This window comes from Myxocyprinus asiaticus, chromosome 45, assembly GCF_019703515.2.
Source record: "Myxocyprinus asiaticus isolate MX2 ecotype Aquarium Trade chromosome 45, UBuf_Myxa_2, whole genome shotgun sequence".
Classification (NCBI taxonomy): domain Eukaryota; kingdom Metazoa; phylum Chordata; class Actinopteri; order Cypriniformes; family Catostomidae; genus Myxocyprinus; species Myxocyprinus asiaticus.
The window spans coordinates 8,757,985-8,889,478 of NC_059388.1; the positions used below are offsets into that span (position 1 = coordinate 8,757,985).

Sequence of the window (131,494 nt, forward strand, 5' to 3'; positions counted from 1 at the left end):
TTTTTTTTTTTTTTTTTTAATCTGAAAGAAATTGTACAAGGACATATCATTGCTGTCAAAAAACATTACAATCCCATATGTTTCCTTGAGGAAATGGTTTTATTCAGCTGACACTTTTAAAAAGATTTTTAACAAAGTCCGTTGTGAATCATTTTTAGAGGACTTCACAAGCAGGAATGAACAAACAGCTTGAAATTAAGAACTGATAGAAATTAAGCTAGAATTCAGAACTGTAAAATGTACAGAGGCAACGCTTAAAGGTGCTGTGAGTGATGTTAGCCATTCTAGAACTTCCACGAGACTTTTGCCAATATATGGAATGTCTGGTGAATGCGCAGAATGATTGACAGGCAGAAAGTGTTTCAAAGTCTTTTTCTGTATGCTTTGGCCTTCATCCACACTGAGACGGCGTTTCGAAAACACTCTTTCAAGTGGATAAATTTGAAAGTGCTGTCTTCGTGTTGTAGTGTGGACAGGGAAAATGGAGATATTGAAAAACGATGATGTATTGTCATGTAACTCAGTCATGTGATCCCTTCAACCCAAAACAATCAAGATGGCGGCCCATGATGTAGTACCGTTGTTGTGCCTGCTATTAGCTTTGATAGCATTGTTATAGATAAATGTTACTTTGTACAACCTTTACATTGCATTCCTTCAAAGGTGACGTGAAGTTTGCTCTGAATATCTTCCTGGCGACGGAACAAAGGACAGTTGCTTTTCAGATGGAATGTGCATTAAGGGGATTTAGGGACCCTACACAATAGAGTTAGCGCTGCGTCAGAGAATGCTGCGAATGCATTGATTTCAAAGGGGATGGTTCATCGGAAAAAACGGAATGGGAAAACGCAAGGGTTTCCCATAGTGAAGCTCCATCATGCGACTAAAAGTTGAGAACATTTCAACTTTTGCTGCAACACACTCTGGTGTAGGCATCCATTGACCAGTGAGAATCTAGGAGAGGCAGGACTAGCTGTGCTATTTAATCGAAAAACATGGCGGACAAGCTCAAACATGCGGTGTATTCATTCCCTGTCCTCTATTATCTTTCTCTGTCAGGCTAAAAATTAATTGGAGACAGAGCCTGGAGAACAGTTTCAGTGTTTACTGGTACATCAGGGCTCCATTCTGTGACTAAATCTTCGCATTTTGCGACCAATTCTCATAACAGTGCGATTAAACTTTGCAAGAGGTTGCAGTGGTGTGACTACAAAGTTGGCCGACTCTCTGATTTTGCGCTGTGGTTTTTTTGTTGCGTATGAGAAATATCAAAAGGCAAATGTTACAGAAACGAAAACAAAACAGCTCTACCTGGATCAGTCACCGTGGCTCAGTGGACAGATCAGCGCAGAGCACGTGGACCGGTCTTGAGCTCTCAGCTGCACAGATCATCATAGACGGCGTTCCATAACTCACCCACCGAAGGGCACTTTCAGGGGAGAATAATCATGATAGTCATGCTGTAAGATCGCTTTACTCAAAAAGGGAGTTCCAAATGACCCTTTTTTTCAGCCCTACACCTTTTAGCCTTTCAAAGCTCTCGCAGTGGATGGTATAGTCTTTGAGGGGAATAGGGCATAAGGATGATCACTTCAGAATAGAACACACCCATAAACAGCGCTGCAAGAAGCGCGTGCTGGGTTCGGCATTGATCTTTTTGTTTAAAACCTCAATGAAAATCAGTGTTGGTGATTAAACTACTTTAAAAAAGGCTTTGTTTGTCTTCAGATGGCTGTATTTCTATCCCACTGTCAAAGTATTTGAATTTAGCCCAACATAAAGGTGTTAACGTTTTACAGATTACTTTTGTAATATCAGTATGTTTACAAAATTTCAAAATCAATGCTTTACTGTCAAGTGGGCATTTCAGTGGGACAAAGTGTGCATTTTTATTGGAAATGTACTTATATGTACTAAATATTATTAGTTTTAGTCCATATAATTTTCACCGGTGCCAACGCTCCTTCTGAGCTTTTCCTAGTGTGTACGTGCCCTTAAGCATTTTCATACATGTTAATCTGGACGAGCAACTTTTGGAAAACGCTTGAAAATGATAGTGTGAACAGAGAGCATTTCAAAAAATGAAAACGCCATTTTCAAATGTATCGAGATTAAAGTGGATGCTGCCTAAGGCTACGTTCACACCACAACTAAATATGGCCCAAATCTGAATTCTTCACTCACATGTGACACAGATCAGTTCATTGGATGACAGTGTGAACTGCCGAAAGCCCTTTTTAAATTTTTTATTATTATTTATTTTTTATCCGATCTGGGCTACTTTTATAAGTGAGACACGTATCTGATTTTTTTCCAATGTGCCTTCAGTGTGAACAGCCAGGTCTGATTTAATGTGATTTTTACATCTAACTCAACATTTGTCATTTGTTCGCTTTATTGACCACGTGTATATATGCCTGTTATGGTTTAAAACTTTTAGGTGCGAGTCATTAACTTTCTAGTTAACGCATTCAGTTAAATACAATTATAGGCTACAACTGTTGGGTTCAGTGATTCATTTGGATTTCACATGGTAAAATAAGTGCATGTAAAGATACAGAGGTAGATTTATGTAACAGTGCCCTTCACTTGCGTCACTCGCACAGAAAACACAGTTTCTGGGCTATATTTCTCAAACTGAATCAAAACGCAAATGCAAGCCAGTCAAATCTGAAATAATTATAGATAACTCTTCTTACCATTGATTTTATGGTGTTTCACACATAATTAATACTATACATTATTGAGCTTTGATGGTAATTAAATTATAAAGACTGCAAATGACTTAAACAAAAAAAATAGAATTAGCCTACATTATTTTTATTGCATTTTTTTTTATTTTCTCCCCAATTTGGAATGCCCAATTCCCAATGCGCTCTAAGTCCTCGTGGTTGCGTAGTGACTCGCCTCAGTCTGGGTGGAGGAGGACGAATCTCAGTTGCCTCTGCATCTTAGACCGTCAATCCGTGCATCTTATCACGTGGCTTGTTGAGTGCGTTACCACGGAGACATAGCGTGTGCGGAGGCTTCGCGCTATTCTCCGCAGCATCCATGCACAACTCACCACGCGGCCCACTGAGAGCGAGAACCACACATTATAGTGACCACGAGGAGGTTACCCCATGTGACTCTACCCTCTCTAGCAACCGGGCCAATTTGATTGCTTAGGAGACCTGGCTGGAGTCACTCAGCACGCCCTGGATTCGAACTTGCGACTCCAGGGGTGGTAGTCAGCGTCTTTACTCACTGTGCTACCCAGGCCCCCTAATAGCCTACATTATTTATCAAGATGGTCTTTCTCCATCACTTGCTGATATAGGCTACGGTATTATTAGATACATAGGCATTAAGTGTCCTATCCGCGTTAAAAACAAAAATTATGGCTAGTTAAATGTTCATTATAATTAAATTGTACATATTATAATGATGAACATGGCAGGGTTTGTTATACACATGCGAGTCAGTTTAGGAGCATCGGCTGTTCAGACCAGTATCTGAAATGGGCTACATTTCAAATTTCAAAAGACCTTACAAAAAACTCAGATCTGAACCACATTCAGGTGCGGTGTGTACAAAGCCTATTTCTTATTCTGACAGGTAATAGAAATGTTTTCTGAGTGTAATTTCATAAATAAATCACTTGCAGCACCTTTAAAATATATGAATTGTTTTTTTTTTTGTTTTTTTTTTTAGCAAACAGAATATCAAATCAAGTGCCATTTATTTTAAAGAAAGCACATAAGCACACTTTTCAAGCAAAACATATCTAGACACTTTCTGGTTGTCAGATGTTTGTAGAATGTGTTCATGGTTAATGTGATGACCTCTGTGAACTTCATGCATTCATTAACCTTGACACCAGCTGGACACCAGAATTACAAAGCTTGCTGAGAAAAGTGAAGTTAGTTTTGCAAAAAGCTCTAGCATTATTTGTTTGCAGATGCCACTTGGTTTCATATTTTGCCATCTAATGCAATGACATTCAGACATCTTTAAGTGTGACTTTTGTGTCTTAAGTGCCCTTTTTGGGGCTATACACGCACAATTCAAATGTTAAAAATCTTTAATCTTGGCCAAGAACACTTAATGTCAAGTTTTAAAGTGATAATAAATGCTAAATTGTAGTAACAGAGTAACTTTGCTGCTTCAGAGGCCATTATCTGCTCCTGTAGAAGGAAAAAGAGTGAAGATATTTAAAATGTTTTGGGTGTTTGTATCTGGGTGACCACAAAACCTTTAATAAGGCTGTTAATCTAAAACAGCATAAACAGTTTGCAGTATAATCAGACCTTTAGACCACAAAAGTGTTGATTTAAAGGCACATGGTAAACATTGCGGCGAGTTTTTGTCATTTTTATTGAATATATTCTGTTTGTAATTCCTGCGCTTAGCAAAAGCATCTGGAAGTGGAGAGAACAACAAAATGGCTAAAAATGCTGAAAAGTTGGGAGAAGTACAAGAACAGTGACAAGGTGGGTGTGTTCTTTATTGAATGGACTTGAAATCTCTAAAGGACTTTCAAAAAATGTCTTTGTCTTTCATCTTGTGTGTATATGTACTGTCTCTGTCCTGTGTATTGGGCATCATTGAAACATTCCCCTTAGAAAACCACTGTTGTGCTTCAATTACACAAATTGTGTGTATGTGTGTGTGTGTGTATATATATATATATATATATATATATATATATATATATATATATATTATACATGTATGTCTGTCTATGTGTGTTAATATCTTCAGGCAGTGGTTTGTGTGTTAAATTGGATTTCATCTCTCTAATGCTGTCGGGTAAAGTTGAGAAATCATAATGATTCCTGAGGTAGAGCATGACAGTTCTGCAGTTTATTACTCTGTGTGAAACTAATAGAGAGAGGAGTTAATGTGTGTCGCTCTAAAGGGTGCAATTATCCAATTTGTACTTGATTTGACTGTTTTGCATCAAGACAACCAATTACATTGAAAGAAAAAAAAAAAGAACTAACAATTTCTTAATCAGTATTTTTGTCATCTTTTTCAGTAAAAATATCTAAACATCCTTAAAACAAGATACATTTGCTATTTACTAATAGGGTAAGAAAAAGGTATGTTTACATTCATTGCGTAACGTTTTTTGTTTCAAATTGAAAACCAAAGGGCTGTCACTCGATAAATTTTTTTGCCAATTAATTCATCGAATTAATTGCATATCAGTATTTGTTGGGAAATGCCTACAAATAAAGATAATTTGATATAATATTTTTAATATTTTAATATAATTTCTAATATATAATAAATATACGTAATTACAATAATTCAAATACTTTACATTATTTTTAACGATTGATTAGACAATACAAAAATTGTCTTTAGAAGTCAACTATTGTTTAATATCCATATTTCAAATGCGTGGAATCAAAAGCCCAGCAAAATATTAATTATGCTTTGAACTTTTTTTTTTTTTCCTTTTTAAAAAGAAATAGGCAAAAGCTATAGGCATAAGCTATTTTTGTTTAGAAACAAAAATTTAAGGAACACAGCATACATGGACTGAAAAATAAACTTAATTCTAAGGGAAAACACTAATTATTATTATTATTATTTACCCAATTGGCAAATAGTTTTCTTAAGCATAAACCTCAGATTTCTCCCCAATTTGGTATGCCCAATTCCCAATGTGCTCTAAGTCCTCGTGGTGGCGTAGTGACTCGCCTCAATCCGGGTGGCGGAGGACGAATCTCAGTTACCTCTGCGTCTGAGACCGTCAATCCTCGCATCTTAACACGTGGCTTGTTGAGCGCGTTACCGCGGAGGCTTCACTCCATCACTGCGGCATCCACGCACAACTCACCACGCACCCCACCGAGAGTGAACCACATTATAGCGACCACAAGGAGGTTACCCCATGTGGCTCAACCCTCCCTAGCAACTGGGCTAATTTGGTTGCTTAGGAGACCTGGCTGGAGTCACTCAGCATGCCCTGGATTCGAACTTGTGACTCCAGAGGTGGTAGTCAGTGTCTTTACTCGCTGAGCTACCCAGGCCCCCTGAAAACAAGACTTAAAATCGTATGCCAGTTTGCCTCCCAAGTAAGTGCATCTTGTTTTAAGGATGTTCAGATATTTTATACTTGAAAACAAGACAAAAATACTGATTAAATAATGAAAATTTGGCTTCATACTAATTTTTGGCCCAAAAAAACATGAATTACAAGATTTTACAACAAAGCAACGCATCTCTAAGGAATTCTTGTTGAAAATTTGGAATTGTAAGAAATTGTTTAATGCTTCCGTGTTGTTTATTAGCATCAAACCTGGTTGAAACAGGCCTTTAAAGGAATAGTTCACCCAAAAATGAAAATTCTCTCATCATTTCTTCTGCTGAACATAAACGAAGATTTTTACACGAATATCTCAGCTCTGTAGGTCCATAAAATGCAAGTGAATGGTGACTAGACCTTTTGAAGCTCCAGAAATCACATTAAGCCAGCATAAAAGTAATCCATATGACTCCAATGGTTTAATATGTGTCTTCTAAAGCAATGCAATCGCTTTGAGTGAGAAATGGATCAATATTTAAATCCTTTTTTTACTATAAATCTCCACTTTCACTTTCAGAATGTGTAAAAGTGAAAGTGGAGATTTATAGTAAAATACATGGATTTCACCATATCGATTACTTTTATGCTGCCTTATGTGATTTTTATTTATTTTTTTTTTATTTTTTTTTGGGAGAATGAAAGGTCTGCTCACCATTCACTTTCATTGTATGGACCTACAGAGCTGAAATATTTTTCTAAAAATCTTCATTTGTGTTCAGAAGAAGTAAGAAAGTCATACACATCTGGGATGGCATGAGGGCGAGTAAATGATGAGAGAATTAAAATTTTTGGGTGAACTATCCCTTTAAGGTGACTATTGCTACTATAGCTAATCGTCATCTGTATAATAATTAAATTGGTCTGCATATGTGTGTTTCTGATTTTTCTGTACACAGCCTACATACACACATACACAAACCTCACTCCTCAGACATCTTGTTTAAAGTGTTTGTCTTTTGTCTAACAGATGGAGTCATTGACTTCCTACACATCCGCAATTACAAAACCAAACTCATATCAACAAACAAACACTCAAGACACCCGCCGATTTGTAATGTCTTGTTTTATTCAGATAAGCAAACACTCTTAATCGTCTCATTTTACTGTGTTAGGCGAGATAAGAGGCAGAATCTCACACACACACACACACACACACACACACACACTCACTCATTCGGTGTGTGGCTCTGGGATATGTGCTGCTGTCTGTCAATAATCACCTCCTCAATAGCTCTCCCAAAGATGATTAATATCGTCATTATCATTATCGTAAGTGAGCTACTCGGCAGCCATCTATACACACGCAGACTCAGATGGGCCCTGAGGGGGAATGAGACGTTCAGAATATCACTTAGCAGCAGTAATGTGGACAGATGAGAGGAGGAAATGGAAAAGTGTTAATTCCTCTTGTTCACCTCTCTACCTATCCACAGTTGCACATCTCTTTCTCTCTCTCTCTCTCTTTCTGTCTGTCTGTTTCAGTGGGGTGAGTTTTATTGTAGCTGAGAGACGATTCTCACCGGCCATCAGCTTTTGTGGTTTCAGCATTTTACTTTTGAGCTCTTAATCTGCCCTCTGATGGGAGGTTAATCTTCCATGACTGCCCAATCACCTGTGAGACACACTCACTTAAACAGCTGTTTTCTATTAAACTTATATTGAATGTGTTTAGACAGGGTGATTGTCTATTTTGTGAGTTTGCTTATAACAAAGAGAAAAAGTAAACTGTATATGTGAACTCTAAACTTCTACCAAGTGTGAAAAGACTGTTTATTGAAACCAAACTGCAAAAACTTCTGACATTGGACAGATTAATAGATTTGCAAAGCAGCCCCATTATCTTGCAAAGGATGAGCTCTCTCCACATGATGTTTTTATGTTGGTATGCGGTGCCCTTTTTACACCATACGTACTGCTGCGCGTTCTTCCAAAACAGTTCAACCTTAGTTTCATCAGTCCACAAAATATTTTCCCAGTAGCATTGTGGAGTGTCAAGGTAGTCTTTGGCAAACTTCAGGAGCGCAGTAATGTTTTTGTTGGAAAGCAGCGTGTCCTGCCATGGACGCCATGGCTGTTTTTTAATGTTTCCGTAAAGAAGACTCATGAACAGAGATGTGAACCAGTTCCAATGATTCCTTCAAGTCTTTAGCAGTCACTCTAGGATTATTTTTTACCTCATTGAGCATTCTGCTGTGTGCCCTTTGAGTCATCTTGGCTGGAAGGCCACTTTTAGGGAGAGTAGCCACAGTAATAAAATATCACCTCCATTTATAGACAATTCGTCTAACTGTGAAGAGACAAATATCTAAGCTCTTCAAGATAACTTTAACCCTTTCCAGCTTTATGCAAAGCAACAATGCCTGATCGCAGGTCTATTAAAATCTCTTTTTTTGCGAGGCATGGTCCACATCAGCAGATGCTTCTTGTGAATTGCAAACTCAAAATGTTTGAGTGCTTTTTATAAGTCAAAGTGGCTCTAACCCATACCTCCAGTCTCGTTTCATTAATTGGATGCCAGGTTTGCCAACTCCTGACTCTAATTAGCTTTTTTTTTGTCGTCTTTAGCCTAGGGGTTCACTTACTTTTTCCACAGCACTGTGAATGTTTAATGGGATGTGTTCAATAAAGACATGAAATATTATAATTGTCTATGTGTTGTTAGCATAAGCACATTGTGCTTTGTCTATACTTTAATCACTTTTTGTGACCAATTAATGCAGAAAACCAGCTTTTCCATACTTTTTCTTGCCACTGTATATTACAGTTCAGCTGTATGCCTCATGTTGTGCCTTTAAATTTGCATCAAGTACTTTTTCCCCACTTTTACTCCAGAAGAAATTAATAGTAAATTTTACTAACATTCAACAAAAATTATATACACTGTGTGTGTGTGTGTGTGTGTGTGTGTGTGTGTGTGTGTGTGTGTGTGTGTGTGTGTGTGTGTGTAGCTGGTGAGAAGGATCTATAAGGGAATTCCACTGCAGCTGCGAGGTCAGGTTTGGGGTCTGCTTCTTGACATCCCCAAAATCAAGGAGGAGAAGGAGGACTTATATGAGGTAAACATACACATACTCAGTATTCTAAGTTCCTCCTGCTTATTCAGGACTTTTTTTAGAGCTAGTTCTGATTAGACAAAAATGTGTGCAAGTAAGAGGGGCAAGCACAAATACTGTGCTTAAATATGACTTTCTAAAATAGCCAGTTCCTGAGGTTTTGAATGTACCACTTATGTGGTTTGACACACACACACAACACAGAGGGAAATATCACTGTGAACGGACAGTAGCAGCTTTACTAAAGCCCTGCTTGTCTAACTGGAGCGTTTTTTTTTGTTTTTTTTTTTTCCAATTAACATTTTTATTGATTCATAAATATGTAACAAAATAAAAAGCACAACATATATACACTGAATCAACATTTAACATTTAACCCCCCCAATACCCCTCCCCAATCACCAAACCCACCCTAACCCGCAACGGCCACCCCTGTGGTCACAAATAGATACACAAAAAAAACCCACAAAAAAACCCCCATAATAATCATATATAAATAAAACAAAACATCTCTCTCCCCAGTCTCTCCGAGAGAGTCCCCCAAAAACACCAAGTAACTACCCCACTTCCTGTCGAACAGATTCTGAACCCCCAAAAGCAGCCACTCTCCCCATCTCCACACACCACTCTGGAAATGACGGTGCCCTATCCGACTTCCATCCCCTTAAAATAATTTGCCTGCCCACCATAATGCTGGTCAGAACCCAGTTTTTTGTGTTTATCCCCAAAATTTATGACTGCCCCATAGCCCAAAATACAGAGTCTGGGGCAGAGTGAAATTCGAGTGCCTAAAACATCACACAAAAAATTCTGAACTTTCAACCAAAATTCCTGGATCTTAACACACCCCCAAAAAGCATGGGTTGTGTCTCCGTCTTCTGACTGGCATTGCCAGCAGGTGGGTGTGTCTTTTAGACCAAGCCTATACAACCTAGAGGGGATCCAATAGAATCTATGTAAAATCTTAAATTGCATAAGGCGCACCCTTGCATCTCTAGATGCAGACTTGACATTTTTTAGAATCCTAACCCACACTCCCTCCTTCAATGTAATGAAGCTCACCTGCCCACATCGCTTTAAAACCTTTTTATTAAGGGGTCAAAATAACTAAATCAGACAAATTTGCTGGGAATAAAATGGCCAAATACTTAATGCCCTGTTTGGGCCACTGGAAGGCGCCCGGTTGGTAAGCCATTACTGGGCAGTACACTGCCAGAGCCAAAGCTTTGGATTTAGACCAGTTGACTCTGTATCCCGAGAACTTAGAAAAGGAATTAATAATTCTGTGGAGGCAAGGCATAGATCTAGTAGGGTCGGAGACAAATAATAAAATATCATCTGCATAAAGCAAAAGCTTATGCGCCACACCTCCCACCACCACCATCCTCCTTTCTTATAGTGACTGCTAATGGTCCCAGGGCAAGACAGAGCAATAATGTGTAAAGAGGGCAACCCAGCCAGGTTCCCCTATCCAGAGTAATATAATCTGAAATTAATCCATTTGTATGTACCGCTGGTACCGGGTGTCTATAAAGTAACTTGGTCCATCCAATAATCCAAATATCTTTTTAAGATTATCCCATTCTACCATATCAAACGCCTTTTCGGCATCAAGTGAGATGGCAGCGGTCAGAGTCTGATCGTTCGCCACTGACCACATGATATTGATGAAACGCTTAATGTTATCAGTAGAGCTGCGGCCCAGAATAAACTCCACCTGATCTATATGTATAAGATATGTCATAACTTTACTTAATCAGTTAGTCAGACTTTTTGACAATATTTTTATGTCTAGCTGGATCAGGGAAATTGGACAGTAACTCATACACTCACTTGGATCTTTGTCCTTTTTAAGAATCAGACTGATCCGGGCTTGTGTCATGGTTGGCGGAAGCTTTCCATTCTTTAATGATTCCGTATAAATTTCTAACAAAAGTGGAGCCAATTCTGTAGCATAAGATCTAAAAATATTCAGCGGCAAAGCCATCTGGCCTGTAGGCAAGGCACCAATTACCTCGCCGAGCTCCTCCAAGGCTATCTCATAATCAAGAGAATTCTTTTGCTCAGTCGTCAGTTTAGGGAGTTCTGATAGTTCCACAAAATTCCTAATATCTTCATCGGTAGACGAAGATGTGGAACTGTAAAGATCAAGATATAATTCTTTAAAAGCATTATTAATATCAATGGCTGAGGTAAATATTTCACCACCAGCAGATTTCACTGAGGGAATGGTAAAAAAAGACTCTCTGCTTTAAATATCTAGCCAAAAGCTTCCCTGCTTTGCCAAAAGCTTCCTTGCTTTGTATGATCCGACCCGTAAGAACTGCCTTAAGTGCCTCCCAAGCTACGCCCACAGAGGAAACTGAGGACCAGTTGGTCTCCATATAAACATTGATTTCAGCCTTTAACATTTGTTGAAAATCAGGATTTTGCAAAAGGGATACATTAAAGCACCAACTATATGATTTATTTTTCTCCATATGTGGCAACATCTCTAAACTCACCAGTGCGTGATATGAGACTAAGAAGTTTCCAACTGAACAATCAACAACAGATGAAATGAGGGGCTTAGATATATATTTAAAAAAAAAATCTATTCTAGAATAAATCTTATGTACTGATGAAAAAATGTGTAGTCCCTCCCAGATGAGTTTAAAAGTCTCCAAAAGACCAAGATTTCTACAATATACTGTGAAGCGTCAATGTTGCTCACAAACGTGCGCATTAACCCCGCGCACGACAGCGCCAACTGGCGTCCATCCTTCTAAACTCACAGTCCATTTATGCCCACGAGAGCCCCTGTGACAACTTTGCCGTTGGATTGCTCAAGTCCGATGCTTGAGACAGAATTACATAACAGAAAATAATCTATAAAATAAACTCAAGCCAATAGGCAGAATAAACACAAAGAACGTGTAGATTCATTCACAAAACTGTATCGAAGGTGTGTTCCTCCACAAAACAAGCTTTAGCCTACAGCGGAACCAGCACACACACACACACACAAAAAAGTTCTGTTTCCTCGGACAGTGAAACAAATTTTCAGTGAGCCAGCTGTTCATGAATGCAGCAGATGACCTAATCCTTCCAATGTCCTGCAAAAAATACTCCACAAACCAAACTCCAGCCGCTAGGCAGAACCACCATAAAAAGAAACAAGAAAGGCGCCCAGCTTCCTCGGACGGTCAAGTATATGTTCAGCGAGACAAGCTCACTTGTGGGCAACGTGAGAAACACACCATGACTTCCTCAGTCCATTGATTTTATGAAAGACATCGCTTGTTGTGGGCATGTAGATATTTTGCGGCCATACTTGGTATCCGTTCTCAGTTTGGCTGGAAACATCAGTGCAAAAGCGATCCTCCATCGATGCAAGAGTTTCTTGAAGGAGTGTTACTACACAAAACAAACTCCGGCCGCTAGGTGGAACCAACACAAAAAGAAACAAAATGGCGCCCAGCTTCCTCAGACAGTCAAGTGTATATTCAGCGAGTCAAGTTCATTTGGGGGGCCACATGAGAAACACCAAATGGCTCACTCACCCCATTGTCTCTATGAAAGACTATGCTTGCTGTGTGCATGTAAATATTTTGCGACTTAGTATCTATTCTCAATTTGGCTGGAAACATCAGTGCAAAAGCGACCTTCCGTTGATGTAAGAATTTCTTGCATTCCTTGAATCGATCATGTTTCTCTCGTAGAATTCGCAAAGTCTTGGAACAAGAAAATGCTGTGGTTTTTCCAAGAAAGCTCTACTTTACTCCTCGCCTCGCGTAACACGAGATCTGTATCGGATGATCTCAGAAATTTGGCCAGAATTGATCGGGGCCTGTCTCCTTCAGCAGATCTCTGAGCCGGAACCCTGTTAGCTCTCTTGATTTCCAGCTTATGGCCTGTTATGTCGAGCAGACTCGGGAAGAGCTCATCTAGGAATTTCACCATATCTCGACCTTCTTCATGATCAGGAATTCCAACAATTTGGACATTGTTTCGTTGATTACAATTCTCAAGGTCTTCCAGCTTTTCTCAAACATGCTGCAAATCTACTTTGGTCTCTAGCAGATTAGCAGCTAATTCCCTCTCCGAAGACTCCAGATAATCGATCTGTTTCTCGATGTCCCCGATTCTTGTAACCAATTCAGAGAATTTCGCCTCCATCGCTGTAATTGATCGACGTATTACAGCAAGATCTTCCAGGTCCGCTACGACTTTCGTCAGCATTACAGACATGCTGAACAGTTGCCGCTGGATTTCTCCCGCCGCACCATCCAAACTGAGTCCATGGTCTGTCTGAGATTTCAGCTTGAGCACGTAAGTGTCTTTTAATGTCTCCAGAGCCTGAGGATTTTGAATGTTGACTTCTTAGAACAGTTATGTAGCAGGGTGTATCGAATCTCACCAGTTTACAACACAAAAAGGATTAAAAACTAGCAAAGCGCACAGAGCTCGTTGTTCACACGTCCGACCCTCGCATGGCGCCACGCGACCACCTAGTACATTGTATTCTTAATTTTTTCATGTAAGTACATAGTAGTTAAAGAGGCATAGTCCCGCCCCAAACAGACCAATGTTTTAAAGCACCACATAAGCACAGTGTTTAAACTTTTTGGGGAAATCAACCTACAAATGGTTTGTTTATAGTTGTCTCTGCATATCAAGCTGTGACAGGAGACATTCAGAAAGTTAAACACATACAGTAAGCTTTAATAAACATTAAGTCTAGTGAATAAGGAGTATGGAATCTGTCTCTTTCTTTCTCTCTAGAAACTGAAGGTCAGGGCGAGGAGTTTGTCTCCTGATATTCGTCAGATTGATCTTGATGTGAATCGTACATACAGAGATCACATCATGTTCATGCACCGCTATGATGTCAAGTGAGTATCTTACTGTACATCTTATTCCTACATCAGATATGCATCATTGCTCTGTTGCAAATTGAACAGTAGTGACATTATTTACTGTCAAGTTGGATGTTACGGTTTCACGATATACCAGTTTTTTGCATGGTTGACATCTTTTCATTCACGGAATTGCATGAATATAAATGCAGGGGTTTTTTTCTGAACTTTTCTAAAATCACGAGACAAGTGTTAACACGAGACAAGTGTGATTACTTCCAACCTTGTCTGCACAAAGTTATATCCAATCTTTTAATTACTGCCATATGAAGTTGTTAAACCCAGTAACTTTCACATGATAAACACAAAGATACCTGAATGGAGCATGATGGAACTATCTGCAAAGTACTGTTTACAAAGAACAAACTCTACCCACAGGAATTACATCAGCATTTTGTTTGTTTACAAATTCAAAAATTATCAAAATTATCAATATATTTTTTTATTTTATTTGTTGTTTGCATGCGAACAATTAATTTAATTATCCAAATAGTTTTTCAGAAACTTATAAAATTTTTTAGGGATGCACCAATATGGAATTTCAGGGACAATATGATAATTCACAGCTCATTGTGGGCGATGCCGATAAACGATAATTTCACTTTTTACATTTCAACCCTTTAAACTGGAGCTGCTAGCTAATTAATTGCACTGTTTAAATATTACTATCTGTGCGATTAGTAGTATTTAGATTTTCCCAGTTATAGGCCAATAAGATATCGGCTGCTGATATAGTGGGCACCCATAGAAAATTGGCCATAGTAATTGACGTGAATAGTGAAAAAAAAAAAAAAAATGGTTTGCAATTTTTTTTTATTTTATTAGTTTTTACAAAATGAGGGACGAGTCAAAATTATCAATCAATTTTTTTTTTTTTTTTTTCACATGTGGACAATTAATTCAGATATCCAAACATTTTTGTGAGAATTATGAAAATTTTAGTAATGTACCAATATGTAATTTCTGGTCCGATACTGATAACCGATCATTCACAGCTCATTGTGGTCGATTCCGATAATTGATAATTCACAGCTCATTGTGGCCTATACAGATAACCGATAATTGTACTTTTTGTGTTTTAACCCTTAAATTGGAGCTGCTAGCTAATTAATTAAATCTGTGCACTGAAAAATATTTGCATTTTTTCCAGGCTATTGTACTTGACGTGAGTAGAACAAAAACAAACAAAAAAAAAAAACAATTTTTTTTTTACTATTTTTTTGTTTTGTTTGTTTGTTTGTTTTGTTGGTCTGTGTTTACAAACTGATGGACGAGTCAAAATTATCGATCTTTTTTCTTTCTTTTTTTTTTGTTTTCTTTTTTTTTTCGCATATGGACAATGAATTCAGTTATCCAAGCATTTTTCAGAGAATTATAAATACTTTTTGGGATACACCAATATGGAATTTCTGGACCGATTCCGATAACTGATAATTCACAACTCATTGTGTGCTATAACTGATAATTCACAACTCCTTGTGGCTGATAACCGATAATTCACAACTCCTTGTGGCCGATTACCAATAATACACAACTCCTTGTAGCCGATACCGATAACCGATAATTCACAACTCCTTGTGGCCGATAACTGATGATTTGCAACTCCTTGTGGCCGATAATGATAATTCACAACTCTTTGTGGCCGATACCGATAACTAATAATTCACAGATTACTGTGGCCTATCCAGCTTATTCCTGGGGGTCTTACTAGGGAAATGGATATGGGATGAACTTCCGCCGAAAGTCGTTCTGTAGTATTTGCTAATGTCGGTCATTGTTTTCAGCTGGTATTAGGATGTTATTCAGATGAGTTACGGATGATCCGATGACAAGTGATCAGCACTATATACAGGTGTAAGTGGGGTGCAAAACCTTTTGAGATCGAATCACAAAAAACATATACAGAGGTAGTGAAAAACACATTTGAAACGATGTAATCACCATCCGAGATGCCGCAAAGTGCCACTCCTTATCTGTCAATCAAGAGCTGCATTAAATTGAGAGTTTAAACTGTTCATAACTCTGGTGACAGATGACTTTAAAAGGAAATAACTGTCAGATCGTAAAAATTGAAAATAGCTTGCATATACATATACGAGATCTTTACAGATCTTCTTCAGTGTCTTCATGTGCGCTTACAGTAGATGAAATTTGAGCTGTACCTGGTGCACCATTTTTCCATGCTGCTTTGTCTTTTGTGTAATTTTTCTGGTTTATTAATTTATGATGTAGTGATGATATATGCCACCATGAAACCTTCTCCTCAAAAATCGATCACAAGTGCTCACAGGAGATGCATTTGTGCGACTAACAGCGATGTGTCTCGCCTGACCACGTGTGATCGGATCATCCGAGATACATCTTAATACTGTGATGATGTGCATTAATTACAATACCTGTTGTTCTTCAAGAATCCAGTAGATGACACTGTGTTACAGCAAATGTTACAAATGGTTTGACAAACAGACGTACAAGACCAACATGTAATGTGCGATCAGTCAATAAACAGAGACATGTTGAGATGTGTGTCAAAAAGTGATTTTGAATCATTGAACAAAACAAATACCAGCTATAAACAATGTCTTAGTGAGTATTGTATTATGTTTTGCTCAAGTGGTTTCGGCTAGAACGTTACGATGTCCTTACAGAGCTCAGGAATAACATGTGCAGTTCGTGGCTCTACATACATCCTGAGGCCATTTCTTTAAATCGTCCTCCCAAAACTCGATTAAAGATGGAACGGCTATCCGTATATTGTTCTTATTAAGCTCTGTCAGGCTGTGCTCACACATCTAGAAGTAGGAATGAATGATCAACACTGCAACGACAAAATTAATGAACGTACAATGCAACTATAACTGTGTTTACTTTTTAGCAGAAGTACCTCCCACATTTCGCGCAAAGCATCACGGGGTGTAGGAATCAGGTGGATTTTACTTTTTGTGTTTTAACACTTTATACTGGAGCTGCTAGCTGATTAGTCACACTATCGGCGCAATAATTATATTTTGATTTTCTCAGATATCAGCCACCAAAATATGCAGCTGTAGAAAATGTGGCATTGTTCTTGACGTAAATATTGAAAAAAAAATTTCGCAAATATTTTATACTTGGTGTTTAGTCAAATCGGACGTGGTTTTAACAGCCTTTTAGACTAAATAGCACTATTGATGGTGACTCTCTATTACATTATTTTACAGTGCTCTTTTAGTGTAGAGCTTTAATATGCCTCTGTGTAACAGGGCCCTTGAGTGTAAAATAATTTTTGTACTCCTCTTCAGCGACGCTTCCATTTATCACGGTCATAAAACTGCTGCCCTGAATCGACATGTGAAATGGAAAAGTTGAGAAAGCAATGGAGCGACCAAGAGAGACAGAAACGCCCACACCCCTCCGTTCTCTTCCAGTTATTGGAGTATTGAATTGTGACAGGGTTAAAGTGCTCATATTGACTGATGTGACATTTACCTGTGGAGATGTGAAAGGGTCTCACAGTGTGGCTTTATACATCCAGGAGAAAAAAAAAAAATTAAATAGGGGAAAGGACAGAGCACAGGAATGTACTAAAAACGAAATGATCCATGACATATGCAATAGAAATGCAGAATAGAGGATGTGTTCATGATTGTTTTGTGTGTTGCAGACAGCAGGATCTGTTTCACGTGCTTACGGCATACTCCATTTATAACACGGTGAGTCAAATATACCCACAACTATTTTATTTATTCTTAATCTTGATTCTAAAATAAAACTTTCTACTTCATGTTGCTTTCTAAGCAGTTTGCTTTCAGGATGTTGTGAGATTAAATTAGTCCTGAACTAAGCTCCAGTCACAATGGTGATTTCCCACTGGACCGCCTTTGAAGTCTACGCTTGCATTTAGATTCATTTGGCAGATGGTTTTATCAAAAATTGATATTACAGTGCATTTTATGGTATACATTTTACCAGTGGGATTTGTGTTCCCTTGGAATCGAACCCCTGAATTTGGAGTGTCCTAACTAGGGCTGCAACTAACGATTATTTTGATAATCGATTAACCTGACTTTTGTTCAAACGATTATTCGACTATTCAGCGATTATTGCAACGATTAATCATTAGCTCTTAACCGATTATTCAGCTTGTGCCCCAACTTAAAAGGTTGTATTAAATGTGCTTACTAACAATAAAGAGGACAAAATTACCTTTTAAATATACCTTGAAATGACATTCACTGAGTTATAGGGGGAAAACAAATACTTTTTATTAAGTTTAATTCAGGTAAAGAAATTAATTGCAAAAAAATCCTATTCTTATCAAGTGTTTTTGTCTTGTTTTCCATTTAAAATTGTCTAATAATCTGTAAAACAAGATACATTTACTTGAGAAGCAACTTATAAGATATTTAGACTTGCTCTAAGAGAGCGTATCTTAAATATAAGTGTATTTTGTATATAAGTGTATTTTTTTTCTCTTGGTTATACTTCTGCGAGTGCAGTAAAGACAAAATATTCTTATATTCAAGATCTATTCTCTAAAAGCAAGACTAAATATCTTATGTGCTGCTTCTCAGGTGAATGCATCTTTTTTTAAAGGATTTTTAGATATTTTTAATGTTATATTCAACATTCTCAGATAACAATTTTTTCTTCTGCAGTATAGCTGCTAATGTAAATGTACGTTGTTTTAAAGGAGTTTTAGATATTAATATTGGAAAACAAGCCAAGACAAAAACAAATCAAAAACGTATTTTGTTGGAGTGTATAATGGGGTGAAGACTACCCTCTCTCACCTTTCTGTTCACTTCAATCCATCTTTAACTCACAAAAAAACAAACTCTTTCTTATTAGTAAAGCTGTGTATTGCCAATTTTCTTCACGATAAGAAACACAGTGACATATATATATAATGATTCAATAAGTCACGAGCCATCACATAATGGATGAGCATCCCTGCGACAGAGTGTGCATCAGCCGGGTGCAGTTTTAATCTCTCCCCCTTAGATCGGGACTACAATTTTTATTGTCGATGTTGTCTATAACTTTGACTAATCGTTTCAGCCCTAGTCCAAACAAAGCAAAATGTAACTCCAGATTCCACAATGAAATAAGAGACACAATCACAGCCAATCAGAAAATATTTTATGTTTAATATGCAGCTATGTGGAGTGGGATTTTGAACCAATGTCATTTAACTGTGGGCAGAGCTACCCAGCGTGACGTAACAAACAAAGTTACCAAGCGACCGACAAAATGTCTTGCTGTGCATTTCTTATAATGCTGAACATTAAAGATTCTCTCTCATCATGTCTGTGTGTATGTAGGAGGTGGGCTATTGTCAGGGCATGAGTCAGATCACTGCTCTGTTGCTCATGTATATGAATGAGGAAGATGCTTTCTGGGCGCTGGTCAAACTGCTGTCTGGACAGAGATATGCCATGCATGGTACACTCACACTCTCTTTTACACACACAGACTTCATCGAATTTAACAGCCTAAATCTAGCAGCTTTTTTTTATTATATAATGTACATCTATATCACTATTTCTTTCTTTTTTTTTTTTTTTGTTAAATTACCCTGGCAATGTAAGTTTCAGGATCTGTCAGTTACTGTATAGGCCCTTCATCTTGATTTTTAGCAGTTGTTTAGCATTACAATTAAGTATGACTATTATAGAAAGGTGTGCATACTCTTAGAAGTATGCACACCTTTTATTGCAGCATGACTTTTCATCCATTACATCCATTTAACACATTGCATTTTACATAATGTGCATTATCAAAGTTGTTGTGTTTGTTTAGGTTTCTTTGTGCCAGGGTTTCCTAAACTCATGCGCTTCCAGGAACATCATGACCGTATCCTACAAAAGATGATGCCTAAACTCAAACAACATTTAGTAAGAAAAACATTACATCACACTCAACACATCACTCTTACAAAGCATTACATCACACTTAAAAAGCATTACATCACACTTAAAAAGCATTACATCACACTTAAAAAGCATTACATCACACTTAAAAAGCATTACATCACACTCAAAAGTTGGGACATCTGTATTTTTGCCCACTTTACTCTTAGAAAAGTCATCTGCATCCAGGATCAGCACTATCCGTTCTGTAATTGGATATATAACATGACACTGAATAACTGGCAATCATGGTACTGTATATACTGTACATGAATATACTCAATTGTACGTTAGAGAATACCATGGTATTACCATGGTAAATGTCCAGATAACATGTTAATACCATGGTACAATTTCAAAAAGGGTCCCATTTCACATTAAGTGTCTTTAACTACTATGTACTACATTAAAATACATACAATACAACGTATTAATGTGTGTAACTAAATTTTCTGCTAAATTCTCACGAGATTCACATTTGCTGTTACTGAGGTTGAGTTACGGTTAGGTTAGGGTTAAGGCCTTTGCACACCAATCATGAATTTTCGGCACAATTTTTCACCGCGATCAACATGTTGAATCGAAACTATGGATTCCTAACGAGCCATTCACACCTGGAGCAAACATTCACGCCGAATCATGTGGCGACAAAGCTAAGCTTTTTTTCTTTCTTTTTTTTTTTTACGATGAGTGTGTTTTTTGCTTATACTTTGAGCATTTAAATGTCATCATGTTTAATTAGTAACGTATGCAGGGTTTTGAGCAAATATAACAAGTAGATGTACATGGCAATATGATAGTCAAACATTTGTTTTAAACATTTGTTTTAACAGTCATGAGTGATTCTTTTCGATCTGCTCACTAGAGAATCATTTGCTTTTCTTTCTTGTTTGTTTTGCAAACTTGTCAAATGTTTATTTCTTCACCTGGTCATGGGCAGAGGGCGGACCAGCTCAAAGGTGTGTTCAGCCACCTACCGTACCGGGGTAAAATTGCTTGTCGATTAGCGCCACATATTGTAAAGGCATGAATGTGCTAACTGCGAACATATGCTTCGCTTTCAATCGGAAAGGGCCATTTGAGGCCTTAAGGGTTAGGTTTCTGGTTAGTGGTAAGGTTAACAGTTTAACTACAGATGTAATTAAATGCAGGTATTTTAAATGTAAGTACAATGCAACAACACATGTACATAATAAGTAAATTGTATCAAATGGTTAAGTACATAGTAGTTAATGACACCTAATATAAAGTGGGTCCAAAAAACAACAACAAAATGGTAATACCACAGTACTTTTTTACACTTTTCTGTTAGTGTAGATATAATTTTTTTGTCTTGATTAAAGTATAATCAGTTAACCTTTTTACAGTGACTGACAAATACACAAAAACATTGTATGTAGTTGTAAATGTGTAAACCATAATGGATTGATATGCTTATAAGCTCGCTTTTACAAAGCTAATTTAAGGAGAGTGTGCAAGTTGAGCATTGCCTTTTGTATTTACTTTGATTTTACTGTGATTTTAAAACTTGGTTCAGTCAGGCTCATTGTGTTGTTGTTTGCCAGTGTATTACTGTCATTTCTCAAATTAACAAACCAAACCAAACCATCCTATACAGCTGGCAAACCCCGGGAGCTCATGTAACATCGAGAATTCAGAAAGAAATGTCAGCCCGGGATTCATTAAAGGACAGGTTAATTAATAAAAGGCAATATTAATAAATAAAGAGATGGATGAATTAATTAATTATTTGTTTGAGTCAGGCTTTGATATAGGTGGATTAAAAAAAGATGAAAGAGAGATAAGCTTCACTTATTTCCTGTGTGTGTGCTTATATGGCTATGTTCAGCATAGCATACTATCATATTACCCATAATATTTTTGCTGTATGCAGTATGTATAAAGTGCACTGCACAGTCAATGTGAAATTATGCATAGAATTCCCTGATGACTACATTTTCCGAAACATGCAGTATACAACCAAAGATATCTCCATCTGGACTCATTATTTAATGGACTGCGTAACCTAACCCTTGCCCTAACCTAACCTTTTTTACACAAAATTAGTTTTATAAATCAAAATAACTGTTTTCTGATTATAACTAGGTGGCACTCGCCACTTTCAGTGTAGCATTCTTGTGTTTGAAACATTTATCGTTGCATATTGTTTACTACAGCATTTCACATAGTACTTAAAAATGTCATGCAGTATATAGTGTATACAGTACGTCTTGGTTACTTTTGTAACCTCCGTTCCCTGATGGAGGGAACAAGACCTTGTGTTGACGTAGTGACACTAGGGGTCACTCTTGGGAGCCCCAAACACTTCTGATCTTTGAGAAAAGGCCAATGGGAATTGGTGAGTGGAATTTGCATGCCACTCCCCCGGACAAACGGGTATAAAAGGAGCTGGCTCGCAACCACTCATTCAGGTTTTGTGCTGAGGAGCCGAGACAAGGTCCCGGCCGTTTCAGCGGGTAGTTCAGTGTTGTGGCAGGAGGGACACAACGTCTCGTTCCCTCCATCAGGGAACGGAGGTTACGAAAGATACCAAGACGTTCCTTATCTGTCACTCACTCAACGTTGTGTCGATGTAGTGACACTAGAGGTCCCAATACTAAACGCCACAAATAGCTGAACTGCGTTACGTGGACTGGCGGTGCGAGACGGGCAAGCTGTTACATGCCTCGTAGCCAGTGCACCCGCCCGTCACGTAACCTCGCCTAATGCACCTACGAGCATCGTATGGTCCCCCGCACCCCAGGGACAAGTCGACTGCCCAAAAAATGGGGACAGGCTGCCCCAGCCGTGGCCTTTTCTCTTTTTTTTTCTTCCCAAAAAAGAATGGAAATCTTGTTCAGCTGGGGGCCATAAGTGTCCGCGTCGGGGAGGTGTCCCTTCCTAAGGGGAAGACACCGCGGGACCACACCCTACCCGAAGGGGAGGTAATTGTGTGTAAATATGTCACATGGTCTTACCGAGCTTGTCGGCAGTGTCGCACGTGGAGATGTCCCTGTGGTAGGTTCTACCCAGAGGGGAGGAGCTCTACAACATGGTGACCAGTGGCAGCGGAAACTCTGCCCAAAGAAGATGCGGGTTTACCAACGGGGAAACCGTCTTGCGGAAGATACATCACACGGGGTTACATACAGGCAACCAGTGCATGTGGAGCGCCTACCCCAGCACAGGGCCTGTTAGCACACGTGCTGGGCCAGCATCAAGTTTCTCCACCAACTCACCTGCCACAGGGCTAAGGAGGAAGGACATCCAGGGTCCACGACTTCGTGAACAAGGCTGGGGGTAAAAGCGCACGTCTCTGCCTCCAGGAGGGGGAAGGCGCTATGCGCAAGCGGTACACCGGGCCAGTTGTCCTGCAAACTTACCTGTTCGTACCTGACAACACACGGGACGAAACCGGCTCAACCCGGAGATTGTAGAACCTCGCAAATGTGTTGGGTGTTGCCCAGCCTGCTGCTCTGCAAGCGACATTGGTCAGATCCCAGGAGGCTGCCACACTCCTAGCAGATTGTGCTCGTAGCCCCAAGGGGGGCGGCATGTCCTGGGCGTGATATGCCAAAGTGATGGCGACAGTGACCCAGTGGGCGATCCTCTGTTGATCCGCTGTCCTCCAAAGCAGACAAAGAGCTGCTCAGAGCATCTAAAGCTCTGCATGCAATCCAAATAGATGTGTAAAGCATGCACTGGACACAGCAACGACAAGGCTGGGTCTGCCTCCTCCTGGGGCAGCGCTTGCAGGTTCACCACCTTATCCCTAAATGGGGTCGTGGGAACCTTGGGCACATAGCCCGGTCGGGGTCTCAGGACCACTTGAGAGAATTCAGGAACGAACTCCAGGCACATGTCGCTGACAGAGAACGCCTGCAGGTCCCCTACCCTCTTGATGGATGTGAGCGCAGTCAGGAGGGCAGCCTTTAAAGAGACCGCCTTTAGCTCAACTGACTCCAGGGGCTCAAAAGGTGCTCCCCTTAGGCCCTGTAAGACCACGGAGAGATCCCATGAGGGGACAAGGCGTGGTCTAGGAGGATTCAGCCTCCTCGCGTCTCTAAGGAACCTGATGATCAGGTCGTGCTTCCCGAGAGACTTACCATTAACTGCATCGTGGTGCGCCGCTATAGCGGCTACATACACCTTCAAGGTGGAGGGGGACAGCCGACCCTCCAGCCTCTGTTGCAGGAAGGAAAGCACGGACCCGACTGCGCATCTCTGGGGGTCTTCGCCTCGGAAAGAACACCACTTAGCGAACAGATGCAACTTCAAGGCATACAGGTGCTTCATAGAGAGGGGGCCCTAGCCTGAGTGATCACTCGCCCTGAGACGAGCCGGCGATCTCATCGCAGAACTCGACTGGGGCAAACGAGCGTGCTGGGGAATGGGAGGTTCGTGGGGGTCTACCCAGCGAAGCGGCTCCCATTGGAATCCCCAAATCGCTCCCAGTGCTAACCCACGCGGCTTCAAACACGTAGGCAGAAGGACCGCGGCGGGGAGCCGCTGGGGTGGCTTTACCTCTGTGGAAGGAAAGCCGCGACCGCAACGTTGCCATGGTCATGTTCTCGCAGTGAGAACATGACCCGTCCACGAACGCCATCTCCGCGTGGGCAGCGCCCAAGCACGTGAGGCAGCGATCGTGGCCATCGGAAGCGGAGAGGTAACGACCGTAACCAGGAACTATACACAAACGGAAAATCATTTTTAAAAAGACGCTCTCCGTGAGTGCCACTCTTTTAGAAGGAAAATATACTCTTTCAGAGGAAGAATGTACTCTTTTAATCTGCTGAAGTGCCCAGGGGCGTTCTCTGCACTCCACCGGTGCAAGAGGGGGAGAAGCCACTGTAATGCGCTGTAAATCCAACAGCTTTTGTAGAGGTGAATGGATCGGCAGAGGAATTCAGCTCGCTGAAATACAACTGCTCAGCTCCGAAGAGAAAATCTGAATGAGTGGTTGCGAGCCAGGTCCTTTTATACCTGTATGTGGCATGCAAGTTCCACTCGCCAATTCCCATTGGCCTTTTCTCAAAGATCAGAGGTGTTTGGGGCTCCCAAGAGTGACCCCTAGTGTTACTTCATCAACACAACTTCGAGTGAGTGACAGCTAGGGAACTGTGCAGTATGCAATAAGCAGTATGCTAGTATTTCATCCTAAACCTAGCCAAAGTAGCTTTAATAAAATTAAACCTAATAATCTATTTGTATATAATGAAAATGGTGTGATAGTATTCTGCTTTTGCATGGCAATCAATGGAGAAAAATGCTGGTCAGGGACGGATTCTGAATACAAATTAGGGCTGTTTCGACACAATCAAATATCGATATATCACATTATTTTCTCATGATATTGTATCGATACTTAGATCCATGTATCGTGATATATTGTGATATTTTCAGTGCAGTCAGAGACGCTTGTATGAGGCACGAAAGAGACAAACTGGTCCTGCAGGATTCATGGACATGTTGGACCTCTCACGTGTTTGGATCTAGGGCCCGGCAAAAATATTGATTTTCTACTTAATCCTCATTTGTACGATCCCAATGTTAAAATGCCAAGATCGCTCTTTCTTTCCATCTGCAATCCCCCAAAATCAGATGTGCGTAAATAGTTCCCATTTGCTACAAAAATGACTGATTAGCCACTGGCTGTTTTTTTTATTTTTTTTTTATCTGCCATTGCAATGTGGAGAACACAACAGACACTGCCGTCTTGCAATCTTGTCACACAAAATATTAACAATATCCCATGAATTATTCCATTGGGATACACTTCAGATGAGAAGCATATTTAGCACTTACAATGTTCCGAGAACGAGATAAATATTATTCAGTTTGTTTCGGCGACCCGAAAATTAGCTTTGGCGGCTGCCAAACAAACTTTCAATGAAGGAAAAAACCCTGACTGTCAAAGTGATGGGAAGCATTTGAATTATCCATCAATGTTTTTAAAATTCATTAAAAGACTGAGAATTTTCAGTTACCGCATCAGCCTCTGATGTAATATGCAAGTAGCGTTTTCCATTTTGCCCGTGTAACTTTGATCAGATCTCTATCTGATCACAGTGGAGACGCATTTGACTGCGAGGTGTAAATGCAATCCAGCTAAAAAATATCCAGATACCATCCGGATATGAAACGCATGTTAATGCAAGGTGTAATGCAAGGTGTTTTCTTAGTGTTTTGCTGTTGTTTGTGTTCAATAACTCTGTGCTGCCCTCTACAGGATCATCAAGAGGTGTTCACCAGCCTGTACACTTTGAAATGGTTCTTTCAGTGTTTCTTGGATCGGGTATGAGCTCTCAAACAAACCTTCAGTACATCAAAGCACTTGCATATTAATATTTTGCTTATTGCTTGTCTTACTGATTGTATGTTTTTTTTTGTGTGTGTGTGTTTGTTGGTTTGAATAGACTCCATTCACGCTCACTCTGAGAATATGGGACATTTATATTCTGGAAGGAGAGCGAGTTCTGACTGCGATGTCTTACACCATCCTCAAACTCCACAAAAGTAATGACACCTCAGACTGTGAGAGTGTTTACATGCACAACAATATGCTGATATAAAAAATCAGCTCATTCTAAAATCCTGACGATTATATTATATGCGATTTGAAATGATCTGGTTTTTCTCTGGTGGTTTTTCCTTTGACATCATGTGCACACTGGATATGCTGCCAGGATGCCTGTGAAGGTGGTTACATGCAGATTGAAATCTGAGTAATGGGCAAAAATCTAACCGTGCCAATAGGTTTTTCCTTAAACCGTTTATGCTCATATATAAGCTCAAGGCATTTATGACCTTACATGTTGTCTGCTTATTTAGCATAATCCGTGTAAGATTGTGCAAGTAAACTTGCTCTAGGATATTCTCATGTGCGGTTTCATTTACTTTGAGCATATCATATTCTAGCTGTAACTTCTTATTTTCTTTGCTGTTTGTTCATTAGAGACCCTCATGAAGTTGTCCATGGAGGAACTGGTGAAGTTTCTGCAGGTGACTCTGTCAAAGGATTTCTTTTATGAGGATGACTTTGTGATTGAGCAGCTTCAGAACTCAATGTCTGAGCTCAGACGCTCTAAACTGGACCTTCCACCACCAGGTACAGTACTGTCTACTGTAAAAACAAACCTAAATACACTGTGACCACCTGTATAGTGGCACTACAAACACTATCTGCACCTCTCTTTCACACACACACACACACACATACACTCACTCACTCATTCACTGCTGCTATGTATTGTGTATCTAATCTGAGTTCTCTCCCTCTCGCCTCAAACATAGCCTCGGCTTACACTAGTGGGTCTGGGAAAGGGGGGTGCCAACCCTCCTACAAAACCAACCGGTGGGCAAAAACGCACTGACTACTCTATCTGTCAAACAACCATTCGTTCGTCTAACCCCAATACACACACGTCACTCTCCCCTTGTTTGTTTCTCTGTCTGTCACAAAACAAACTAAAGATACGTTTTTGCCCCAGTTTACCTAATAATGTTTCAAAAGTGGTATGTAAGATGAAATTTCAAGGGCTGCTACAACTAATACAATTAACTACATGTACAGTTACAAATGAAAATCTTGTTTTCATAAGAATAGATGGTATGTTATGTTGTTGACAAAGTAGCATGCTTTAATAAATATTTTGTAATATTTTTGTGGCGAAATTAGTGTTACATTCCCTTTTTTTTTTTTTTTTTTTTTTTTTTTTTTTTTTTTTTGGCAGAAGATTATTATACACAGTAATGATGATTTATAGATTATTTATATTGATAATATCGATTTTTGAGGTCAATAGATGTGAACAGGGTCTAAAATTAACCTTTTGCCCAACCTGCCAATGGCGAGCAAATTAATTGAGAAAAATTACCAAACGTACATATTTCTTACCTGCCATGAAACTGTATTCCATGTTATTTAAAATATGTATTTTTCCTAATGAGTAAATAATTCTTTAGTTGTTATTCACATTTTGTCATTCATAGCATCATACACTAGAAACCAGAATTTTGTTTCTCATATTTCCGGTTTGGTGGCTTAACAGCAGGAATTTGTGACTATTAACTTTGCTCCAAAATCTAGAGAGCTGTCTATCTAGACTGTATTTTAAGGCATCATAGGCATGCTCCCAAAATGCATAAAATGGCAGTTAAAAGTTAAAAGATACACCGATCAGCCACAACATTACAACCACCTGCCTAATATTGTGTAGGTCCCACTCATGTCAACCAAAACAGCGCCAACCCGCATATCAGTATAGCATTCTGAGATACTATTCTTCTCACCACAATTGTACAGAGCCGTTATCTGAGTTGCCTTAGACTTTGTATATACTTATACTAAGTTTTTTTAATCTAATTAAATATTGAGGATTCTACCCAATATTTGCGTGTGCATCGTTATCTTTCTGCTTATTAGAGTATTGGGACATTACCTTAGCAACATGTTAACGTCAAACTCTATTGAAGTCAATTCAGTTAAAAGTTGTGTCTCCTGTGTACTTTGTATAAGAAAGGGCATTTATGTGGCGCTTGAAATCATTTATGAGGTTCCATTTTAGTTAAGTGGTTGCCTGATGCCATAGTATACTTCAATTTTCCAGTCTCGAGTACAGTATACTTTGAAAGGCTAGAGTGCTTGACTGTGCACAAGTTGTAACAGCACGTGGAAAAACTATGTACTGTATACCCTAGCGTTTGGAATACAGCAACCTTTGTAAGCAGTAGGCAGCAAGATAGCTCACTAGATTTTTTGCCTGAATTCACCTGAATTTTCTACTGATGTTAAAAAATACATAGAAATTGAGCTTTCTTTAGTTGACCGTTTGTACTGATTTGATTAGCTCATGTTAGCAAGGGTCAGACTTATCGTTAATTTATTGTGATCTAAACCAAATATTATGTTTCCAGTTTGCAAGAAACAGTTTTATTTACTCAGTTTAACCATTTTTTACTCGCATTTGGTGCATGGCAAGTGTTAATTTTGGACCCTAGATGTGAATCACTTTTTTATTGAAAATCGGCACCTTCTGAGATGGGTTTGTGTAAATGCAATATCTCTGTTCCACTCAGTCTCCTCTTAACACACACCAAGAGCAACCCCAACCATCAGTAACTCTGTGTGTAAACGTTCATCATCCCCTTGCCGTTTTCTTCAGTTTCCTTCACCGCGAACTTGAAAATAGTGCATTTGCTGTGTTTCAAAATGTACCTAACACATCCTTTCTCCACATGGTTTATATGTTCACAATCAGGCTTGGAGTGTAAGTGTTGTGTTTGTATTTTCATGTGTGTTTTTAGCTTCTTCAATCTTCAGTGTTCCCAATCTGAGCTTTGATTTGACATCAACTGTGGATGTTTCTGTGGTTTGGTTTTATTTTGATCAAGTGTCAACTGTAAATCTTTTTTTGTTTTTTTTTGTTGTTTGTTTGGCAGTTTGGTTCCTCTAAAAGACATTCAGCTGCATGACTTTTGCACCTCAGTGTTTATTCATATTCTGATGTGTTAAAGACCCTATGAAACCGCTTGACGAGTGGGTTTTCTTTCCTGTGTTGACGTATTTCCTATTGAAACAGTAAGTTTGGGTGGGACACATTGAAGGGCTTGCCTCTTTCAATAATAGACTTAAGTTAAATACATTTCTCATCGATGGCAGTTGATATTAGGGGGAGGGGCATTCTCATTCTAGAGAGCATTTTATTGGGCAAAAATTGCCCAATAAAAAAACAGATTTCAAGATAAGTCATCAGTATTTTTTGTATCTGCCACATCATTAAAACCACCTGCCTAATATTGTGTAGGTCCCCCTCATGCCGCCAAAACTGCGCCAACCCGCATCTCAGAATAGCATTCTGAGATGATATCCTTCTCGCCACAATTGTACAGAGCGGTTATCTGAGTTACCATAGACTTTGTCAGTTCGAACCAGTCTGGCCATTCTCTGTTGATCTCTCTCATCAACAAGGTGTTGCCATCTGCAGAACTGCCGCTCACTGGATGTTTTTTTGTTTTTGTTTTTGGCAGCATTCAGAGTAAATTCTAGAGACTGTTGTGCGTGAAAATCCCAGGCAATCAGCTGCTACAGAAATACTTAAACCAGCCCATCTGGCACCAGCAATCATGTCACAGCCCAAATCACTGAGATCACATTTGTTCCCCATTCTGATGGTTGATGTGAACATTTACTGAAGCTTCTGACCTGTATCTGCATGATTTTATGCACCGCACTGCTGCCACACTATTGGCTGATTAAATAATCGCATGGATGATTGTTGGTGCCAGACGGGCTGGTTTAAGTATTTCTGTAACTGCTGATCTCCTGGGATTTTTACACACAACAGTCTCTAGAATTTACTCTGAATGGTGCCAAAAACAAAACAAAAAAACATCACTGAATGGAAGTTCTGTCGATGGAAATGCCTTGTTGAAGAGAGAGGTCAACAGAGAATGGCCAGACTGGTTCGAACTGACAAAGTGTACGTTAACTCAGATAACCGCTCTGAACAATTGTGGTGAGAAGAATATCATCTCAGAATGCTATTCTGAGATGCGGGTTGGCGCTATTTTGGTGGCACGTGAGGGAGCTACACAATAAATAGGCAGGTGGTTTTAATGTGGTGGTTGATCGGTGTATATCTGCTTAAGTAAATTTTGTACACTTTTAGGAGCAGACTGCTGTAGCATATAGACATCTTTAAAGCTAGACATGGTCTAAAAGCCACGAAACTCCCAATTTTCATTTAATGGGGTCTTTAATACTATGTATTTCTATGTAGATGTTGGCTCTGATCGAATGCTCTGCTATCACCCGCACAGGTAAAGAGGAAGAGTTTCCTAAGAAACCATTAGGTCAACTTCCCCCTGAGCCTCCAGGATTGGCAGCTGCAGCAACCAATCATATGGCTAATGGGCAGCCAGCTAGACAAACATGTGATGGACCGCCCCCTCGTGGTCCAAGTCCTACAGCAAGTGTCGGTAAACAACTCGAGTCTGATCGCGTCACTGATGGATCAGCAGAGAGGTACCTAGAGAGTCGACCACATAGCTCCTTGGACAAGGTGCACCGTCCAGACAAGATAGACAGGGAGGGGTGGGGTGTGGACACTCAAAAGGAAAGAGTCCCAACCCACACACCCAACAGCACCACCACAGATGATGGGAAGTTGTCGACCCAGAACCAGACAAATCACAACTCCAATGTTAGAACCAGCATGCGCAAGGACATTGCACCTCGCTGGGTCAAGCCTTCCGAGTTCAAACTGGAGGCAGTCAAGGCAGCAGCCCTTCAAGAGAGTCACTTAAGTCTAACCATGGGTGTTCCACCTTCGCCCAGTTCCCCAACTCCAGAGCAGGCCACCGGGGCACAACGCCGACCACGTTCCCGAGGGTTTGTTCCAGGCTCCAATCGTACCTCCAACGCCTCACAATACGACAATGTCCCTGGACCAGACGGAGAGGTTATGGAGATTATAGAGCTAGAGAGGCCACCCTCTCGTCCCCTGTCCCGGCCATATGGTGCACCCTCTTTGAGGCAAGGCACTCCTACTCGTCCCCTTAGTGGTGGAACCAGCGTCTCTCCATTTAGAATACCCAAACAGAGCATGATGTCCAAACCAGAACCCTGTGCACCTCTGCACTACCCAGCCGGCATGACACCCATCTACACTTCCTATGATTCTCGGCAAGAGGAAAGACTGTACAGTCAGTCGTACGCCGAACAAATCTATGGAACAACGTCTCGTACCTCATCCAACAATTCGCCAGAGAAAAAACAGATGAACAACAGCTACGTAACCTACCGACGGCCACCACCCAACATGCCCCCTCTCAGAGTAGCTCCTGCAGAGCTTGAGGCCCAGATGAACAGTGTTGCCGAGAGCCGGTATTACCTGAGACAACCCACCCGACTAATGGGGTCTCCCGCTATCCCGCCCACAGAACTGCGTTATGAGGGACACAAGCGGAGAGAGGGCTGGTATGGTGACATGGACGCTGGGCCTCCTCACTCTCCGATGGGATTACCCCGATCTCCCAGCTTCCAGAAAGCTCAGCTGTCGCCTGTTCACCCAGTTCAGGAGTTTACCTTTGCCCCTGCAGCCATCTCGGACACTGTGCTCCACTTCAGTGGACCCTACCAGGAGCATTCTGGCAGGCAACAGCTCCCCCAACTGTTTGGAGGAGCACACTACAGGCAGGAGGCCTTTGCATTGCAGGAGTCCATGCTGCTCTGAGACTGATAGACTGGAACAGGAGTAGAGGGGCACAGAGTGTGAGTGACTGCTAGCAAGCAGGTTTGTGTTGGTTAAGTGTTTTTGTGTGCTGTTTTGTTTGTTTGTTTGCGTGGCAAGTCTTATTGTACCAAGCAAGGGTTGCCAATTTCAGGCATTTATACTGATCCAAGACTGACTGAAGAATTGTATTTTTGTTTTTTGTCAGTAAAATAATCATTATCTGCCTATATGAGCTACAAAATAGAGTTTAAACATACAAAGAGAGATTTTTGTTTGGTTAGCACACTGAACTATTTAAATGAAAGGTTACGTGAGGGTCTCTTATATGGACAAACTCAGTTACGGATCAATTTATCTATTTTTAATATGTTTGTTTGACACATAAATACATACTTTAGAGGACAATGTATTCCTTAATTGTGAATATATTTTTCAAGAACAAAGATTTGTGTAGGTAAGATATGTATAATTATGAGCAACTATAACAGTGATGACTACTGTTGGATTAAACATTTCAAAGCATCACTATAGTGTTCAAATCAAAGTTAAAACCTTTATAAGGTTTATTGTTGAGGTTATATGTAACAAAGTAGATGCATTTAAAAGGGAAGTCATCCTTTTAAGTCACCAAGGGTAAAATATTACTGATCACTTACTGATTAGACCCATACCAGAGCTTCATTTAAATTATATCACCTGCCTTGGATGTGGGCCAACAAGAAAATCAGAACACTATGTTACTGTCACTAGCAGATAACTTATTCCCTAACATACATAGTTTTCTGTGTTCCCAGTGCAAATTATTCATTAATCCAGTCATTCCCAAATCTGTTAGAAATTAGAATGCAAGTAAATGTCTGGTAGTTTGATGTAGCATGCAACTTCTGTGTTTATCTTCTAATAATGGACCTTTTTTTATAGCAACAAAATTATTGAACTAAAGTTTTTGCAAAAAGCACAGGTTTTACACATTATACAAAATAAAGCTGTATAACTCCTTGACATACAACCACTACATGTCTGTACATTCAATTTAGCTGGTGCATCATTTTATAATCTCTGTAAATTAGGAAACTTGATTAAACTTCATCACTCCTAACCCACTAACCGTTTTCTAAAGTGAATCCTGGTGTCATGAAGTCTTGATTCTAAATATTGTTTTTCTTCTCGAAATGTCCTCATATCTGTACCGTACTGCACTACAATAATTGAAATAACTGAAAATAGAAACATTTGTAAATAACCCAGTTTGTTACACTGATTTTTTTTAATTAATTTGTTTGCCTGGATTCATTCAGTGGAGGTTAGGTTGGATTGTTGAAAGTGTTTTTTTTATTTTTTATTATTTGTATTTGCATGGACCAACATTGTTTCCTTCATTAAAAGGAATATGACATGGACCCAGGTTTATCATTTTTATATGTTTAATCTGTTTGTTATTGTATATATACAGTATATGATCATATGGCATTGCAACACTCTACCAGCTCAATTGACACTTTCATTTAAATTATACACTCCTGGTATGTAGGGTCTGCTTTTCAAATAGCATAAAAAAAAAATGTTTTTTGTTTTTTTCCCCCCTCCAGACTTTACACTTTTTATATATATATATATATAAAGACAGAATCATGGGTGAAATGGTAGCTCTGTCAGTCTTCAGAGCAACTGCACAACATTCCACATTCCACAGTCTAGAAATGCATTCCCTCTTTGATTTTCTAGTTATCATTATTATCTCTGAAACAAGCACATTTATTTCCATGTCTTACTCCTAGACAAGCAAGCTAACTCATTCCCTGCTGTAGCCTGAATTGTGTTTGCTTCTTTCAGGTCTTTCATTTTATAAACTGGTTTAATATACTTACGTTTATACAGCATTCCAGCTATGATTTTTGGATCAAGGAATAATTCTTTGTTAAACTACTTAATGCAACTTGATTATCAGATTTTCCCTTCTCTAATAAAACAACTTGAGGTAATTACAATATGTTGTGGTCATTTGTGTGTGTGTGTGTGTGTGTGTGTGTGTGTGTGTGCGTGTGTGTGTTTGTGTGTGTGTGCATGTGCGTGTGTGTGTGTGTCTCATTTGGAAAAACAATCCATAAATAAATTAAATAATGATTTAAAAATTTCTAATAATGCAAAAAGTTTTTGGTTAAGGTGTGGGTTAGGGTTAAAGTAATTATTGTTAGCTCTTTATAAAAACAATAAGTCCATAATATGTCCCCATTTACCTCTAGAAAGCTGAGCAAACATGTGTGTACTTAGCTATAGTCTTGGGACAGATTTGTACCCAGAAGTGAGCTAAATCGACTTCAGTAGGCTCCTGTGTATCCCACAGCTGTAATGTCATAGACAGACAGACAGATCGATTGATTAAAGTTTGCTTTAAAAGTCAAAAGAGCCCACCCCCAAGTCTCGGAACATTCAGATTCAACATCATATATGTGACTGCACTGCAAAAGACCCCACTGTCAAGCTCCTGAAGTTTGCAGATGACACCATGGTCATCGACCTCATCCGCGACGTAGACGAGTCTGCATACAGATTGGAGGTTGATCAGCTGGCTGTCTGGTACGGTCACAACAACCTTGAGCTGAACACGCTCAAAATAGTGGAGATGATATTGGGCTTCGGGAGAAATCTGCCTGCCCCGTAAATAGGGTCTAGTTACGCCTTTGTTGCACACCCACTCTAATGTTTGGAATGCAGAACGAGGATCTTTTTAATGTGAAGCAAGGATCACCCTGGGACTCCAAGCGATACATTCAGTTGTGGTATATGACAATTTTTTTGCCTCAGTTCTGTTGCATAATGAGAAAATTTGCAAATAATTATAAAACCGGTTAACCAGGTTTTTTCTTTTCTCAGATGGTAATTTTATTGTCAAAAACTCACACCGTGGCATGCCTAAAGCTATGTCATCGCTGTGCCATTAAGCAAGGCACTGCTGCCCTCTGCCTACCTCTCGGAGATCTCTGCCTGGATGAAGGAACACCACCTTCAGCTCAACCTTGCCAAGACAGAACTCCTCGTGATCCCATCCAACCCGTCTGTTGTCGACAACCTCACTATTCATCTTGTTTCAACTACACTAACGCCAACCAGGATTGCTCAGAACCTGGGAATGGTGGTAGATGACCAGCTTAACTACTGCCCACATCTCATCAACCACCCGGTCTTGCAGGTTTGCTCTTTACAACATCATGAAAATTAGACCATTCCTGTCTGTATATGCTGCACAGCTCCTGGTCTAAGCTCTGTAATCTCAAAACTGGACTACTGTAATGCTCAGTTGGCCAGCCTCTCAACTAGCACGATTAAGCCTCTGAAAATGATCCAGAACACAGCAGCGTGTCTGGTCTTCAATCAGCCAAAAAGGGCTCACATCACCCGACTGGCTTTCAGGACAGCCTTTGGAACAGCACCCTCTTACTTCAGTTCAATCCTCCAATCTATGTCCCAACTCACTCACTGCAGTCAATTGCACTGCCTTCCCTACTGAGCGACCAGGCTCATCCGGTGGTCTGGGTTCTGTGGGTGTACTTGTCTGATGTAAATCTGAAGATTAACCAACTAATCTAAAACTAGAGCGACAATGGGATTCAAACTAGAGCGCATTCAGTCACAAGTCCTTTGCCCTCCATACTGAGCTACCAGGTTCACACATTGACAGGGGTTCTGTGGCCCTCTTTGTCTAATGTAATTCTGAAGATGACACCAGAGCTCCTTCAGTCACAATTGTACTACCTAACCTACTGAGCTACCAAGCTCATCCAGTGGGCTGGGTTCTGTGGGCATCCTTGTCTGATATAATTCTAAAGATTAACCAACTAGTCTAAAACTAGAGCAATGTTGGTTCTTGAACTAGAGCACCTTCAGTCATAAGTCCTTTGCCTTCCATACTGAGCTACCAGGTTCATACATTGACAGGGGTTCCTTGGCCCGCCTTGTCTAATGTAATTCTGAAGATGAACCAACTAGTCTAAATTTAGAGCAACATTGAGTTTGTTGGAATTCAAACCAAAGCTTTTTCAGTTGCATGTTTGTTGCCTTCCATACTGAGCTACCAGGTTCACACATTGACACAGGTTCTGTGGGCCTCATTGTCAGATGTAATTCTGAAGATGAAACAACTAGTCTGAAAAACCAGAGTAATATTGGGATTCAAACCAGAGTTCTTACAATCACAAGCCTGTTGTCTTCCCTACTGAGCTACCAGGCTCACAGTGTGGTGTGGTCTGTGGCCATCCTTATCTGATGTAATTCTAAAGATTAACCAACAAGTCTGAAAACAAAAGAAATGTTTGTATCTGAACCAGAGCTCAGTCACAATTACACTGCCTTCCCTAATGAGCTACCAGGTTCATACAGTGATATGGGTTTTATTGTACTTGTCTGTTGTAATTCTGTGATTAACCAGCTAGTCTGAATTTAGAGCAACATTGGTTTTGTAACCGGGGCAAGTTGAATACACATTATAGTACAATAGTTCTGAATACACATTCACTGATACTTTACATTAATAAACACCCAATATGTTGTGTAATAAAATAAAAAGCACCCTTAAGTCAAGTAATTATAAACTAACAGTTATAAAAGTCATTTTGTTAGGTTTCGATGTTTGTGGGTGTGACTTGACAGTCAAATTCCTTGTTCTGAAGCATTCGATAAGGTTTGGTGAGAAATTAAACCTAAATGTAGTGTATTATTTAGTGAAACTCTTATGGAAGTATATTAAGGACAAATGTCTGAAGAACAAGCACACTGAATTGCACTAATCTTGATCTTCATCAACACCCAATTGCTCCACCAAGTGGTGAAGCCTAGTAGCTGCAAGTGATCCCTTTAAGATCCTTGGATGTTTTGTTCTACCAAATTTTTATTTATTTATTTATTTTAAAATAAGGCAGCTTAAAAAACAAATTACGTATGAGGTATGACTGTGTGTAATTTATGTTGTAGAACAAAATGTGCAGTATCTTCAAGTAATGTTTACCACAGACCTTATATTACTCATAATTAGAAAAGTTTGGGGTGTGTTGCAACGGCCTCCTCTTAGGTGCCCCCCGCAGCGGGTGGTGCCCTAGGTGACCGCCTAGTTCGCCTATGCCTAGAAACAGCTCTGCACGCAATTGCGTGTAGTCATGTATTTACTGGGAATTTGACTGTAAAAAATACAAATTCACATCCACAAACATGGAAATCTATCAAAATCACTCTTTTTCATCTGGTCTGTGAGCATTTTGTTGCTGTGTGTGTTCAGTAACTGTCCTTTTGCTGCCCTCTACTGGATAATCAAGGTGTTCAACATTCTCATAAGCTTCTATTGCAGTGGAGAAAGGATAGGGCAAAATTGCTTTTGTAGAAATATTATTTAATTCAATTAATTTATTCTGCAACCAAAAGTGCCTGATAATAGGGTTAGTGAGATAAAGTGAGTAGTATTTGGCTACTCATGTGATCTCAACATGGCAGCCCACATGGGACCATCCTTATGAAGAATAAAATAGTATTTTCAGACCACTGATTTGACTAATATTTACATATGTTTTGTCATCAACTTTACAGATGTGTTAAATATTAAAGCCATCTTCTTTAAAAAGTTAATGCTTGTATAAACAATAATAATAATAATAATAATAAAGTATGGAAAATAGGACACCAAATCATGTGACTGTTTATGACAGGTTTATTTAAGGCACTGACAATTGTTCTAATCTGAGATTGTGAAAGTGAGGTAGAAAGGGCACCAATTTTTTATGGCTTAGTTGTACTCTTCATTTATACACTTTACAATTAAATATCTGCAAAAAGACATTGTTAATATACAAAACAAATAAACAAATACAAATTAGGTTATTAAGGTAATTTGCTTGACAAACTCCATCATCCTCAAAATGTAAAACGAAAAACAAATTGAGTGTAGTATTGTTCCACAGTCGAAATAATGTGTGCATATGTTATATATTTGTGTACAACTATATATACATATTTATATAACATACATTGTCTTCAACATATATAATCGTCATATGTCACTATTGTAACATATTTTGTTTTTTACAAACCAGCACTCCACTTCTGACAACAAATATACAGGTACCTTTAATAATTTCTCACTTTACAGCATTAACTTCCAACACCATTGGAAAACTGGACTTTCTAACAACCATATAATAGTTACACTGAGCTATTGTTTATTTAAATCAAGGTTCTTTCTGAAGTAAAAACGTTTGACACTGGTAGATATGGCCTTAGTATATTGTACAAAATAAAAAAAAAATACAGTTTGATTGTGCAAGGTAAGCAAAGTGGAAATTAATTTAGATTTTAAAAGAGATTTTACTCTCAGGACAGCAGCAGTCTTTGAAGAGTGAATGCAGAGAGTGCAATGAGGGTGCTGGGCAGCAGGGCGGCGCTGTTGTTCTCTGAGATTATCTGATTTGGGGTGGTGCAGAACTGGAGCGGTTGTGTTACTGTTGTGCTGTAGTCACTCTTTTGAAGGAGGAAGTTTTTGGTGAGGGCAGAGAATGTGTCGGGACCATACGTCAAAGAGATGGTTTGTGTGACGGTCTTGTGTCCTGGGTATGTCACCTGTGGATAAATCAACATATTTTTAATGAATGAAAAACAACAATTATTCAATACAGCTAATACACAAACTGGGCTTAAAAATGAAATGTTTTTCATTTTGCTTCGTTGGTATTTTTTCGTTCCGCCTCCAGCGTTCTTAGGCCTCCTTTCCAAATGGTAACCGGTTAGAAAAACGACGCTCTTTTTAAAATGACAGTACTCTATGCTGAGGGTGGGTGATATCCCAGAATGGATGTATAAAACTACCAATTTTCGTAATCGACTAGTCGGTCGGTTGTTTGAACGAGTAGTCAACTAGTCAGTGTTAAGGATAATAATGTATAATTAGGTTCCATTATGTTCACGTGACTCCGATCAGACATACGGACCATCATTTCAGAATTGTAACATGGTAACAAATGGATATTCAGCAACTAAATAGGCTAAATAAATCAAACATCAGACTGCACAAAACTATCAGAGTAAGAAATAAGATCAAAACCGGCACACAATCGCTTATGTGCATCCTGAACACAGAATGACACACTTCAGTGTAACTGGAGTGCTTCAGGGTGTTTCTTGCCGCACATTCAAAAGCGCAGAACTGCAAGATAACATTGCAGTAATACAGTGATAATACAGTGCCCTCCATGAGTTTGGACAGTGAGACACTCTTCATAATTTTGGCTCTGTACGGCTCCACAATGGATTTGAAATGAAGTGATCAATATGAGATTGAAGTAGGGCAGCAACTAACGATTATTTTGATAATCGGTTCATGTTCAATTATTTCTTCAATTAATCAGATATAAAGCCACATTTTAGTTCCGTGATTTTATTAACATTTATAAAAATAAAATTAAAAACCTACATAATTGCATGCTTTACATTGTGTATTAAAACAACTTTAAAATATAAATGTTACAATATATATATGTACTGTATATATAAAATATTTTATAATATATTTTATAATATGTTATTTTTGATCATCTAAGTATCTGGAACCTTTTGAAATCAACAGATTTGTTTTGTTTTTTCTTCAAGGTGCTGTGGGAAATCAAACTAAATAAATGTAAGTTATAACATTATGGCTGTCCCCGTGAGTAGACCACTTTACTGAGTTGGGACTGTGCTTCTAGTGAAGTTTGTTTCCTACTTCACAACAGATATTGTTTTCTTTTCATCAAGCTCTCAATTATTTGGGCATTCTTTAGAAATATGTTGTCAAACCAGGCCTGTTTGTTTCCTAATATTAAACATCATTAGAATGGAACATATAATACAAATATAAGGAAAACTTTATCCATAATTTGTTCATAATTCTTAAAGGTTTAGACTTTAAAGTCCTTTATTGCACTTGCCCTTATGATCAGAATACTTCTTTCAATATTTAACTGTGGCACTTAATACTAATACAGTATGCGTGTTTCAGATGAGAAGCATATTTAGTGCTTGCGTTGGAACGCAAGATGAATATCAATAAATTTGAATTGGCAGCACGAAAATGCCGGAAAATCTTGTTTATTAAATGACCCAGTTTAATCAAAATTAATGTGCTCCCTTTCTCTGTTGCCCAAACACAAGGTAATCGGATGCATAGATCATTAAATAATCCACACGAAGCACAATGTTACATATGGTCACCAGGAGATGGCGCCACGTAAATGACAGAATCAACGATGACTCAAATTGCACAGAATGAAACTCATTCTGTGAAATCTCATTCCTAAAATCATGTATGCATACTATCCAAACCTTTAGTCATTGTTGTGTGTGCATGTGAAAATTTGTTCTTATGTACAATGTCACAAGGATAAATTATTTTTGTACTGCTATAACTTTTGATTGTTTTTTTGTATCAACACATTTTTTTCTCAGATACGGTTGGCATGATTGGGAACAAAACAAAAGCAGTTTTCAGAGCCACCTTATTTACACCCAGAGATATATAATGTCAAATCAGAAAAATTTGAAAAAATAAAATTTTGAAAAAAAGAGTCTCAGAATGTATCATAATCTATATCATTAAAATTTTTTAAAAGGTTTCTTTACAATGATACAAAACACTTGGCCCTCCTTTTTTTTGTTGTTGTTGTTGTTGTGTTATAAGCTTTTAATTTTGGGTATGGCACTGAAACAGGAAATCTTTAAAAACACCCTCAGAGCTTAAAGGGTTAAACTGTTTGCTTCTTATCTTCTTTGAAGTGTTTAACATAAAGTGCTCCTGTGCGCTGGACAACCAGTCATGTTTTTTTTTTTTTTTTTTTTTTTCAGCTTCAAAATGTCGCCACCATTTTTCAAACGAGTTTCAGCATGCAAGCACATTTTTCACTACTGTAAAGTGATATTACTGATGGAGCTTCTCCGTGCACGCCACACATATCCAACTAATCGATTATGAAATTTGTTGTCGATGGTTTGCATTATCGATTATTATCGATTTTATCGATCAGTTGTTGCAGCCCTAGACTGTCAGCTTTATTTGAAGGGATTTACATCCAAACTGGGAAAGCGGTTTAGGAATTACCAGACCCAAAAGTAATTGGACAATTGACTGGCCAGGTGTGGGCTGTTCCTGTTATTTCATTTAAAATTAAGCAGTTAAATGGTCTGGAGCTGATTCCAAATGTGGGATTTGCATTTGGAAGCTGTTGCTGTAAACTCTCAAAGAGCTTTTCAAGGCTAAGAAGTGGAATATTGTTCAATGGCTGAGTAAGTCCCCTGACCTTAACCCAATTGAACATGCACTTGATGAAGACAAAAGTGAATGTAGAAAGATCCACAAACAAGCAGCAACTTAAGACAGCTGCTGTGAAGGCCTGGCAAAGCATCACTTGGGAGGAAACCCAGAATTTGGTGATGTCAGTGTTTGTTTATTTGTTTATTTTGGTCCTTATTAACAATTTTCCAAAATGAATGTACATTGAAATAAATAACAAACAATAAAGCATTAAATTTAAAAGAATAACAAAGAATATTGACCGATAAGGTGTAGGCTGAAGCTTTAGCTTTTTATGCCTACCCTTTTTACATAACATATCCTAATAGGCATCCCTTTCACCACTATATTTAGATTATACAAAGAAATAACTCTCTTATTTCAAACAACCTCTGAATACACATAGGAAGTAAATTATGTTGTGCTTTGTACAATATTTGTGCAGTTTTAAGACAAACTAGATCACAAAATTTTAAAGCATGTAATTTAATAAATAGTGTGTTGGTTGGTTCATAATAATGTGATCGATTTACAATTCTTATAGCTCTCTTCTGTAGCCTGAAAATTGGATTAGTGTTAGTTTTGAATGTGTTTTCCCACATCGCCACACAGTAAGTAATGTATGGAACTATGAGAGAGTAGTACAGTACATATAGTGTCTTCTGATTCAAGACATTTTTAGTTTTATATAATACTGCAATGGTTTTAGACATTGTTGTTTTTGCATTATTTATATGTGGTTTCCAACATAATTTCTGATCAATTATAATGCCCAGAAATTGATTTTCATACACAATTTCTATTTCAACAAAACAGACAATAATTTTAACTTGATTACTGATCTGCCGATTACCAAATATTATAAACGTTTTACTTAGATTAAATGACAACTTGTTAATATCAAACCATTTCTTTAAGACTTCCAATTCCCTTTCTACTGTATTCAGAAGCTGTTCCAAACTTTTCCCGGAGCAATATAAATTAGTGTCATCAGCAAATAGAACAAATTTTAGGAATTTTGTCACTTTACATATTTATATATAGTATAAACAGTTTGGGGCCTAGCACTGAACCTTGTGGAACCCCACAAGTAACTTTCCATAAATCAGATTCAACATTATTTATTCATACATATTGATATCTGTCATCAAGGTAACTTTTTTAGCCATGAATAAGCAATCCTTCTAATACCATATCTTTCCAGTTTCTTCATTAATAAGCCATGATTAATAGTATCGAATATTCCTTGTTGTCCATTGCAGTAGAAATCTCTTCTACCAGTTTCATCACTGCCACTGAAGTGAACCTATTTGCTCTGAAGCCATACTGATGTTCACTCAATAAATTGTGTTCTTCTATGAAATTATCAATCAAGCCTTTGCACAAATAGTTTTTCTAAAATTTTTGAGAACTGGGAAAGTAGAGAAACTGGTCTATAATTGGAGAATATATGTCTATCTCCACTTTTATATATAGGAATGACTTTTGCTATTTTCATTTTGCTGGGAAATATACCTGTTCTGAAGGACTGATTTCACATACAGTATGTGTTAATGGTTTTACTACACATTCCATATTTTTTTTTTTTTTTTTTTTACTAATGACATGTCAATATCAGTCCAATCAGTGGAATTTTTATTCATAAAATTATTAACAATGTCAAGTATTTCCTTTTCATCAACTCCCCTAATAAAAATGGAGTTGGAGTTTCTATAAACAACATCATCTCCTACACCCTCATTATTTCTTGGCTCCACAGTCTCATTTGCTAAATTATATCCAACATTTACAAAGTATTCACTGGCAATGTCTTTTGTTTTATAACTGTATTGTTATCTTTTAAAAGTAATTTGGATTGTCTGCTTTTACTGTACCCTTTTTAATTATGTTGTTCAGCACTTTCCAGGTTCCTTGAGTATTACTCCTATACTGCTCCAATCATAATACTCATAATACTCATTCATTTATTTTTATACATCTTATATTTAATTTATGCTTTTTTTTTCTCTCTCTCTGTTTTAAAAATCTCTTTCTTTTTACATGCATTATCTATCCCCTTGTTAATCCATGGCTTGTCCACATAATTGTGCTTCCATATAAGTTTTTTTTGTTTTTTTTTAACAGACAGTTTTTTTTTTTTTTCATATGGGTTCCAGACTCAGACATGATTATGTTCATTTGTCTAATTACTTTTGAGCCCCTGAAAATGGGGGGGGGGTCTGTGTATAAAACGTGCTGTAATTCCTAAATCGTTCACCCAGTCTGGAAGTAAATAACTTCAAATTAAAGCTGACAGTCTGCACTTCACATATGAATTGCTTCATTTGAAATCCATTGTGGTGGCATAAAAAGCCAAAATTATGAAAAGTGTCTCTTTGTCCAAATACACTGAATCTAGTATCTGGTATCTAGTTCATGACATTTTTACTGCAACTACTTATTTAAGCAGTGTCAGACAGAATCTTGAAAATAATGTAATCTCTCCATAGTACCTCACAAATGCAGGAATATTACTCACAGCAGAGGATTTAACATGCGACAGTAACCATCTTGAAATGTATTGTTGATGCAGCACTTTGAAGGCTGTAACAGAAGCGGTGCACAAATGGACTAAACTTAAAGCATTAAAGAGACTAAATATTTTGCAGAGGGTTTTACTGTGCTGTTATTCACTGTTAAGCACAGCAAGCTATCATCATGCAAAAACGTTCTCTAAGAAGTTGTGTCTCCTATTAAAACCACCACCACTAAAAATAGTAATGTTAGTAGTCGACCCCACTAATCAGCTAGTCAGATGTTAAATGAGAAGTCGATTAGTTGACCACCCTGGCACATCACTTGCAGTGTTGCCAGAACTCGCAAGAGAACTAGTAACCTGGTCTAGAAAGACAAGCCCAAAATAAGCATCTTGCCTCACAAAAATAAGTGAAAATAAGCTTTGAAATTTATACTTGTGTGGGGGGGTTGAGTAGCAGAGAAATCAAAACAATCATGTACTGTTAACATGCAAACAAGTACTGTCGTCTATATAAAATAATGTATTTTCAATAAATGTATCCTTAATATTAAATATATCCCAAAAAAGAATTAATTAAAATTAGGGCTGTCAATTGATAACAATCAAAAAAGTTACTCTATTTTAACTTCTAATTTATAGAACTGCTGTATAAAAGCAATTTCACGTACTGCATACATATATGCTGTGGTAAAGTAGTACTTTTTACATACTTTATTAGTTTAACTTTAAATCTTTGAAGTTTATATGGCTGATATTGTTTTGCAATAAACACTATGTGAGAAACATACGTCACTGGCTCCTTTCAGCCAATACTGAATGCTTATGACTCCATTGAGAGATTGTGAAATTCACCACAAGGGGACGCCATCTTACCGTGATAGTATAGTTGCCGGGCAACAGTAACCTGTAGTATTCCCCATTACGATCGGTCCTGAATGGACAAAGATTTCTCCTCCCATCCACCTCGACTACGGCATTTTGGACAGGGTTTCCATTTGAGTCCATCACTACACCTTTTACACCTGCATAAGAGAGAAAATATTTTATTCCATTTGTATTATGGTGTATAGCACAGTGTAGTATGTTACATTTTGGAAATTGAAATCTGTAAACAATTTATGAACATTGAGGGTTGATTGAATTTTTTTTTTTTTTTTCAGATTAACAGTTTTATTGGTTGCTTCTCAACATGACACATAACAAAGCAAAACATTCATATAAAGAGTAAACCATTAAACATTGTTTCCCATCCCGCCTCCCGATCACCAACCCCACCCCGACCCCCAACAAACATCCCTGTGGCCAAAGATAAAACACGCAGATTAAAAAAATAAATAAATAAATAAATGTTTTATATATATATATATATATATATATATAAAATAAATAAAAATAATAATAGTAATATATATTTACTTATCAATGTAATGACTCCCATGCTCTTGAGCCAGCACTAAAGAAAACATGTCCACCCCTTATCTTCCCAAATTTTCAGCAGGGAAAGATGAATTTCTTGAAGAAACACTATATCATATTTCTTTCGTTTAAGAAAAGAAATAACCTTCCCTCTTTTTATGGGGTGCCCCAACCCATTCACATTCCACGTGGAGACAATCCACTCATACTAACATTTGGCATTTTGACATTACAAAAAATAGATTGTGTGTCAAAAATAAATTTATAAATACCACATTCCAACATTAGTACAACAATCAAACCCCGAACATCCCCCCCCAAACCAAACAAACAGAAAAAAGAAAAACGTGCATTAACCCCACGCATGACTGCGCCAACCGGAGTCCATCCCTCTAAACTCAAACTGTCCATGTATGCCAACTTTGCTGTCTGACTGCTCAAGTCCGGTGCTTCTATACAAATTTTGTGAGACAGAATTACATTACAGAAAATAATATATAAAACAAACTCCAGCCCATAAGCAGAATAAACAAACAAAACAAAAACATGTGGATTTATCCACTTAACTGTCTCGAAGGTGTGTTCCTCCACCAAACCAGCTCCAACCTCTAGCGGAACCAGCAAAAAAAAAAAAAAAAAAAAAAAAAAGAAAAACGGCTGTTCAGTTCTTCAGGCAGTCAAACTCACTCCATTGTCCTGCAAGAATATTGCACAAAACCAACTCCAGCCAACAGGAGGCATAAGCACCCAAAATGAGCAGATGTATCCACAAGCTGTCCTGAAGAAATTATAACAAACTCCAGCCGCTAGGCAGAACCAGCGAAAAAGAAAAGAAAAAGAAAAAGAAACGAAAAAGGCACCCAGTTTCCTCGAACAGTCACATGAAAATCACCTTACTGATTTTTTTGGGAAAAAATGAGGAAGGCAGAGATATGGTGAAATTCCTAGACGAGCTCTTCCCGAGTCTGCTCGACATAACAGGCCATAAGCTGGAAAACGAGCGAGCTCACAGAGTCCCGGCTCGAAGATCCGATGAGGGAGACAGGAGAGCTTACTCTCTCTCCAATGTTTTTATGAAAGACAATGCTTGCTGTGGGCATGTAAATATTTTGTGGCCATCCTTATTATCTATTCTCAGTTTGGCCAGAAACATCAGAGCAAAACTGACCTTCTGTTGATGTAAGAGATTCTTGCATTCCCTGAATCGTTCATGTTTCTCTCTTGTTGAATTCGCAAAGTCTGGGAACAAGAAAATGCTGTGGTTCTTCCAAGAAAGCTTTCCTTTACTCCTCGCCTTGCGTAACACAAGATCTTTATCAGATGATCTCAGAAATTTGGCCAAAATTGATCGGGGCCTGTCTTCCTCATCGGATCTCCGAGCCTGGACTCTGTGAGCTCGCTCATTTTCCAGCTTATGGCCTGTTATGTCGAGCAGACTCGGGAAGAGTTTGTCTAAGAATTTTAGACAAACTCTTTTGCCTTCCTCAGTTTTTCCCAAACGTGGTCCAAATCTCCCTTGGTCGCTAGTGGGTTAGCAGCTAATTCCCTCTCCGATTACTCCAGATAATCGATCCGTTTTTCGACGTCCGTCCATCTTGTAACCAACTCAGAGAATTTCACCATGGAATCAATCGCTGTATTACAGCCAAATCCCCCAGGTCTGCAACAACCTTCGTCAGCATTGCTGACACGTTCATCAATTCACGCCGGATTTCTTTCAGTTCACCGTCCGAATTGAATACGGGGCTTCCGGCCTGTCGCTGCAGGGAATCAGCTTGAGCACATAAGTGTCTTTTAATGTCTCCAAAGCCTGAGGATTTTGAATGTTTTGACATATTGTCTTCCTAGAACAGTTAAGAATCAAGGTGTATCGAATCTCACCGGATTATGACACAAATAGCATTAAAACTAGCAAAGTGCGCAGGGGTCACCACTCACACGTCCGCTCCTTACACGGCGCCACGCAACTCGGGTTGACTGAATTTTTAAATTCTATTACTATTGCTCTGTGGCAGGGCGGAGGGCGGGGCCAGGTAGTGATTCCGCACACCCGGCCCCTAATAAGGCTGATTAAGCCCGAGAGGGATAAGGCCGACCGGAGACGGCAGTGCGACATGCTCATACTTAAATGATTTGAACAACCCTTTAACCCTAAATATAATACTTTGGTGTGTATCTTATCCCACAGTATTTGTGCTATAAATGTGAATGTCACCTAAAATTGGAGGTGTGCTATTACTTTTCAAAGCTTTTCACCAACTGGAAGATAAACCCGGCCAAAGGCGTGGATTTGGCTTGAATATTTGGGGGCTGCGGCGTGAAGCATCTACATGTTTCCACTGATCATGGTATAAATATTGGGGGGTTGTACTTGCTTGTTTTGATTATTGGGGGGTTACCCTAACCCCCCCCACAGAATCTATGCCCCTGAAACCGGCAAACACACAACATTTCTCTAACGTAAACATACTGTTTCTGTTTTTTTGGGGAACCAATTCTTAATGCTTTAGAAACATTCTCTTTAGGTCCTAATTTTATAACCATAAACTAACGTTCCCGAAACATTCTGGGAACCAAAAATGTTAGCTGGGTTGCAGAAAGAATATCGGAATATTCTACAAACCTACTATTTCCTACTATGTTTTATTTCTGAAAAAAAAAAAACAAAACATTTCTGGCAAACCAAAAGAGAACGTTAGAATGTCTGTTCAGGGAACATTATGGGAACAAAAAACTAACATTCCCAGAATGTTCTGGGAACCATAAATTGATTGCTGGGTTATTGACTTACAGAAGGGTTGCAGAAAGAATATCAGAATATAGATTTAAAAAAAGTCATGCCAAAAAAAATTATAAATGGTATGTTACACTACTTTTTGACTTCGATTACAGTAACTAACTACTTTGTAATCAAATTACACCAAACACTGGTGTCACATATGCAGAACCAGTGAATCTAAGATTTTCACCTAGCGGAAGATAAACCCGGCAAACACATAAGGTTTCTCTAATGTTAGCATATGGTTTCTGTTTGATTAGTTTTTTTGGGGGGAACCAATTCTTAACGTTCCAGAAACATTCTCTTTAGCTTCATATTTTATAGCTATAAACTAATGTTTCCGGAACGTTCTGGGAACCAAAAAATGTTAGCTAGTTTGTAGAAAGAATATCAAAATATAGAGGTTAGGAAAACCTTAGGGGAACATTAGGGAAATGTTCTACAAACCTACAGGGGATGTTGTATTTCCGTAAAAAAATAAATACAAAACGTTTCTGGCTAACAATAAGAGAATGTTAGAATGTCTGTTCTGGGAACATTGTGGGAACCAAAAACTAACACTCCCGGAATGTTCTGGGAGCCATAAATTGTTTGCTGGGTTATTGACTTACAGAAGGGTTGCAGAAAGAATTTCAGAATATAGATTATAAGATGTTATGTTAAAAAAATTAAGGTATGTTACACTACTTTTTGATTTCAATTACACTAATTATTTTGTAATCAAATTACACCAAACACTGGTGTCACATATGCAGAATCAGTACATCTAAGATTTTCACCTAGCAGAAGATAAACCGGGCAAACACATAACATTTCTCTAACGTTAGCATATGGTTTCTGTTTGGTTATTGTGGAGCGGGACATGGTCGTGTGTCTGTCATTGGGGGGGGGAGATGAAGCGGTAAGGGCCATCACCTGGTGATTATTGATGCTTAACACCTGTGTCTCATTACAGTGACGATGGAGATGGGCTTGAAAAGGCTGCTGAGAACGCCAGAGAGGGAGAGAGTCAGGGACAAAGAGACCTGAAGTTGTGAGAAGAAAAGCCGTACTCTGTTGTGAAGTCAAAGTGAATACTCTGTTGTGAAGCTGAAGTGAATATTCTGTTGTGAAGCTGAAAAGTCAAGAGACTGTGTTTGTGAAGCTGAAAAAGTTGATTTACCTGGACTGTAACCCTGAATCCTGCTCCCTTATTACTGGAGCCTCTACAATGCATTAGAGGTGTGAATTAGAGGCAATGCTCGAAATTGGGGTAATAGAAGAATCGCACAGCGGTTGTTCTTGTACCTAAGAGTGACGAGTCAGTCCGGTTCTGTGTTGATTACCGGAAAGTTAATGCAGTGTCTGAATTTGACGCGTACCCAAAGCCCCGAGTTGACGAACTGCTTGATCGGTTGAGTGCGGCTCAATTTGATTCGACACTGGATTTAACTAAGGGATATTGGCAGATCCCCTTAACTCCATTATCCAGAGAAAAAACTGCCTTTTCCACACCAATTCATCACTCTTCCGTTCGGTTTGTTCGGGGCTCCTGCCATGTTCTAGCGCCTCATGGACAGGATTATCCGGCCACATGCTGCGTATGCCACCGCTTATTTAGATGACATCATTAAATACAATAATGATTGGCAGAGGCATATGCATCATCTGAGAGCCGTTCTGAAGTCGCTGAGGCAGGCGGGGCTCACGGCAATCCCGAAAAAGTGCGCAATTGGACGGGTGGAAGTACAGTATCTGGGCTTCTACTTGGGTCATGGGCAGGTACAACCCCAAATTGATAAGACCACAGCGATAGCGGCCTGCCCACGTCCCAAGTCCAAAAATGAGGTGAGACAGTTCATGGGGCTGGCTGGCTATTACAGAAGGTTTGTGCATAATTTTTCTGGTGTCACCAGCCCCTTGATTGATCTCACTAAAAAGGGGCGCCAGATCCGGTCCAGTGAATCAGTGGCCAACAGGCTTTTACGAGGGCGAAATCTGCACTCTGTGGCGGGCCACTCCTGCATGCTCCTAACTTCTCTCTCACCTTAATTTTACAGACGCATCAGAGAGGGGTTCACAGGAGGTGGAGGAGGTGGAGCGCCCCATGCTGTACATAAGTTGCAAGCTCTCTTTGAGAGAGACTAAGTACAGCACCATCAAGAAAGAGTGTCTTGCCATCAAGTGGGCAGTCCTAACCCTCCGCTACTACCCGCTGAGGCGGGCCTTCATCCTCCACTCGGACCACGCCCTGCTTCAGTGGTTCAACCGCATGAAGGATACCAATGCGCAGATCACTCGTTGGTACCTGGCACTTCAGCCCTTCAAATTTAAGGTGGTCCACAGGCCGGGGCCACAGATGGTTGTGGCTGATTTCCTCTCCGGGTTGGGGGGGTTAGCAGGCCGGACACTGCCCAGGCCTGAGTCGGGCGGTGGGGGTATGTGAAGCGGGACGTGGTCATGTGTCTGTCATTAGGGGGAGAGGAAGCGGTAAGGGCCATCACCTGGTGATTATTGATGCTTAACACCTGTGTCTCATTACAGTGATGACGGAGACGGGCTTGAAAAGGCTGCCGAGAATGCCAGAGAGGGAGAGATAGTCAGGGACAAAGAGACCTGAAGTTGTGAGCTGAAAAGCCATACTCCATTGTGAAGCTAAAGTGAATACTCTGTTGTGAAGTCAAAGTGAATACTCTGTTGTGAAGCTGAAGTGAATATTCTGTTGTGAAGCTGAAAAGTCAAGAGACTGTGTTTGTGAAGCCGAAAGGTCATTAAAAGTTGATTTACCTGGACTATAACCCTGACTCCTGCTCCCTTATTACTGGAACCTCTACAGTTATTTATTTATTTATTTATTTTTGTGTGGGGGGGATTTCAATTCTTAACGTTTTAGAAACATTCTCTTTAGGTTCTTATTTTATAATCATAAACTAACGTTCCCAGAACGTTCTGGGAACCATAAATTGCTTGCTGGGTTATTGACTTACAGAAGGGTTGCAGAAAGAATATCAGAATATAGATTTAAAAAAGTTATGCTAAAAAAATGTAAGGTATGTTACACTACTTTTTGACTTTGATTACAGTAACTAATTACTTTGTAATCAAATTACACCAAACACTGGTGTCACACTGCAGAACCAGTGTCAGAATTTAAAAGTTAGTTCCTTTCATTTCATTAAATTAACTTAAGTGGCAATATGTGCCTCTGAATTCGATTTTCAGGGGCTTTTTTTAATGTTTTGTCATTTTTGCCCTGAGTCACCCTGTGCAGAATATGTCTGACAGCTCAGGAAACCAGTATAACCAACTACAATACCTGTCTTTTTCCTGGTACTGAGCAAATTACTGGGTAATAATTTCACAACACTAAAAAACTAAAAATATGTTTTCTTGTAAACCTGCAAGGCATCCATATATTATGGAGTCAGTTTCACATGTAACCACTGTTTAAAGTTGCAACACCTGAAAGTCATTATTAGATATGAGGGACCTCTAAAGATGTACAGTAATATTCAACATGAAACAATACTACAGTATCCAGCCCCAACACAAGTAAGACAATAACAAATATTATATACATAGTATAAAGTATAAACATTGTGTTTAGTGGACTCCGCAAAATGTTAGAGGATTCTAGGTAATATCTAGTTGGTTAACCAAGGCTTTTATTTCACCCTGGTGTTTAAGAGCTTAAATGTGAGGTGGTGTATTGGCTCACAGAAGTGATATTTTGCCTGTGGTTGGGTTACAGGTCTATTGTGTTAATGCAGGGTGTGAACAGCAGTGTAAGACCGAGACAGGAGCTTTGGGACTATCACATCACCAAAGGTCAGGATGGTACTGTGTCTTAGTGTAATTCATTTGTGACTGTAACAAGATACAGTTATTATAAATGTGGGGTAATAATATAGTGGCTTCTACACCCTAATATTAAACACCATGTGAATTACAGACAATTTTGTGTTGGATAAAATAATGCAGTTGGTTGAAACTATGTATGTTGTGTTTGTTGAAATGCTTTTGATTGTTAATTCAGTGGTCACTTTAGTGGATGGGTGTGTGTGTGTGTGTGTGTGTGTGTGTGTGTACTTACCTAGGTGAACTTGCTGCATGTACGCCAGTAGTGCAGGTTTGTTGGCTTGCCATAGACCAGGAAGGTCTGTCTCTGGAGGAAACTTACAGCAAGAGATTTCCAGTGTCAGTTCTAAACACTGTGCCCACACATAGTTATAATCCTGCATTCCCCCTGACAGAGAGAGAGAGAGAGGGGTTGAAGAGATACAAGCTTTCAGGACATTTCAATAATTAATAACAAATAAATTACCGGTAATACTGCTAAAGGAAATTGCCCTGTTTACTGCAAAAATTTGTTCCACGTCACTCAGTTTAAACCATTTTGTGATCTTTGTAAAACTGGAAGCTTCATAAAGTAACATTAAATAGATGTGTCATATTTTACAATCAACCTTAATCATGACAATTACTGATGTACAAATATATCGGTCAGACCAATTAATCTGCTGATATTTGGCTATTTTGAAGTTATCTGTGTGAATTTTGAGTTAAAAGGAATATTTCGGGTTTAATACAAGTTAAGCTCAATCCACAGCATTCGTGACATAATACTGATTACCACAGAAATGTATTTCTACTCGCCCTCCTTTTCTTTAAAAAAAAAAGCACAAATAGAAGTTACAGTGAGGCACTTACAATGGAAGTGTAAATCATTTTAATGGTCGTTTTAGGGTTTATGACATTACATTGACAATTTCAGTTTTAATTTCAGTATTTTAAATGGTAAAAATACCAAAAACAACTTTTCATTTTAATTTCAATATTTTGTTTACATTTTATTATAAAATGTATTTACTAATCGACTGGTTGATTAATTGGTCGCATATTTCAGTAAAATATTTTTGAATAATGACCGTTAAACTGTATAATTGTCCTTGTCAACAGATTTCCTACATAGCTGTGGTAGTTTTACGAAAGACTAGAAACGTTTCAAGGAAGCAAAAGCAAAAACCGAAAACAAATACATTTTTTTTTGGAAAACATACCCGAAAATGGGAACGAAAAACCTTTCAATTGTTCTGGAGTGAAAACTTTATTTTTAAATGCTGGTAACCGGTTAAAAACATTATTATTTTATTATATAATTATTATATATATTTATTATTATTTTATACGGCCAGTTGTATATTTGAAATATTTTACTTATTTTTGGGAATATATTTAATATAATTTTATGTTAATTTAATTTTAATTTTAAATAGGCTACTCTACACTATGCTTGTTATGATTTATATGCTATTCAATCCCTCACACGGGAAAAAATAAATAACTTATTTTAGCTTATTTTTGTAAGGTGAGGCGCTAATTTTGGGCTTGATTTTCCAGACCAGGGGTGTGTTTCCGGTACAATGACGTACCTCACTGATTAACTACCATAGTACAATGCATCGTTGGAGAAACTAACGAGCTAGTCATGAGTTTACCCTCTTACATCATACTCCGAGTTTCCCCCGGTGCATTTGAGCACATACAAACATGTGAACTCTTTAAAACCTATAAGAACGGCGCTTATGCATTTTTACATGGCCACATGAAACCTAGAAATCTAGGTATGTTAAATCACTTTCTCTTAATCCCTTTAAATGGCGTCTAGATAATAACTGTGCTTACATGTTTTTGCAGAACACCGCTTTCTGCAAAAACCCTGGAATAAGCCGTTTTCTTGAGAAGTGCATGTAAACGGGGTCTTACGACTTACAGAATGAAATATACATATGGAACAAAAGATAAAAAAGCCTCAGTGAAGTCAAATGATCTTGACATCAAAAACTAACAAGAAACTATGCTTCTAACTACTAGGTAGAGAGCTTTAGTTCCAACCACACAACTTTGTGATACTGTTAGCGATTGTTCGTTGGAAATAAAATAAATTGTTGATCTACTGTATGTTAGTAATGACTGAACTTGCGACTATATTTGACTAACAATGCATTTGTGGAAAAAAAAAAAAACGCATCCCAGTTCGCTTTTTTCTCTTGGGAGATCTGCCAATAATGCAACTGGCCCCACGCTTGGCACAGAGAACAGTCATTTTAAAAAGAACTTTAATAACCATTTTTCATTTCATTCTAAATTGTTGTAGTTTGGAAAGGAGGCCAAAAAATAATTTCAATTCAAATCATTACTTCAAGTCCATTTATTTATTTGTTTATCTGGTAAGAAGCCGTGTAAGTGGGATAATGTACAATCGGCTATTACCTGCTTTGCATTAAGGTCCTGATCACCCTGTAAAGGTTTATTTTGCAATAATGACCATCTGACTGTACATTATAACTTACATATACCCTGTTCTCTTGTTATTGTAAAACACAATATAAAACTGGATTAAACCTTTTTATAACATATCATAGACTAAGGTTTATAAAATTGTTTATTGTACAAATTATTAGAGTGGTAAAACTATGTGTCCTGGTGTTTTAAACACTTGAACTATTCTTTTACCTTTTAAAGGATACCAGTAATATCCATTAGTGATGCCATCAGTGAAGTCATTTGAATCATAACAGCTGTCTCCTTTATGCATTTCTGAGTGACTGAAGGAGTAGGTCCTTGCCAGGTGGACAAACACGTCATTGTCAGGGGCAACGCTCTGGCCTCCCTGTAACTCTATTCCTGAATGAGAAGAGGATGACATTCTGGTTAATCCTGTGCTTCCGAGATGTTTGCCGTTAAAGCAGTGGGAGCCATGCAGATTTAGCTGGACTCCTTATACTGGACTTAAAGGAATATTCCTGCTTCAATACAAGATAAGCTCATCCAACAGCATTATGCATTGTGGCATAATGTTGTTTACCACAAAAAAATTGTTTTGACTTAAAAAAAAAAAAAAAAAAGCAAAAATCGAGGTTACAGTGAGTCACAATGGAAGTTAAAGGGAGAAATGTGAAGCTTATAGTTTTATAAAGCACTTACATTAACTCTTCTGTTAACCCTTTAAACTCTGAAGGTGTTTTAAAGATTTCCTGTTTCAGTGACATGCCCAAAATTAAAGCCTTATAACTCTTTAAAAAAAAAAAAAAAAAAAAAACTAACAAAAAAAAAAAAAAAACATGAGGGTCAATTATATGGTATCATTTTAAAGAAAACTTTTCATTATTTTTTTTATGATATAGATTATGATAAATTCTGAGACTTCTCAGCCTACTGCAAAAAAAAAAAAAAGAAAAAAAAAAGAGCCAAAAATGTCCTTTTTTTTATTATTATTCTGATTTGACATTATATATCTGAAGGTGCAATAAGGTAGCTCTGGAAAACTTTTGTTTTGTTCCCAATTATGTCGCCTGTAACTGAGTAAAATTGTGTGTTGATATGACAAAGCAATCAACGTTATAGCATTACAAAACTAATTTATCCTAGTGTCCAAAAGCCTCTCCAAACAAATAAAACATAATAATTACACATGGGGGTAGTTACACATGCAAATACAACAATAACCAGAGGTAAGCTCTCTCTCCAAAGCATAGAGGCATGAGTAACGAGATCTCATTCAGTTCCATTCTGTGTCATTTGAGCCATCATTGTGTCTGTGTCATGTACTTGGCGTCATCTCCTGGTGGCCATTTGTAATTAGAGGGAACAATCCTCTCTGCCCATATTTGGATTACTTCCACCTCTGGTTGCAGCGATCTGAATCCGTATACGACTGGTTTAGCATTTCACTAAGCTGGACAACTTACTACATAATTTCCAAAGAAGTCATCTGATCCAGGAAAGCTAACGTGTTTTTAGCCAGATAGCACATTACGTGATGTGTGCACATTGTACTTCATGTGGATTATCTAATGATCTATGCATCCAATTATGTTGTGTGTGGGCTCGTTTTAATGGGAATCCCCTCCTCTAAGCAATGGTATGTGATATTTTATGTTGTTTATTTTTCGTGAATTTATAAGAAAAAAACATGACTTATAAGCAACACATGTTTACATGTAACATGTACTTGACATGTATAATGAGCTATTACTCATTATATTTTTGTCAGTGAGTAAAAAAAATGAGCTGGTATTAAGAGCTTTCCAACGACATATGACACATGGCTATTTGATCAGTTTTATGTTTTTACCTATTACAATAATTGGTACAGTGCAAACATTTTAATAAATTATCAGAATGGAACATTTCTGATTTGTCTGCAAATTTCAAAGCACTTGTTCAGTTTTGGTCATAATGCCTACATGCACTGTAAAGTAGAGCTTCTAAGGTTTAAAACAATACCTATTTTGTGTTGGTCAAGACTGTGGTTATTAATATTTTGAAAAAAGATTTTTTATCTGTGAGCGATTAAAACTTGTGTATTATTTAAACTGCAATTTTTTTTTAAATTGTCGTTTACTGGGATTACAGAGTTTACATTGTTTTGTCATCATGGAAACAAAGTTGTAAGATTGGATATAACTTCACACAGAAAATCATGTTAACATACATATTTATATCTTGTGTCTATACCTTATAAACAAAAGTATTTTAATGTTTACGGATTGGCCCCATTTACTTCCATTGTAAGTGCCTCTCTGTAACCCAGAGTTTTGCTTTTTTTTTAAGAAAAAGAGGGACAAATCTAAATTATTTGTTGTGGTAATCAACATTCTGCCAATTTACCTTAACTCAGAATTTTCCTTTAAAAGAAAACTGTTGGATTCACTGTTTGGTATCAAATTGGTCATTGGCAGTAGCATGAATAAATAGTAAAAAAAACATCAGGAATTATATCAACTAGACATAAGCAGCAATTCTTGCACCTAGAAAAGCAGTCCCACTTTATAAATTTGATTTTCACAGTGATAACTGAGCAGTGCAATCTTTGTCTTACAAAAAATTATATCCATTGAAAAAGATTTCACATCCAGTCTTAAGAAACCTTCGGAGGTTCTGTATGTTCTCTATATTTGAATATCCTTATATATGTTCTCTTAATAAAAATTATTTTAATAATTATTTCATGTATCTGTGATGAGGAGGAGGGCGGAGCTGGGCCATGAGGACACATGGCCGGCCATGAATCGGGCTAATCATCCGGGAGGGGGATAAAGACGAGCTGGAGGCGCCAGTTCGGGAGAGAGAGAGAGGCACGCGGCCGCACTGCATGTGTGTCTGTTCGTTTATGTTTTATGTTGTTTTAAGTTAATTTATATCATTAAATCTTTATGTTGACTGTTCAGTCGGTTCCCGCCTCCTCCTTGCCCGTCCTTATACTGTTACAGTATCATCTAGCCATGTTTGCATGTAGCTTTCAAAATTGATACAGTGCACTGAAAGTGCTTAAAACAAACAAGTCAAGTCATTTTTATTTGTATAGCACTTTTCACAACACACATAGTTTCAAAGCAGCTTTACAGAAAATCATGCATTAACGGAAAATGAAACTAATATATATAAATTCTTAGAATTACCATTGTGTAGTTTGATTAAATATGATTGTAAATTGTTTATAAAAAATAAATAATTAAATAATAATTGTATTTAGAACTCCAGTGAGCAAGCCGAAGGCTACAGTGTCAAGGAACACAAAACTCCATAAGATGTTGGCTAATGGAGAAAAATAACCTTAGGAAAAACCAGGCTCACTGTGGGGGCCGGTTCCCCTGTATCTAAACAGCATGAATATTATGCTGTTATAAGTTATTATAGCTCGTTATGTGCAGTGCAAGTCATGGTTTAAAATTAGTAAACTAAGTAAGTGTTAAGGGCCAGTGTTTAAACAAAGATTTTGTATGAACTGTAAGATTAATGACTAATGTCTTTGAAGTTCATCCTGGATTAACTGCAGAAGTTCACATAGATGTATTGTCCTTGGTTGACAATGCATTGTCCCTTGATGAAGGCTTTTGTTGGCAGTTAATTGATAGTCTATGTAATCCATTTTAAGAGTGTAGTCCATCATTAGACCAAGGTGATGCAGGCAGAGATCAGTGTGGTGCATCGCAGTTCAACCGGCAGGTCATTTCGGTGAGGTCTATCCTAAATCCAAGGTTCAGGCAGTGAAATATGAAGCATCCTATGTCTTACGGATGGAGTTGGCATCAGTTCATCCCCTGAGGTCCATCATAATAGACTGAAGTGATGTCTGGCTGGCACCTGCTGCATTTGGTCATCACTCATAGACACGTAGCAGTGGAGTCTGACATCAAACAGGAACGGAGCTGGATCTAGCCGGCTCTGATAACCTCAAGATATGAATCCCGAGGTTAAGACAGAGAAACAAATAGAATAATATTAGCACTGATGCCATTCAATTTTTTGCAGAGTTATAGATCATGATAAATGTTTCTGGTTCTGGCAGACCTAACTAAATCAGCCTAATTGTGTTTGGATAAATTATGTGTATGCCTGGCTAAATAGATTAGTCTTTAGTCTAGACTTAAACTGAGTGAGTGTGTCAGCATCCCGAACAGTGCGAGGAGTTAATAATATTAAGAAGAGGTTCTGAGATTACAGGGAATATCTCTTTTAAGAGATTAGTTGGTATTGGATCTAACATACATGCTGTGACTTCTGATGTTTCGATAAGTTTTGTTTGCTCTTCATGACCTATGACTGCGACGGATTGAAGTTGCTTGTGAGGAAAATTATGAGACACTGTTTTCTGAGGTACTGTGACAGATGATTGCATAGTTCCAATTTTATTTCTGATGATTTAAATTTTATCAGTAAAGAAATTCATGAAGTCATTACTATTGTGCTGTGATGGAATATCTGGTTAATTTGAGGCTTTATTCCTAACCAATTTAGCCACAGTACTGAATAAATACCTAGGATTGTTGTGGTTATTTTCTATGTGTTTGCTAAATTATGTTGACCTGGCAGCTTTTAGTGCATGTCTGTAGCTACAGACACTATTCCATGCACCGCAAAATACCTCTAATTTTGTATTCTTCCACTTGCGCTCCATTTTCCGAGCTGCTCTCTTGAGAGCCTGAGTGTGATCATTGTACCATGATGCAGGGCTTTTTTCTTTAATTTTCTTTAATTGAAGGGGATCGACACTATCAAGAGTGCTAGAGAAGACTGTATTTATATTTTCTGTTATTACTTCAAGTTCTTCTAGACTTTTTGGCTTACTGAATATTTGAGATAAGTCTGGAAGATTATTAGTGAAGCTATCTTTAGTGGTCGAAAGAATAGTTCTAACTGAAAGATAGCATGGTGTAGACTGAGTAACAGTAGCTGATTGCAGCATACAAGAGATGAGGTAATGATCTGAGATGTCATCGCTCTGTGGCAAAATTTCTATAGTATCAACATCAACTCCATATGATAGAATTAAATCTAGCACATGATTATGGTGATGGGTTGGTCTTGTCACATTTTGTCTGACTCCAAGAGAGTTGTGAATATTGATAAATGCTAATCCCAATGTGTCATTTTCATTATCTATGTGAATGTTGAAGTCACCAACAATTAAAGCTCTATCCACAGTAACTACTAGATCTGATAGAAAATTTGCAAATTCACCAAGGAAACCAGAATACAGCCCAGGTGATCTATATACTGTTGCAAGGGCTAAAGACGACAGATTTTTTTATTTGTCTCTGACGTTGTCACATTAAGCATTCCATTTTTATTTCCACTTACATCAGAATCTCCTATAACCAGGGCTCTTTCAACATGATTCTCAGTGAGTGCATCACTGAGTTGGGGAGAATCGATTGGAAACCCTTACAGGAACGGGAGAGTGGTGTTGCTTTGCTAAGCGAGTATGCCGTCGAGACGTCACCCAAACGCCCTGCTGTGGGGGCTCTAGAGCTGGAACCAAAGTGTGTGTGTTGTTCACTGTACTACCCGCATATGAAACAGTATCTACTGGCTTCTCTTTCTCACTGACCTCCACTAGTGTTCAGATGGTTGCTTCTAACTCATTAACCTTCTCTGTCAGCCTGTCTAACGCCTTACATTTATCACAGGTAAATCCCTCACTGCTGACGGAAGAAGCTATAGTAAACATGTGACATGCAATGCAGGAAGCAATAACATGAGTGGATGCCATAACTTACCACAATTGTTTGTTGTTGTTGTTGTTGTTATGGTTGTTCTTGAGTGGCGAGGATTTGAGATCGATGTGAATCCCTCACGCACTTGTTTGATGTTGATGTGTTGGTTCTTGATCAGCAGATGTTTGAGATTGATGCAATAATCCGTGTAAAACACAGAGGAGAAAACGAATGCATGCAGTCAAAATGCGAGATGTAGACAAGCGGGAAAAAGAAAACGGTGCACGCGGTAATATATACGCAGTTGAAACCGTAGAAAAGCGGAAAAAAACGAAGCACGAGGTAAAATGGCAAAGGATAAAACGATGAGCGTAGAGGAATAAGCAATGCTAAGCAGGCTAGCAAGCTACAAAAAACAGACTCGTGCAGCGTGTCGGCAGAAACCAGAACAGGAAACAGCTCAATCCACAAATACACATAGGGCATTTGGTTTCTGTTTTAAATTAAATTTGTTAATAAATTTCCTAAGTAACAACAATTCTTTTGCAATTAAAAATACAAGCTTGTTCTCATTGTCTTCTGTCTTGTAAAATACATTTTATGACTCTTTTTTACTCAGCAACTGACAGATAGAAAGGTTCCATTTGATTTTGTGTTTACTAAAGTTTAAAGGGATAGTTCACACAAAAAATGAAACTTCAGTCATTGTTTACTCACTCCTGTGTTGTTATAGCCCCATATGACTTTATTTTTCTTTACACAAAGGGAGAAATTGTAAAAAAAATGTTTTTGTTTTCAGTGATGTCATACAATGGCAGTTTATGGTGACCACCTCTTCAAGCTTCAAAAGAACTCAAAAGTATAATTCAGAAGTTTAATAAATTATTCCATGAGACTCATGATTATTATGAAAGCATACGATAAGGTTTGGTGCAAAACAAACCAAATTATAATGTATTATTTAGTAAAAATGTTCACAGACCGTTATTCTCCTGTGCACGTTCGTGAGTCTGCACGCAAGATTTAGAGCTCTTTGCACCAGAGCAACAGTAGTTACGCAGCACACGCAAGATGGGCCGTTAACTCGTTATGTTTCACTTCAACATGACCACCAGTGATATTGACAACAGAAAACACAACATAACCGCACACAAACCAGACAACAGTACTTAAAAACATATCTGAAGAGTTTGTAGTGGAAGAATAGATGCATTTCAATGGAGTCTAACATAGAGATGGGGCTGAAGGTAGCTACAGTCACACTGTGTCCTACTCCGATGGCAACGACATGCAATAAAAGTTATCTTTTATTGATAACTGTCTACGACAGACAAACACTTTTGGACATTGGTTCTGCAATTGCACACCGTAAACCGGACTTCAAATTCCTCAATGCCGACCCACTGTTTACAAACACGGCAGCGGAGCCCTTTGTCTGGGCAGCCCGGCCGCGGAAACACAGAAGGAAATGGGGAAATAGAGCCGGCGTTCTCATCAGAGTAAGACGTCACGCAAATCGACCCCCGCTACCCAGTATTCTACTGGCAAATGTTCGGTCTATGGACAACAAGCTCTACAAGCTGAGAGCATGGATCTCTTTCCAACGAGAGACGAGGGACTGCTGCATTATCTGCCTAACAGAAACTTGGATGTCTGCGGAGATTCCAGACTCGAACCCGCAGGGTTCTCCGTGCACCGAGCGGACAGAGCAAAAGACCTCTCAGGTAAAAGCAGAGGAGGTGGTGTATGTTTTATGATCAACAAATCCTGGTGTGATCAGAGGAACGTACATTCTATCAAGTACATTCTGCTCTCCTGATCTGGAATTTCTCATGCTTCTGTGTCGACCATTCTGGCTACCGAGGGAATTCACAGCGGTCATTATCACAGCTGTGTACATCCCGCCACATCCCGGAGTATAAGCAAGCAGGAAACCGCGCACCCTGAGGCCACGTTCATTGTGACCGGGGACTTTAAAAAAATACCACCAACATATCAGTTTCAATACATGAGGGGACCGGGTTTTGGACCATTGCTACTCTCCCTTCCGGGATGGCTACAAATCCCTCCCCCACCCACCATTTGGCAAATCGGACCACTCTTCCATTCTGCTTCTGCCCGCTTACAGGCAGAAACTGAAACAGGAAGCACCCACCCTCAGAACGATCCAGTGCTGGTCGGACCAATCAGACTCTACGCTACAAGACTCTTTTGATTACGCGGACTGGGAGATGTTCCAGTCCGCCTCTGATGACGACATCGAGCTTTACGCTGATAGCGTAACTTGTTTCATCAGAAAGTGCATAGAGGATGTTGTTCCGACCAAAACAATACGGATCTACCCCAACCAGAAACCTTGGATTAATAGCGATGTTCACGGCACTTGATGCGTGGACCTCCGCTTTTAGTTCCGGAAATGCGGAGCAGCAAAACGCCAGTACAGGGACAAGATTGAAGGACAGTTTAACACCATCAAATCTAGAAGCATGTGGCAGGGAATTAATTCATCACGGACTTTAAAGAGAATAAAAACTCCGCCGTGAACACCGCTGCCTCTCTCCCGGATGAGCTAAATATTTTTATGCTCGTTTCGAGGGAAATAACATCGCCCTCGTGGAGAGAGCTCTCGCGGCTGAAACTACAGAGGTTAGTTCACACTCCATCTCTGTAGCGGATGTAACCCGATTCTTCCCACGGGTGAATATCCATAAAGCCACGGGTCCAGACGGCATCCCGGGCTGTGTCATCAGAGTGCGCGCGAACCAACTGGCTGGTGTATTTACGGACATTTTCAACCTTTCCCTCTCCTTGTCTGTGGTCCCCACATGCTTCAAAACATCCACCATTGTGCCTGTACAAAAGCAATCCAAAATCACTTGCTTAAATGACTGGCGTCCTGTTGCTCTGACCCCCATCATCAGCAAATGCTTTGAGAGACTAATCAGAGATTACATCTGCTCTGTGCTGCCTCCCTCACTGGACCCATTGCAGTTTGCTTACCGCAACAACCGTTCCACTGATGATGCCATTGCATCTACATTACACACTGTTCTCTCCCACCTGGAAAAAAGGAACACTTATGTGAGAATGCTGTTTGTAGACTACAGCTCAGCATTCAACACCATAGTGCCCTCCAAGCTTGATGAGAAACTCCAGGCTCTGGGCTTAAACAGCTCGCTGTGCAGCTGGATCCTGGACTTCCTGTCAAGCAGATGCCAGGTGGTTAGAATGGGCAGTAACATCTCCTCATCACTGACCCTTAATATTGGAGCCCCACAGGGCTGTGTTCTCAGCCCACTCCTGTATTCCCTGTACACACATGACTGTGTGGCAACACATAGCTCCAATGCCATCATTAAGTTTGCTGATGATACGACGGTGGTAGGTCTGATCACTGACAATGTTGAAACAGCCTACAGAGAATAGGTGCACACTCTGACACGCTGGTGTCAGGAGCACAACCTCTCCCTCAACGTCAGCAAGACAAAGGAGCTTGTGGTGGACTTCAGGAGAAGAGAAAGAGAACACAGCCCCATCACCATCAATGTAGCACCAGTGGAGAGAGTCAGCAGCTTCAAGTTCCTCGGTGTCCACATCACTGAGGAACTCACATGGTCTATCCACACTGAGGCCGTTGTGAAGAAGGCTCATCAGCGCCTCTTCTTCCTGAGACGGCTGAGGAAGTTTGGAATGAACCACCACATCCTCACATGGTTCTACACCAGCACTGTAGAGAGCATCCTGACTGGCTGCATCTCCGCCTGGTACGGCAATAGCACTGCCCACAACCGCAAAGCCCTGCAAAGGGTGGTACGAACTGCCTAGACACATCATCGGAGGTGAGCTTCCCTCCCTCCAGGATATATACACCAGGCGGTGTGTGAAAAAAGCTTGGAGGATCATCAGAGACTCCAGCCACCTGAGCCATGGGCTGCTCTCACTGCTACCATCAGGCAGGTGGTATCGCAGCATCAGGACCCGCACCAGGAGACTTCATGACAGCTTCTTCCCCCAAGCAATCAGACTTTTGAACTCTTGATATCTCACGATCAATATACATCAGCACTGCACTTTATTAATCTTATTAGTTTTTTGACCTAATCAGCTTTGAAGAGCAACAGGACATTCTGTCGATCACTTGGTTTCTATGTTTGGTGTCGTGCCCGGGAACCCCGTCCGCTGTGATCTGGCACCTGTTGGGCCTCATGTATTCAGATAGAAGACAAAGGCAGGCCTAACAGTCATAAAAACATTCCTCAAGCCCCCTCCTTCTAAGTCGTAAATTTTACTGATAAAAATCGCGCCAAAATCAAACAAAGGGAGTCCAAAACAGACTACAGATCCATGAAGCCTTGCCCTCTAAAGGATCGAGCTCTCAACTCCTATTGGATGAGGCACACAACAGAACGTCCCTCAAACATGACATCATCAGGACTTCAAATAATTCTGAAATGCTTCCAAAGTTGCTTCCAGCGACTTAGTTCACCGAATACGGACGTAGCTTTTTGCTGCTCTCTGGTGCAGCCTCGTGGCATAAGGAAGTAATGTCCGACTTGAAACTGTAGCCATACAATCTCCATCTCGCTGGACGAGCTGAGATTACTCTGTGTTCAACCGAACACTCTAACGGATCCGAAGGAGACCACCGAGCAATTCGCATCTTCATCCGTTGGCCTACAGAAGTGAAGAGATTAAAGATTTCTCTTCCATCTTCAATCAAGTCGACATTTCTGAGTTCTCCGCCAGCCCGCCGAGAATCAACAGCCGTACCGCCCTCTGAGAATCAACAGCCGTACCGCCCGCCGACAGCGTGAGGAAACGGCCTCTCGTCATCACACGAGCCTCAAGGAACCGGGTCAGAGTTAAAGGACGGAGGAAAACACATTCTACCTGTGTCCTCATGCGATTCAAGTAAGAGGTTACGTCTGGGCAGAGATAGAATATTATAGCGTGTTATTCTTGTGTTTCAAGGTTTTTTGCTTGTACAGTTTACGGACCGCCATGTCCGCTCATTATTAATACTCAGGGTATTAATTATCACGAATTTGTTTGCTGTATTGTGGTCCAACCAAATTGGATTGTTGTGCATTTTCGCCATCGCGGGTGAGACAGCAACTGAGTTCATCCATTAAAGAGTCAAATAACAAGGGACTTTTACAAGCCCCGCTCGTAAAACCGCGTCTCTGAGTGATGAACACGGCTGCTTTATCTCCAGCTATCGCGAAATCAGCTTTCGGGCTGTCACTGAATAATCTCTCTCTCTCTCTCTCTCACTAACCACACTGACACACACACACACACACACACACACACACACACACACTGTCACACACACACCTTATGTGTTATAGGATTATTTTTATTTCCATATCTAATCATATCACTGTTTAGTTTGTAGTTGTAAGTCGGAAGTTTATTGACTGCATTGTATTAATTATTAATTGATATTACTGCATAAATAAACTTTTGTTTATATTACAAAGAGAAGTGTTTTGGTTTGTTTTGCATACGCCTGTGTCGTGCTGACGGGATGTCAGTGCTCGGATTCAAACCTTCATTCATTGTTTTTTTTTCCCGAAAATCGATATTCTTCGGATGTCGATTTTCCTAAGAAAACAATCTAATATTGAGACTGTTTTAATATTTGGTTATTAGTCCCTGATTCCAGGGTGGTGCCCCATCCGTCAATGTTAATCCTTATTAATATTCTATTGATTTTTGATAATTGATAATTATCTTTGATTGAAATTGAATGATCAATAAGCTAGTGTTAATTTTAATGTTTCATCGATGTTAACAATTGATGTGTTGATTTTAAAGGATTAAAAAAAGCTAACATTGATTCTCATCAATGTTCTATTGATTTTTATAATTAATAATTATCTTTGATAATTATTAATTATTGCTAATAACCAAACTTGCTCCTAAACGTAGCACACTACATTTACTGGAGCCCCATATGAGGTTTTAATGAGTTAGATCCAATTAATTAATTTAAATATTGATTAATAACTACAGAAATAATTATTAATTATTTCTGATAGTAACACTAATCTAAACAACTAGTAAAGCCCTACACACCGGTCCAAAATGTGATGCGTGGTGCAAGCACGAGGCGATTGTCTGTTTTCAGCAACTGCTTTCGTGTCCTTGAATAAGGTATAACATGCAACAGCCAGTGGAGTTTCTGGTAACCCCCTCGGGTAAGATGGTGCCCCCCTAGGGAGTGGTGCACTACGCAGACATGTGTAATATGCAAATAGGGTTGAAGCAAAACAAAACGCCCCATCTCGCATGTGCTGCATAACTACTTTTGCTCTCGTGCAAAGAGCTCACGTGCAGAATCATGAACATGCACAGGAGAATAACGGTCAGTGAACATTTTTACTAAATAAACATTAGATTCAGCTTGTTTCATGCCAAACCTTAATGTATGCTTTCATAACAATCATGAGTCTCGTCAAATTATTTATTAGACTTCTGAATTATATTTGCATCCTTTTGAAGCTTGAAGAGATGGTCACCATAAACTGCCATTGTATGACATCACTGAAAACAATTTTCTTTCCAATTTCTCCCTTTGTGTTAAGAAAAAGTAAGTCACATGAATGAATAAACACTACATTTATATTGTTCTTTTCTGACACTACACTCAAAGCACTTTACACAGTGAACAGGGGACTCTCCTCAACCACCACCAGTGTGCAGCAACCACCTGGATGATGTGACAGCAGCCATAGTGCACCAGTACGCTCACCACACACCAGCTATTGGTGGAGAGGAGAGAGTAGAGTTATAGAGACAGTTAACTGATGGGTATTATTAGGAGGCCATGATTGAGAAGGGCCAATGGGGTGAATTTGGCCAGGACACCAGGGTTACACCCCTACTCTTTACAAGAAGTGCCCTGGGATTTTTAATGACTACAGAGAGTCAAGACCTCAGTTTACTGTCTCATCCAAAGGACGGTGCCTTTTTACAGTATAGTATAGTGTTACCCGTCACTGTACTAGGGCATTGGGACCCACACAGACCACAGGGTGAGCACCCCCTGCTGGCCTACCTAATACCTCTTCCGGCAGCAACCTTAGTTTTCCCCAGGAGGTCTCCCATCCAGGTACTGATCAGGTTCAACCCTGCTTAGCTTCAGTGGGTAACCAGTCTTGAGCTACAGGGTGATATGTCTGCTGGCAAATATATACACTGGTGGCCAAAAGTTTGGAATAATGAACAGATTTTGCTCTTATTGAAAGAAATTGTTACTTTTATTCACCAAAGTGGCATTCAGCTGATCACAATGTATAGTCAGGACATTAATAATGTGAAAAATGACTATTACAATTTGAAAAAAAAATGTTAAACTACTTCAAAGAGTTCTCATCAAAAAATCCTCCACATGCAGCTTGGCATTCTAGCTGTCAGTTTGTCCAGATACTCAGGTGACATTTCACCCCACACTTCCTGTAGCACTTGCCATAGATGTGGCTGTCTTGTCGGGCACTTCTCATGTACCTTACAGTCTAGCTGATCCCACAAAAGCTCAATGGGGTTAAGATCCATAACACTCTTTTCCAATTTTCTGCTGTCCAATGTCTGTTTCTTTGCCCACTCAACCATTTCTTTTTGTTTTTCTGTTTCAAAAGTGGCTTTTTCTTTGCAATTCTTTCCATTAGGCCTGCACCCCTGAGTCTTCTCTTTACTGTTGTACATGAAACTGGTGTTGAGCGGGTAGAATTCAATGAAGCTGTCAGCTGAGGACATGTGAGGCGTTTATTTCTCAAACTAGAGACTCTGATGTACTTATCCTCTTGTTTAGTTGTACATCTGGCCTTCCTCATCTCTTTCTGTCCTTGTTAGAGCCAGTTGTCCTTTGTCTTTGAAGACTGTAGTGTACACCTTTGTATGAAATCTTCAGTTTTTTGGCAATTGCAAGAATTGTATAGCCTTCATTCCTCAAAACATGATTGACTATCAAAATTCTAAAGAAAGCTGTTTCTTTTTTGTCATTTTTGACCTAATATTGACCTTAAGACTTGCCAGTCTATTGCATACTGTGGCAACTCAAAAACAAACACAAAGACAATGTTAAGCTTCATTTAACGACCCAAATAGCTTTCAACTGTGTTTGATATAATGGCAAGTGATTTTCTAGTACCAAATTAGCAATTTAGCATGATTACTCAAGGATAAGGTGCTGGAGTGATGGCTGCTGGAAATGGGGCCTGTCTAGATTTGATCAAAAATTACTTTTTTCAGTAGTGATGGTGCTGTTTTTTTACATCAGTAATGCCCTGACTATACTTTGTGATCAGTTGAATACCACTTTGGTGAATTAAAGTACCAATTTCCTTCTGAAACAGCAAAATCATGTGTACATTATTCCAAACTTTTGGCCACCAGTATACATATAAACATATGGGATTATAACAACACAGGGGTGAGTAAACAAAGGCTGAATTTTTATGTTTGGGTGAACTAATCCTTTAATAAAAGGAGTGTTAATTAGTACTAAATATTATTCAAATGAATGATAAGATACAAGAATCAAATTATGCAATTGGTAATCCAAAGGTAATCAGATTAGATTACCTAAAAGGGTAATCTAAAATATTAAGTAATGGATTACAATTCAAATTTAAATTGTAATCAGTACCCAATTACATTTCAGAAATAATCTACACAGCACTGTGAGTAACTGACCCCCATTGTCATAGGGATAGCTGGCGACCACCGCTCCTCCATGTAGATTGGCTGAGAGGACGAAGGTCTCCGTTTTGAGCCAGTCCATCACTGCCCTCACCTCCTTCTCTCTTTGCTGGTCTGAATTCGCCTCAAACGCATCTGGAAAATTTCGATTCAGGTCCACTCCATTCTTATTATACCTGCGAGGGGAAAACATGTTACTCCCAGAATCTATGGCCAGTCATTTTGCTCTGACGCAGGCACAATGGAGTGGGGTGTTCTGGGTATAAACTTATTTAAAACAATTTCCAATAATTTTCAAGGAGTCCATGATTGTTATTTTCTTAGTTTATTCTGTAATTTTATTTAATTTTGCACTACTGCAATTTACATTTTGTTAATATTGCTTGCTTCGTTCATTTGCACTATTTTACAATATTTTCATTTTTCATATTTTCATTGTACACATCTAAACTGAAACCTGTTGGAGATACAAATATACATATATACAATTTTATACAAATTCATATTTATATTTGACCAAGCAACTACTTTCTTGCGGGGAGCCAGATTTTCCAGATGACATGTATGCAGGTTCAGTGGCGCTTCGCGTTATCACTTTTTTACGTGCAATCCTGATCATGAGCCACGCCCATTTCACACGATAAGAAGGGAGATACACGTGTATTTTCTTTGAAGGTTTGCTTTTCATCATATATTTCCCTTTTGTTGAATAAAATGTGCATATGAGCTGACACCACTTCTGAAACAACTGCTGGGATATTTTTTTTTTTACATCTGTGGATAAGAAAAGCAATTTACATAAAACACATTTGACTAAATAAGACGCGGTCAAATGCTCACCTAAACGTGCAGTCCATGTTTTGCAAAGCAGTGCAACTGAACATTATGGCAAGAAAAGCTTAAACACACACTCCAGTCTGGAGACCTGACGACTGCTGAGTGCTGTTCATAATGATTAATGTTCCTACAACATTTTTTACCTACGTGAATGCTCCATTACATCAATATTTCTTTCACACATACACAACAAAAGACCTGATTCTGTTTGACTGTATCATCGGAGCCCTAAGAGCTTAGATGAGAAACCAAACTAATGCGCACACCATAATCTTTGAAAATGAACTTCAAACAGCTAACTAACAAACTAACAGTCTAGTTGACAGCACTTCGCATTAGTTCACACTGGCAGATCTAAATGTGAGTGTGTGGATTAATGTGTTTGACGTGACACAACTGGGTGTAGCAATCCTTCTTAATCCCGGACACTGTGCGCCCGCTTGACACCATACAGAAGTGCTTCCCTCAGGAATTCCTGTCTGCTTACTGCTGCAATGCTTTGAAGTGCATTGAACAAAACTGCTTTCATAAATGTGTCAAACTTATGGTGAAATGTCCAGGTCAAATTTCACTCTAAATCCAAAAGAGGAAAAATGGTTTTGCATAAAGAAATCAAAGACCATTCTGATTTTTTGCAATGTGATATTGTTTAAATGACAATTAAGCACATTTCCTCTGTGAAATACCTTACTGTAATGTGAAAAATACTCATTATTATTGCTGTAATGTGAAACAAATCTCACTAGTTTGGGACAAGAAAAGTTATTTTAGGCCTGGTTCTTTTTTTTATTTAAATTTTTTTTTTAAATCAATTTTCAATAGAAATACATAAATCATTTTCCATATTTTGGGACAATAAAAAAATATCAAAGTTCCTTAAGATAGGCATTAAAGGAGTTTATTTTAGGCCTGTTTTCATTTTCCCCCCTTCTTTTTTTCCACTTTTATCAATTAAATAAAGCAAATAATATCACAATGCAAATAAATAAATAAATAAATAATAATAATAATACATTAAATAACAACAAAACCCAAAACGTCTTAAAACAGGCTTCATTTTACTTTATGCAAAAAGAACTATATATAAAAAAAAAAAAAAAGATTTGAGGGTGAAATATGACATTTCTTTACAGTTTCTTTCAGGGCTTAATGGACTACTTGCAATGAGCCTCATAACTTCTGCTTTGAAATAATCCAGCTCACTAGCTTCCGATTATAGAGTATGTGTTTACAATATGCCGTAGTTGCCTAGTTCACTCCAAGCATAGATCAATAAATCAATCCATCTGGGATATTTTACTAAAGTAAAGCCATTTGCAATCATTCTATAGTGAAATTTATCATTGAAGCTCAACAGGTATGAAATGAATTAAACGTGTTAACGAGACTGCTGCAGGTTATCTACTGTAAGTTTGATTTATTATTCAGGAGCTGAGTGTAGCTACATTTGGAAAGATGTCATGTTAACACCAAAAACATGACTTATTGTTATAATTAACTGACAGCCCTGAAAAGTAGAAATAATCATACTTCCGATGAATAAATCTCTGGATACAGGTGCACTGAACGCTGTAACCGGAAATGCCTGAGCTGCATTACGTGGAATGCAGAAGTAGTTGTGCAAGAAGTTAATTTGTGCCGGAACAAGTCTCATCCACATTCAGCACCTCGGCAACTGGATCCGGCACCTATTCAAGTGGACCCCCCACCAGAAATTTATGATATGACCTGTACGTTTCACCAAAAAATGGTTGGATCTGTCAACAGCCTTGATCTGGTACCTCATAATTTACAAATAAATATATATATATATATATATATATATATATATATATATATATAAGCATTTAGTTCTTGTTAAAGATGTATCCAAATGAAGTATTATGCAAGATCACAACAGCATCTGATGCAGCTCAGAAGCTGATGACAGTGCAATAAAAACAGGCTAACATGTTTTCGTTGGGTTTTCATAAGAGGTTTATGGTTTAAGAAGCAAGTCACCCAGGGTGGTCATCATCGAAGCACATATGAAACCAACCCCAATGCAGTAAACAGGATGTGTGTGCCACATTTTGCCAGCATTCAAACAGAACACAATGTCTTCCTGCTTTCACAATAAAACCAAAATAAATAAATCCAAAAGTTGGCCTGCTCTCACAGTATAAATAACTGTTTAATAACAGAGATGGACTTGTTTACATCATGTTTTATCACAAATATTGGACTGCTTCAACTGGTTTGAAAGGTCCTTTATGAACTGATAGAGTGCCTCATTACTCCACTCAGTTTCTCTTGTGTTTCTGGCTCAGTTTGAACATAGTGAGAGGTTGTCTTCTTTCACTGATTGCAGGCCTCATCCAGACACCCAATTCCACTCTTAAGACCACCAAATTTAAATCACACCACACACTTTAGCTAATCTGTGTTGAGTGAACCACTTTTTGTCATGAGAATGGTTGACTAACAGCTATGAGTAATATAAACAATTTTTCTAAAAGAGCTCTTGAAGTTTCCATTAGTGCCTGAGTTTATTTTGGGTTGGGAGGGGGTGAGATCGCTGGAGGCTTTTATCTTCTCTGACACTCTCTGTATTTCTGACTGGACCAGTCTTTGCCACTTTTCTTGTAATAGATAGGGGTATTTCTGAGTACTGAATATTTTACCTCAATACCAAGAAAAGTTTTCCAACATGATCACACAAGAAATCGTCATGTTTCTTCCAAATGTTGATGCTCCCTGAAATTCACCTCATTCTGCCGAATTACTGACAAGTGACATTTTTGCATCAGTTCAAATGTGAAAATTTTTCTCTCTAGTGCAACCTCCGACAAACGGTTCTGGTCCCGTGAAAACCAGGAAGTAATCCCGTTGACATAAATATTAGTGAGCATGACTCAGAAGTTGAATTTTTAAGCTACAATTACATTTTTACTCCACTGATAATTAGATTTATTTGGTTTGGGTTAGGAGGTAAGGCCTAAACATACTCTATGAAAGTATGTGAACACAGATGTGAGCACTTGGCCACTGCATTGCCAACGCACGGTCCGTTTGAACATGCTTAACGTGCGTTCTTGCGTTACCATGGTGGGAACAAATCTCAGAACTCAAGGGGGCAATAGAGTTACCTTCAAATGTCTATGCCATTAAACTGGATGTGTTTTTATTCAGGTAAGTTGCTATAAATATCTTGACTTTAACTTACTTGCTCAGCAGTATTCTCTTCTATTTGTTGCTCCGCCATGACAGTAGTTGAGTTGAAAGAGAAACTCACCGTAGAAGCGGACAGTTCACACTAATCTCAATATAGCGCCCACTGCGGCAACGTTTAAAATGCAATGCGTATTTGCATTAAGTTATGAATTGCGGTCTGACACATTTCAGAATGCAACGACACATGAAATCGAGCTTGCGTTGCAAGATGTCTGCATTCACGTACTTATGTAGAGTTTGTTTCGTCTTGCAGAGTAAACAAAATATTTATTCCTGTTGACTGTATTACATCATTTACAATGAAAGTTACAACTCGAGTTTGGGGCTACTCTGTGGACATTTCACCCAGAAACTGGAGCTCACAAGTGCCCGTACGTTTAACAACACTTCCAGCTTGGGCCACTGGGGCAGTCATTCTAATTTTGGTAAGCACAGACTTGGTTTCAGCAGATTAACATACAGCCTATTGATGGCAAATTTGCAGTGCAATCAGTCTGCAGTTTTCACATTTAATATTTTTGGGTTTTGAATCACAATTTACATCTGATCATGATCCAGTTACTGATGTAATATCTAATTGCTAGATCCCTGATGTTATCCCCTAGAAAAGTTATAGTTATGGCTTGCTGATCCTGGGTCAGTCCAAAAAGGCACCCTGTACCCTTTCTGAGAACATTGATTGATAGGGGAAGTAAACACAGTATGGAGGGGTTTACTTTACTAAAGCCACTGGTAATACATAATGACAGCACACAGCTGATTAACCATGGTGTTTTTCTTCGGGTTAGCTTGTGTATCAGTGCCACATTACACATTGGATACCACATAGTGTGTGCACACAGGCATAAAATCTTCATCAGACTGCACTCTAGGCAAGTCAGTTTAATTTGGAGGGCTGTCATGGGGCATCTGGATGTGTGAGAGCCATTAATCTCTGAGTGAGAGGCATTAAATTGCATTTATGTTGTGCTTTGTGGCTGTGGAGTGATCACAGGAGAGTGGAAATATTTCTGCTGTGTATGGAACAGATCCTTCAAGGAATGGTTCCGCCAAAAATGAAATTGTAATCTTTTTCTCACCCACCAGTGTAACTTTCAGAGGGTGTATAGTAATGAAGTACAAATACTTTGTAACTGTACATAAGTTATATTTCTACTTTACTCAAGTATAAATATTTCTGATGACTTTCAATTTTATTTTAATACATTTTGAAGAGAGAATCTTCTCCAGACCCTTTTGTTACTTTTGCAACTCAACAAAACAAAAAATAACACAGCTGTCAATATAAAGTGAATGCGGCTTAGTTACAGTGTTGTCCGATTCATGAACATATCGTTTAAGTTTAAAAATTGTATTAATTTGACTCTTCTGAATTGGTAAAATTGGTTCGAAAAGCAGTCTGAAAGATTCATTCTGCAAATCGATTCTCGAATATAAATGTTGTTAATGTTAAGAGAAGAAACTGTTCATGTAAGTTTTGATCTGTGTTTTTGGCTATAAAATAACTTATTACATTTTTGGGCTTTAAAGAAAAAAGAACATTAAGAACATTGTGAAATACTGATGAAGTTATGAGCCTTAACATTTGTTTAGGTCTCCTGCCTTTCATATGTGTTATATGTGTTCATATGTGTTAAATCCTTAAGTTAAATATTTCAAACAGTTTGATTCATTTGAATCAACTTTACTCGAGTATAACCTTTTGCAGCTCAAAAGTTAATAAAATGAAGTTAACATTTAAATTTAATCAAGATACTGTGTCTATGAATCAACAATGATCAGGTGCATCAATTCTTATGCAATTTACTTGTACTTTTGATACTTAAGTACATTTAATATCAGTTCCCTATCTGTCACTCACTCGACGTTGTGTCGATGTAGTGACACTAGGGGTCACTTTTGGGAGCCCGAGACACCTCTGGTCTTTGATAAAAGGCCAATGAAAATTGGCGAGTGGTATTTGCATGCCACTCCCCCGGACATACGGGGGAGTGGGATATCTCTCGCCTTCTGATGGTCACGATCACTGTCTTTCGTGTCTGGGCACTGCTCACGTGGAGACAGCGTTCGTGGATGGTCATGTACTCATTGTGTATATATATATATATATATATATATATATAGGACTTTGCCCAGCAGTTCTCGGCGGTGAAGCAGCAGACGGAGCCTATCCAGCACATCCTGCCCCGGTGCGGCTCAAGATCCCGCACCCTGTCTGCTCGTCGCCAAGGGCGTCCCCCCTTCGGCCCGGCCCCGGTGTGGAGCCCACCGAAGAAAGCAGACGCCACCCGTCTCGTGGCCGCCCAGAACCCTTGAAAGGCTTCAAAGCGCCCTTGAGACGGACGACCCAGGGACGACGAAACCCGCTGCTCTGGAGCTGGTAAGCAGACCTCTCAATCTTTTTGTTACCTTTGCATTTAATTGTGCTGCATGCCCAAGTGGCTGCAGTACTCAAGAGTTCAGTAAGAGCGGTTTCCTTGTTCCCTGGGTCACGTATCCGGTGTGCACGGCCATCAACACGACCACCGTCCACCACTCTATTTGGCAGCGGTCTTCCGTCCCTGAGCGCCCAGCTGTGGCACAAATCCACCCCCGATGTGACAGTCCACCCCCTCATCCTCCCCTGTCCCAGGCTGTTCCAGGGGTGGTCACAAGGAGTGCTTCGATGTCCCTAGACTCAGCACAGCCACGACATGGTGTGGCACGTCGAGCTCCGCCCTGCTGCGTGGCCCCAACTGCCGGTACGTCCGACGACGTTGTCCCTATGGTCCCCCTTGCGCGGAACTTGGACGCGTGGCTTGCACTTTACAATCCGTCGCGATGGCTGGTCTGGACCGTCCGACTCGGCTACGCGATTCAGTTCGCCAGGCGTCCGCCCAGGTTCAGCGGTGTTCACTTCACCTTGGTGAAGGACGAAAACACTGCTACCTTGCGCAGAGATTGCTACCCTCCTACGGAAGGGCGCAATAGAACCTGTCCCTCTGGCCGAGATGAAGAAGGGGTTTTACAGCCCCTACTTCATCGTACCGAATAAAGGCGGTGGGTTACGGCCAATCTTGGACCTGCGAGTACTGAACCAGGCTTTACACAGACTCCCGTTCAAGATGCGGACGCAAAAACGCATTCTGGTGAGCGTCCGGCATCAAGATTGGTTCGCGGCGGTAGACCTGAAGGACGCGTACTTCCACGTCTCGATCCTTCCTAGACAAAGACCCTTCCTGCGGTTTTCATTCGAGGGTCAGGCATACCGGTACAAGGTCGTCCCTTTTGGCCTGTCCCTGTCTCTTTGTGTCTTCACGAAGGGCGCAGAGGCAGCCCTTTCTCGATGACTGGCTAATCTTAGCTCACTCTCAGGACATGTTGTGCGCACACAGGGACTTGGTGCTCTCACACCTCAGCCGACTATTGCTTCAGGTCAATTGGGAAAAGAGCAAGCTCCTCCCGGTTCAGAGCATCTCTTTTCTCGGTTTGGAGTTGGACTCTCTTTGACAGCGCGCCTCATGAACAAACACACCCAGTCAGTGTTGGTCTGTTTGAAGGTGTTCAAACAGAAAACAGCGGTTCCACTGAAACTTTTTCAGAGGCTCCTGGAGCATACGGCATCAGCGGTGGCCACCCCGCTCGGGTTGATGCATATGAGACCACTTCAGCACTGGCTTCAGACTTGAGTCCCGAGATGGGTATGGTGCTGCGAGACACATCGTGTGGTCATCACGCCGGTCCGTCACCGTCTTTTCAGCCCTTGGACAGACCTTTCGTTTCTACGGGCAGGTGTTCCCCTAGAACTGGTCTCCAGGCGCGTCGTGGTCACGACGGACGCCTCCAAAACGGGCTGGGGCGCTGTTAACAACGGACACGCAGCCGCCAACTTGTGTACGGGCCCGCAACTGCAATGGCACATCAACTGCCTCGAGTTGTTGGCAATTCTGCTCGCCCTGCGGAGGTTATGGCCGTTGATCCAGGGCAAGCACGTGTTAGTTCAGACAGACAACACGGCAATGGTAGCATATGTCAACCGCCAAGGCGGTCTGCGCTCTCGTTGTATATCACAACTCGCCTGCCGTCTCCTCCCCTGGAGTCAACAGCACTTCAAGTCGCTGCGAGCCACTCACATCCCGGGCAACCTCAACACTACAGCGGACACGCTGTCACGACAGGTTACCCTCAGGGGAGAGTGGAGACTCCACCCTCAGGTGGTCCAGCTGATTTGGAGTCGATTCGGACAGGCACAGGTGCACCTGTTTGCCTCCCAAGAATCCTCCCCACTGCCCGCTCTGGTACGCCCTGACTGAGGCCCCCCTCAGCATAAACACGCTAGCACACAGCTGGCCACCAGGCATGCGCAAATATGCATTTCCCCCAGTGAGCCTACTTGCACAGACCCTGTGCAAGGTCAGGGAGCATGAGGAGCAGGTTGTCCTGGTAGCACCCTACTGGCCCACCCAGACGTGGTTCTCGGACCTCACGCTCCTCGCGACAGCCCCCCTGGCAAATTCCCCTGAGGAAGGACCTTATTCTCAGGGATTGGGCACCATCTGGCACCACCTGCGGTGGTAGACATGATCACTCAGGCTAGGGCTCCCTCTATGAGGCGCCTGTATGCCCTTAAGTGGTGTCTGTTCGCTAAGTGGTGTTCTTCCCGACGGGAAGACCCCCAGAGATGACCAGTCGGATCAGTGCTTTCCTTCCTGCAGGAGAGGTTGGAAGGGAGGCTGTTCCCTTCCACCTTGAAGGTGTACATTGCCGCCATAGCAGCACACCACGACGCAGTCGACAGTAAGTCCTTAGGGAAGCACGACCTAATCATCAGGTTCCTAAGAGGCACCAGGAGGCTGAATCCCCCCAGACCGCGCCTTGTTCCCTCATCGGACCTCTCTGTAGTTTTTCAGGGTCTACAGAGAGCCCCGTTTGAGCCTTTGCAGTCAGCCGAGCTTAAGGCACTCTCCTTGAAGACTGCCCTCCTGACTGCGCTCACTTCCATCAAGAGGGTAGGAGACCTGCAAGCATTCTCTATCAGCGAAACGTGCCTGGAGTTCGGTCCGGGCTACTCTCACGTGATCCTGAGACCCCGAAATGATCCCTTTTAGGGACCAGGTGATGAACCTGCAAGCGCTGCCCCAGGAGGAGGCAGACCCAGCCCTGTCGTTGCTGTGTCCGTTGCGCACTTTACGCATCTATTTGGATCGCACGCAGAGCTTTAGGATCTCTGAGCAGCTCTTTGTCTGCTTTGGTGCACAGCGGAAAGGAAGCGCTGTCTCCAAGCAGAGGATCACCCACTGGCTCATTGACGCCATAACTATGGCATATCACGCCCAGGACATGCCACCCCCAGTAGGGCTTCGAGCACATTCTACCAGGGGTGTTGCGGCCTCCTGGGCCCTGGCCAGGGGTGCCTCTCTAACAGACATTTGCAGAGCAGCAGGCTGGGCAACACCCAACACCTTTGCAAGGTTCTACAACCTCCGGGTGGAACCAGTTTCATCCCAGGTAGTGGCACGCAATACAAGCGGATAAGCCTGGGATAGCCGGCCGGGTATATCGCTTGCACATAGCGCCTTCCACCTCCTTTTGAGCTGAAGACGTGCGCCATTAATTCCCAGTAGTGTTCACAAGTTTTGTTCCCTGGTTGACTTCCTCTGACCCCTGTGGTAGTCGAGTTTTCGGAGAGACTCGCTGCCGGCCCAGTACACGTGCTAACTAAGAGCCCTGTTCTGGGGTAGGTGCTCCGCATGTGGCGGTTCCCTGTAAGGCTAACCCCATGCGATATATATCTTCCACTAATTCGTTTCCCTGTGGGCAGAGCCCCTCTGCCCCAGTCTCCATGTTTGTAGTAACTCCTCCCCCATTGGGTAGGATCTACCTTGAAGACTCTCCTCATGGTTAGAAAGACCATGTGATGTATTCTTCCACTTAAATATCCTATTGGCTATGAGGCACACAGTAGTCTGCCCACCACGCACCGCCAGTACACATAACACAGTTCAGCCAATTGTGGCGTTTCGTATAGGGAGCCCTAGTGTCACTACATCGACACAACGTCGAGTGAGTGACAGATAGGGAATGTCCTGGTTACTTGTGTAACCTCCGTTCCCTGATGGAGGGAACGAGAAGTTGTGTCCCTCCTGCCACAACGCTGAACTACATGCTGAAATGGCCGGCCCTTATATCGGCTCCTCAGCATAAAACCTGAATGAGTGGTTGCATACCAGCTCCTTTTATACCCGTATGTCCGGGGGAGTGGCATGCAAATACCACTCACCAATTTTCATTGGCCTGTTATCAAAGACCAGAGGTGTCTCGAGCTCCCAAGAGTGACTCCTAGTGTCACTGCATCGACACAACGTGTCGTTCCCTCCATCAGGGAATGGAGGTTACACAAGTAACCAGGACGTTACTTTAATACTTATAATTTTTCTTTTACTATTTTTCTCACAAGCTACTTTAAGTATGCAAATTGGGTACTTTATTATTCAACACTGATGATTTTCTTCCATGGAACACACAAGGAGATACTTTGTAGAATGTCCTGGGGCAGTTCAGACCTAATGCGTTTCTGCGCTAAAAAAAAAAACTATGACGCAATGAACTGAACAGAATGTAGGAGAATTGAGACTTTTTAAAGTTCTTTTTGACTTGACACAGCATCTAAAATGTGGTGCTCCATTGCGAGATGCTTAAAAAAAAGTGTGAACAGCTCCTAAGTGACATTTTTTTCTATACAATGAAAATGAATGGGGACTGGGGTTGTTAAGCTCCAAAATAAATGACCAAAAGCACCATTAGTATCATAAAAGTGGTCCATATTCCATGTCATCTTGATCGTTAACAATGATCGGTAACAATCATATTTGAGTGTGTTAATCATGCTCTACTATCAGCACCAAATGGAATTACTAAAATACTGAATATTTTTTTACTTTTTCACTGCAAGTCCCTTTGGATAAAAGTGTCTGTCAAATGCATAAATGTAAATTGTCAGCTGAGTCAAGTTGACATGTTGGGTCGTTCAAACAAACTTAATATTTTGATAGTGCCACAGAACCGCAGTGTTTACACCCTTCAGAAAACAAACCTAACAATGGCTTACTTACTGTTGTCTCTGCACATTAAACTGGGAGAGGAGAAATTATTTTAACAATATTTTGAAAAGAAAAAAAAACAACACGCTTCACCATACAGGACATTTTTAGGGTGTGCGTGATATGGTACATAATGATGATATGAAATCAAGATGTACTGGCCACATATTCCACTGCAAAGCTCTCAAACTGGCCCACCGGAAAAATTCATATGGCCCAGCTGTTCGTTTGGCATTAAATTATAGTACTTTCACTGAAATCTCATATGATTTTGATTTGCGCCAGTGACAAACTGACCGGTGATTTGCGTGTGTGTGCTTCTATCCATATTGAGAAAACATGGAACACCACACCAAAATATTTATGGACCCTTTTGATCCACTCAAGTCACTCATAACATCTTAAACCTCAAGAGCTGCCTTTACCTAAACTGGAAGGAGAAATTATTGCTGTATCTGACATAAATCTGACAACAACAAGGATTTGATAGTCACAACATAGTCACAGTACTTCAACGTCTGAAAATAGACCGTTTCCCCAATGAATCGCTTTTCCGATAGCTGTGGATTAGTCCTGCACAATGTTCAGAAGGAATTTTGGACCATTATTCCTTACAGAACTGCTTCAGCTCAGACGACGATGTAGACTCATGAACAGAGATGTTAGAGAAGTCTTTAACTGTCACTCTAGGTTTCTTTTTATCCTTGTTGAGCATTCTGCGGTGTGCCCTTTGAGTCATCTTGGCTGGACGGCCACTTCTAGGGAGAGTAGCCACAGTATTTAATTGTCTCCATTTATAGAAAACGTGTCTAACTGTGGACAGATTAATATCAGAGCTTTTCATGATAACACTGTAACCCTTTCCTTTTCACTTTATGCAAAGCAACCATTCTTGATCCTAAGTCTTCTGAGATCTCTCTTTTGCTATGCATGACCCACGTGAGCAGATGCTTCTTGTGAATAGCAAACTTTATAAGTTAAAGTGGCTCTAACCCACACCTCCAATCTCGTTTCATTAACTGGATGCCAGGTTTGCCAACTCCTGATTCTAATTAGCTTTTTTGTCATCTTTAGCCTTGAGATTCACTTTTTCCACAGCACTGTTAATGTTTAATGGGATGTTCAATAAAGGTATGAAAGATTATAATTGTTTGTGTGTAGTTGTAGTGTGTTTGTCTATACTTGTGACTTTAATGAAGATGAGATCACATTTTATGAGCAATTAATGCAGAAAACAATTACAAAGAGTTCACATACTTTTTGCTGCTACTGTACATACAAATTGCAACTGTGCTTGTCGTGAAAACACAAGTTCATGAAATAACAGCATAAAATGAATATGATGAAGTATAATCTGAATTCTTCATGCGTTTTTAATTTTCCATGTTTTAGACAGTTAAGGATATTGCATTGCATATAGCAAATTTTTTATAAATATGTTGTGGATATATCTATGCCGATTTATCTAATGTATAAAAAGGATGTGTTTGAGTGAGGTAATAAACCAGTTCGTAAAGGTTAATTTAGCAGTTTTTCTTGACTAGTAATTGCGTTAAAAAAATTTGTTGACGAGATTAGCACTGATATGGCTTCAGAGGATTTGGAAAATAGCACATGATTCATATGGACTACTTTTATGGTACTATTTGTCCTTTTTGGAGCTTTCCATCCCTATTGCTCAAAACATGAAAGTTATAGGTCATAGAGCCAGTGGCAGTGACGGTTATGATGTTTGTTTCAGCTGGTTGAGATTGGTGGTTATTGCAAGTCTGCCAAACCTCTCAGGAAGCTCATAGCAAGAGCTACGACAGTATGAGCGACAGCACGTAAAAATATCATCATCATCATCAAGCACAGCTGCATGGCTGCTGTTCTAGTGCTCCCTCTCTCTCACTTTCACTCTTACTCCGTCTCTCTCTCTCTCTCGGAGTTTACCCACCATTTAAACAAATCCAGATCAGAGCTGTTTTCAATTGTGCCCAATCTGAGCAGGAGTGCTTCTGTGGTCTCTGACTGGAGGAGGAGGAGGACAGGTTTTTAATCAAGGATGTGGCTTATTTTGTATTAGACAGGGTTTGGTTTTTCTCCAATGTTTTGGGGCTTATTAAGTACAGCATATGGCTGAGCTTGACTCACAGGGCCTCTAGAATGATAACTCTGTTTCAAAATCTAGTAAGCTGCCACACTGTCTACTGTCTACATAGGCAGCTGCTATCTTCAAGAAATTAGCCTAAGGCCAGACTGGTCTGATGGTTTTAGAGGGGTTTTGGGAACTTTGGAGAACAGTTCAACCACCTTAAACCAGCTAAGACCAGCAAGCTACCTCATCCTAAGGCAGTAAAATAAAACTTTGTAAGACTGATTTGAAATGCTCTTCATTAGCAGCAACTCCATTAATGTCCAATCATGAATGTCCATCCTCTTCTGAGGACTGCATCTTTCAGATGCGCAAAAAAGCACGTCTTGGCAATTTATGCCGGTTTGAAGGCGTTCCTCTAATACATGCAAAAGTCAATGCAATGCAAAGTGAGCCCCTGACCCATATCTGCATGATTTTATGAATTACACTGCTGCCACATGATTGGCTGATTAGATAATAAGAATAAGTAGATGTACAGGTGTTCCTAATACAGTGTTCAATGAGTATGTATTTTTATTAATAAATGCCATATTGAATAAAAATAAAATGCTATTATTTAGTGAGAGCAGTACTGTAAGTGAGCGTACATTTGGTGCAATTACCAAACCCAAAAGCCTCCTTTTGGAAGGTGTGTCCAACATATTTGCACAAGTAGATTTCTTAGTAAATCACCCACAAAATGCCCACGACGCACACACGTAATTTACTGTAATAGATTCCACAGGCATATTAGTACCCGTTGTTTGGGATCTTAGTAAATCAGGGCCAAATAATGCTCCTTACATGAAGCAAGACTTGTTGCTAAGTGAACAATTTAATACTTAAATACATAGCACTTACAGATATTGAGTGAAATAGTCCACTGCCACTGGCCTATGATCTTATGACCTATGGCCTATTTAAGGAATAAGGATGGGAAGCTCTAAAAAGGGGCGGTGGGGGGACACCAAAAGCACCATAAAATTCGTAAATAGTAGGTTGAAATTTCTTGAGCTAAACTCGGTCTGTGCTTACCCTAATTCGAAGCACTGCCCCCATTTTTATTTTTTTTTATGGGGCATGCAGACTGTGAGGGGTGGCAACACCAAAGCAAGTGCCCATGCGTAGTTCTTATGGATAAAGGTACCAAGCTTCATTGCAACAAGTACTAGTTCATTAATTGGAGTCACTGTCATATTACAAATGTCTATAAATATAGTAACCATTTTGCAACATATAAAAAAAAGAAAAATACATAATGTATATCTCCAGAGCACTAAGACATTGTCTATTAAACATATCTGCACATTCTAAATGTCCCTAAGCTTCACACATAGAACCAGCAATCTGGACTAAACGTCACCACCTTGTGCAGACCAATTTTTTTATTTTGTTAAGTGTACACATGGATGGAAAATGCATGCATATCCCATGTTATTCTGCTAATAAAGTCCTATAGGCCCATTACCTTTGTAACAGCTGGAATAAGTCATTTGAAAGCGAAGATTAACACAAAGTTAACAAAGAAAAATAAACTGCATAGAAAATAGTACTGTGGAGTACAATTTTCGTACTGCTGCAAAACTCATGAATATTAATTATGCTATGCACAGTAAAAGATTCTTTTAAATTACCTGTTTTGATCAACAGTCATTCTTAATGACCAATTCAAGCACGCAAATATTTCATATAATATGGTTATTTCGTCTCTACATCTGCCACTATCAGTCTTTGGATTTTGTTAGTCAGTAGATGAATACATAGATCAGCACTTTAATTAAGAACATGACTGATTGATCTAGTGGTAACTTTTTGTCTTTAGTTTTTAGAGGTTTTGTATCCAAATTCGCCCAAACATAACTTTAGAGGTTTTGTATCCAAATTCGCCCAAACATAACTTTTTATTTTAATAAAACAAGATTGCATCTGTACGTCAGTGGATGGGTGTTACACTTTAAAAATAAAATGCAATAACAGATGCGGGGATACGAGAGTAGTGGAAACACAGACATATTTATTCACTGAAATTCAGACAGCGACAACCACAGACTCTCCACACCAGCAGCAGGAACCCAGAAAAAAAAAAAGTCAATATGCGCCTGAGCGCCCGTTAACGAGATGACACAGCTCACGAACAACCATCTCCCATAGCACAACCCAGCCATGAAATACTCAGTTTATATAGGGAGGAAACACACTGCGCACCGGTGTGTCCCATCAACAATCAGCTCACCTGGTTATCACACCTGAAAGTGATTAAGTGAGAGGGAGAGAAAGAGACAACACACACACTCTTTACATACACACAACCAATACGGCGTCACCGTATGAAGAAGGTCATCGCAGTGGGGGACATAGAAAAGAGTGCGAGCTGCAGAAAAACTACTGAAACTAAACGACATTGATAACAGCCGCAACAAACATTTATCATAACATTCAAAATAACACGTTCCAGTGCCAGATCACCAGTCAAAACACACAGATGAAATAGAAACTCCTAGTCAAGAACTGGAGATGTTTCATTTGGATTATACACATACCTGATGAAAGCTATTTCAAAAAGTAGTGAGGACACATCTCATACGTGTCAGCCCATAATTGATGGCGATGTATCTAATAATCATTCAGCGAATACTTTGAAACAACTGAGAAATTAATCTTTTATCTCTTTTTTATTTGTCCGTGTGGTCATTGTTGTTGACAAAATAAGCTCATCAACCCACGAGAGCCCAACCACTGTACACGTGCTGCAATAGTAGGTAGGCGATTGGCCGCTGCTGCTGCTGTAATCAATCACGCTATGGGTCTGTAGTCATTTGTGCGTTCAGTGAGAATTTAGGCAATTTGACATGAAAAAGCCTCTAAAAAAAGTGAACATCAACTATAATATACATATATTTATATTTAATAAATTTGGATACTTATGTTGGGGTGGCAGATGGGGTGGCAATGCTTTTTCTTAGGGTGGAATCTGCCATCCTATGCCACCCTGGTAGATCTGCCCCTGCCCCAGTGACAGAAGCGGGACATTTTTTTTTTCACATAAGAGCACATGTGAGCCCCAGTTTCCTGGCGAAATTCCCACAAAGGGGCGCAAAAAGCGAGTTGTTTTTTGTTGTTGCTGTAATGAGTATAATACAGTGAAGAGTAATGCACATTTTACTAACTCTACCCCCAAACCTAAACCTAACCACTAGTGGAGAAAATATGTAATGTTAGATGGAAAATGGAACCTCCACATCGCGGTCGTCACTCATTATGTGAACACGATTACTTCCTGGTTTCAACACGGGACGAGGACCTGGGTGTCCCACGCTGCTGATGCTATGCACATCCGGTCGCGCCACAGGAGAAGGTAAACATGTTTAAAATTATGCAAATCTGTCTGATGGGAGATGTTGTTTGTCAGTAACTTGGCATGATGTGGCAGACGCCAGGGTACTGGAACATACTGAAGCAACATGCCGACTTCCAGTGTGATTGTGTTGAAAAATATTCCATAAGACTCGTGTGCTATATAAAGTTTTTTTCCAAATCCTCTGAAGCCATACAATAGCTTTGTGTGAGGAGTAGGCAGAAATTGAAATCATTATTTACTAATAATGTTACCCTCCCTTGAAGCTTGCATCTAGTCCAGAATTAAAAAAATGGAGCATCAGTGATGTCAAAGCGCCATTTTCAGACTTATATTTCTCTCTGTAACTCACACAAAGCTGTCATATTGTATTAAGTCTTACTTTCATGATACTTTCATGGGCTTTTTATGGTGTTTTTTAGAGCCGTGGTTTCTACGGACTGTTATTGTATGGCAAAAGCTGATGCCTATTACCTGATAAATATTCAGTGTTTTCCACAGGATTTTGTGAGCCCAAAGCATTAACGAGATGGAGTTTAACGCAGTTCACAAATGGTCAAAACACAAAATCAAGCTCAGCGAGTAAAGAGGCTGACTACCACCCCTGTAGTCGCGAGTACAAATCCAGGGCATGCTGAGTGACTCCAGCCAGGCCTCCTAAGCAACCAATTTGGCCCGGTTGCTAGGGAGGGTAAAATCACATGGGGTAAGCTCCTCGTGGTCGCCATAATGTGTGGTTCTCGCTCTTGGTGGGGCGCGTGGTGAGTTGTGCGTGGATGCCGCGGAGAATAGCATAAAGTCTCCACACACACTACGTCTCCGCGGTAACGCGCTCAACAAGCCACATGAGATGCACGAATTGACAGCCTCGGACGCAGAGGAAACTGAGATCCGTCCTCCACAACCTGGATTGAGGCAAGTCACTACGCCACCACGAGGATTTAGAGCGCATTGGGAATTGAGCATTCCAAATGGTAGTCAAATAAAGGAAAGCCTCCATCGCCATATTTACAACAGGGGTGCTCACACTTCTATGGAATGAGATCTACTTTTTCATCATGTTATTGCAGCAATAAAGAACAACAAAGGCTATACATTATCACAGTACCAAAATTTCAGTTACCCACTCAAGAGCAGTGAGTGTTTTCTTGTTTTCTTGTTATGGTTGTTTGATTATTATAATGACACACTAGACGGCAGCAGGTCTATTAGCTTACATTTATATTTACAAGTCCGACATTTTAGTACAAATCCACTTTATTCTCTGCTGTTTACATTCACTTTAGACATCACTCTCTGCAGGCCGCCACAGTCTAGGTAATTAATGGGAAACACTGAATATTCATATTTATTTGTCTTTAGTGTTTGAGTTTCATTAATTAAATTTGTTTTACTGCTGTTCATACAGAGGCCTTCAAGATATAGTTCACAACATGTACTTCCAAGACTTGTCTGTACTGTATATGATACAGTACATCTCCACTGAAGCATCTACTTTCTTTAAACGAAAAAAGGACAATGTTGGGTATTGACTTTTCTTTGATAGGTATTGCTGAAATCAGAAGACACCCAAGTGATTGTATGGCATTGTGTTGTTAGGCTGGTACTGTCTGCTCAAAAGCACTATTGTCACAGTTTGTGAATCTACAGGATAAATTAAACTTAATGATCCTGATAGGGCTTTTTTAATATGTCTTCTGAATGCAAATTTGAACAGACTCACCATTTTTCCACATGGGTGGACTTTTGTTTATCAGTCAGTCATGGTAACAGGCCAATGAAATGTTTCCTTTTTTGTCTTGAGTGTCTCGTTTTCTTTACTTTAGGCTCATGAGACCCCCTTTTCTTCAGGAAAGCTATATACCACTGTTTCTGAGTCTGTGGGTCACATAGTTTTGAGTTTGCTATAATGGATGTTTATCTTTGCCCGTGAGTGAGATTCTGCATGCCAGATAAAACGTGTGTTTAGAGCCTTTGCATGCTGCTTATCAGCACAGTTTTGGGTGATTTGTGGGAAAAGGGTGATCTAAACATCTCCTCTGAGGCATGAGGCTACAGACCCCTACAACTTGAGAATAAACTGATCAGTAAAAAACTGCATTTGATTCAGCACAAATAATGTAGACATACTGCAACTTTCACAAAGACAGCAAATATTAGTATATTTCATGCTTTGAAGAGCCCTTGAAAAAAATAGTTATGCAGCCCATTTCAGCATGGATTTTGTTAACCAGTGACAATGTAATGCAGGCTTTGCAAAGAGACTCGTTGAATGATGGGGCAGCAACAGACAGACTGCAAACACGCAACCTATAGTCACTGTTATTTATTTCACATGTGAAAAAGTTAAATAATGAGAGTCAGAAGTCAGAAGTCATTTACATATAGAAGTCTTAAAGGTGCAGTAACAAAAACAGACTGTCTGAGAGAGTTTGCAAAATAATAACTTGAACCTAAATTACCTAAATTTTGGTGCAAAAAAAACCTTGAGTAACATTGTAAGTGGACCAGTGTTGCGGAGTAATTAACTAAAAGTACTAACATAAAGATACTAACGTAACTACATGTTTCAGTAGCGTGACAGTAGCTTAGCTGTTTTTTACAACAGTATAGCCTTTCCACAGTGGCATCTCAGTTCAAGGTCCTTTCCTTCGGCTTGTCCCTGGCTCCCTACACCTGGCTAAGCTAAGGCTGTGTGGGATCCATGTGCAGATTTACCTTGATGACTGGTTGCTCTTCAGCACAATCAGAGGAACAAGCATGCAAGCACAGGGATCTGTTGCTCATGCATTTGGGCCTCATAGTCAATTGGGCAACATGAGAATGCCTCATATGTGTTGAGGCAGTCGCTTATGTCTCCTTGTGAGGTGCCGCTATGTAGACACACTCGCAATTTAAAAAAAAATAAAAATGCCTTGTTCTCTTAAGACAAGTCTTTCGCCGGGCCAAGTGGCCAGATAGTTGTCGCCTTGGACAAATACTGGACTCTGGGCACTGGGCATTGGTGCCCTGGCTATGGACAAGGAATATGTGTTCCCTCTTGTCCACTTGCTAAACCAAGTGCTGTGCAAGGTTTGGGAAGACAGGGAAACGGTGTTGTTGGTTGCACCGCAGTGGGCCAACAGCCTTTGGTTCCCAGAGCTAGTAGAGCTGTTGGATGCATCCCCAACCGAAGTGGAAACTTCGCATTTGGCCCCTGAACAGGGCTTATCTAAGACACAAGGGTTGTTGCAGCCGGTGCTCAACACCATACTACAGGCGAGGGCCCCCTCTAAGAGGCTGTTGTATGCCTTAAAATGGTGACTTTTTGCTGACTGGTGTTCCTCCGTGGAGAAGACCCAGAGCTTTGCCCTGTACAGACTGTCCTTCGCTTTTTGCAAGAGTGCATGGATGCAGGGAGATTCATTCACGTTCGAAGTGTATGTAGCTGCCATATCGACTGGCCTTGACCCCTTTGGATCATTTGTCTGTGGACAAACACCCTTTGGTCAGTAATTTCCTGTGAGGAGCAAGACGGCTGAGACCCTCTCGCCCGCTACTGTCCTGGTCTGGTATTTGGCGCTAGTTCTGGATGTACTTACGGGTTCCCCATTTGAGCCACTTGATGCAGTAAGCTTGCGCGTAATCTCTCCGAAGACCGCGCTGTAACTCGCTTTGCTTCAGTCAAACGTATTTGGGATCTTCAGGCCTTATCAGTCAATGACTCTTGCTTAGAGCAGTGTTTCCCATTAATTACCAAGACTGTGGTGGCCCGCCACAGTTTCATAATGAACCAAAAATATTTTTACATTTCTCATAATAACATAAAAGATCTCTAACATTGCGTTTTGCGCCGTTGCTTCAGCAAAGCATTGCTCACTCCCAGTCAGTCAGACCCAACCCCCTGAGATGCTCACACACACACACACATGCACTGGAACCACCTGGCTGCATCTGAGACACCAAGGCATTTTGAGGACACAACATCACTTGAGGTAAGTAACATTAACTAACGTTACAGTATCCACAGCAGTTATCCACTAGTCCAAACACAACTTTATCATTATCAATGTATGACAGCAAACAGATAACATTACTGCAGAAATTATCATTGATAATTAACATTAATTTAACTTTAGCTAATTTAATTAACGTTAGCTAATGACTTTAGCTGTCAGTCTCCTCACTTATGTCAACTGACATATCCGGCTGTTTGTCGTGAAAAACAATGTATAACATATGTAACGTTATATCTAGCTAGCTAACATTAGCTAATTATCTAACGTTAGTGTTATTACCATCGGCTCTGACAACGTAGCTATTTTTACCATCTGAGGAGCAAGTTTTGTAATGTTTTGTAACATTTTGTAATGTTAGGCTATTTGTAATGTTAACTAATCAAAGTTGAAGTAACGCTACTGTTTTAACTCTGTCTCGTTTACCATGCTTTGTGAGTGTGTCATCACCATTCATATCTATACAAACAATGTGTTTATGATTACATTACTATTAGAGCACAACATTTTTACAAGAAAACAATGTTCTTCATAGATCTAGCCTCTTAATTTTGCTCTCAGAGTGCAACATTTAACTTCAAAATGTACAACATTTTCGACTGGCCTTGACCCAGATTTTCAGGGGAGCATGCCCCCGGGCCCCCCTAGAGGGTCCCAGGTCCACCCACCACAGTCTCACAAAATCCTGTGGGAAACTGTTAGAGTTTGGATCAGGCTTGTCAAAAGCTGTTCTCAAGCCTAGGGAAAGTTATATGCCCAAGGTTTGGGCCACTCCCTTTAGGGCTAATGTAGTTACCTTAAAAGCTTTCTCTCCTACTCTGAGTCGGGTGAGGCAAAGAGACTGCACATGCTCTGCCATGCGAGGGTGCTACACTTGAATATTGACTGTATGAGTCAATTCAGGCTGACATCTCACTGTCTGCTTTAGAGGCTGAACAAAGGGTTTGGCCATCTCCAAGCAAAGACTTCCTTACAGGGCTGTTGACACCTTTGTGCTCGCTTGCGATTCGCAAGGCGTACAGTGTCCCATGGGTGTTAAGTCTCATTCCAGCAGGAGCTTGGCCTCCTCCTAGTCATCTCATTAGAGGACATCTGTCTGGCTGCAGGCAGGGCTTCCCATAACACCTTTGCCAGGTTTTATTACTTGGATGTTTCTTCCCTCTCTTCCCAGATATTCACTGCAAAGGAGGGTTGATTTTTCAGTGTTCATTACTCTGATGGCTAGAGTCATTGTGTAATAACTGTTGGTCTCATGATCATGTCATTCTTTAACTCTTTCTAGTATGAAGAGTAATGTATTTAATGTCTCACTACCCTGTTATCTAGTGGCATTAAATTATGTTGTTGGTCAGTGACCATTCTGTTTCTCTCTTCCCCCACTATGGTGTGGATGAGAATTTTAAAACAATATATCACTACCTGTATGGCTAGTGTCATTGTTATACTTCCAAACCACAAGTGGTTATTAAGGTTCCTCTCTTTACCTTCCTATCGTTCAATATGAAGGGGAGACATTGTCAATGTTTTTTCAACTACCCTACTGGTTAAAGGCATTGTCTCATGCATGTGAATCAGTAGCACGATGTAATGGTATACATTTCCCACAGTGTCAGCTAGTGACACAGCGTCGAAGCGACCGACTTGAAAGAGAATGTTCTGGTTACGACTGTAACCTTGATTCTCTGAAAGAAGGGAATTAAATGCTGCGTACGCTTGGCGCACTACTGATTTCTCACTGCTAAGGGATCGAGAGAAGCTACTGACGCAGCGTCTCAATCCCTCCTTTCATGAAACCAAGGTTACAGTTGTAACCAGAATGGTTTACTATTGTAGTAGCCATGACTGTAGTAACCATGCTTAATTTTAAGGGTACTACAGTTTTACAAAAAATACCATGGTAAAACTATGGTTACTGTAGTGATACTGCAGTGGTTCATTTTCGTAAGGGAATGTTACCTTAATTGCATATACCCCGACTGTCTATCAGGTGATATTACTGAATTCTGATTGCAGAATCATCCGACTGTTATATAGCAAAAAATTAGGGTTGTCAATTTAACGCATTAATTCAGTGTGATTAATTATATAAAGAATAACGTGTTAAAAACATTAATGCAATTAATCCTGTATCTGGACCATAATAAGAAATATTCCTACCATGGGAGCAATTCAAGCTTTAAGTACCACCTGCTTTCAGCAGTGGGTAGTGAGCAAAACTCCAGCTGAATAGGCAATGTGCTGCTCTACAGAGAACAAACCACACTCAGGCTTGCTTGACACTAGCGACAGCACAAGATGTGTGAAAGTGTAATTCCGCAATGCAAGGATTTTGAGATGTGTTTTTCTAAGTTTTAAACTTAGTTTAACTTGACACAGTGACTTAAAAACTCAAAACTGTGTTTATGACGTGATGCATCCAAATTGATATGCTCCAAAAGCATCTGTCAGACGTATATGTACATGGAATCGTCCGTGGAAATGTCCTTTTAATAAATCTTTCTTGGGCACATTCATGAATTCAATTGCAAAACTGATGCTGTGGACTGTAGGTCAGTGATAGGCTTATGTTTAATTATATGTAAATACACAATAGATTGCATTTTAAAGCCACTTTTTGTATTGTTTTACTCGTCTGCCACAATAATGTGATGCATTCTAATTATCTGAATTATTATCTCTATATTATATCTATAATTATTTAAATATAACTATTTATAATTATTTAATCATTATATATATTGAATTATTGTTATGTGAGGGCCTTTCTCAGCAAATATGTATGTTTGCAATAAATCTGATTAATTAATCGGCATATCATGTAATTAATTAGATACAAATTTATCGATTTTTAATCTAAATTTTTAGTTGACAGCCCAACTAAAAATATTTTCTTCTTTAAATAGCGTCAATGTGGTTAACTTTTTTTTTTTTTTTTTTTTTTTTTTAGATTGTAGTGTATCTAACTACTTTTTTAAAAGAGTAGTTTGACTGTCGTTTAACTACTTTAAGTTACGAATTACAGTTTCAAAGTACCTTCCCTGAAGTAGACTTCATGTAAAAAAAGATCCACTAAGCGAAATCACCCACTGGAAAGCACCACTTGTATGACAATTGTATGACTGTGTCATCCTGTGCTTTATGCTGCTTTAGCACACACACACACACACACACACACACACACACACACACACACACTCACCGGCCTATTGTATACATGCAGTCACGTGCAGAGGACTCAAAGCCATCTGGGTTCATGGATGGCAGGATGTGTACACGGCTGCTGTTCAACATACGGGTCACCAGAGGGTCGCTCAGGTAATGGCTGGTCAGGTAATCGATCAACTGCAGCAGTAACACACGTCCCACAACCTGAACACATATGAACACAAAAATACAGTGAATAAAATACCATTTCCAACTTGAATGTTTAATTGTTGCATTTATATATACATTTAAATTGATGTATCCTGATTTTGATGTATAGTGTGCTGTTGTACTACAGTGCATCCAGAAAGTATTCACAGCGCTTCACTTTTTCCACATTTTGTTATGTTACAGCCTTATTCCAAAATGGACTAAATTCATTATTTCCCTCAAAATTCTACAAACAATACCCCATAATGACAACGTGAAAGAAGTTTGTTTGAAAAAAAAAAATCACATGTACATAAGTATTCACAGCCTTTGCTCAATATTTTGTTGAAGCACCTTTGGCACCAATTACAGCCTCAAGTCTTTTTGAGTATGATGCTACAACCTTGGCACACCTATTTTTGGGCAGTTTCTCCTATTCTTCTTTGCAGGACCTCTTAAGCTACATCAGGTTGGATGGAGAGCGTCGGTGCACAGCCATTTTCGAATCTCTCCAGAGATGTTCAATTGGGTTCAAGTCTGGGCTCTGGCTGGGCCACTCAAAGACGTAGCCACTCCTTTGTTATCTTGGCTATGTGCTTAGGGTTGTTGTCCTGTTGGAAGATGAACCTTCGCCCCTGTCTTAGGTCCAGAGTGCTCTGGAGCAGGTTTTCATCAAGGATGTCTCTGTACATTGCTGCATTTCCCTCGATCCTGACTAGTCTCCCAGTTCCTGCCACTGAAAAACATCCCCACAGCGTGATGCTGCCACCACCATGCTTCACTGTAGGAATGGTATTGGCCAGGTGATAAGCGGTGCCTGGTTCCCTCCAGACATGACACTTGCCATTCAGACCAAAGAGTTCAATCTTTGTTTCTCATGGTCTGAGAGTCCTTCAGGTGCCTTTTGGCAAACTCCAGGAGGGCTGTCATGTGCCTTTTACTGAGGAGTGGCTTCCGTCTGGACACTCTATCATACAGGCCTGATTGGTGGAGTGCTGCAGAGGTGGTTGTTCTTCTGGAAGTTTCTCCTCTCTCCACAGAGAAACACTGGAGCTCTGTCAGGGTGACCATCGGGTTCTTGGTCACCTCCCTGACTAAGGCCCTTCTCCCCCGATCGTTCAGTTTGGCTGGGCGGCCAGCTCTAGGAAGAGTCCTGGTGGTTCCAAACATCTTCCATTTACGGATGGAGGCCACTGTGCTCATTGGGACCTTCAATGCTGCAGACATTTTTCTGTACCCTTCCCCAGATCTGTGCCTCGATACAATCCTGTCTCAGAGGTCTACAGACAATTCCTTGGACTTCATGGCTTGGTTTGTGCTCTGACATGCACTGTTAACTGTGGGACCTTATATAGACAGGTGTGTGCCTTTCCAAATCATGTCCAATCAACTGAATTTACCACAGGTCAAGGATGATCAGTGGAAACAGGATGCACCTGAGCTCAATTTTGAGTGTCATGGCAAAGGCTGTGAATACTTATGTACGTGTGATTTTTTTATTTTATTTTTTTTATTTTTTATTTGTAATAAATTTGCAAAGATTTCAAACAAACTTCTTTCACGTTGTCATTATGGGGTATTGTTTGTAGAATTTTGAGGAAAATAATTAATTTAATCCACTTTGGAATAAGGCTGTATAACTTTCTATTGGTAATGGTTTATTTATTAATTTTTTATATTATTATTATTATTATTATTATTATTATTATTATCATCTTTACATTTATAATTGTCTTTAGTTCTTAATTTTTAGGCTATTATTACCTGTTGTCATAGACAAATACTTGCGTGATGGCAAATGAGGCCGTTGGAGACAGTAAATGTTTGGATTTGGGAAGGTGGTTACATACGATTTTTTGATCACTTAGTTATTTATTTTTTCCTTTTGTTTAAAGTGCAATTTGAATTTAGAAATATCTTTTAAGTTTTTCCTGTTTCAATAAATGAATTAAATTCTTAAAATCAATAAAGCAAAAATATTCAATGTCCCTTGGCAGGGGGGTTGATGATATAATCGGATATTGCGATATTTTTTTAAGCCGATTATTGACAAAATATTCTTTACATTTTCATGTACAAGTGTTTATTGCCAATGCATTATTAGGCACTATACATACAAATATAAAACAAACTGAATGCTAAAGTTTAATTTGATAAAGTTAAAAATCTTACATATACTCCTTAAATTAAGCCTTTTTTTCTGATCTTTCAACAGAATTGCAGTTTTAAATCCATACGTCAGACACACATTTAAAAACCATCAACACCAAACACTGCTGAACCACTGACAACTGCATAACACTTCCAAGTAAATCCTACTGTAAAAGAGACTCTGAGAACAGCTTGATACATCCAGTGATGGCAAAATACTGTGTTCATCCATATTCATCAGTACCCACTCATTCACTGACTCACTGACTACCTCACTCAGAACAACCACAAAGAAAAAACTGCAATTACACTATTCAGGGGAACCGTAAAGTCGGCTTTTATCTCATATTGACACATCTTTGAAGTGCCTAAACATTTTACTTCATTCTTTTTCACCCGTAATGGCCCCATTTGTCAATTTATAGTTTGTATTACTGCAAATTGCTCTCTTAAAGGGTTAGGCTACACACTGATATGTGATTACATTTATTTGTAAAAACGTCCATTGATGTGGCTGAAACTTCATTGAAGTGGTTTGGTTTTTGTTTATGGCGCAGTTTACTTGGTGTCCATCCATTTAACTGCACCATGTGGGTGAACAAAGTTCTAAAGAACTGAACTTAAAGATGCAGATCTGAGAACCGTGTAGTATTTCCTCTTCAAACAACCACACCAACACAAACAGTGACCCTCACTCGACTCAGGGCCACAAACATGATTATAGGGCCCAAGTGCTCGGACGTTGCATGAACTTTAACACCTCTGTATGAACTCATAGTAACTTTAGTAACATAACATCGAACACTATTGAAATCAGTAGTCCAGTCTCCTATGTGCTTCACGTGAAGTCTATGGTATGTCCCTATTTAGATAGCTAAGAAAACGTGTGTGCTTTTTTGGGCACAGATCCCTCACACCTGTGTCATGATGTATTTGGGGACAAGATTACACTTGTTGGTGAAACAAAACATCTGTGTAAAGAGATGAGGGTAGTGAGGCCCAGTGTTATATGTACATTTCACCATTTTATATATTCACACAGGATGTGTGGACATATTACACATCTGTTAGGTGATTTGGCTAAGCACCATAGTTCCCTATCTGTCACTCACTCAACATTGTGTCGATGTAGTGACACTAGGGGTCACCCTTGGGAGCCCCAAACACCTCTGATCTTTGAGAAAAGGCCAATGGGAATTGGCGAGTGGAATTTGCATGCCACTCTCCCGGACATAAGGGTATAAAAGGAGCTGGCTCGCAAGCACTCGTTCAGATTTTCTCTTCGGAGCTGAGCGGTTGTAATCGGTGAGCTGAATTACTCTGCCGATCTATTATCCTCGAAAGCTCTTTGGATTTACGCCGCATTATAGCGGTTTCTCCCCCTCATGCACCGGTGGAGTACAGAGAACGGCCCTGGGCGCTCCAGCAGCTAAAAGAGTATATTCTTCTACTAAAAGAGTATATTTTTCCTTCTAAAAGAGTGGCACTCACAGAGAGTGTCTTTTTAAAGATGACTTTCCATTTGTGTTTAATTCCTGGTTGCGGTCTTTACCTCTCCGTTTCCGACGGCCACAATCGCTGTTTTACGTGATTGGGCACTGCCCATGCGGAGACAGCATTCGTGGACGGGTCATGTCTTCACTGCGAGAATCTTTTGTTTCCTTTTCTTTTGATTTCGCCGCATGCATTCGCCGAAACATCCCCCGAAACATCCGCCAGGCTTTGGGTCAACTGGGAAAAGAGCAAGCTCTCCCCGGTTCAGAGCATCTCTTTTCTCGGGTTGGCGTTAGACTCAGTCTCAATGATGGCACGCCTCACGAGTGAGCTCGCGCAGTCAGTGATGAACTGCCTGAAATCGTTCAGGCGTAGAACGGCGGTCACACTGAAGCAATTTCAGAGGCTCCTGGGGCATATGGCGTCCTCGGAAGCGGTCACGCCGCTCGGGCTGATGCATATGAGACCGCTTCAGCACTGGCTTCAGACTCGAGTCCCGAGATGGGCATGGCACCACGGGGCACATTGCGTAATCATCACGCTGATCTGTCACCGCTTGTTCAGCCCTTAGACGGACCTGGCATTTCTACGGGAAGGGGTTCCCCTAGAGCAGGTCTCTAGGCGAGTCATCATCATGACAGATGCCTCCAAGTCAGGCTGGGGCACCGTGTGCAACGGGCACACAGCCGCTGGCTCCTGGACAGGGCCGCGACTACATTGGCATATCAACTGCCTCGAGTTGCTGGCAGTGTTGCTCGCCCTGCGCAGGCTTCAGCCGTTGATCCAGGGCAAGCACGGTGACGGTAGCATACATCAACCGCCAAGGCGGCTTGCACTCCCATCGCATGTCGCAACTCGCCCACCATCTCCTCCTCTGGAGTCAGCAGCGACTCAAGTCGTTGCGAGCAACTCACATCCCAGGTGACCTCACAGCGCAGCGGACACACTGTCACAGCAGGTCACGCTCAGGGGAGAGTGGAGACTGATTTGGAGTCGATAGAGTAGAGGCCACGGCTGGGGCAGCCTGTCCCCATTTTTTGTGCAGTCAACTTGTCCCCGAGGTGCAGGGGACCGTACGACATTCGTAGGAGCATTGGGGGAGGTTACATGAGGGCCAGGTGTGCTGGCTACGAGGCACGCAATGGTCTGCCCATCTCGCACCGCCAGTCCATGTAACACAGTTCAGCTAGTTGTGGCGTTTCGTATAGGGACCACTAGTGTCACTACATCAACACAATGTGGAGTGAGTGACAGATAGGGAACGTCCTGGTTATTTCGTAACCTCCGTTCCCTGATGGAGGGAACGAGACGTTGTGTCCCTCCTGCCACAACACTGAACTACCCACTGAAATGATTGGGACCTTGTCTCGGCTCCTCAGCACAAAACCTGAATGAGTGGTTGCGAGCCAGCTCCTTTTATACCCGTATGTCCAGGGGAGTGGCATGCAAATTCCACTCGCCAATTCCCATTGGCCTTTTCTCAAAGATCAGAGGTGTCTGGGGCTCCCAAAGGCGACCCCTAGTGTCACTACATCGACACAATGTCTTGTTCCCTCCATCAGGGAACGGAGGTTACGAAAGTAACCGGGACGATTCCTCTACTTTTGTGTTGTAAAATGTATTCAAAGGTTTCAGCAGAATCTGAAAGACATTAGTTTAAGACAGAATGGCCACAGATCGCTTACTGACCATCTGATGCTCATTGCACAAAACTGGCAAAAACAAAAACTGCAAGCGGCAATCAGATTGCCAACTGCTACACAAAATCAAAACAAACAGAATTAAAATAGTTTTGTGTTAGAATAAATTGTGTTCAATCTGGGTTGATAAAATGAGTACTTTTGAGGTACAAGTTTGCCAAGTTAGTGCCATCAATTCATTGAATCAGATTTGTTAGTAGCAAGTAAACTTGATCCATGACCACAACTGTATATTATATATACACAGTTATATCTGTAAAACTAGATTTTTACAGGAAAATGGGAGTGGTGCTTGCACATTGCTATGGATTTACTACGGTGTTCTAAGTGTGTTTAGATCATTGCTATGTGGTTTCTAGGAGGTTGCTAGGGTGTTCTGGGTAGTTTCTAGGTGGTTGCTTACTGGCCCTAGTTAGTAGATTCCACCCCCAAGTATCTATAATATTTTGGTTCCTAGATATGTCTTTAGTCTCTCCTTTAATGTAAGTCTGGGGGATTTTTACACTGAAAATTGTAAGTAGGAACAATTAATCAGTGCTACTTTTGGATGGACAGAAATTCTTACCGCAAAGTCAACACCAGTGTTAGGCAGTGACGAATTACATGTAATCTGGATTATGTAATTAGATAATAAAAATCGAGCACTTGTAACTAGATTACATTACATTGTAAAATGTGTGTAATCAGATTAGTTACTTTTTAATGGATTACATGATTAAATTTTTTATTACAAATCAACCAACGGCAATAACTAGTGTGTAATTTGCTTATTATTATGGGTGTAACAATCCATCGATCGGAATCAATGCATTGATCCAATAACCAATGATCTAATGTTATCGATACAACGTGTAAATATCGATATAGACATTTTTTTTAAGATGCACCTTTATTTTAATACTCTCATGTCAGCCACGTCCGTATGCATTTCCATCAGGCGATGAAGCAACCTTATTACATTCATTTCAATTTATGAGCACTAAATACGCTTTTCATGTGGGATAAGGATGTGCGCAGGGTCTGTGAAGCCAAATTGCGGTCTGCTATCAGTGTGCGTGCGTCAACCGGGCTTCCCGCGAAAAGCGTACCTTAGAAGTACCTTATTTTGTTGTGGATGTCCCAATGTGGATACTAAATTTGCACTTTTCAGAGAGCTCAATAAAATATTTAAATTATATTTTGGTTGCATTTGAGGGCAAACTTTTTTTTATTGACTGTGGGAAAAATAGGCACATAATATCAGAATATCAATCGCAGGGCCCTGAATCGAATCAAATCGAAATCGTATTGCGGCAGACTTTGACATATCGGCAAATATCGGATCGCAGGCCAAGAGAATCGATATAAGATCGTATCGTGATGAAACGTCCGATTTACACCCTTACTTATTATGCTCTTAAAATTAACATTAAACATGCCCAATGTAGGTTGCATGACCAAAACATTGTATCAATAAATTTGTAATACTGTTTTGCATGCAACAGCAGTGTTTTTTTGTTTATTACTAATGTTTAACAAAAGGAGTGTTAACTTAATACATTTGGTATATAATACATTTAAAATTAATGATTTGTTTTATCGAGTAATTCAAAAGTAGTCAGATTAGATTACCTTAAAGTGTAATCTAAAATATTATGTTTCTGATTACAACTGTAGCTTTGTAATTTGTAATCAGTACAGGATTACTTTTACTCCTCTGTGTAAGTGGGTGGTTCTTGGTCAGAACAAGCTCCACTTTAGACCAGACATTATAATCAAGGCATTTATTATTATTTTTTTATTTATTTATTTTTTGCTTTGGAGAAAAGCATATGCTAAATGAACAAGTGTAAATGTAAATGAATGAAAAAATGTCAATAGTCAAAAATCATATGAATGATGAATAACTAAACCATTGGAGATTATTTATAGATCTATTCCTGCCATCATTCCATAGATAACTAAGGCACGTGGGCTGCTTGTTTAAGTTGGCATGTGTGCAATCTGTCTGTGTCTCACTTGGCGTGTGGACAACAACAGGATTGTGCTAGATAAACACACAAACACACTTTACTCTGTCAAGGCCACCCAAAGTCTGGCTTGGCTTAACTCCCCTAATAAAATTTGAACTATCCCTAAATCAGATCAAGCTGGCATTAAAAAACACTGAGAGCAAAATCGAGAGAGTGTGTGTGAGAGAGTGAGGAAGAGAGAGAGAGTGGGAGAAGACATCCACTGTTGAAAATCTCCGGTCGGACTCAAAGCAGGCTGTATTTTCACAATTGCGCTTTCATGCAGCATGCAGCTTGCGCAGGCAGTGGGCTGGGTCTGGCTTGAGCAGCGTGGAGCAGAATAATTTAAGATAGATGTAAAACCAGAGCTGGAAAAAGACAAGCAAGTCAAACTACACTAACTCTCCCAGCCAAAGGGCATTTGACCCTGTGTTATACATTCACTGGACTTCAACTTTCCCATGAATAGCTCTCAGTGTTAGGGCAAGTAACATGTGTTGTGCAATCTGATTTCTTTTTTGGAAGAAACAAGGAAAATAACACGTTTCTTTTTGAATTTACACTGCAATACCAAAGTACATTTTTCAAAATAGTAACTTTTCTATTAATAAGTGGTTTTTGCTAAGGCAAGCATCACTTACTATTACACATACTTGGGGTTAGGGGTTTGTACAAATCCCTGAGAGATTCAACTTTGTCACTTAACTCATCCCACACCATTTGTGCTATGGACATGAATGATACCTCATTGGAAATCATGTAGCTGCTATTACTTTTCTAAGCAAATTGGAAGTTTTTTTACATGGCGAACAATAAAATAGGCAAAACAATCCCATAGACCTGAGCCATATCTAGAGACCAGAATATTATAGAGACTTGGAGGTGGGCTAGCAACCACAGCAATGCCCTAGTAACCACCCAAAACACCCTTTCTACTGCATAGCAATATACTAACAACCACCCAGGAATATTGTTTTTCCAATTAATCACTATGTTCATTTGAACGATCCCGATATCGGTTCTTAAAATCCCAAGAACGATTTTTACCCTTTCTACTCAGTCAGTAGTCAGTGTTACTACTCAGCACTGTAAATATATATATAAATATATATAAATATATATATATATATATATATATATATATATATATATATATATATATATATATATATATATATACACACTGATGAGCCAAAACATTATGACCACTCACAGGTGAAGTGAATAATGTTGATCATCTCCTAACAAGGCCACATGTCAAGGTCTAGGTTGATTAGATGGTAAGTGAACAATCAGTTCTCGTTGTCAACGTGTTGAATGCAGGAGAAATGGGCAGGACCTGAGCAACTTTGACAAGGGCCAAATTGTTATGCCCACATGACTGGGTCAGAGTATCTCTGAAATGGCAAGGCTTGTGGGGTGCTCCTGGTCAGCAGTGGTGAGTACCTACCGACAGTGGTTCGAGGAGGGACAAACCACAAACAGGTGTTGGGTGCCCAAGGCTCATCGATGCACGAGGGCATCGAAGGCTATCCCGTCTGGTTCAAACTGACAGAAGGTCTACTGTGGCACAAGTCACAGACAATTGTAATGATGTTACGGGTGGAATGTGTCACTACACACAGTGCATCGCATCCTGCTGCGTATGGTGCTTCGTAGCCCAGCCGGAGTGCCTATGATGACCTCTATCCACCTACAATGGGCACGCGAGCGTCGGAACTGGACCTTAGAGCAGTGGAAGAAGGTCGCCTGGTCCGATGAGTCCCGTTTTCTTTTACATCACGTGGACGGCTGTGTACATGTGCGCAGTTTACCTGGGGAAGTGATGGCACCAGGATGCACTGTGGGAAGTCAACAAGCTGGTGGAGGGAGTGTCATGCTCTGGACAGTGCTCTGCTGGGAAACCCGTTCCCGGTCCTGGTCTGGCCATTCATGTGGACATCAATTCGACCCGTTCCACCTACCCAAACATCGTTGCAGACCAGCTACACCCCTTCTTGGCAATGGTATTCCCTGATGGCAGTGGCCTCTTTCAGCAGGATAATGCGCCCCTGCCACACTGCACACACTGTTGGTTGGAGGAGCATGATGAAGAGTTCAAGGTGTTGCCCTGGCCTTAAAATTGGCCAGATCTCAATCCGATTGAGCATCTGTGGGATGTGCTGGAACAACAAGTCCGAACCACAGCAGCTCCACCTCGCAATTTACAGGATTTGAAGGATCTGCTGCTAATGTCTTGGTGTCAGATACCACAGGACACCTTCAGGGATCTTGTAGAGTCCATGCCTTGGCGGGTCGGTGCTATTTTGGCGGCACGCAGAGGACCAATAGCATAATAGGCAGATGGTCATAATATTTTGGCTCATCGGTGTGTGTGTGTGTGTGTGTGTGTGTGTGTGTGTGTGTGTATATATATATATATATATATATATATATATATATATATATATATATATATACACAGTGCTGAGCAGTAATGGATTACATGTAATCTGGATTACATAATCAGAGAACAAAAAGAAAGTATTTGTAATTAGATTAAATTAAAGTTAACACTACAATAAGGTTATTTTGTTAACATTATTTAATGTTAATGGTTTCAGGAACAAATAATTTTAAGCCTTTATTAATCTTTGTTAATATTAGTTAATAAAAATACAATTGTTCATTGTTAGTTCATGTTAACTAATCTTAACAAATGAACCTTATTGTACAGGGTTGCCAAATTATATTTAAAAATAATAAGCCTAATCTTAGCCAAAACAAGAAATGTGACCAAATTCACAAAAAAAAGAATATATATATATATATATATATATAGAGAGAGAGAGAGAGAGAGAGAGAGAGAGAGAGATTGTGATTTGGAATCGAATCGGGAAATCTGTATCATACACAGCCCTAAGCCCAGAACACTTTAGCAACCACATAGCAATGCCCTGGCAACCACTCACGACACCCTAGCACTGAGAGGGCAAATTTTGCATGGGCAAGCATCTGAAAAAAAATGACAAATTATAACAATTGAACCATTTACACAGAAATTTGATCTATTGGAAGTAACAATTATAGTAATGCATTATTTTTCGAATATACGCTAAAACACCCAAGTAAATTTTTAAATAAACAATGCATGTTATTTTTCTATTAATTTAATATATTTACTCACAGAAAATGTACAATTTCTCCTTTACTCATATCAGTATATAATCAGACGCGTGAAACCACTGCAAATGAGCGGCAAACCGAAACAAAACTACATATCAAAAAAGCTGTCAACCCTGCAAGCACTACAATGTCATTATACACTTATGTGTATAGACGTTGCATGCAAACTTGTCTACAGCAAAAATAGCACTTTAAAACACTTTGAAACACCTGCAAGCGTAGCATGGCAATACCATTCTATAAATGAGCAAACCTCTGTCAACCGACTTGGGCCACATTAACGAAACACGAGCAGAACTAATTTGTGTAATCATTTGTAAAACCATGTTTTTTGTAAATAATCATATTTGCAATTGTGTAAGAATGGATTTAAACACATTTGACACTGAAATTTGATCTGCTCGTGTTTCATGAATGTGGCTCAACGTAATGTAATTATTCACTTTAATTTGACATAATGCAATAATGTAGTACAATTTCACAGTGATCCACATTAGCCCTGTCTGTGTTTACTGTCTGTATGATCTCTTTATCTACATGTTTAAAGAGACTTGTTTCTATTCAGCTTTACATAAAGGGATGATGTTGTGTCTTATGGTGTCATTTAAGAAACTCAGAACACCATTGATGCTCTGTAGTGGTGTTTGCAAAGGTTTGGCACACCTCACCATAAGATTAATCATATAGTAGATGTGGATGGGTAATGCTTATATGACTAGTAATGTCTACATATTTATGCACAAACTGCAATCTTGACTATTCACTATTTCACATTCTGTAATAGTGAACATTGCTCCTTCCCATCAATGTAAATTATAAACTATCACTCTTGCCATTTGCAAGATTCCGCAAATGGCAAGCCCACTATTCTGCATCACATATACATATTCTATTTATATTCATTATTTGTATAATTATTTATTATGGATTTATAACTATACATTCAGATTTACAACTATCTATTCTGGATATATAACTATATTTGGATTTACAAAAACATAGGCTATTTAAATGTATAACTATCAGTATATATTCAGATTTACAACTATATACACTGGCGGCCAAAAGTTTGGAATAATGTAGAGGTTTTGCTCTTATGGAAAGAAATTGGTACTCTTATTCACCAAAGTGGCATTCAACTGATCACAGTGTATAGTCAGGACATTAATAACATGAAAAATTACTATTACAATTTGAAAGAAAATGTTCAGAACTGCTTAAACTACTTCAATGAGTTCTCATCAAAAAACGATTAATTAATCAAATTAATTGCATACATTAATATTTGATGAGAGAGCCCCTCAAATAACAATAATTTGACCAAAGACCAAAGGCCAACAGAGCAATGTATTATGATTTATTATGCATTAAGTCTTTAAAGGTGAGAGTGTGTAATTCTGTGCCACTCTGTCCTTAACATTATGCCAAACATCTACTTTTGTGTTCCATGGAAAAAAGGGCATACAGGTTCAGAACAAGAGTAAATGATGACATGATTTTAGTTTTTGAGTAAACTATCCCTTTTAACATTGCAAAAATTACACACTTCAGCCAACAATCTTTCACCTAAAGCTTTTTCAACTACCCCAACTTCTTTTAATAGTGATTCCATTCAGAGTTCCTCTTGAGCAAATTTAGTTTAGTCCCCACACAAAGACAGGAAGTACTGAATTCACAATAGATCTGACCGGGCATGGAGGCAGAGCAAACTAGTGAAAAGATCCCCCCTCGATACCCCACCCTGAAATTTTCCAGTGAGGGTCACAGTCCACTGCATGTCACTGCTGTCCTGGGTCGGTTCTGTGAACTGAAATGCTTTTGTACACGGACCCCCTTTCCCACACACTGTTCACCAAATACGCCCCTTCAGACCGCCACTGGCCCCTCTCTCTCAAACAACAACAAAAAACTAAACAAACGCAGAGTCGGATCTATTTAAGAAAGCCCCCAATTCCAAATTTAGCTTTGTCTAAAGAAAACTGACATGCAAGGCTGCGTCTTTCAGAATCGGTTTTATTTTGAAACCTAGGCACACTATAGGTTTTGTTAAAAACTATTGCAAAACAGAACGTTCACAGAAAAATTTAAATTATGTCATTTTTTAATCACCCTCATGTTGTTTCAAACCTGCATGACTTTCTTTCTTCCGTGGAACACAAAAGGTGTAAGGCAGAATGTTAGCCTCAGTCACCATTCGCTTTAATTTTATTTATTTCTGTGTGTGTGTGTTTTTTTTTTCATGCAATGAAAATGTATGGTGACTGAGCTGTCAGTCCCTAACATTCTGCCTAACATCTTTTGTGTTCCACAAAATAAATAAATTCATGCAGGTTTGAAACAATATATTGACAGAATTTGCATTTTTGGGAGAACTATCCCTTTAAGTCCTCGTTTTTTTGTTTGTTTGTTTTTTTTTTAATGAATAACTAAGAAAAACAGCTGCAACAGTGTGTGCATGTCCCTATGCATTACCTCGTTACCGTGCATGTTGCCCACATATTTAAATTCTGGGATGCCCGTTCTGTGTTCTCTGGGATGTTGACCCAGTATCAAGACCCAGAGTTCTCTTCCTAGAAAGACAAAATGTAAATGTTAATCAACTTCAAACAAATGTTTCAATGAGTTGTGAACTGATGCATTTGCAACTGAATTAAGTGTCGGTGGACCTTATGCTGGTCACATGATTAATGTTTAGCTGTTTTCATAGACAACCTGACACTCAAATAATGTTTTTGCACAGTTTGGGCTGGAAACCGGCAACCCAATCCTATGTAATCTCACGCCTAGCTCTCATTCACTCTCTCTCTCTCTCTCTCTCTCTCTCTCTGTCCATCTCTCAGAGTGCTATTGTATATGGATGTCTCACATTCATGGAGCAAGTTTAAGCACCCTTGCTTCGGGTGAACTGGTGGAAATAAATATTCAAGACTAGCTTGAGAAGAAAAAAGTCTTCCAAACCTTTATCAAAGTTCATTACCAACTATTTCTGTACAATTGTATTGATAACTTTTTCCTTCAGAGCTATAAATGGTGATGGTTGCTGTAATTACAGCAAAGTGAAGTCAGTGGTTCAAAGTTCAAAGTTTATTTCTCACATGTTCAATCAAGAGGACAATCAATACACGATAAATACATTTCAATGGGACAAACATACAAAATATACAGAACATTAACCGAAATGTTTATACCAGAGCAATGTGAAGATGTACATTCATATATTTATTACATGACTTTGTCTTCAAGTAATTTTTGAAATAATTGAAACTCAAGTATTTCATGTCCATTTATGTATGTATGTATTTATTTAGTTAGGCTGCATCTAATAAACCTGGCTGTAAATTGTCACTTATATTATCACTTCTACAATTAATTCTTTATAAAATTTAAACTAAAATATTTCATGTCCATATATTTATCTATTTTATTTAAGTTGACATTTAAACTAGCCGACTGCACATTATCACTTACATCAGGGGTATTAAATTAAAGTTTCAAGAGGTCCTTTCTCTACATTTCCTTCCCAGCAAATGTCTGGAAAATAACTTACACGGTGTCAGCAGTCAGTATGGTTTGAAATTATGTTTTTTTTGTGTGTGTGTGAATAGTTATTATAACTTTCCACATTAGCAGCAATAGTATTTTGTAAAAGAAAAAAAGAAATTAAACAGTCAAAATAGTCTCTTCAAAGCAGAGATGTGGTTACTGGTCCAGATACAAAGCCAAAGCAGTTGGGTGTGAGGGATCTTTTCTACCAAAAGATTAGGCTAATATATTTCATAAAGTTCATTAGTCGAGGGAACTTGTATATTAATATTGCAAGATAAGATCAACATTTGTTTTCAAGCTGGGTGACAGCAGTCCAGTTTTTGTGTTTGATTATTTTTATATTTATTTTTCATTATTTTTTCATTCAGATACCTATGTATGGGACATAGGAATACTTTTGACTGAGAAAATATAGGTTACTGTATGGGGGTTCAGGGGTAACCCCTGAGAGAAAATTTAGAAAATGTAAAAGTCTGAATGGACCATGTTTATATTTTCCTAAAGTGAGAATCTTATAACAAACTAACAATTTACATCTTAAAAACACTGTTTGCTTAAGTTAAATATAAATGGGCTGGAACTCAAATCGCGAGGGAGAGAGGCAACACGCACAGAGCAGGAATGAAGCGTGTTCGGCGCTTGAGAAAAAGATGATATAGCGCTGATCGCCCCTGAGTGCTTGTGGTGTGTGTGTATAGCTCCATTGTTTTGACGCACTGCTCACTAAAACTGTAGAAACGTTAAGATAGGACAACCGTTGTCATTATTTCATGGTCCGGATGGAAACAAGCCAAGGTCCGGACTCGGACCACGGTCCGCTAATTGGTGACTGCTGACTTACATGTATAAAGGGTTCCCACTATTTTTGACAGATGAATTTCCATGACTTTTCCATGATTTTTACAGTTTGTGATTCCAGTTTATTAATTTCTAGAGAAAACAGAGTGAGACTATTTTATAATCCAAATTTGACTAGACAGACAAAAAACCTTGAAGTGTTTCAGTGCTGGCATATTTACTACATTTTGGCTTTGTAGGGCATTAAAGTCCATCACTATATATTGGCCATAAGTATTGATTAAACAGTACTCAGTTTTGGCTCTAAGGCTGTGGTAGTTACCCGACCACACCAATGAGAAGAGAGCATTATTTGTGGGATTTACGATTTTTAGTGATTTTTCTAGCCTAATGTAATGTCCAGCCCCAGTGATAACTTCATGTGACCTCTCCGCCCTCTGCACTAGACAGAGGGGACCTATCCTGAACTTCCCCAGGCACTAAATGTAGTAGCGCTGTTGTGACATCTCACAGCTACGCTGGCGTATGTGTGGTCCATGGCAAGTCCTCTGAGGTGTGGCCTCTGAAGTACTTAAAGCCTTTCAGTCTCTCCACAGGAGCCGCATTGATCAAAATGGGATTGTAGTTCTTTGTTTTCTCTCCCAAATCCATAGTGAGCACTGTGGTATTGTTGACATTAAGTGAAACACTCCACTGTGTCAGGTTCTCCACCTCCAATAAGTGCTATTGGTCTTCTCATCTTCAATGACTTACACATAAAACCCGTTAAATTGCCATAAAATTACCAGATGCAGATACTACAGTACCTGATATTCAAACAAGCAACGGCTTTCCAGTTTTCAATTCACACAACACCACCAAAAACTCTCTAATGCTAGGCAATTTGCTGGAAATTATATTTAACAAAGTTCCACCGGACATATAGTAGATTACTACCAGTTTGATCAAATAGCAGGGCATATATTTTTTTTTTGGAGCTAAACATTCACAATATTTGCTGCATTTTCATGCTGAATGTTTATGTCAGAGGGATGCATAGAATGCTCAGGACCCAAATGCAGAGTTAAAACAAAGGGGAATTTATTAATACAAAAAGGGAAAAACAAACATAAACTACCCCGTAGGGGAATAATATAATCCAGATTGACCATTATTATGTCTGTATTTTCATCACCTCTATCAAAATTTGAATGAAAAGCGATTGGGTTAAACTGAATCTGAATCGTACTTATGTCAAAGCATCCTACCTGCAGGAACCGTTAATGTTATGCCTTTGTTTACACATACCATCGATACAGAACATTTCTGGATTTTTCTTTTATTTGTTTTTTATTTTATTGTCAGAGCTGATTTGCCAACATTTCGAAAGCAAGTCCTGTTCATACAGAACCCCTAAATGGAAAAATTCTGATTTACAGTCAAAGCTCTATATCATCTGCAAAATAAATGGTCTTCTAATGCAATACACTCCAATTAAACTCCAATTGAATCCCATAAAATAAGCCCTGCTATAAATGTACCTGGACTTTTATTCCCAAAGCTACAAAAGAGTCGGAGTGATCTTGGATCGAGTATACATTTTTGGTGAGATTGTAAAGGCAGAACTTAAATTTGATTGCTAAAAAGTACCCAAGAACCAACCGCCCCATTAAGGGGTTTTCACATGGAGCCAAGCATCAAGTTCAGGTTTGCCCTGGATGCAAAGATTATTTATTTTTTTACTTTGACCCCATTGCCGCAATCTTTCGCAGCATCAACCAGTGACTACTGGACAATTTGCTTATATGGAATAAGTCTACCTTTAAGTGACAGGTCCAACTTTACACCAAAGTGTTTTTCAAACAAGTTTTTGCCTCACTAATGATGTCTTTGAGAGTACAAAGCAACAAGAAATGTTTAAAAACTGTCAACATTTATGAATAGATATTGAGTCTCAATTTATTTTTAGTAAAGGAAAATTCCGGGTTTAATGCAAGTAAAGCTCAATCGAGGTGACTGCATAAACCCTAAAATGACTGTAAAAAATAATGATTTAAACAATTTTACAGTTCAAATAATACACACATTTTAACAAAAGAATAAGTCTACTGGAAGTGCTTTTATAAAATTATAAGCTACACATTTCTGCCTTTAAACCCTACAAAAATTGGCCCCATTCACCATTCACTTCCAGAGTAAATGTAACTGAAACCTCAATTTTAGTGACAAGTTGAAATAATTTTTTGTGGTGATAAAAATTATGCCACAAATGCTGCCAATTGATCTTAATATGTATTGAACCCGGAATATTCCTTTAAATATGTACCTCATCGTGAGTCCTCATTATTTTCTGCAATCAAATAAGCTACTGTATTGCCAGGGTTTTTTTCTCTTGCAAACCCGTTATCAATGTTTATCGTGCACACCTCCCACTTTCTGTACCACTGATTAGACATACAAGGTGAGGTCACCAAACGAGGACGGTCTTCCAAGCTAAGCAGGTGGTGTCCAGGATTACCTCTCCTCAACTTTGGTCTCTCATTTCCTTGCCTTAAATAGGCAACACAAAGGGATTAGGACAATGGGTTAGCTTGATGGGGCAAGAGCCCACAATGGCCACACACTCTCTTTGAGGTTTGAAGTGATTTTAGGAATGGGGTTGTAAATTGTCACGCCACAGTCAACCAGTAACACCACAGTCAACCAGTAACAAAGGCTTCCAAGAGATTAAGGACTAATCAAATTCTTCATTAAACTAAATAAAAGTCTTTGTTGTACCACAGTGTCCTTGGATTATCTTTGGACACTACTTGCATTAGTAGATGGAGATCTTTGACTGGGGAAGCAGAAGTTTACTTGAGGTTTTAACAGCCACGGCCCGTGCATTTTAAGTCTAGGCCTTCAATGTGATTCATGCCATTAAGAAAACACAGTTTCACAATGAATAAGACACAATTAGTAATAATACTAACTGACATTTTAAAAACACATCCACACACAAAAGCCACAACAAAGGAGGACTAATACCAAGAAAAAGCTCTTATTTGCGATTTTGCTTTGTCAGGGTACATGGTTACTTTTAAAAACTTGATCCGACACTGAACGCTCAAGCAGCCTAATTTACACTTAGAAAACTCCTGATGTTGCTATAACATTGCAAAAAGCACTTACCAATTTGCTTGAAGTAAAAATCAGCCCTCCTTTCCTGTTTAATTAATCAATTGCACGATCATGCAGAACATCTCAGGTTTTTAAATCCATAAGGATCTCTTTCTCAATGATGATGTGGCAATGACAGCCGACTCGTCAGCATCTCACGCTCTTCACTTTCAAATTACGTACATCACTTAAAGCGTGATTGCGTCACTCAAGGCAAGCTAGAAGGCCTGGACTGCGACATAGCCTAAAGACCACACCCACCAAGAACAAATAAATCAATATGATTGGCTAATGAATCAGACAATCTGACTTTAGATGCCTATTCACTGCAGTGTTGAGGGATTCTGTGGAAATTCTGAAGGCCTGACGGGGTGGAGCTCAGACTCACGCACTGCTTTGGCTAAGGAGCATGGCTTCGGGCATGCGATTTGTGAAACAGTTGTCACACTTCGCTTGTAAGCATCGAGGAATAAATACTGACTGGATAACCTTTTTGTTTTTTGCTCTTCATTTGTAGATGAATTAGGAGTGGAAAGTGATTGAAAATACATAGGCAAAAAGATCAATGGATGAAAAAATATTTATTTATTAGGCATGTTACGCCAGCAGAGAAGGCTTTGCTGGCCCTGAGAAATCGCCACTGGGCTTTAATAAACTAAAGTTGGCCTAGTGGTGACCCTTGGGGCACTCCGCATGTCTTGAGTTGAAGAAAAAGAGATTTGGTCCATATAGCATATGGAGGACCACCCTTATAGAAATAGAGGTTGAGAGAATGCGTACAATGGCATTTTAGCATCTAAATCAGGAGAAAAGATCAGGAGACAGAAGGGTGAGGGAGAGAGACTTGGCAGCCTATGAGCTCTGCTCAATGATGGTTTTGTGTCGAGCCAAGAGTGCAACCTGATCCAGGGAGCGAATTAACTTAAAATGTCACGGACTTGCATCACCTTTGCCGAGATAAACCAATGTCTCTATCACACTGTAATCTTAAACACTGTAGCTATTTTGTGGCCACTTAGCAAAAATACTTTAAGTGTGAAATTAAATAATGAATTTAAAAAAATGCCCTTAGGAAGGAATTTTTCAATTAAATTGAATGTGAATTACAGGAAGCTTTTATATAACATAGGACCAAGATGGGTTACACTTCAAAGTTACACTAAAATCAGTTTAACCTTTAGTGTGGAATCTTCTTCCATCAATTCCTAAACTATCCTCTCTTTTCTTCTCCCAAACGCAAATCAAAGGTCAGCTTTATTTGTTGTACCAATCTCTCGACACAGGAGATGCATTGTGCTCCGGTGCGGGCAGTATTTACCATCTCTGTTTAACTCTGTCAGGCTGATCGTCTTTGGAAAACAGCAAACCTTTAGGCGCACTGATTTCCCTTTCAAATAACAAATGGGATGAGCAAATTATCCTTTCAAATGGCTCCAAACAATGCAGCCTGCATCAAAACATTCTTTCAGTATGGGCGTATAGGCTTAGAGACAGATCTTTGAAGTGTGGCATTATAGCCACCGTAGATCCTTTTGTTGGGCTATATGTGTGGACACACTAGCCTTTAAGAATACAAAATTACATAGATCATGCAAAGAAAAGGAATCACTTTCATTTTCAAAATCTCTTTTAATAATTCAATTTTAATTTGAGTAATTAGATTAAATGGAAAGCAAAAGGATCCTTTTGCTGAACTGCTTCTTCCGATTTTCCTCTTGAGAAAAAGATTCCCCTAGGGATAAGAAGAGATCTCAACAATCTCTAAAACTGTGCAAAATTATCTGAGCTATACAATCTACATATGGCTCTACACTTTTAATTTAAGTCAACAGTTGTCTCTCTTGTATCTATTTTTATTTCTCCTAAGGAATTTAAGGAAAAAGATTAGAGATAAAGTTGATACTTCAATTACATGTTAACATAAATGAGAACTAAAGTCTCCTGAGCATTGAAATAGCAACCTCTGAGCAATAACATTTTGCTCTGGGTGGGCAACAGGATATGAAGGGGCTTCTGGTTTTAATAAATAACCAAAAATACTGCATTCAAAATGTTACAATATATTATATACCCCCACTATCCCGCAACACTACAAACCATGCAGCTTTGACATTTTTATTCTGTATATCAATCTGTGACTTTTAGATCCACTACTAGACAAACACCTTTTAGCTTTATGAATTCACAAGTCGGAGTACACAAAATTTGAACTTTGTTATGCAAAAGACAAAACTTATATGCATATGCTCGTGTTCCCACTTTCTTGCATGTGTATGCCTGGAAGTGAATGGAACACAAAGTCTGAAAAGAGTAACACTGGTGAGTCTAAGTAAAAGCTGGGAAAACGGCGTTAAGTTTGTTCGAGAGAGTTGTGTTATCTTACTGGATTCTGCCACTGATAGGAACCGCTTTGCCACACTTCAAGCATTTTGGTATTTGGTGCAAGATGACTCATATGTTAGGCCAGATGCCAAGATCCCAATCAACTGTTGTGTCTAAGTGATGAAATGAATATAGTTTTCTCTGACATGAAGACCAAGAATTGGTGCACCTACTATTATACTAAACCTAACAGGGTGGTATTGAGTCCTATTTACTAATAACTGCAAATGGGTGTTCTTGCTTATATATGCAAAAAAGTTTTTGATGCTATATTTATGCCCGATTCGAAACTGGTGTGTGATGGATGGATGGATAGATGGAGAGACAATCTCTCTTTCAAAACTGAAACCATGATTGTTACATAGTAACAGATGAATGGATGGCATAGTAACAGATGGATGGATGGGTGGATGGATGGATGGACGGACAGACAATCTCTCTTTCAAAGACCATAATTGTTACATAAAAATGCTCCTGGCATTGTCAGTACATAACTCAAATTCAGCAGGTGCTGCACTCAGTGCTCTCAAAAGAAGATCCATTTTGAAATGTAATAAAACTGGTAGGACATCACCTTCAATAAGTGCAGATATTGTTTTATATTTTGTTAATAATGATCTACATGTAGCAGGGCTGAAAGAGCAGATGGGAGTGACTCTGACACACACAAAACGCTTCAAGGTAATCTGGTATTTTTAAGTACAGGTACTGTATGTGAGTAATACAGCCCATTCAGAGCCTTAAGAGATGCTGTTGTCCCAAAGACATCAGAGAGCGAGTACAAGAAAGAGTGAGCACGGTTTTAATTGTATGCTGCAAATGCTTGGCAATACGAATACAAATATTTCTCATGCCAATGAAGCATGAAACTGAGAAAAAAAGAGAAGGGTTATATTTCCTTTACAGAGCACTATGATACATTGGCTCCAAAATGTATTTGGACACTTATGGCACACTTAAAATGTATGAATGTCATTGTATTTAATAACAAAATACCAAAGGAAGTGGAATCTGCATACAAATGGTGCTAGGGCCTTTCTCAGAACTAACTTCACTTTACCAGGCATTTTTGTAATAACTAACTGGTTGGAAGTCAGTTTCCCTCAAGTTCACACAGGTGTCAGAGTAGCATAGTAACCACAGGTGTAGTTCACTGCATTAACTATAGACATGTTCAACTAACGTCTGACAACCAGAAAGTATTACAATACCTTTTGTTTTCATTGTAAACCGTATATATACAATCACTGAGCACTTTATTAGGAAGACCTGTACACCCATACTTATTCAAGCGATTATCTAATCAGTCAATCGTAAGGCAGCAGTACAATGCATAAAATAATGCAGATACAGGCCAGGAGTTTCAGTTAATGTTAACATCAACCATGAGAATGGGAAAAAATGTGATCTCAGTGATTTCAACCGTGGGATGATTGTTGGTGCCAGACAGGCTGGTTTGAGTATTTCTGTAACTGCTGATCTCCTGGGATTTTCACACACAGCAGTCTCTAGTGTTTACTCAGAATTGTGCCAGAAACAAAAAAACTTCCAGTGAGCAGCAGTTCTGCAGACGGAAATGCCTTGTTGAAGAGAGAGGTCAACAGAGAATGGACAGACTGGTTCGAACGGACAGAAAGGCTAAGGTAACTCAGATAACGCAAACCATGTCGAACCTTGAGGTGGACAGGCTACAACAGCAGATGACCATAGTGTTCCTAATAAAGTGCTCAGTGAGTCTAGTATCTACCTATTTAAACAGTTTTGCTTTAAAAGTGTTCTAGCTTTTTTTCTCTCTTTTAAAATAAATGACATGTGGTTTAATATTTTGTTATCTAATGCAATGACATTTATATAAATGTTTTAATGGGTCATAAGTGTCTAAATACTTTTGGGGGCCAAGGTATGGTGCATGTGAAGAAAGCGGCATAAACATTCTTCAAAGCTTCTTTTGTATTTTACTGAAGAGAGAAAGTTCCAGTGTATGGGTTTGGAAAGACAAAAGAAAGTTCTAGGGACTTCTAAATAAACTTACAGTTTATATAGACAAACAGATGTCTAACATGGTGTTTAATGCAGCACCTTGACTGTCTTACCTTCCACAGACTGGCCGATACTGTGTAGATATGTGATGTTTGGATACGTCCTGTTGATGTCTTTCAGGTACTGCTCTATTTCTACTGTGTTATGATAGCGAAATTCCAGACTGTGAGTGGATGACAGCCAGGACCAGAGGAACAGGTAGAGTGTAAAGATGAACATCTACAATGGAACAGGACATGGAAAACAACACAATGACAGTGATGTGTGATATGCCCTTATCTTGATCAGTTTCTATTAGCCGTGACGCGCTGAAACCTAAGCTTTAGAGAGACATTATATGAATAAAATTCAATTCATCATTGGATAACAGGTAACAACTGTTTTTCCATTCATTTTTATACAATTCACAAGACAATAAAAACCCCAGTGAGCAGCCTATAACAAGACAGCAATTCTGGGCATCACAGGCATTTATAGGAATAATAGGCTACTTTATGAAAGCAACTTGTTTGTCTGTCAAAAAAGTCAGAAGTAATATGATATGCTTTTTGAACAGGTCAACCCTGTTTTGTCACAGGTTATAGCAAGTTTTTCTTCATTCATATGTTTGTCATTTTATAGCAGGCTACCGTATATTTCTAAATAAACTGCCAAATATATCAAACTTACCTGGCTTGAAACTTACCTGTGATGCCAACTACAATACCAACTATTAATCGCAAAATTGAACATGTAAAATTGAAATGTAATGCATTCATTTCTGCTAATAATAAAAAATTATTCCAATTAATGCAGTATCCTTTTTTTTCCACTTTCTGAAACTTCTCTATTGTTTTTCATTGAATAAGTGAGTTTAAGTGTGAACTTGAAAATATTAAGTAAATTCTACATTTGTACTCGATTCAAACATGCAAAGATGAAAGCTCTAGCTTATAAGAAAATATTATTTGTAACTGTTTGTTATCTTTACAATGTGTCATCATGTATCACTCCTAAAGTAGAAAACCTTGTCATATTTATTCTCTAATTTGAGTAAATTTCACAGGTTAATAAAAGAAGTACATTTTACTTAACTTTTCTAAGTTGTTCCCAGCATGCTCAAATAATTAATGAGCTTGCATGGTTTCGATGTTTGTAAATTTGTTTACACAGTTTTTATTGAGGATTTTGTTGTTACATTTCATAACGTCTTGTTTTGTAAAGTCTGCAGTTCATTTTCTACTCAAAATTACCCGTTCATGATACAATTTTTTTTTACCTTTTGATTTTTAAGGTGATGTTGACCAATGGACTACATAGCAAGCCTTTAACTTCCCTGTGGAAGGCTTCTGTATTTCATGTGGCACATGATTAAATGTGTTCTAAGAAATCAACTAAAGTTTATTAAAAAAAAGTTCAGAATGTGAAAGGTTCCAATAAAATGTTCATTTAAATTTTAATAAATGTATTTAAATACAATGTACATCAGATTTGTAAGTAAAAGTTACTATATTAACTGAAAAGTTTAAGCTATATGTACTCTTTCACTTTAATCAATGTTATGGCATGAAGTTAAGAATATTTTTCTTAATTTTATACCAAGAAAGATAACAAAATAAAAACAGAAATGCAATATATATATATATATATATATATATATATATATATTTTTTTTTTTTTTTTTTTTTTTTTTCTCTCAGATCATTTGAATCTATTAATAAAAAACTCCACAAGCAAACTGCACAAAATATTGCCCAACTTTTAATTTCAGTATGCCAACTGATTTTATGGCATGTAAACTTGTATCAAAGATTTACTCTATCTGCAAAAGACTGAACATTTTAACGATGTAACGTTTTAATAGATATTTAAATAATTAAAATAAATGATGACTAAACAATTTCTTGCAAGGTATCTGAGACAAAGTATAAAATTAAATATATTTATGATTATATTGTGATGTTTGTTTTAATGTACCATGATTAATCGTTATTAATCACAGAAAACTGTGCACTTAATTAGTTAACATTTTGTAATAGATTTACATCCTTAATATATATATACAGTGCATCCGGAAAGTATTCACAGCACTTCACTTTTTCCACATTTTGTTATGTTACAGCCTTATTCCAAAATGGATTAAATTAATTATTTTCCTCAATTCAACAAACAATACCCCATAATGACAATGTGAAAGAAGTTTGTTTGAAATCTTTGCAAATTTATTACAAATAAAAAACTAAAAAAAAAAATCACATGTACATAAGTATTCACAGCCTTTGCCATGACACTCAAAATTGAGCTCAGGTGCATCCTGTTTCCACTGATCATCCTTGAGATGTTTCTACAACTTGATTGGAGTCCACCTGTGGTAAATTCAGTTGATTGGACATGATTTGGAAAGGCACACACCTGTCTGTATAAGGTCCCACAGTTAACAGTGCATGTCAGAGCACAAACCAAGCCATGAAGTCAAAGGAATTGTCTGTAGACCTCCAAGACAGGATTGTATTGAGGCACAGATCTGGGGAAGGGTACAGAAAAATGTCTGCAGCATTGAAGGTCCCAATGAGCACAGTGGCCTCCATCATCCGTAAATGGAAGAAGTTTGGAAGCACCAGGACTCTTCCTAGAGCTGGCCGCCCGGCCAAACTGAGCGATGGGGGGAGAAGGGCCTTAGTCAGGGAGGTGACCAAGAACCCGATGGTCACTCTGACAGAGCTCCAGCATTTCTCTGTGGAGAGAGGAGAAACTTCCAGAAGAACAACCATCTCTGCAGCACTCCACCAATCAGGCCTGTATGGTAGAGTGGCCAGACAGAAGCAACTCCTCAGTAAAAGGCACATGACAGCCCGCCTGGAGTTTGCCAAAAGGCACCTGAAGGACTCTCAGACCATGAGAAACAAAGATTGAACTCTTTGACCTGAATGGCAAGTGTCATGTCTGGAGGAAACCAGGCACTGCTCATCACCTGGCCAATACCATCCCTACAGTGAAGCATGGTGGTGGCAGCATCATGCTGTGGGGAAGTTTTTCAGCAGCAGGAACTGGGAGACTAGTCAGGATCGAGGGAAAGATGAATGCAGCAATGTACAAAGACATCCTTGATGAGAACCTGCTCCAGAGCGCTCTGGACCTCCGACTGGGGCGAAGGTTCATCTTCCAACAGGACAACGACCCTAAGCACACAGCCAAGATAACAAAGGAGTGGCTACGGAACAACTCTGAGAATGTCCTTGAGTGGCCCAGCCAGAGCCCAGACTTGAACCCTACTGACCATCTCTGGAGAGATCTGAAAATGGCTGTGCACTGACACTCTCCATCCAACCTGATGGAGCTTGAGAGGTCCTGCAAAGAAGAATGCGAGAAACTGCCCAAAAATAGGTGTGCCAAGCTTGTAGCATCATACTCAAAAAGACTTGAGGCTGTAATTGGTGCCAAAGGTGCTTCAACAAAGTATTGAGTAAAGGCTGTGAATACTTATGTACATGTGTGGTTTTGTTTTAATAAATTTGCAAAGATTTCAAACTTCTTTCACGTTGTCATTATGGGGTATTGTTTGTAGAATTGAGGAAAATAATGAATTTAATCCATTTTGGAATAAGGCTGTAACATAACAAAATGTGGCAAAAGTGAAGCGCTGCGAATACTTTCCGGATGCACTGTATGTGTGTATGTATATATACAGTTCTGTGCAAAAGTTTTAGGCACTTGTGGAAAAATGTTGCATAGTGAGGATGTCTTCAAAAATAATGACATAAGTAATAAATGAAAACTATTTAATGTCAAAGAAAGTCCAGTAAACATAAAAAATATCAATATTCGGTGTGACCACTTTTGCCTTTAAAACAACCCCAATTCTCCTAGGTACACCTGGACACAGTTTTTCTTGGTTGTTGACAGGATGTTCCAAGTTTCTTGGAGAATTCACCACAAGGTTCTTCTATTTAGGCTGTCTCAATTGCTTCTGTCTCTTTATGTATTCTCAGACTGACACAATGTTCTGTGGGGGCCATGACATCTGATGCAGGGCTCCCTGTTCTTCTATTCTAATCTTTTCTGTTTGCAAAAGTAATGTTTGGAAGTCTAACATTTGTATTTCCTATTGACACACTAAAGCTGAAGATATAAATAACCATCTTAAGACAAATGCTTTTGCGAAACATCTTATGTGCCTAAGACTTTTGCACAGTACTGTATATGTCAGGGTCAGAAATTAAAGGGGGCTCAGGGCAAAAATGCCCGTTTACTATAATATAGTCCTAGTTATACATATTATGGCATGAAATATGAGTTTGTTGATTGAATTTTTAGAGTAAAATGTAATATATTCTCAATCTTTAGAATTTGTATTAAAAAACTGATTACATTGAAGTCAACAAATGAGAAAATATCCAGCATAAAGGTAAAAAAATGTCCCTGAAATTCAAATATATACGTTATTTTTTGACACTGAACAAAAAAATACCATGGTATTTACCATTGTACCATGTCCCAAAAATGTACTAGGAATACCATGCTACTTTTTGGTACATATTTTCAGTGTAGGTTGCTGAGACACACTAGCTCACCATCAGTACAACTATTCAACTATTAACACTTTTCAAAATTGATCATTACACTTAATACATTTCCAAAAATGAGAGGGGGTTAAAAACAGGCATTCATTACAAAACTATTTTATATAGAATTTATATACTTTAGTTTATATTTATAAATAAACGAGCAGATGTGCAGCTTTACCTTTTGTCTCGTAAAGGTCTATGATCTGTGGTTATTCTCCTACTTGTTTAAGATCTTCTGCTGTCCGTTGAGTTACTCTGCTGTCATTATATCATTTCATATTATGGTAATGAAGCTCTTATGTCGCTGCCCTGCTCGTGTCATTGAAGTAAACGAGTCTGGATCCATACTGCCATGTGTTAAATTGACGGACTGACTCCCGCCTCAGCTGTGTTCAGACACGCTTGTGTTCAGAGTGAGAGGAGGCGGAGCATCCACATACGCTCGCAACACCTCAAACTGTGACACTTTTACATCAACTTAATTCTCTCTCAAGCGTCAACACATGCAGTTAGTGTTTTAATTAACTACAGTTTATTTATCTAGTTCCTGTTTCTCATTATCGAGTGCGTGAACAACAAGAGCTTCCCTGATGGACATTAACTGATGACTCAAGAGAACAAGCTACTTTGCATATTAAATTATTGCATGACCTCATGACCATGTTAGAAATTATTCAATGATTAGCCAATATGTGAATATTACACATGCATTGTATTGCAGTCTTTAGATGTGCAGTTTTGCTCTATATTGTTCATTTTATTTTTAGTTTATACATTAAAAATTTTTATTAGATATTTTATTTTTGTTTTATTTTTTAAATTAATGCATGAGTTATGAAATCACGTAGGAAAAAAAAATCTCAAAACAAGAATATAATCACTCCTAATTCCTTTTTTTATTTTATTTTATTGTTTTTCCCCCAAAATTATGTATTTTAAAAGATATGCATGTCTGACCACTGCAATAGAATAAAGTAGTAAATATTCTAGAGCGACATGGTGCATCGTCACTTTTGTAAGACATTTTGTATTTATGTTATGTAAAAAAAAAAAAAAAAACACACACACACAAACACAAACACAATGACAGTCATATAAAATTATGCGTAAGGTTTAAAAAAAAAAAAAAAAAAAAAAAGGCTTTTTAACATCTGCCCACCGTGGTGTATATCACACATCAATGGGTTAACATGAACAACACCAAGACAAAGTCCTATTCATTTAGTCATGTTTACATATTATGCAAACATCAGATAAGTCAGTTAAGCAAAAGGAGAAAACAAAATGCCAGATATTTATCAATGCGGTGCTTAGTAGCCTAATATTACAGCTCTAATTTTGCTTTTACATTTATACTACATATATATATATATATATATATATATATATATATATATATATATATATATATATATATGTATATATATATATATATATGTATACTGTGCAAAAGTCTTAGGCACATAAGACGTTTCACAAAAGCATTTGTCTTAAGATGATTATTTATATCTTCAGCTTTAGTGTGTCAATAGGAAATATAAATGTTAGACTCCCAAACATTTCTTTTGCAAATAGAAAAGATTATAACAGAAGAACAGGGAGCCCTGCAACAGATGTCATGGCCCCCACAAAGCCCCCCCACTGAACATCGTGTCAGTCTGAGATTACATATAGATACAGAAGCAGCTGAGACAAGATAGAAGAACTGTGGTAAATTCTCCAAGAAGCTTGGAACATCCTATCTGCCAACAACCAAGAAAAACTGTGTCCAGGTGTACCTAGGAGAATTGGTGCTGTTTTAAAGGCAAAGGTGGTCACACTGAATATTGATTGAGCTTTTTTATGTTTACTGGATTTTGTATGACATTTAAGTGATAAATGAAAACTATTTATTTCATTACTTTTGGAAAACATTCTCACTATGCAACATTTTTCACAAGTGCCCTAAAACTTTTGCACAGTACTGTGTATAATATATATATATATATATATATATATATGCATGCAGAGCTTCCTCATTAACATCAATAATAGCAGATGTCAAATTTAAGCTACTCAAAAAGGTCCCTTAGGGCAACTGTACAACCAGAGAAGTGGCATTCTTGTTTCTGGAAGTTCATTCTTAAGAGCTGAGTTTTCCTGGACTACTGTGCAATTATGCACTGGTAAAAAATGCATGAGAAGTGTCTAAAGAGATGTTTCCAGGAATATACAGTTTGTGTATAGATTTACCCTGCTGAAATATAAAAGCTTACCAGCCTAATCAGTCTGTTTTAACCTCCTGAGACCCCGCGTGATTTCTGTGTGCATTTTCCATTTCGTTTTTTGATTTGTAACTAGTAGCACCTAATAAATAAGCAAAAATAAACAAATAAATAAATTTCTAGAGCAAATAGTTTTCCTAAAAATGTATTTCCTCATATGTGGACAGTGGAACTAAGTCGTGAACTTTTAAGAAATACCAAAATATAGAAAGTCATCAAATAGTTTATTATGTGTCCAGGAGTGTTGGTATTTCATGTTTTTTAGACGTTATAGACATCATAGCTGCTTTTCTAGAATGATGAATAAATAATTCTGATTAAAAGTAATGGCTAGCATCATCCAATCACTGCCAACCATGTTAAAATATAATTTTGAACTATGTACTGATTACCATTGTCCCATGACTGCCAAACATGTTGAGTGGCCCAAAGTTCATCTGCAGCCTGAAACTGAACTTGTGGTCGGATTTTAGGAGTGAATGCACTTAGCTGCATAAAGAGGTATATGATGCTCCCTTGCTCCCTATTTAGTGAATGACTTAACCTCCAATGTGCTGTCTGTCTGCACTGGTCTCAAAATTGTTTGAACAGTTCCGTGCATCAGAAGTTTAACACTTAAATTACTCCTTAGAGTGTCCTGTAATGTGTTTAAATAAATTTAAATTATCTGATCAAACCTCTAGTGATTGCTACTGAAATGATGCCTTTGAATGATGTCATTTTAAAAGCTCCACAGCAAGTCAGTTCCTCAGGTCCTCTTTGTTCCTGCTTGCAGGTTCATGTAGTTTAACAACATCAGGCAATTGCCAGCACAAACGTCATGATTGTTCCGCAAGAGGGGGCCGACATGTAGACCAGCATTCACGTCACGGGCTGTTTACGTGCTAAATGAGCTGCACAGTTGGAGAATGAACTCGACCTTCCAGTTTCCACGTTTCTGATCTGCTTAGACAAAGAAGACAAGGAGACAAAAGCCTTTGCTGTCTTTATTATGAGACAATACACATCAATCATTATTGTTAATAACAACATATTTTATCAGGTCATAGGAGTTCTCTATTGTCTTCTGCACAAGAGGTGTTTTGGAAATATCTATGACCAAGTTTCCATATTAAATATGTATTTCCTCAACTTAATCTAAAAGTGCAACAGATCCATTTCTGTTGCAACAAATGTTTATATTTGCATTTATTAATTTGGCAGATGCTTATATCCATAGCTATTTAAAGAACCTTTAAGTATCAGTATTTGTTTGTTCCCATGAGATTCGAACTCATGACCTTCGTAATTCTAGCGTTATTTTCTGCCAATTGAGCTGCTGAATGTTAAAAATCTTTTTTTCTTTCTTTTTGAAAACATGTTTCTTAAAGGAATATTCCAGGTTCAATATAAGTTAAGCTCAATCAACAACATTTGTGGCATAATATTGATTACCACAAAAATGAATTTTGACTTGCCCATCCTTTTCTGTAAAAAAAGCACAAATCTGGATTGCAGTGAGGCACTTACAATGGAAGTGAATGGGGGGCAATCTGTAAATGTTAAAATACTCACTATTTCAAAAGTATAGCCACAATATGTAAACAAAATGTGTGTTAACATGATTTTAGTGTGATTAAATCACTTACTAACCTTCCCTGTGTAAAGTTAAAGCCAATTTCACAACTTTGTTGCCATGACGATTTAGTGTCAACAAACCCTAAAACCCTAAAATGACTGTAAAAATTATGATTTAAACAAACAAAAACAAACAAACAAAAAAAGTCCAGAATTACCTCTTAACCGCTTCTTCATGAATTGTTAAGTTTGACAGTGATCTCAAGTATCAAATTGCAAAATGTGTTTAGGAGGCAGAGAGAGAGAGACATCTGGTGGTTGCAATAGACAACTACATCTAATTCTTTAAAATTACGAGCACTGAATGCCATGTGTTAAATCATCATGAAAGCACACGAATCTAAACAACTTGACATTTCATGACTTTTCCTAAAAAGCGAGTCTTTGTGTTTTTAAACAGGCTCAAAAATGAATTTCCATTTACTTCTCTAGTGCTTGTACTCATTTTCATGTGATTCAATCTTAGGAAAAAAAAAAAAAAAAAAAAAAGGAAATATGGTGGCCCTTTGCTTATGTAATAGTGTCTCTGAGAAATTCAGATTAATGACACTGATCGTTTGATCTGTTTTCCTGTTAGTTTTATATATATATATATATATATATATATATATCACACACACACACACACACACACACACACACACACACACTGGCGGCCAAAAGTTTGGAATAATGAACAGATTTTGCTCTTATTGAAAGAAATTGGTACTTTTATTCACCAAAGTGGCATTCAACTGATCACAATGTATAGTCAGGACATTAATAACGTGAAAAATTACTATTACAATTTGAACATTTTTTTCTGAACTTCTTAAACTATTTCAAAGAGTTCTCATCAAAAAATCCATGTGCAGCAAAGACCGCTTTGCAGATCCTTGGCATTCTAGCTGTCAGTTTGTCCAGATACTCAGGTGACATTTCACCCCACTCTTCCTGTAGCACTTGCCATAGATGTGGCTGTCTTGTTGGGCACTTCTCACACACCTTACAGTCTAGCTGATCCCACAAAAGCTCAATGGGGTTAAGATCCATAACACTCTTTTCCAATTATCTGTTGTCTAGTGTGTTTCTTTGCCCACTCTAACCTTTTCTTTTTGTTTTTCTGTTTCAAAAGTGGCTTTTTCTTTGCAATTCTTCCCATAAGGCCTGCACCCCTGAGTCTTCTCTTTACTGTTGTACATGAAACAGCTGTTGAGTGGGTAGAATTCAATGAAGTTGTCAGCTGAGGACATGTGAGGCGTCTATTTCTCAAACTAGAGACTCTGATGTACTTATCCTCTTGTTTAGTTGTACATCTGGCCTTCCACATCTCTTTCTGTCCTTGTTAGAGCCAGTTGTCCTTTGTTTTTGAAGATTGTAGTGTACACCTTTGTGAAATCCTCATTTTTTTTTTTTTTTTTTTTTTTGGCAGTTTCAAGCATTGTATAGCCTTCATTCAAAACAATGATTGACTGATGAGTTTCTAGAGAAAGCTGTTTCTTTTTTGCCATTTTTTGACCTAATATTGACCTTAAGACATGCCGGTCTATTGCATACTGTGGCAACTCAAAAACAAACACTAAGACAATGTTAAGCTTCATTTAACGACCCAAATAGCTTTCAACTGTGTTTGATATAATGGCAAGTGATTTTCTTGTACAAATTAGCAATTTAACATAATTACTCAAGGATAAGGTGTTGGAGTGATGGCTGCTGGAAATGGGGCCTGTCAGATTTGATCAAAAATGACTTTTTATTTCAAATAGTGATGGTGCTGTTTTTTTAAATCAGTAATGTCCTGACCATACTCTGTGATCAGCTGAATGCCACTTTAATGAATTATAGGACCAATTTCCTTCCAAAACAGCAAAATCTGTACATTATTCCAAACTGAGAGTGGTGAAAAAACAATCCCATTATATTTAGGGGGCTATGAATGAAATAAATCTCTCTTTTGAATATTTTTGAACACTGTAAAATGCACTCTCAATACCATCATCATAGTGTAAAAAATTGGGGAATTTGTTTAATTTAATATATGATGACGTTTAATTATGTTTAGCATAATACGGATGAATGGGGATCAATTTCAAATCTCCTCTTATTAATAATAGTCATGCAAAATAGCATTGATTATATCCTATCATGCTCTCTTGCTTTAGTTATTATTTAGTTAGTGACAGGAGAGACACAAGTCAAAGGGACTCAGCAAAGTGTTCTTTATGACATCACAATACAACCTCTGCTGAAGTTCTGATAATAGAATAATTCACTGCTGGAGATTTTTAGAGTTTTCTGACAGTCACAGATTTTATCATTTCATTACTCAGTTTGTTTTGTGAAAAAACAGATTATGGCATCCAAGAGCACTTGCAGGCCATTTTTGTCTGCCCCGGCACTTTGTGCTGTCCACAAGATGAAAGAGAGGCACTTGGTGGAGAAGACCCTATGGCTACGGTCAGGTGGCAATTGTTTTCCTCTTCCTGTGCCCAACCTTTGCCTGGGACGTTGAAGAGCCCATGGAAGTGGACGAACTGGTGGACACAAGTGAGCCCATGGACTGGGAGTACAGCTGTTGGACACACAGGAGTCTACTGATGTCCATCTCCACTCTCATATGACCACCAAGGTTTCATTACCTGAGCCACTTTGCGCTGAGCCACATCAAGTGCCGAAAATGAACTGGACGGCACCAAATACTTTTCTGCAACATTTTGTAATTTTATTTTTAAATGTAAAAAAAAAAAAAAAAAAAATACAAATAATAATAATAGAAAGAAAATGTAAAAAATAAAATAAAATAAAAATTAAACAAAAATCAGTACAACAAAAATGTCTTTCTGTACAAAATGAAATGTATTTATTTTCTTTTTTTAGCAAAAGATAAAAATGTATTTTGTCGTATTTTGTCATTTGTACATTTTCTTGCTTATACATGACTACTTCCCAAATAAGTAAATAAATTGACAAAAATAATTTAGTTGGTTTTAATTAACAAAAATATTTACTACACAGCCCTCTGGAATACTTGATTCTGATTGGTCAGTCACAACATTCTGCTGATATATATTTTTGTTTAATGACCTCTAAACTGTATATTTGGCAACCAATGCTGGGAAACAAATTATTACATTTCTTTTTCTTCTTCTTTTTTTTTTTTTTACATTCACAGACAGACACATGTAATGACCACCACAAAATGTTTTAATCAAGTTGCATTTAGTAGTTTAACAAAGTAATATTTCTTGAACCAACAATCAGAACTGGAATGCTGTATCAAAATGAATATTAAACTACTTTATGTATTGAAAGGCCTGGAAGAAGCAAACACAATTCAGTTCTACAGCAGAGAATGTGTTAGCTTGTTTGTCTGTAAGACATGGGAATAAATTTGCTTGTTGCAGTGATTTAATTCTAATAAAAGTGCAGTTGCTTTGAACTAACAGAGCTATCAGTCAATATATTATCGTAAAACACAGTTCATCTTCTGTCTTTGTATAAAAACAAGCTCAATTTAAAGTCTGATGATGCATTAATGTCGGAATGATTGTGTTAACGCATTGAATGCACATGAGTTGCACAAAGTCCACAAAGTCGAAATTATGAGTGGGGGCGTGCCGATTTAATAATCATGTCGAAACAAATTGTTATTGGTATTGGCTTGACAGCCATGCTTTTTGAATGAAAAAAAAAAAAAAAAAGCAGCATGAACATTCTTCAAACATTCTTTTGTGTTCCATTGAAAACATTTCAGCATTTAGGTTTCAAATGATAAGAGGGTGAGTTAAAACAGAATTTTAATTTTTGGGTGAAATATCCCTTTAAAGTTTGTGCCCTGTCTAAACCTTAAGGACATGTTGTGCATGCACATGAAAGAAAGTGCTCCCCTGAAGAGAGGTGGACTGCTGCCTTTGTAAGGGAGCCAGCTGGTAGGTAGCTGTGCAGTGTGTAAACCTCACTCCCCTGGCCTCAAGAGGGACACTAGCCTCCTCAGTAGTGCGCCCACCTCCCATGCCGGAGACTTGGGTGCAAATCCTGCTCGGAGTTGATCAAACAGGACTGGTTACAGTGGTGCTGTGATCCGGATGGGAGTGAGGTTTAGGGGGTGAGTGTAATAGGAGCCAGCAGGTACGTAATAGCAGTGTGGTATGTGTAAACCTCACTCCACTGGCCTCAAGAGGAGCACTAGTGACTGACCCTAGAGGCTGTAGACTTTAGCCTCCTTGTTAGCACGCCAGCCTCCCATGACGGAGACGCCAGTTGAAATCCCACTCGGAGCTACTATCTATCACACACTGCTGGCAGCACTCAGTACCCATGTCCTTCCTTTTTCCACCCTCAGGCTCTAGGATGCTAAAAGGTGGGCTTGAGCAATGATGATTACAAAAGAGGTGAATTCTTTGTCACAAGCATATTGCAACAAACATACTGTATTTTCATGGTAGCTGCCAGGGTTGGGGAGTAACGAAATACATGTAACGGGATAACGTATTTGAAATAAAAAATATAAGTAACTGTATTCCACTACAGTTACAATTTAAATCATTGGTATTTAGAATACAGTTACATTCAAAAAGCATTTTGATTACTGAAGAGATTTCTTTGCATTTTATTGTCATTTGTTTCATTTAATATTTAGTCCTTTCAGATGGAAAACATTTATACATATAAATGATGCGATCCAAAGTGCATTTGAACAGCGGTGAAGCATTTTCTTATGATGTGTTACATTCATACGAGCAGACAGAGAAGTAAGTTTGAAGTAAGTTTGGAGCAGAAGAAATAGAAATAAACCTTGTGTAAATTGTCAGCTTTACGCTAAGCTAAAATGCTATTTCTAGCCATTTTACATGCACGTTACCTAACACGATCATATTTTTTTATCAAGAAAATTCACATTGGATCATAATAAAAAATTTCTTTTTTCTAATAAGACCTTTGATATTAGGGCAAAAATTGTATTCTTGATAATTTTTGTATTATTTTCCTGTAAAAATATCTAAAAATCCTTAAACAAGATCAATTTGATTTCTTGTTTTAGAAACAACACTGCATAAGATATGTAGGTTTTCCAGAGAATGTATTTTTAACGTGTATTTTGTCTTACTGTACTGGCAGAGTTTTTATAGTCAAAACAAGTGAACAAGTGATCTACCAGTGCTGAAGAAGTAATCCAAAGTATTTAGAATACGTTACTGACCTTGGGTAATCTAACGGAATGTTACAAATTACATTTTACAGCATGTATTCTGTAATCTGTAGTGGAATACGTTTCAAAAGTAACCCTCCCAACCCTGGCAGCTGCTAAAGTCCTGATAAGATGCGGCTGTCCTCAGTCATTAATTTCCAGTTGTGTTGTGCTTAATTTATTCGCCTCTCAGTCATATGTTCATGTTTTGAATTTTGTAGTTGCTGTCCATTGTTCTGAATGACCTGCTTTGCTGGAGAGATAAACAGAAGTGGACAGAGATACATTAACACTATGTAGCACTCAGTGAATCTGAAATCTGTCACAATATACAATAATATGCATATAATATACTTAATATGTATACTTCATTGTCCAATTATTAAATGTGGTTTTCCACAATAAATAAGTGTGCATTACATTATATGTGTAACCTAAATAATCAAGGTACCACCAAGAGGCACCAAAAATGAAAAATATAGCCATGTGATGCTCTGATCCATAAGGCTGAACATCAAACACCATGAATAAAATTCTAGAACATCCCTTCAGGGCAATTTTACCCTCCATGAAACTCACCCTCTGCTTTCAAATAGGCTGTAAAATGCTTATATATATACACACACACAAAACTTAAGCCATAAAAAAATGGAGCAAGTGGAAGGATGAGTAACGTTTGACAATAGGTCAAGGAAAGAAAGGTGAAAAACGATGAAAGAGGGAGACATAATCTGAGAGAGAGAACAGAATGCATATTAACAGTTCTTGCTATTACCAAAATGTCTCAGTAGGGGTCAGTACTGCTCTCTCATTGTCCATGACTCATGAACTCTACTTTAATGTAAAATCAAAAATGCTTCACTTTGCTTCTACATTAGACAACCAAATGATGACATAGCATCTGTCAATATATGCAAAACCATACTAATATTATAGGCAGCTACACTCAGATTGACATTTCTAAATGTACAAATATGTCAATGTAGACAGAATACATGGGATAGAAAGATCTCTTCTAAACCTCTGGGACTTATACATGTATTTACTAGAGCTGTCAGAATTATGCGTTAACGCAGGCAATAAATTAAACATGATTAAGAATAACGGAGTTCAACTTTAAAGCATTTACCGTTAATACAGCATAAACCAGCATAAACACTGGATGGAAGGGTGGGACCTTTTCAATGTGTTCGCACACTTCACAACACACAACATTGCTTCCTTATCGAGGATAAAATGATGGGGAAAGGACCTCTTAATGCTATATAAAATGTACCAAACAAGCCCAGATGGCACTTGTGATAGAATGTTTTTGTGATAGAAGTATTTTTCAGCCAATGTTATGTGCATTTTAATTACTACAGAAGCATGTCAAGTCTTAATTAACACCGAAAAGCAGAATTAGATGCTTTTTTCAGCAAGTTCAAAGTTGTACTTGACGCTGACACCCTGAAGCGGATCATGAACGTGGCTTCATGACTTGTAGCAAAGCGGATAGCCACAGTCTACTGACTGATTACAGTTTTTCCTTGATTGCTTAAACACATTTCTTGAAATGATGCCTCCTTTTCTCGAAACTCTAAACACATCCATAACTTCTCACCCAATTCCCCAAACTTCCTATTTTCAGGTCAAAATGAAGCTCTCCACTCAAAACCATTCAATCTTGCTGAAAAACCAAACTTTGCCCTCAGACATGACACACAAGCCCTCAAACACACACACACACACACACACACACAACAACATAGTCTTACACACTGGTGAGAAATTCAAAACAATACTACAAAAACCAGTAAGAAGTTATGTTGCTTGTGGTTCTCCCCCTCAAAATCCTTTTCACATGATGAACACAACAAGACACAAATGTATACATTTGCACATTTTTACTCCTTAAATGTACTGTACAGTACAATACACCAAACAACAATGAAAACATTATTTTGCCCCAGCATCCCTTCTTTGGTCTGGGACAGGCCAGAGAATCTCATCAACATCACAGGCTATATTGGCCTTAGCCAGGCAGTGGGGGTAAAATCCTCTTGCATGCCTGATCCACCCCTGGCACGCATCAACTGAAAATGTCTAGGCAGGCTTCTTCCATGGCCTGGAGGAGGTGAACACCGATGGGAGGTTCTCAGTCATACACTTTCCACCACCATGCTGAAAAAGACTCCTCTATCAGGTTTAGAAAGGGAGAGTATGCAGGCAGAAAGATGTTGGAAAACATCGGGTTATTGGTAAATAAGTCACAAAGCAGAGAAACGCGATGGAAGCTGACGCTATCCCAAACAATGTAGCGAGGCTGCTCTGGTTGTGATGGCTCCCTCTGGTCAAGCTGGAACACACGCTCTTAGACCATCAAGGAAACCGAGGAGGAGTATATAGTGTTACAGGGTCCAAGAATGGCATGGCAGTGGAGTACCCCTCGTTGGCTGATGGCCGTGCACAGTGACTTTCCCTCCTTGCTGGCCTGGGACATTCACAATAGCCCGATGGCCAATTATGTTCCGCCCCCTTCTCTTTTTGGTCAAGTTAAATCCAGCCTCTTCAACAAAGATAATCTCATGGAGAACAGGCCAGCCTTCAATCTCAAAGATTCTCTGCAAAACACATGAAACACAGTAGAGTAAATGACTACCCTGAAACACAGTTCAAGAGGGCACAAATGGCAGACCACCATATGT

General features: G+C 39.1%; 2 protein-coding genes across 6 annotated transcripts in view; one reads left to right on the forward strand and one right to left on the reverse strand.

The window, feature by feature from the left end:
- Positions 1-34,145, forward strand: part of LOC127435406 (USP6 N-terminal-like protein) — an 89,226-nt gene extending 55,081 nt beyond the window's left edge. For all 5 annotated transcript variants that reach the window (XM_051688870.1, XM_051688867.1, XM_051688869.1 and 2 more), the window contains 10 exons: positions 4,392-4,472; positions 9,028-9,135; positions 13,897-14,006; positions 17,674-17,722; positions 19,334-19,454; positions 19,812-19,906; positions 26,151-26,216; positions 26,338-26,437; positions 26,877-27,029; positions 30,743-34,145. In XM_051688870.1, coding sequence (XP_051544830.1) covers positions 4,392-4,472; positions 9,028-9,135; positions 13,897-14,006; positions 17,674-17,722; positions 19,334-19,454; positions 19,812-19,906; positions 26,151-26,216; positions 26,338-26,437; positions 26,877-27,029; positions 30,743-32,157 — 2,298 coding nt within the window. In that variant the 3' untranslated portion in view covers positions 32,158-34,145. The remainder of the gene's footprint in view (positions 1-4,391; positions 4,473-9,027; positions 9,136-13,896; positions 14,007-17,673; positions 17,723-19,333; positions 19,455-19,811; positions 19,907-26,150; positions 26,217-26,337; positions 26,438-26,876; positions 27,030-30,742) is intronic.
- A 3,695-nt stretch (positions 34,146-37,840) lies between these two features.
- On the reverse strand, positions 37,841-120,120 carry LOC127435415 (carboxypeptidase M-like). Its single transcript, XM_051688894.1, has 9 exons — positions 119,938-120,120; positions 115,269-115,434; positions 105,784-105,881; positions 92,656-92,825; positions 68,853-69,034; positions 54,667-54,837; positions 52,244-52,396; positions 44,850-44,998; positions 37,841-38,757 (listed from the first exon to the last, which is right to left on the reverse strand). The coding sequence occupies exons 2-9, from the start codon at positions 115,432-115,434 to the stop codon at positions 38,512-38,514; spliced, it is 1,335 nt and encodes a 444-aa protein (XP_051544854.1). The 5' UTR covers positions 119,938-120,120; the 3' UTR covers positions 37,841-38,511.
- Between the last annotated feature and the right edge of the window lie 11,374 nt (positions 120,121-131,494).

Bases quoted from the DNA above. Each gene is read 5' to 3' on its own strand.
- LOC127435415 (XM_051688894.1), bottom strand. From the start codon at position 115,434: ATGTTCATCTTTACACTCTACCTGTTCCTCTGGTCCTGGCTGTCATCC. The intron at 69,035-92,655 runs GTGAGTGTGTGT...TTCCCCTCGCAG, and splicing joins TGCATGTATACAATAGGCCG to GTATAATAAGAATGGAGTGG. The intron at 54,838-68,852 runs GTCAGTTACTCA...CTTCTCATTCAG, and splicing joins CTATCCCTATGACAATGGGG to GAATAGAGTTACAGGGAGGC.